The sequence below is a fragment of the Falco rusticolus genome, chromosome 7 (assembly GCF_015220075.1).
Source record: "Falco rusticolus isolate bFalRus1 chromosome 7, bFalRus1.pri, whole genome shotgun sequence".
Lineage (NCBI taxonomy): Eukaryota > Metazoa > Chordata > Aves > Falconiformes > Falconidae > Falco > Falco rusticolus.
The window spans coordinates 63,625,881-63,734,607 of NC_051193.1; the positions used below are offsets into that span (position 1 = coordinate 63,625,881).

The 108,727-nt window shown below is 53.7% G+C and overlaps 5 protein-coding genes across 12 annotated transcripts; 3 read left to right on the forward strand and 2 right to left on the reverse strand.

The window, feature by feature from the left end:
• Nucleotides 1-14,831: 14,831 nt before the first annotated feature.
• VSX2 (visual system homeobox 2) lies at nt 14,832-40,115 on the forward strand. Of its 2 annotated transcripts, none has more exons than XM_037395702.1 (5): nt 14,832-15,455; nt 16,733-16,817; nt 19,682-19,805; nt 37,165-37,345; nt 38,324-40,115. In XM_037395702.1, the coding sequence occupies exons 1-5, from the start codon at nt 15,014-15,016 to the stop codon at nt 38,716-38,718; spliced, it is 1,227 nt and encodes a 408-aa protein (XP_037251599.1). In that variant the 5' UTR covers nt 14,832-15,013; the 3' UTR covers nt 38,719-40,115. The 2 variants fall into 2 exon arrangements, with proteins under 2 accessions (XP_037251599.1, XP_037251600.1); XM_037395703.1 differs by having other exon boundaries at nt 14,839-15,455; nt 38,387-40,115.
• A 2,674-nt stretch (nt 40,116-42,789) lies between these two features.
• On the forward strand, nt 42,790-48,279 carry LOC119151322 (acetyl-coenzyme A synthetase 2-like, mitochondrial). The gene is given in 10 exon segments (XM_037395129.1): nt 42,790-43,095; nt 43,098-43,277; nt 44,622-44,717; nt 45,277-45,343; nt 45,345-45,451; nt 45,907-46,222; nt 46,522-46,541; nt 47,047-47,239; nt 47,557-47,668; nt 47,757-48,279. Coding segments are annotated over 10 exon segments (1,671 nt in total). The 5' UTR covers nt 42,790-42,830; the 3' UTR covers nt 48,072-48,279.
• A 116-nt stretch (nt 48,280-48,395) lies between these two features.
• On the reverse strand, nt 48,396-64,271 carry ABCD4 (ATP binding cassette subfamily D member 4). Of its 7 annotated transcripts, none has more exons than XM_037394767.1 (19): nt 64,157-64,271; nt 63,822-63,946; nt 63,582-63,709; nt 63,217-63,356; nt 59,963-60,079; nt 59,543-59,668; nt 58,659-58,709; nt 55,895-55,989; nt 54,840-54,961; nt 53,882-53,973; nt 53,614-53,703; nt 53,158-53,366; nt 52,760-52,851; nt 52,512-52,548; nt 51,267-51,316; nt 50,931-50,983; nt 50,497-50,573; nt 49,236-49,351; nt 48,396-49,069 (listed from the first exon to the last, which is right to left on the reverse strand). In XM_037394767.1, exons 1-19 carry the CDS (start codon nt 64,171-64,173, stop codon nt 48,974-48,976), a joined length of 1,833 nt encoding a protein of 610 aa, XP_037250664.1. In that variant the 5' UTR covers nt 64,174-64,271; the 3' UTR covers nt 48,396-48,973. The 7 variants fall into 7 exon arrangements, with proteins under 7 accessions (XP_037250664.1, XP_037250663.1, XP_037250662.1 ...); XM_037394766.1 differs by lacking the exon at nt 64,157-64,271 and adding an exon at nt 64,035-64,096 and having other exon boundaries at nt 53,158-53,363; XM_037394765.1 differs by lacking the exon at nt 64,157-64,271 and adding an exon at nt 64,035-64,096.
• Nucleotides 64,272-75,611: 11,340 nt separating this feature from the next.
• Nucleotides 75,612-78,595, forward strand: VRTN (vertebrae development associated). The gene has a single exon (XM_037393276.1). It carries the CDS (start codon nt 75,612-75,614, stop codon nt 77,637-77,639), a length of 2,028 nt encoding a protein of 675 aa, XP_037249173.1. The 3' UTR covers nt 77,640-78,595.
• Nucleotides 78,596-86,451: 7,856 nt separating this feature from the next.
• Nucleotides 86,452-103,938, reverse strand: SYNDIG1L (synapse differentiation inducing 1 like). The gene is made up of 4 exons (XM_037396195.1): nt 103,812-103,938; nt 92,125-92,581; nt 90,750-90,887; nt 86,452-89,025 (listed from the first exon to the last, which is right to left on the reverse strand). Exons 2-4 carry the CDS (start codon nt 92,551-92,553, stop codon nt 88,867-88,869), a joined length of 726 nt encoding a protein of 241 aa, XP_037252092.1. The 5' UTR covers nt 92,554-92,581; nt 103,812-103,938; the 3' UTR covers nt 86,452-88,866.
• Nucleotides 103,939-108,727: the final 4,789 nt, after the last annotated feature.

Sequence of the window (108,727 nt, forward strand, 5' to 3'; positions counted from 1 at the left end):
CTTCATCCAGGCCACTGGTGAGTGAGTTGAATGAGAGTGGACCCATCACTGACCGCTGGGGCACCCACTAGCTACAGGCCTCCAGCCAGAATCTGCGTCACTGGCCACAGCCCCCTGAGCTCCGCCAGCCAGCCAGCTCTCAGCCCACCTCACTGCCCACCCACCTAATCCACGCTTCCTCAGCTTACCTGTGAGGGTATTATGCACCTTTAATACACCTTGTATTTCTTTAAAATAGAAAGGACATAGAGGAATTTAATGTTAGAATTAGGTAATGCTACAGCTGCGCCAACAACCAGCAAATGTTTCACAAAATAAGCTTCAAGAATGTTAGCATCAAAAAACCTCAACTGTTTAAAAAGTAATAGAAATTAATTACTATGAAATGTGTAAAGGTTTGATTACCCTGTCATTCATCCCCTTTCATTAACGCAAATGTAAATGTGAAGATATACTTTGTAATTCCAGTAACAACATTCAGTCTGGATCAACGATCGTGTTTTTCTCGTGGAAAGCCCACCCTGCCGTTCAAAAACATCTGCAAAGGTTTATTCTGGTGAGCTAGTTTGTATAAGTGCTGGAAGCACAGGATATCTATTTATTCCCTGTTTAGTTGGTAACTCCAGGATGGACTGTCAGTTCCGAAGGAAGCCGATGAAGACCTTGTTGAGGTATTGTGTCCTTTACAGGTCACTGCAAGAAAAATAATTAATTAATTGCAATTTCTATGCTGTTGCCAAATTTGACAATGTTGCCTTGCACCTCGCTGTATTTGTGGTTTCCATGAAGACCTCTAAGAATCAAGAAATTACAAGAAAATTTCAACTTTTATTAAAAACTGTTTCCACCACCAATGCTGCAAAGTGTTTGACAACACCAGCTGGAGCCATTCTCATGCTCAAAAAAAGAAACCTAATACATTATTTAAAGCCTTCCATAATTTCCAACCTAATATACTTATTTTTCATGGACTTAATTAAAAAACTTTGGACTCTTGGGCTTTTGCAGTGAGCATTTTTATATTTTGATAATTAAAATATTAGCGTTCTGTGGCTAGAAGACATGTTCAGCAGACTTTGAAGGATATTATTTACATATGATTTGGCTTTGATAGTCTTACCTTTTTGAGTAATATTTTACTCGCAAGTAGTTCTATTGGCTTCTATGAGTATTATTCAATATGGTAATATGAGAAGAGGTAGCAAATCTGCCCCTTAGGTTAATGCAAGACTAGCCATAGTTACTGAAGGTATATTAATGCTTTATGTTTTGAAAAAAGTGTTTTGTTCTGTTTTATAAATCCACCTCTGAAGCCCACATGAAAGCCTTATGCACCTTGGCATTTCTGTTGCAGAGATTCAAAGTTAAAGGGATTACTGAAATGTTTCTCCACCGTTAATTTTCCCAGGTTTAGATTTATGTTAGGAATGTGTGAAGTGGAAGCATAATCAAACCCTTAACACATGTTGCCTTTTCGTTCTGCTTTTTCTTGCATTGTTTCCATCAGGGGTCTGGTATCTTCTTTTCTAATGGTTATTAACCTCTGGAGGAACCTCAGTTTGAAGCTGGTTTTGCTGATGGTTGTTATGGAGGTTTGAAGGGAAGGGATGTTCATTTACAACAGATCTAAGAACATACTGCAGTGTCCTGAGCAATGTTTAACTTTACTTTTCAGTGTAGGTTTTGTTAGGAGTCTGAGGACAAAGGGATCAGGAGCATTGCAGTCCAGCCCCACCCTTTGTGAGAAGACAGTGGCTTTCAGCACATCGAAGCCAGGTGACTTCTCCAGGCCACCCCATGTGCAGGACCTTCTCCAGCTGACAGTCCTGCATGCTGCCCAGGAGAGACAGTGGCACCATCCTGCACCATCGGCTTCGCCCAGCCTTAGCCCTGAGGAGCAAGCACCGCTTTCCTGCCAGGGCCCCCAAACACCGCAGTTCAGCTCAAAGTACTGCCTTGTCTCCTCAACCCAGTCCCATCTAACAGACATGCCTGTGTCCTGGCTCGTTCCCCTGGGCTCCACCTCTGCCAGCCCAGCCGCTGGTGGGTGGCTGTGAGCCAGCTTTGCCCGCACTCCACAGCTCCAGAGCAGCAGCACTGACAGAGGCTTCTCCCATCCCAGACTGTCAAAATGCTCTTTTAAGTCTTCCAGGTTGGGTTGTAAAATGCCTGGGGAGTGAGACTGCGGCATTTCAGCAGCCCATGCTGACCTGGAGGTGGGCTGCTCAGCTCCACACAAGGATGAAGGCGGAGATGCATTGCTAAATAAAGGCTATTTTCCCACAGAACGGGACACATTTTCCAATAAAGTGAGATAGATGTTGGAAGATATTATGCAAGGATATAAGATGAGAAAGACACCTGTGAGCATTCATAAACCATGGACCTATCCCCAGTAATCCAAATTTGGGATAGACTTGAGATATCCCCGCTGCTGATACTGAGTCTGAGGAAACACAAGGGCACCCCGGGCTCGTTTTGCCATCTCAGTCCTTTGGATCACCAAGGGGGAAGCCGACGGGCTGATGACACCCCAGTGATTCAAACCAAAGCGGCGTAAGCGACACCTGCTGCTAGACGCCTGGGCAGCAAGAGCACGGCCTTCCTCCCCGCCGTAGGAGCAAGGCTACCACCGGCTCACGGTGAGCCTCCCTCCACGCAGCCCTGTTTCGGGGATATCACCTGTTACCACCCTCCAGGGTTTGCCCAAATGAGGGATCTTTTGACTCCCTCCCTCCACCCTGATTCCCCATGACCGGGTTCTCTGTGGGCTCCGTGGCTTTGGTGAGACATTTCATGGCTCTGCCAGCCCTGCAGGTTATTAATTCATTAGGGGAGGCCACGAGGCACTAATGACAGTGGGTGCTGAAGACTTGGCACCTCCACTGTAGATGTTTGGGGTGATTTCTTCAGATTAGCTCTTCTCTGGTGCCATGGCCTGAGGACCCGCTAGCAGCTGGAGTGTGTTGGAAGGGGTGCTCGTATCACATCATCTTCCCATCACATTTCATCCGCGAGGACCCCAGGTTGTGTCTCCTGTGACCTCTGCGCAACACAAAGCACAGCAACGGAGGCGATCGGGAGCTTCGCATCTGGAGCATGCTCTGGGTCCAAAAACCATGTTCGGTGTAGACATACTCATTAATCACCGAGTCCGACCTGTGTCAAGGCTTTGCCAATGCTCCATCACCTATTTCAGAAGGTCTAAGTGGGAAAGACCATTCCTCAGGTAAACAGTGTTAACACTGGAATATTAGAGGTGGCTGTAAATTGGGTTTTCTCACACTGTGAGAAATTCTAGCATTTAAAAGTATTTCCTTTCTATGGAGGGTTAACATTATCGTTTTAAAATGCTGGTTTGTAACTTCGTTTCATTTTTTTTTCCTCCTAGTCTTCCAGGTCATCAGCAACAGCCGCCAGCAAGCGCTGCCTGCAGCGTGCACACACCTATTGCTGGCACCACCCTGGGACTGATAACCAAGATAGTGAATCCCATTTTGTGTTTTAAAATCATTAAGGTCATCAGAAACTTCATGGCACATGAAATATTTCACACTTCTGGCAGCATGAAGATTCTCTGCTGTGTTATAATGAAAGAATTTTCCATCAATTTAGCATTCACTCAGTACTATGTAGCAAATGTACTTAACAGTTTGAAAATTAAAATGAAAATAGATTTCAACGATTTTTCATGATATAATGTGATAATAGCACAATAATATAAAATGAAAATGCATAAATTAACATGAGAAAATACATTTCAGAACAATTTGGTAAAACAAACTGTTTCAAAATATATTGCTGTAGGAATTTCTGTAAGCAGCTATCTGTTTTTCTGATGTTCGGAAATGTTTTTCCAAACATTCCCATCAAAACAGCTTTTTTACGAGAAGCTCTTTTAAAAATGTCTCACCTACTTTACTAATTATCCTCACTGTGAAAAATCCAGGCCTTATATTAATACTTATATTTAATTAAATTAATTAATTTAATTATGAATTTGTTAGCTTGACCTTCTGGTGCTGAATCCTGTTATGCCTTTGCCTAATAAATTAAAGGGCCTTCCACCCTCCAAAAGTGTTTCTCCCAACTACTTACAGGGGGTGACCAAGCCACCTCCTAATTTTCTCCCTAATGAGCCAAATAGATTGAGCTGCTTCATTCGCACTGTACGGCAGGTTTTCCAGCTCACAGGTGTTGTCCCTGAAGCTCCTGTCGGAATAGTTTCCAGTTCTTTGGTGTTATTTTCATAAATGTAGGCACCAGAAGTGGACACAACATGAATCTGTTATGGTCTCGGGATGTCAAGACCACCCTCTTCCTGCTAGGGAATATTTTCTTGCCCATGCATCTGAAAATCGCGTAGCTCCGATAAAAGCAGATTACACCAAAAAATCCACGTTCAGTTTTTATTATCTGTCACACCTCCTCCATCCTCCTCAGAGCCCCTGCTTCCCATGACAGCATCCTGTGACCTTCATTTTCTGTTCTGAGATATATGATCTTGCATTTGGCTATATTAAAATCACATATTGTTCAAATGAGCAGAGCCTGCCAAGCGATCCAGATTGCTTGGTATAACTGACCTACTCCCATCATTGTTTATCACTCCACCAATTTTTATGTCAAGCAGAAATCATTACCAGCATTGATTTCATGTTTTCTTCCAAGTCGTCACAAAGATATTACACAGTACGGACCAAGAACCCATCCCTGGGCAACCCATCTTCAAAACTTCTCTGCCAGTGGACGATGCCCCGCTGAATTTTTCAGAACACTAATTAGCTTTTAATTAATTTTATGCGTGTAATTGCAATTTCACCTCAAGCTAATTTTTTACCAAGGAAGTCATGGGTTGCCAAGCAAAGCCCTAACCCAACACCTAAACGCACCGTGACAACAGCCACCTCCGCACTGCTTTATGTCTCCCGCTCCAGGAAAACACGGTGCGCTCCCCAGCAGCGGCCCCTGGGCACCCACCGCCGGGACCACCGGGATGGTGGATTTGGGCACCCGCACCCCTCCGTGCCAGGCGGCAGCGCGGCAGCCGGGAGCCGGGAGCCGGGCCGGCTGCACCGGGCCTCGCCCGGGGGTCACCGCCACGGAAAGGGGGCCACCGCCTCGGGAAGATGCTCGCCCGGGGACCACCGCTGCGGGCAGGTGCTCGCCGAGGGACCACCGCTGCGGGAAGGGGACCACCGCCTCGGGAAGGTGCTCGCCCGGGCGTCACCGCCACGGGAAGGGGGCCACCGCCCCGGGAAGATGCTCGCCCGGGGACCACCGCTGCGGGCAGGTGCTCGCCGAGTGACCACCGCTGAGGGAAGATGCTCGCCCGGGGACCACCGCTGCGAGCAGGTGCTCGCCGAGGGACCACCGCTGCGGGAAGGGGACCACCGCTCCGGGACGGCGCTCGCCCGGGGGCGCAGGCAGAGCTGCGGGCGCCCGGCCCTGCAGGGGGCGAGGGGGGTCCTACCGGCGGCACCCGGTACCGGGGGTCCCCGCACCTGGGGTCCCTCCCGGCCGACGCCGGAGCTGCCGCCGGTAATTAGCGGCATTAGCGGAAGGAAAGTTGCCGGCTCTGATCTGCCGTCCCGAGGCCACAAGGTCCCCCGGTGTCTCCGTCCCTTCCCAGCCCGCACTGCTCCATTGCACGCCGGGGCGGCCGCCCCCTCCCGCGGCCGCCCCCTCCCCTCCCCTCCCCTGCCCTCCCCTCCCCTCCCCTCCCCTCCCCTCCCCTCCCCTCCCTTCCCGCCGGCCGGGGGGGGCTCCCGCTCGTATTTACCAGCAAATGATTAATTGTTGCTCGGCGCTGGCCGCTAATGCTGCTAATCCGGGCGGCTGCGTGTTCGGCCGCTCGGCCGGTGCCAGGCCCCGCGGCGGAGGGGGCGCCGGGCCGGGGGCTCCGGGCTGCGCCCCCGCCTGTAATTACTCCCCAGACAAATCTGCGCCAGCAGAGGAGCGGGGAAATCGCTGCCCATATTGCAAGGGGTTGCGGCCCCCACCCGCGGGATAATTTTGAGACTCAAATCCCAGCAAAGACCTGCTACAAATTGCTGCAAATTAAGCTGATTTTGCCCCGAATGAGGGATTTTCTGCTGCAGATCAGCCCTTCCCGGAGCTGATGAGGTGGGGATTAGGGAAGGGACTGAAATCAAAGGGACAGGATGGTGCGGGAGGGGGGAGCCCGACAGGGGAGCCCAGCAGTGAAAGTCCTGGAGCATTAACACTTATTGATTTCTACTTTGCTGACATTTTATTCTATTACCAAGTTTCCGATTAGCCTAAACTAGGATCCATGACAGCCGAGGCAGGGTGCAGAGCCCCGAGGGGCGAGGGGCGCCCGCTCTTTGGCTTCGCACCCGCTCAGCCCTGCGAGCATCTGCTGCGAGCAAATGCCACCTTCCAGGGGCTGCCTGGCCGCTGGCACGGGGGGGCTGTGGGGCGAGCTGGCCTGGTGGCCCTGGGGGGGCTGCGAGCTCCAGAGATGTTGGTGCTTTTGAGGGGAGGAAGGGCGCTTTTTCCAAATTCCATCTCCTTATAAACCCCACGACCTTTAACGTTACATGTGAGGGGGGTAGCCAGCTCACCCCCTTCTCAACATCCGTCTGCCTGTCCATCTCTCCACCCCTTTTCTCCCTCCCCCCTCCCTCTGGAGCCTCATTTCCATCTGTTTAAACAGCAACAGCACTGTGCGTTGCAGGTATTTCAAATTGCACCATTAAAGATTTTATGTTGTGGATGTTAAAATTAAAAAGATATATGTGCAAATAGTCACTATGAATTTAATCAACTTGATTTAATACTAATAGGAAACAGCAAATGGAATTTATGACTCAAAAAGAAGTGAATTTTTTTAAATGAATACGAGTACTTTGTGCAAAACAGAAAAAAAATCCCAATCTGAAGAGTTTATTAGAGTCTAATCCCCCAACAACAACCGAAACCGGGGCTGCCCACCCAATAATCCTGGCTGCCATTAAAATATTAAAGATAAATCTAATCGTCTCTTTATCCAAAATAAGCGACTTTTATGTGGAGAGAAAATGTCTAACCCTTTGGGAAGAGAATTACTCCTAATGCATCAAATGGAATTCAGTCAGGATGGCAAAACTAGGTTTAAAAGCAAATGAGATGGTAATAGAGATAAAGGCCAGTATAACAAATTAAAAATACTCATTTACACGAATTAAAATCCCTTCTAAAAGGGGTCTGAATAAGGAGGCCGCTGGATGGTCTTGGTCCTTCTTGGTACACAAGTGGCTTACGCAGCCTCTCTGGATGCAGGGGAAGGCAGGATGTGGTGCTGAGTACCTGTGAGGAAGAAGTTTTGCTCCTGACCGCACCTCCCAAGGTGGTTTTTACCCATGTCCTGCATCCCCAAACCCAGGCATATCTGAGGTTACACCAGCTCAGGTCTTCTGGATAATTGCCTCTGGCCTCTGCATCCCTGCCCCATCTGATGCCATGTGCCTGGGATGTCTCTATTCCACCCACAATCTCCAGCTGGAATGCTGGATTCCTTTATGCTCCAGGACTTCTTAACATGGCACAGCAGCTCCCAGTGTCACCCTGAGCTGACGGTGGGCATTGCAGGGTACCCAGCCTGGGACCTGAGTGATGGCCATCTACGGGAGAAGCCTGTTGAGGAGGAGGATCCCCAAGGAGCTCAGCCAGCTGGTCTCCCTGAGCAAAGTCACCTCTGGGACCTGGAAACCCTGCTTGCCCCCAGGGTGGTTATGTTGAGCACAGAAACCCTGAGCAGAGCTCTAGAAGCTGTGAGTTTCCCCTCCCTCCCTGCTACCCAAGCAGCGTAAAAGGAGCAGGGCAAGGCAGAGAGCAAACCTGTCCCTGCTGCTGGGGCACCTGCATTCCCAAGTCCCCTGCCTGGGCAGACCCAATGTCCTGGCCACAGTGCCCCTTGCACCGCTCTGTGGGGCTTCTCACCCTGTGGATGGGACAGGCATGACCTGTGCTCTGGACCCGCAGGAGGGGACAGGAATCCCTTGCGGGGGCACAGATGTGGGTGAGGGCAGCACAGCAGCTGCTGCTGGGTGCTGGGTGCTGGGTGCTGGGTGCTGGGTGCTGGTGGGGCGGGGGGAGCTGCTGCAGCACCCTGCCTCCTCGCACAGGCACTAGGTGAGGTGAGGAAGGGCGCAGCTGGTCCCACCACCTTCTTAGATCATTTTGGGATTGTCTGTGATCCCCAGCTTTGGAACCTCCAACATCTTTGTGGGTGCAACAGGAGGAAACATCCCACCGGGGGACTTCTTCCCAGTGCTGCAGTCACCAGTTAAACCCAGCCCACAGCACGGTCCCCGGCAAAGTGCTGTTTGCAGTGAGTTATAGCCCAGCACATTTGCCAAAGCTGGGAAGATGCTGAGTTCCCTCACAACCAAATTCATGAAAGACATCTGATATATCCATAAGAACAAGCCTTTACCTGCTCAGACTTCTCCTTCCAGTATGAAACACAAACTTGTTTCTGAAGTGAGAAAATGAGAGCGAAATTTAAACTGTTCCCATTAGCAATGTGGGACATGGACAAGAGCAGTTCTCTGCAGCGCTGGAGCTTCAGGCTGCTTAGATTCCCCAGCATAATTTTATGTTCACTTCATAATTTTAAGATTATTGATGCAATTTTATAGGCAATATAATTTTTTCTTTAGTTAATGCTTAGGGTCTGGAAAACAAGCTTACTTCATATAGGAAAAAAGCCATTCATCTTCCCAAATTTGATCATTAGGCTTCATCCTTGGTAGAAGCCTTCTGTCTTCTGAATGGCAGTGGAATAAGCGATGTTCTTGGCATCTTGACTTCTTATGCATAGAAACACAGCAATTACAGCTCATAAGGACCTTGGTAGATCCTTCCCCCAGCTGTAAGTGGGATCCACAATACACAAACCAATCATTCAAGGTGTTTGTGTAACCTGTCCTTATATGTCCCCAATGAAGTTTCTCCAAGATAGGCATCCTATCCTAAAGCCTGTCCTAGAGAGGATAAGCACCCTGTCCTAATATTCTCCTTACTGTTAGAGAGTTTCTCCTAATGTCTTGCTACAGACTAAGCTATATCCCATAACTGTCTACTGTATCTACTATCCTCAGTAGATATAGTGGACGATTTTGGAAGCTCACCACTGCTACTTTTTTAAATGTATTTGAAGACATGATTGTATCTCAGTCATCTTCTCTCTAGACCAAAGAAGTCTGTGCTTTCTGAACGTCTCATTATTTTTCTCTGGTCCCTCACCAATTAGTCCAGATCTGTCTCGAAGCTCAGTACCCAGAACAGGTAGAGCAGGGTGCAGCCCAGGCCATGGACTGGCTAGAAAGCTGCTTTAGATATTTGCCTTTATCTTGTATACTCTCCCCAGTATGGACACTCACCTATGGGCAGAAGCTGGATCCAGTAATATTTTCCTATATATTTATTTTCCTTAAAGGCTCCATGCCCTGGAACAAAACTTGATGTCCCCAAACCCATACACATACTTTTCTTTAAACAAGGCAGACTATTTTGTCACTTAATGGTGGAAAGGACACGAAATTGATTCCCAAATTTCCTTTTTCTCACAAACCAAGAAAAGGGCACACTTGAACACTTGATACTGTTAAAGGAAAATGCATTAGAGAAAATCCTTTGGCACAGCGTATAATTTACCTATGGTACTTATGTGCCAAATCATTATTTAGAACTGAGCAGCACACCTCACTGAAAAAGTAGCATGAAATCAAATGGCTAATGAGGTGGCCAACAGTCACAGTGGATCGAGTGAATCTCTATATACATTCATGGCAGCTTCATTTAGGATAGCCAGGTCAAGCATCATCCCTTTCCTGTGCCACATTTTAGCTGGCTTGAAAATTATCTCTGCTGAACAGATTTTAGTCTGCTTGCTTGTACCTGGGTATAGCCCATGTGTGGTCACGTTTTTACTTTCTAACAAACCGACACCAGTAACACTTGAAACTGGTTGAACAAAAATAAGCTTGGTTGCTCTGGAATGGTTAAAAGCATCTCTCCACTATGGGTCTAGCTTGGTATAAAAATCACAATTTAAAAAAAAAGCTTATTTCAAAAGGAGATAGAAACATTTATTCATTGCATAGTATTATCTTTTATTTTAGGGGATGGGACAGAGTGACAAGAAACCTCTGGTGTTGCTCCATCCAGCACCGCCCGCTGTCAGAGAGAGGAGGAGGGGTCAGATGTGATGGGGCACTGACATACAGTACCCATTCCAGACTGACCCAAAGGGTTAAAAATTTTCCCTCTGATTTACAGGTAACTGGGAGTAGCTGATATATTCAACTAACAGAAAGCCTTGGCATCCAGCCCTTACCCCTCAAGCAGACCCATGAGTTACCCTGTGCTCACCACAGGAAAACTGCAGGACAGAGCAATGGCCACTGGTGCGGTGTGGCTGAGGCCCAGCAGCTGGCACATGGCACGAATGGAGGTGCTCAAGCACAGGGGACAACCAACAGGAGAAATATGGATGCATCTGTGAAGGTGAGTTATAATGGAAAAAAAGCAAAATGCCAGAAGGGCTACACAAAGTGCAGTCCTGGCTCTGTCAAGCGTCGGTGACCAAGGCACTGCTGACTGCAGCAGAACAAGGATTTTACCCAGGGGTGAAGAGGTGCAGCTTGAAACTACCAGGATTGTTCAGAGCAGGCAGGAACGGAGAGAGAGGTCTGCTCTCAGCTGCAGCAAGTGAGCCAGCAGCTGCCAGCCCAGGGCATTTAGCAATGGGCATGACAGGTGCCATAATCTCCTTGTCATCATGGACAATATCTCCAGTGATTATGCAGAAATCGATGTACTGACATGTAAAGAGATATGTTCAACAGGACACTGGAATAGACATCAGAAGGCTTATTTTTTTAGATAGAACATATCTAACAGACAACGTGAACTCCATAGACTCCAAGATTTTAGGGTCTGAAAGGAGCATTACAACCTTCTAGCTTGAACTTCAACATAAAATAGGCTACAAAACTTCACCAAAATAATTCCTGCATCAGGACAACAGCGTCTGGATTAGTTGTAGAGCATCTCTTAAAAAGACTTTCAGCCTTGATTTGAAGACTGTACGCGACAGAGAGAATCTACAGCATCTGTGGGCAGGTAGCTCTAGTCACTCTTTGTGTCTTAGCTGTTTTTATTAATACAGTGTTTGTTCTTGCCGTGTTAGCATTATCATGTCTTATATCCATCTACAGTGCAACATATGGTAGAAGGATAAGACAAAAATCTCCGGTGCCTGTGACTTCAGTAGATCACAAGTGGTGCCCGAAGTTAAAGGACACTACTAAAATAAAATGTATCAGGAGAAACTTCAAAGTATTTTTTCCCATACAGGATTTGAAAGGAGATAGGCAGGAGCTCCACGGACATAGGGCAGAGCTGTATGGCCACTTCCACTGGGAGAACATGCAGAGGAGACCGAGACAAGTGATGCTGTGCTGGAAGGACCAAAAAGCCATTGTGGAGAGGATGGAAGAGCACAGGTGAATCAGGTCTGTGACCTGCCGGTGTGAATCTGCTGAAGATTTTCTAGACAAAGAGCAAGGCAGCTTTGATACAGATGCTGAAAGAAATGATACACAACACACTTGTGTGATAGAAATGGAGGAGAAGTGACACTTCTTTGTAGACTGGGGGTGTGATGACAAACATTGCTTCTACTGGGATTCAGGATGTCCATGGACAGAGAAGGAGGCTGGGAGAAAGTCAAGACTGGATGAAGGACCAGGTCAGCCCAATACGTGTGTTCTGCATGAAGGACAGATTTGCAAACAGAAATGAGAGAAGTGGAAAAGTTCAGCATCAAGGATAATGCAGCAGAATGATGGAAGAAAGCAAAGGATGAGATGGATCAGAAAAATGTGAGAGGAAATGTTGCCAGAGATGCGTCACAGAGGTATTGAAATATAAGCTCCGTATCCTAATAACAAAAGCTTGCAGGTGGGCAAAGAAGACAAGTGAAGGCATACTGAAAAGCAGCCAGACACTGAGTTTTGCAGCACAGCCACCAGAGACTCACAAACAGCTTGGCAAAGGGGGGCAGAGCTGTCCTCACAGCTTTGAGGGCATGGTCAGGATAATGGAGGGCCCTCCAGCACCCCTAGGAGAAATGGAGGTGAGGGTATGCAGGGTACCATTGGGTGGCATTCCACTTCAAATCCAGCAAGACAACCCAGTGGGCAGGTGATGAAGTGTTTGGAGCAAAGAAATGAAAACACCAAGAAACTCCAGTGTCTATCAGCAAGACCCTATGTCTAATTCTTTACAACCTGGCAGTGCTCAGAGCATTAACTTTGTATCACCTACAGTGCTTGCTTCGAATGCCAGTCAAGGTGGCACAAAGTGATAGAGGTGGCATGCTGTAGAGTGGACCTCAGGCTGACAAGCCCAAGTTGGGCTCTGTGGCAGTACTACTTGAGCTAGAAAAAGTCACCATACTCAGATAACCCACAGCCCTGAACCTGTCCTGGCGTAGGGATGCAGAGCTAGGTCTGAAGGAAGAAGGGGAGGAAGGCTGGTGCACAAAGGGCGGTGAGAACATGGGCTCGGGTTGGAAAGCCACCCCTCTGCATCCTCTACACCCTGTGTGAGCCCTGGGCAGTTCTGTAGGCACAGCCACAGCGTGCACCTCCTCACACCGAAGCTGGTACCAAATAGAAGCAGTTGCATCATTCCCAAGCACTTCAGACCTGGTAGTCTTGGTTCTGCAGCAGACTGCAGCTTGGGGCCATATAACCCAGATAACACAGTGCTGCATCGGAGATGTATGTGGAGGAACTGTTTCTGGAGAAATTTGAATCAGTTCCTGGAGAACCTGAGAATTAGAAAAATCACAATAAAGTTTTGAATAATTTATCAGCAGCTTGAAATTTTGCCCTAACAGACCTGGTCATGCTGAGGCAGGGCATGTGTAACTCCAGGTCGAATGCTGGGGCAAGAAATTGCATACCATTCCTGGGGAGCCCCAGGAGCGTGGAAGAGAGAGCAAACCCTGCATTAGCTAATGCAGGCAAGACACAACCAACAGCTGAGGTGGTAGGATGGCTTGTGGCGTATCTGACAGGGCCCATAGTGCAACATCGTACCTGCTAGGAGTGAAGCCGGCTGCTCAAGGTCAGCTCACTGATACAGGCTGTTGGTAGGGGAGATCTGGAGGGAACCTCAGTAGGGGGTTCCCCCCTTCTTTGCTTGGCAGCTGCATTTAAGCTGGGGCTTTCACCCCTGGCTCCTGCCTGAGCTACATTGCAGCCCTGCCTGTGCCTGGCCATGCACCCCGCTCATCCAGATGCCCACCCAGGGACTTGACTCCCTGGCTTGAACTGGGATCTGCCTCATCCCCACTGGGTTGTCTGGTGATCTGGATTGGAAGCTGAGCCTAGCTACTTGTCTGTAAACTGCTCTGCTTGCTTTGCTCAGGTATGGTGGGACGGGGCCCTGGCTGGGGCCATCCTGCCCTGATGGCTGCATTATCACACTTGGCTCTCAGCTCCTTGTCCCTCAGGGAGCAGCCGGTTCCCGCAGAACCCTGTCAGTCTTCATTCACCTCTTATGAACCACTTCCATCTCTGTGGAGACATGAGTTGCTCTGCAGCCATGGCTAGGAATATCTGAATCACCAAGTCGGTGCAATGACTCCCTCCCAGCTCCGACAGAGACAGCCTCAGAAACACCGCCGTTGCAGTACAGGTGCCCTGGGTTTGCTCAGGGAAGGCATAATACTCAGCATCTGCAGCAGTCCCAACCCTTCGGCAGGCCAAGACTCTAAACCAGGATTACCAAAGTATGCAGGACATGGCCTGTGGGCAGTCCAAACCACTTGTGGCCACCCTGGACAGATCCCACCAGTCCGGGAGGCAATTCCCAGCCCTTGCTGTGCCATCACACACCGGTCACTGCAGACCCTCATTGCAGAGCCTCCTCTGGAGACCAGGAGAGCCTCCCACCCCACCAGGAAGGCAGGAGCTGTTTGGCCTGATGGACCACCCCAGAGGTCTGCAAAGCTGAGAAGAGGAGGAACTGGGGAAGCTGCTTCCCGTCAGAGCTGAGGTGGAAAACCAGCTTTTTGTGCTGATCCGGAGCTGCAGTCCCAGCCCAGGCTTGGTGTCCCATGGATTAAGTGGCTCCCACGAGCAGACTCCAGGGGCCACGCTGTGGACTATTGACCACTCCCAAGGCACATGCTGTGGTGGAGCTGCTGCCTCGGGCTGAGCAAAGCAGGGGGTACTTCAGGCTTCCTCTTCGTTTCATGTCTTTGGTCGAGGTAGGCCTGGCAGGGACGAGGTGTGAGGTGCGTGGCATCTTGCCCACGGGTGGTGAAAGGTTAATGAAGAACCGTGTGGCCCAGAAACCCACGGGCAGGGGTGTCTGGCGAGGCCAAGCGACTGTTTCACCACCTCCGACAGCATGAAGCCGGGTGTTTCTCCAGCACACGGTGCTTCCAGCTCTACATTTTCAAGGAACGCTTGCTCGGCTTTAATCCTTAGGTTTCCTCCCTGCACCCTTATTTCCCTGCTGGCCACGTATTTATCTCGGAAGACGGGATGAGCGAAAAGGCCGGGATGCCGGCGCTTCCCTACGCGGCTGCTTTGTGCATCCCTCCCCCGGGGCCGGTGCCCCGCGCCGTGCGCGGCCAGGCTGGAGCCGTGTTTATGAGGGCGCGGGTGCCCCCAGCCCCCCGAACCCCACCTTCCGCCGCGGCCGGGGGCGACGCGGGGCCGGGGCCTGCCCCGCCGGGGCGGCCCTTCCCGGCGCGGGGGCGGTGGCGGCCCCAGCCCGGCGGTGGGCACCGGCCCCAGCCCGCCGAGCAGCGGCCCCGCCGCCGCCGGTGCCGGCTTTTTGGCATCCCTAATCGCGGCTGGCCCCTGTGATTGGCTGCGCCGCTCTGACCCCGCTCGGGCTCCCGGCTGGGCGGATAAAAGGGGCCTGAGCCGGGGGCTCCCAGGCATTCCCGGAGCGGGCACCAGGGACCGCCGGCCGCAGCATGACGGGCAAAGCGGGCGCGGCGCTGGCCCCCAGCCTGCCCGGTAAGCCCAAGCCCGACGGCGCGGCCGCCGCCCCTGCCGCCCCGCCGCCGCCGCCTCCGCCGCCCCCCGCGGCGGGGGCCAAGCCCAGCTCCGGGCCCACCCCTCCCCGCTGCACCGGCTTCGGCATCCAGGAGATCCTGGGCTTGAACAAGGAGCCGCCGTCGCACCCTCGGGCCGCTCTGGACTCGCTGCCCGCCGGGCACCTGCTGGCGGCCCGCTCCGTGCTCAGCCCCGCCGGGGTGGGCGGCGTGGGCATGGGGCTGCTGGGGGCCGGCGGCATCCCCGGCTTCTACACCCAGCCCACCTTCCTAGAGGTGCTCTCCGACCCCCAGAGCGTCCACCTGCAGCCCCTGGCCCGGGCCCCCGGGCAGCTGGACAGCAGCCAGACGGCCAGCTCAGGTAGGCACGTCCCCGCTCCCCGGGGACCCCGCCGCGCCCCGCCAGCGCCGCCGGCAGCCCCCGGCAGCCGCCGGCAACCGGCGCCCCGGCGGAAGGCCCCGTGCCCGGCGGCGGAGCGGCGATTTCGTTTCGGTCCCGAGGAGGAGGACGGCGGCCGGCCGGCACAGTATTCCTTCTCCGTCCGGGGCCGCGGTCGCGGTGCAGTGGCACGGCCGGGGGCGCCCGGCCCCGGAGAGCGTGGAGCCCCGGCGGAGCGACCGCTCCGCGGCCCCAACTCGTTGCCGGGGAATTACGGCCGCTCGGCGTCCCTTCCCTAGACGGCAGCGGCCGGCCGCAGCCCTGCCCGCAGGCCCCGCGTTCAGGCTGCCTCGGGTCCCCCCGGAGCGGCCAGGCGGCAGCGCCCGGCCCCGGCGCCGGGGGCACCCCCCAGCCTCCTCCCGTGAGCGGCCGGGGCCGTCCGAGGCGGTGCCGGGCCGGGGCTGTGCCCGGTGCCCGCCGCCCCCGCCCGCAGCAGGGCCCGCCGAGCGGCACGGCGCCGGGGCCGGGCGGGTGGCGGAGCGCCGCGGGCAGGAGCGGGCCGGAGCGCGGGGCCAGCCCCGGCTGCCGCGGGCACAGCCGCGCGCACAGGCATTCGGGTCCCGGTTCCGTCCCTGGCTGCTCCTTCGGGGTGAAGCCGGCGTCGCCCTGCCCGTAACGTGGCCGACCGGGGCAGCCCGGGGGAGCGAGGGGCCACGGGCAGACAACCGGTCCTCCCGGGATAATTTTTTTATTATTATTATTTTTCTGGTAGCTCCATAAACCTCAGTTTCTCCCTCCCCGCTCCGGTGTTTCTGCGGGGAAGCCCGGGATTCCCGGGCTGGGGAAGGCGGCCGCGGGTGCCCGGCGGCGGGGAGGGGGCTGCAGCGGCCCCGTTTTCCTACGGTTTTGTTGAGCTTGCGGGGCTCTGCATTTTAGCAGCGAGACAACGGCAGCCCCGGCAAAACGACTCCGGGGGAAAGTGGGGAGAACGGGAGCCCGGTCCCGGCCCGGAGCCTTCCTTGGCGGGGGCGGATCGCCCCGAGCCGCCCGGACCGGCACCGGCGGCGGGAGCGGGAGCAGCGCTGGGGCCGCGCCGGGCTGGAGGGAGCGGCCAGCGGCGGGCCCCGTCCGCGGCGCGATCGCAACGAAACCTTCGGCCGGAGCCGCCGGAGGGAGCGAAGCCGCCGGGCCCGGCCCTACCCGGGGGTCTCCGGCCGGCAGGGAGCCCCAGCCCACCGCCGCTGCCTGTCTCTCCGCAGATTCCGAGGATGTCTCCTCCAGCGACCGGAAAATGTCTAAATCCTCCCTAAACCAGAGCAAGAAACGAAAGAAGAGGCGGCACAGGTAAGCGAGCGGCCGCCCCCTCGCCGGCTCCCGCCGCTCCCTCCCCAGGGCACCGGACACCCGGGAGCCCGGCCGGCCCGACGTCCCCCGGCCCGGAGAGCAATACCCCTCCCGGCACCGGCCACCCGAGAGCCCCGGCGCCCCTGCGGCTTCTCCCCAGGGCCCTTTCCTTTTTTCTTTCTCCCCATCCAAAATAAACGGGATTTGGGGACCTGCCTGTAGGGAGCGGGGGCATCAGCCACAGGTGGCATTTTATTTCATTTTTCTGCTTGCGGATCCAGGTATCCCGAGCCGCGAAGCCAAGCGGCCCGGGAGCATCTGGCCGGGATGCGGATCACCGGTCTTCAAGGGGAGAAAAAATTAGCATCAACCCGTCCAAAATAATCAAACCCATCCCCAATCTTAATGTTGCAATCTTAATATTGGCTGCCAGCAAGAGACATTTTCTATCCATTATTTAAGTATTTTATTACTTATAAATAAATGTTTTGCCGATAGATTAGTTGGGAATCAGACACAGCCTGCAGAGAAGCTGGAAAAAGCTGGTGAAATGGTTAAGGAAACGAAGATCCACTGGGGAGATCCGGAGGGGATTCGCTTTCCCCTCGGGAAGGGTCAGGGTAATAGACTTTGCCTGACTTCTCCCACAGTTAAAATGCAGCTGGATTGCCTGCACCTTATAAATAGGAACGAAAATTCTCGTGCTGGGTTCTGGCATTGCTGTGGCCGGAGGGTCAGGACAAAGGAAGGCCAGACACCATCCACCGAGGGTGATTTAGGAATAATTAAATCAATCCTGCCGCGATGCGGGAAGGGTGGATTAAAAGATGCCCCAGTGAAAGCGGAGCAGGATGCGGCGCAGAAGGAGACCGAGCATCCCAGGGGATGTCCTGCTATGGGTGTGCAACAGGAGGCTTGGTCTGGAGGGCTCATCCCAAACCCGGGGTCCCTCCCCCGGGAAATGCTCCAGTCTGGGTGCTCTCGGGTAAATACGGGTTCGTTTTCTTTGTGGACTGGACAGGGCTGGGTGAAAACACAGCAGGGGCTGGTGTACAGGTCGCGGTTTGGATGGAAGAGAGGAAACGAAATTCAGGTTTATTTTCAGTTCTGGACAGAAACAGACCTGCAACATCTAGCTGTAGCTGTGTATTCTGCACTAAACGGTTAAGACCTATAGTACCAAGAAAGGGCTGGGAGGTGACAGGCCACTGGTCTGCAGATAGCTGCAGGATAGGAACACCGAAAGGGATAGTGGACTGTGGATTGCCAAAGGGAAAGGGGTGAGAGCTAAAAGGGGGAAACTTCAGCTGGATGCCAGGTAAAACCCTCCCGCCAGTGAGCCTTGCGGGGCTTTGGTGCTTTGGTCGGAGGAGGGTGGAGGGGAAGGCTTGAAATTTAAACTGGATCAAAATGGGATTTTTTATTTTTATTTTTTTTGCGGTCCGACAGAGAGAAAATACACGAGTTAATGTGCCTCTGCTGTCCCTAGAGTTCACAGATTTTTCGGAGCTGAAGGAAAACTGTTTGAAAAGAGAATGGATTTGAGAGTGAATTTAAAGGAGGGTCTGATTGCAGGCAGGTCCCTTGCATTTGCATGCTGCTTTTGTTAGTAACGTTATCGATCTGGTGGAATCCTTTCGATTCGGAAGAGCGGAGGATATTTCTGAGATTTTCTGTTTATGCTCTCTGGAATTGTAGGGCTTTTCTGAAATTCAGATGTATTTCAGAAAAAGACTTTTTTTTCCTCTTTCCTTTCCCCTTCTGGGAGGTACATGTTTCTTAGTTTGATAATATATTTATACGTTTACTTTGAACAAAGGCTGCAATTCCTTGTTGGGGTTTTTTTTTGTTGTTTTTTTTATTCTTCTTCCCCGCCCCCCCCCCCCCCCCCCTTCGAGTGTTGTTAGCTTCTAATCAAAAAATGCGTTTTGTTTACCAGGGGGGTTGGAAGGTGGGAGTTTTAACCCTCGGGGGAGTGGAAGTGGTCCAAGACTTCTCATCCTTCCCCTGGAGAAGGGCTTTCATCCGTCTCGGCTTTCCAGCTGCTGATTTTTCAATTTGGTTGTCCCAAGCCGGGAACTGGCTGCGCAGAGGCGGGTTGGGCTGCTGCCCGCCCAGGGCGGTCCAGGAGGATTTCTAGAGGATAATGGGGTAATGCAAACTGGCAGGGAGCAGCTAATGGGATATCGGAGTGGAAGCCAGCAGGGTGAAGGCAGAGGAAGGGAGCTGACACTAGTGAAAAGCAGTGGGGAGCAGAGTGGATAAAACCTTTGGAGGATTCAGCCAAGGACCAGGGCTCCCGAGGAGGATTATTTGCTCATGGAAATTGAAGAGGCTGAGGACTGGCAGCTGGGGAAGGGCTCAGCACCTCTCCAGACAGGGTGCTGGGGGGATGCTGGTTTATCTCAGTGTGACTATCAAAGGGTTAAGAAACCTCTGGATGCAAGAGGAGGAGGGGGGTGGTTTTAAGCCAGGCCAGGGGTGGATGTGCTGTTGTAGGGGGGCTCTGAGAGAGGGACACCCCCAGGACCCTCACGAGAGGCAGCGGAGTCTGAGATGTAAGAGCAGCTGCCATCGCCGCTGGCTGCGGGTGCTCGCTGCTGGGAAGGGACTGTCTCCAGAGGCAAGTCCCTGAAAGGGAAGGTGATTTGTAACTGTTCAAAGCGCTGTCTTCTGGCATTTTCTGGTTCTCCTTTCACCCTGGCACCTGACCTTTTGCGCACAGAAACATGGGAGATGGGGGAAAAGCTATGTGTTTGCAGGTTACCCAGGTTTCTGTAGCTTCTGTGTCCCTGTCTCTGACTCTTCATCAGCTTTGCTGCTTCTTCTTGTGTTTTTTGATCAAAGAGTTTTACTCCCCTCAGGACAATCTTCACATCCTACCAACTGGAGGAGCTGGAAAAGGCCTTCAACGAGGCCCACTATCCTGACGTATATGCTAGAGAGATGTTGGCCATGAAAACAGAGTTGCCAGAAGACAGGATACAGGTAATCATATCTCTTGAACCCCCTTATCCTGCTCCTCTCAGCCTTGTTCATCCCTCCCTGAAGAAAAGACAGCAGCAGGGGAGGGCTGACACTGCTCTGAATAAACCTCCCCAGGCTGTCTACTCCCCTGCTTTCAATGGGTAGGCAGCCAGATCTTGGCAGATTCGGATCTGTTGCATGTCGACATGTGCTGTACGTTGGTGTGTTGTACCAGTGATTTGGGATATGCATAACAGAGGGAATCCTAAATCATTGAAGGGGAGCTGGTCTGCAAGGAAAGACCACAGCATTTCGAGGTGTTGGTGGCATAGGCAAGAAGACAACCTCCTGCAGACCGGGTCTGGGTGGGCAGTGTGGGAAGGGAAGAGCTCATCTCTGCTCCTTTGGGCACAGGAGGATGCACAGGGATGTTGTAGGCAGCTAGGACCGCAGTGTGGGAATGATGGGTGAGTCCCAGTGAGGTGTTTGCACCATCTCTGCACTTTCACTGCATTTGCCTCTTCAAGTGAAGCTTCCCTGAAAGTTTCTGGAGATAATTTTTGTTAATGATTTTTAATGTTTTGGGGTTTAATTGCATGCCAGTCCTCTTGTGCCACTGTGAGGAGGTAGAAGGAGGTGGTGTGGAGTATCGCCGCTGTGTGGTGAATCCTCCGGTGGTAAGGAGCAGCCTGAGCTGCGGGGCTGTGCCAGCTCCAGCCTTTGGTGTGCATGGAGCCAGTATGCAAGCAATCATTACAGTCCCGAAAGCCAGAGAAGATGTACAGCTGCTGTGTACAGCGCAGGAGGCACAGTGTGCTTGGACAGAACAAACGTGACGTTCACAAAGGCGGACTCCAGCAGCTTCTGCTGCCTCCCTCCTTCCTGTGCCCTGCTCCCGCCAGGCGGCTGCACAAGGCGCAGGGCTGTAATGGCCAAGCCTGGAACCCATTTTTGCTGGTGCAGGTGAAAACTGGCCTGGTCCCCTGCACAGTGGCAGTAGCCACCTCTGTGCCTGCTGCACAGGAGTTTCTGTAAGAGGCATTGGCCTGAGTGCCACGTGGTGTTGGGAGCATCTTGGTTTCCCTGGTTCCTTCTCCTGCTCAGTCTCTTGTGCATGCCCAGCACCTCCCAGTCTGTGGAAGGTAGCTCAGAGGGCACTTAGCAAGACAACACTGATGCTGGAAGCTGCTGAGGCATGACCCTGTGCAGGGACTGGGAGATGCTCCTAAACAAAAGTGCAGCCCTTTTCCCCTCAGTCCTGAGCCCCCCTCTCACCGCCCTCATTCTTGTGCTCAATCAAGAGTGATGTTTTTATAAAAGCAAGTTGTTCTTCTTATCCTGTTGTGCTGGCAGGACTCCTGCTGACCTAACAGCTTGTAGATAACCTGCATGCTGGCAGGATTTCCACCAGTCTTCAGAAATGATGGCCCATCATCTGAAATCCTACCTGACATATTAGGATTTTGCTCTGAGCAACAGGCCCTGATGCTTTGCCTCTAGAGAGAGTGAACTGGGTGGAGGGTCACTTCTGCACACGCAACCCTGTAGAGCATCAAGTGAAAAGGGGAGAGACCTGTCTGGAGTTTAGTGTTGCCTGTACCCACCATGTGATGCTGGGCTGGAAAGAATATCCTTTGGTTTCCCATAACGGACCTTTCCAAGGAAGAGGTTCATCTAGTGGCACAGTGTATGTTGAACTGCAGAGGCACCATTTCTCTGGCCAGAGCTGAGGGCCATAGGGGTGAGGTGGAGGGAGATGTTGTGGCAGACAGCGCAGAGCTGGACACTGCATGCACTGCTTCAGCATCTGGAGCATCCTGCTAGTGCTGAGACTCTAGTCTCGCTCTAATGTTCTATCTGATTTGGAAGTGAAATAGTGGCTAACGTATCTTAGCTGTCACTGACTTGCTGCCAGCATGTTACTCATCATCTGGCTAATGAACAACTGCCTGCTCTTTCTGTGCTGCAGTTTTTAAACCAAAGGAGCGCTCTTTACTGTGACTCCTCTGCCCTAGAGATCATGTTAGACTTGGACAGCAGAAATACCCCATGATGTGGCTGTTCTGAACATCACATGTTGCTGATGGTGCACATATTCTAGGAGAAAGTGCCTGTGATTAACACTTTTGCTCATGACAAACAGCAGAATTTCTGTGGCATCTGTTGTGTGAGAGCACAAGCATCCTGCGAGAGTGAGCATCAGGGTCACGTAGGAGTCCCGAGCACCACTGATCTTTCCCATGGGTCAGCACCTGATTGTCCCTTACCACATCTTCTATGAAGTTTCCTTGTCCGTACCTTTTTGTGTGTCACAAGCCATGACAAGATGATTCCCAGCCTTGGTCATGCTTCTTGATATTTCACCTTGTGTTCCTTTTTGACTTTAGCCCCTTTTGTACAAGTCTAATTCTTTCCCCCTTGCTATGATGTTCACGCTCTTGAAATACATTTAAGCTGTTTCTTCTCCTGACTGTCACTTTTGGTTGTCGTCATCGCTTCAGCAAGCTGTGATGATCTTTTCTTAAATCATTCTTCATAAATCTCACGCTAGTCTTAATCATGTGGCTGCTCTTCTGCAAAGCCCATTGTGCCTGCCAGTCTTCCTGGAGGTAAGGGACCACATGCCTGCAGCCGCAGGTGGGGTGTGTTCACAGCAGTTCAGCTGGACTTCTGAGTCCTTGCAGAAACACCCTTGGATTAGCACTGGTCTACTTGCTTCCATATTTACTTCTTTCTATTTATCTAATTCAGCCACTTCAAGCCTTTTTTAGACAGTTTGGGGTTTTTTTTTGTCCCTTCAGTGTTCTGGGTTTCCTATGACATTTTATTAACTGTGGCTAACAGGCATAGTAACAGCCTTACCAGCCCTAAGTTCCAGCCCTGAGTGAGCCTGGCAAGAGGTGGATGTTGGAAAAGAATATGAGAGCAGGGCAGCTACCTAGTGATACTCACTGAGTACTTTGACAGCCCCCTGGGATTCTGAACACATGTAAATATCTTAATATACTGCAGCAAGAAGTTCTGCAGCAGAACTGCACAAGTGAAATAAATCTTGCTTTGAATCTATTAGCATCATTTCATGCCCCTTGGAAGAGACAGCTGACAATGAATCTTTATTCTCTTCTTCATGATACTGATAATTTCATGCCACGGTATTTATTTTTTTTCTTGCAGGAGTTTCTAACTGCTCAAAGGAGTTCTGTATTTTTGCCTTTTCATTGTAGCTTGCAGTTCCTCCCATTTTTCAACATTGTTCTCTCCCTCTTGTAGGTCATTAATGAAAGTGTTTTCTTAGATTTTTGTGAGCATCACATGCTGTGGACTTTTACAGCATTTCTTGTGGGTTCCAACTGGCTCCACACCTAAGAGTGATATCTACCCCTTATTTTCATTCATGGAATTATTTCTCAGGAGGTAGTAGTCAAAGAGAAAGTAAATCACCTATGAAATTCAATATGAAAGTGAAATTCAAAGAGTGCAATTGAGAGAAAGATATATAGGAACTGCTTGCATGTAAAACCTTCAGCAGAACACTACAAATAGCCATCAGAGGCCGAGAAAGTTATTGGTTTGAGAGAACATTGGATTCAGAAAAAAATATTCAAACCTTCCATTTAAAGAGAGGATGAAAGTGTATTTTTTTTCAAGGCAGCACTCTTCCACATTGCATGCATCTTCCTCCCATATAGAGCTGACTGCTCCTGGTAGGAACATGAGCATCCTCTCATTGGGCAATGTGGGAAAAGAATTTAATTTCCCTAGTGAGACACTTTGCACAAGTCAGACCAGGTGTCACTGGGGCCATTTTGCAAGATATTGAAAAAGACTGCATTAATCAATGTATTTGAAAGAATACTCAGAAGTGTTGAAGTGCCTCTATTAGAATAAACACAGACCATTCTGTAAAGTCCAGGCGAGCGAAGTAGGTTCGTGTGGGGAAGTATATCCTTAACAGATGAATTGAAGTATTCAAAATGGCCTTAAGCTGACAAGTGTTCTGACACCTGACTTAAATCAGTGTGTTCCTCATAACAGATGCTCTTAAGTGTAATGTGTAGATTTTAGATAAGTTATCCCTATTGAATTTATTATGTGACAGTTCCAGACTTTGAACACCAGTATCTGCAATATTAAAGTTCAGTAACAGTTTGATTTGGGATTATTGAAACGACTGTGTATGTGTGTCATTACAGTATGTCTCCTACTGATCCAAAAAATTGATTAATCAGTATTTCCAAAAAATAAGGTCTTGACTGCCATTGTGGGGACATTAGATTTACCTTTTAAGGGAACTAATCAATTTAAAAAGAGAATAAAAATTCTAAAAATTGTCAGTTCTTGTTGTTAAATGACTGTATGGTAATCATGTGGATGAAGAATTTTGGGACAATTATTCACACAAGTAAAATTACTCACATAAGCAAAAGGAACCCCAAGGAGATGCTGGTGCTATGTGCGAGGAGTGGGGATTGTCTGTGTATCCAGCAAGCTCTGTCAGGCAGCTAAAGGGGTCAATTTTGGCTAAAAACAAACCAAAGCCAACTAAAACCCTAACTGAAAATGTATTGTTTTAGCTTCCATCAGATTAACACATTTCAGCATTGCTGTGTAGCCCTTTAGGAATTGAATGCGGATGGAGGAATCAGGAGGGATGGCCCTTCGGAGGGAAGCATTTGTACCAAGAGTATTTTTTCATAACAAGAGGCTTACCTTGCTTCAGTTTTGCAAAAACATTCTGTATTTAGAGGTGAACGTAATTTGGAAAGGTGCGAGGAACCTGTATTGCACAGAGCAAGAGCTCAGGAGTGAATGCACGGAGTCCCCTCAAGAAACAAGATAGAAAGTGTGAAGGAAAAATTGGTTTATGCCGCTTTAGCAGCCCTGTCTTCTCCCTCTGCCACCAGCTTTTCCTGCTTGCTGCACAGCGTTGAGTTGTGGTCCTAATCCCACGGTGTAAACGCGGAATGGGGCTGATTGCTCCATGCAGTTGCTGACCTTTCCTGAATCTGTGCCTGGAATGGCCACCAAGGGATTTCCTAGTGCTGCAGAAAGTAGTGGTGGTGGTGTTTTTTCAAAGCTTATGCTCGTCACTATTACTCTCAGTAAGTGAGGTCCTGTCTCTTCTTGCTAAAACTTTGGGTGACACGCTTAGAAGAGAGAAAGGCCAGCTCGAGGCGCGGTGCCAGCAGGTTCCCACCTCTCTATGCAGCACCTTCATGGAGATCATATAGCTGGAGGGAAATCAGCAGAGCGATCAGGGTGGGTGCAGGTACATTATCAGGGTGATAGAGAAGCTGGAAGTGTTGCTGCTGCATGAGCCAACCATTTCAATACTTTAATTTTTTTTTTTTAAGAATGCTGCAAGAAGTTAATCATGAAATAGAGCTGAGCAGCTAGTGCTGGCTACCTTTGCCAATAATTACTGAGCACTCGGGCGAGCCATGGCAGTGTGATACCAGATAAGGGTCATTAACTCCCCCTATGCTTTTAGAAATGTAGGAAGTGTACAAGTGAGAGTAATAAAACTAATCAAACTTACTGGCTTGGTGAGAATATTATTATGAGTGTTTCTCATGGCGTATGGTGCATCTCTGCCTCCATGTCTTTAATTGGTACGTGAGGAGTTCATCCACTTTGCTGCCTCTTCAATAACATGCTTGTTTAGTTGATCTAAATTCATATTCATTTCCATTTTTCAATTAAGAGTTATTTAATTTGGCCCTTTCTGTAATGGAGTGTTTTCATTACCCTTTATCTATGGCCCATTTTCAGTCCATGTGCTAGAACTTTGTTTACAAGTTAATTACCAGAGCTGCAAACAGAGGGGCTGGGTGATGGGCAAGAGCAGGGGCCCAGGCAAGCCTTCCTTCCCAAAGGGATTACTGTCTGGAAAGTCTTCGGACAGAGGAAAAAAATGTGGCAGGATACAGGAGGGAAAATGAAGGGCTGGGAACATCTCTTCAGGTGCAGGTTGCCTGCCCAGCTTGTGGGTTTTATTCTGCTACAGCTGGGGCTGTAGATGCAGTTTAAAAGGTGTTTTTTCAGTGCAGCAATGGAGCTATAGAGTTATGAGTTTTTTGTATACCCAGGTACCACTTTATCCCTTTATGTTTAGTCCCTGAGTTGCTTCAGCCAGCTTTAGCCACTGGCCAATTTTCTGTATGGGACAAAAAAACCCAAATAAAACCAAACTCACCCATCCTTGCCTTTGCTCTGTTCCTTGCAAGACGTTTCTGGCTGCCGCAGCATAAAGGACAGTGTGATTTTGGTGTGCTCCTCCACCATATCGGGAGGGAGATGGGGCTTTACAGCGACAGCTCCTTCAATCTCTCCATGGTTTGGAGATGCCGTCACCAAGGATCAGACACCCCCAAGTGCTGGGGCACTTAAGCTCCCTGTGAGAGGAAAGACAGGCAGGCAACGAAATGTGCTGTAGCCCATTGCTGCATCGGAGTGCCTTGGCAAAGACAAAGGACAATGAGGAATGGCTCTGCAGGCTTAATGCCAGGCTGTGACAACTCTTCCCCACGTTTATCCCCCTATTTTCTTAACAACAGTAGGTTAAGGGTAATGCTTCTCCAAGTTAGCTTAGGCGCCGCAGTTCCTCGATCGCTTAAGCTCGTCTGGAAATCTACCTGAAATCTCTGTGCTGGGAACACTTGCATTCACTCCTTCTTTTAATGATGAACTTTCTTTTCTCTCTTCTGATACTGCTGTGGTTTTTCACAACGGATTTAAAAGAAATAATTTGGCAGCCTAGCAAATTCAATAGTTAATTCCCCTCCAGCCTTAGGATGCCTGGCAGAGGGACCAGCTGATGGCTGTGTGTTCAGGTTTTCCTTTAATGACCTTTTATTATAAAGTTTTCTTCCTTTCCTGACTTTGAATAGAGATTTTTTTTTAACAGTTCAATAACAGAGGCACTTTAGAGACACGGTTAATTTACTCTCCCCTTTATTTCTTAATGGATCTATTTTTCTCTCTAGTGTTTATCTTTTACCCTGATAGATCTCAACAAGTTCTTCTGATTCTTCTCTGGCAGCACGAACATCCTCTGCCTTTTCCTTGCCCTTCTTTGTGGGTGGCGTTCTGCAAGCCAGTGCAGTGTTGAGAAGTCTAGTCCTCAACAGACTTACGGATGACCCTGATCTCCACACGTGTGAGGTTGGCAGGTTTGTCTGTGGAGCAGGAAAGAGAAACCGAGTTGGAGAATGAACTGTTGCTACAGTATCTTACAGCAAAGGTGGTTTCTAGAGACCACCTTGATCTGAGGCTGTGAGAAAGCATCAGGTGCTCTTCTGTCTACTCTCAGTGGTGTTGCCCTGGGAGCAGCAAGAGGTGTTCGGCTTAGGACTTGCCGAGTGTGAGAAGCACAGTTTCTCCCTACTTTCTGTGTCAGTGGGTTTCTGTTAGGCTCCTGACTGTCTGAGCAAAGGCAGAGCTGAAGCTTTGGCTAGTAGTTATAAGAGCTTTCAGCTGCAGCTTTCTCTGCAAATTCCTAGCAAGGAAACACAAGTGAAGCATTGCTTAGAGCTGGTCACCTTCCTGTGGCTTATAGAAAGGCCCATGGCATGCATGTTGCCCATTCATAAACATGGGGATTATGTCCCTCTGTTGACTAGAAGTGACCTGCTAACTGACTCCTGCCTGCCTGGAGCTAACCTGCTACCATGTGGATGAGCAGCAGCACTTTGCCAGGCTGGGTGAGCCTGTACCCGTGTTGCTCAGCCAGGCCAGTGCCACCAGGCTGCCCACCCATGCCTCTGGGAAGTTCCAACTCACCTGCAGCTGCAGGGTCAGCAGGGAAGTACCTTCTCATCCGTGCTACTCTTTCCTCTCTAAAGGCACTGCTTGGCTCACCTCTGGGGGCTGAACCACGAGTGTTGTTGGGAAACAACCCCTTGGAAGGATCTAGCCAACCCATCCATGTAAATGTACATGATGACTATCTGTGCCGGTCACTGTTCCAAGATAATTTGTTTTATGTCCACCAGGGGTTTCTGGTATCTCTAGGTCTCTTTGGATCTTTGGCTTCACTGCCATCCTTCCAACTCAGAGTCCCCCATGACTGCCATTACAGTACCCCACCATTTCTTAGACGATTGTGAATTTGTTGAGGTTATATGGTGACCATGACTGAGATCAAGGCTTCAGTGGCTAAGTGACAACTGAGGGAGGGTCCCCGCCTGGGTGATCTTGGCTTGGATGAACTAAGCATGGGGGATACCTGGGAATGTCCTGGTGAGCTCGGTGTGCTGCCCTGGTGCGAGCAGCGTCCAGGAGCGGGTTGCACGTTGCCAGCTCTGCAGGTCACACCATTAGCTGTGCCGCGCACTAGCCCAAGCTGACAGTGTTGGCTGCAGGTGTCAGTGCCACAGCAGCAGCCAGGGCCTGCAGCAAGAGTCTTCTGCAGCTGTAAGGTGTCATGTGAAAACTCCTGGAGTCATCAATTACAAAAAAAGTTTAAGGGTATACAGGGCTGAGGTACATGTAGAGGTAGGAGCAGACACATGGTAGGAGTAGAGTGCTGAAGGGCCACCCCAGTGCAGCCAACATAACTGCCAGCTCTGACCTCTTGGGGGGTGGTCGGGGACAGAGCATGGTTCTGGCTGGGTCTTTGGCTGTGGTGGTCCTCCTCCTTCCCCAGATTCCCGACAGCCTAGTGAAGGATTTGCTGAGGTTGGGTGATTAGATATCTCTTATTGCATGAGGCAAGTAATTGCAAACAACATCCTTACCATGTATCTTCCTAAGGGAAGATTGTAAAAGACTACAACTTTCTCCTTCTGGTGCTCAGTCCAAGCTGCTGCATGGGAACTTATTACAACATGTTGCAATATATTTTAATACATAACACATTTCTGTAGGTATCTTCCAGCTAAGGCTTCAACGCACCAAGAGTTCCTGTGCATTGGTGAGCCTGTGCTGTAGCCCTCAGGGGGCTTTGTGGGCTGCCCCCTACAAAAGCCTTATCTTGGGAAGCGGTGGGCACCAGGTAGTGCTGTAGATACCATCTCCTGCTGGTGCACAGCCTCTGGCTCCTACATTTTTTTCTGGAAAACCCCAGAGCACACGTTTGCCCTTTGCTCTGTGTGTATTAATAAAGGAAAGGGCAACATCCAGCTGCTTCTGGCATGCAAGGGACAGCCCCAGAGCATGGGCAGTGCTCCACAGCCTCTGAGGAAGGCTGGCATCCCAAGCTTTGATTTCGGTGCCCATTGAAAAGCACCATGAAGGGAATGTGACATTTCTTCTCCAAGTGCTCTGTCTTGCCTTGCTGTAACGCGAAAGTGATAATATGGTATGTCCCCACATGGTCACAGGGTTCATCGCATATGGTTGCTTATGAAGACCTATGCTAAAGTTTCCTCTGTGCCAGAGGACCTGCAGAACAGGGGGGAAAAGGAAGCAAAATGAAATTACACAGGCAGGATAGCAGCTTGGTTAACAGAGCCAGGCATTGTGAGCACCCAAAGGATGGTGTGCAGTATCACCCTTTGTGACAATGACAAATATCTCCCTGGGTTTGTGTGGACTAGGATGACAGGTGCACTCTCACCAAGCTTTCATGTGACTATGAAGCACCCACGACCCTGATGTTTTTCCTGGTTTTCAATTAGCATTAGGAAAAGGGGAATTTGGGTGTTTATCTGCCATGTCCCAGCATCTGGCAGCTTATATGGAGCTGTAGCTCCAGCTAACCTGCTGGTCAGCTGGCATCATGGTCTGGCCGTGATGAAATCAATGTCTCAAACTGCATTTGCTGTGCAGATGTGTTGCACAGATCAAGCGTGTGCTGAACCACTGATCTCACTATACCTACCATGCACGTTGTGTGCACACTTTTCCTTTGGGGAAGGTGGGAGCCCTACACCTGATGATGTTCTCCACTCTTTGAAGGTTACAACAAGTGAGAAAACATGTCACCACATGAGGTGACAAGGCTAGGTGAAAACCTCAGATTTGCCAAGGGGACACAGCTGAAGATGTCTTCCCTGGTCAAAAGGGATTTTACAGCTTTGGCTGCATAAAGTCAGATAAATTGCAATAAGTAGCAATACTTGGCCTGCATAGTGCTTTTAAGAGCACAATTCAGCAGGACTGGTGGCATGTGGCACAGTAATAGCATGTACATTTTTGTGCGTGCCATATTGAGCTCATATTCAATTGTGCCCTGTGCTACTTTAGCTTAGAGGAGGCTCAAGCTTGGATGAACCATCGTGTCTTTGCTTGAGAGGGACAAGTACTGTCTCCCTGTCTCACTGAGCTCATCTCACTATGTCTGGTTGGACCTGTGAGCTGGGTGCATCAGACATGATGCCAGCTATTACCAGGAAGGGCTCTTGCCATGCTGTATATGGGAAAAGCTCTTTCTAATGTGAGCTCAGAAAGCTCTTTCCCAGTGTTTAGTAAGAGGAGGGATGATGAGTCCTGCAATCAGCCATGCAGCCCATGTGCAACCTTTACTGCTCTCATTTAGCTTCATACCCACTTTACACCAGCCATAGAAAGTGATGTCACCATAAACGGTGCCCATAATTTTGACATTACATTTGAAAAGACAGCAGTAAACCATTTCCAGGCTTATGCAAGTGGTGCAGTCTCCACCAGCAGCCAGGGGACAGGAAACTTTCCCGAAGTGATTGCTACAGGGGAGGGATTTGAGGAAGTCCCAGAACCCAGTCAGACCTTACACTCTTGTGGCACTTCATTAAAAAGCCCCAGGGCCCATAAGTGCAGACGGGGCCGTGGTCCATGGAAGGTATGAGGCCATTCTTTGCAGTGCTGACAACCTCAGATGCAACCCTGCCAGGGCCACCAGCCCTGTCCGATACGAGGGTGAGAACACAGCTGTTTTTTCAAAGGAAGTTTTCAATTTGACTGCTCTCATTGTAGAGTCTTGCGTTGGAAAGAAAGACGGTAGAAAGGGAGATGTGTAGTTGTCAGGAAGAACTGTGTGCTGGGATGGCAGCAAGGTCCTGGGCATGGGGGTGAGCTGGAGGTCTGCAGCAGGACCCACCAAAGAGCTTCAAGTGGGGAAGTGACAGTTATGCTGCTGGGCATGATTTTAGGACCAGCATTCTGCTGTAAGGGGGATGGTGGGTCTGACCAGGTTTTTTTAGTCCAGAAGAGGGGAAACCAGTATGCAGACAGAGGTGTGAGGAGCTTGCACTGAGAAACAGCTCCTCTGTGCCGATGCATTGCTGTGCTTACAGAGAGGATCAGTCCAAAGCAGCACGGTGGGGAAAGGGACAAAAGCAACTACAGAGTGTTGGTGTAGATGTCTGAATGTTTTCCATGGCAGTAAATGCTACAGAGGGAAGAGATCTGGTGGATGAATGTGAGAAGTTCCGCTTCTGCACAGTTCAGCCCGAGATGTCTGGATCCCTGGGAGAAGGGCATGGTGCTGGATGGACACGGGTGTGTTGGGTCAGAAAGCCACCAGCACCATCACATCAGGTGGGACCATGACAGCAGATTACAACCCAAGGCAATGTCACAGAAGTTCAGAAAGCTCCCAGGCTGCCTGGCTGGGCAGGACAGGGTTTCTCTGCTGTGTCCTCACTTGAAGAGCTCAGTTTCAGAAATGGCTTCTTTTCGGGGATCGTACAGAGTGACAGCTTGGCTCCCTGAAGCTGAAGGTTTGCTCCAGGGGAATTATCAGACAGCATGGAAGAAGTGCTGTTAGTCCATGGGCAGGGGACATGGTCTCAGAGTTGTTGCTGGAGGAATTGGGATTTTGGCCCTTGCCTTAGTTGCTGGCTTGCCAACAGCCCTGTGTGGCTGCTCCCTGCAGCCTGGCAAATGCATGTGCTGGTGGGGCAAGTAGCTGGTGTGTCCATGTGTCTGTGTCTGTGTGTCTGTGCCTGTGTGGACGTGCATGTGTGTCTGTGCATGTGTGCCTGTGCCTGTGTGGATGTGCATGTGTGTCTGTGCATGTGTGGACATGCATGTGTGGACGTGCATGTGTGTCTGTGCATGTGCGCCTGTACATGTGTGTCTGTGCATGTGTGGACATGCATGTGTGCCTGTGCATGTGTGGACCTGCATTTGCTTGTGGCCATCTAGTGGACATTGCAGCGTGCACTGCTTCGGGCTGGGACCATCCTGTGCTCCGTATTGCTCGTTATTTGAAAGACTCCTGTCGAAATGCTATGTCAAAGGCAGCGTGTGAGATTTGGTGAAGCAAAAATTCCCCATTACCTAGGCCAGAATTTTCCTTTAAGAGATGAGGAATGCTTGGACAGGGAAAATAACATTTTTTAATTAGAAAGACAAAAAAAGGTCACTACCAATTCTCCTGTCTGTGTGCCCCAGCTTGAAAAGTAGCAGTCAAGAAGACAAGTGTAACCAGTGAAAATTTTAGGTTGAAACAATACAGAAACAATACCCAGTAACTCCCTAGATGCTTTAAAACATCCCTTTGCTAATTCAGATCCCTGGCTCACGGCCAGCCTCAGGGCGATTTCTCTCTTTAGCAGACAATGTTTCAGGAGCTGATTAGGTAAACAAACTAACTAACATGATGAATGCGAATAACAAGGACACATCGAGTCTCACGTCTCTTTGCAAAATGAGAGATTCCTACTACTACAATTTGCTCTTCTGCATCATCAATAATCCAAAGAAGTATCCATCATAATTTGTGGTTCAGAGGAGGGAACTGGCAAGAATAACCTTGCCAGTCTTGACTCTGAAATGCTGCAACCCTGTGGTGGAGCACAAAGGGCCTCATTTTTAATTGCTTTGGGCAGTGGGCACTGAGGGTGAGAACTGGATGATGATTAAGGTTAAAAACATCCCCATTTATAAGGCTTTGCAATACTGCTGATTTTGGTAAGGGAGCCTCAAAACAACAGGCACGTGGAACAAAGATCCAGGAGATGACACTGAAGGTGCTGGTGTTTGCTGCTCTCTTGGCTCATAGACTGTGGCTGCTCTTGGAGGAGACAGGTCAGTGGGGTTGGAGTGTGATGCTCAGCTCTAACCAAATGATAGACATTGAGCTGATGGGCAGGTCCTCTCTGAGAGAGGTGTTACATTACCACCCTCTGTTTTTCTGCTTTAAATTGAGAGCAGGTTTTGCAAGGTGATGGATTTTGGTCTTGCAGCTTTTCTATGCCTAGAAGACCAAAATCCATGGATATGGAAGAGCCTGTGGTTTCTGCAGGGTGTGCAGGCATACCCAACCGGCAGCATGCAATCTGCAGTGAGCATCACCTTCTCCTGCTGCTGGTGCACGGAGGGTGTCTGGCAGCCTTCTCAGAGGTGTGGTTGGCTGCTGCCCCGGCTCCCCACAGCAGTGACTGTCCGAGATCCAGCACTTGGTGTGCCAAGGACAGCACTTGCAGAGCCTCAGGAGCAGCCTAGGAGAGGGCTTTGGGCTGCTAAACAGCAAACGTGCATGCATGGCCTGAACTTAGATGCTAACTCATCTGGTGGATAGCAAGACAAACCTGTCCTCTTTACTCTGTTGTCCATGTTTTGAGGATAGGGTTCTTGGAACAAGCTTCCCATGTTTCACAGAAGGTGCTTGTGTGATAATAAAAAGCTGTAAATCATCTTAAGATGTAGCACATTGGCCCAAAAGACACCTCTGTGCATCAGGTTGTGATAGCTTTGTACAAACATCTGATGTGCTTCATTCTAAAATTAATCACGAGATTTCACCATCGCTCATGAAGTGGTGGAAGCACAAACGCTGTCTTTTCACCATACCCTGGGCTGTGCAACAAAGAGCCAGATGAAAGCAAGTGAGAAGGCAGGCATGTGGTACACAGCCATGTCAATAAAGCATTTCACAAAGCTGAGCTGATACACGTGATGGGAAGGGACAAGAGGAAACGCGGACAAACCTAAACATCGCTTGAAGCAGACTGAATTTTACAGAGCCAGAGGAAGTTGTACAGTAGGCATCTCCAAGCAAAGACAACAAGCAGCCAAGGAAGACACGGAATACCAAAACCATGAGTAAAATGTAAGTGTAAGGGCAAAACCCTCTCCAGGAAAAGTGAGGTGCCAATAATACATAACTGCATACTTGGAAGTTGTAGCTGATGTACCAACACAGCCAAAAATACCTCAGAATTGCTAAAACTGATGTGTAATTCAGCTCAGAATCAAGGCACAGGAAAATTTTGGTAACATCAAGAAACTTGAAGCAAGCAGTGAGATCTTCTCCCAAAAGAAATCCCCACTGATAGCGCCATCTGAATGAGGGCAAAATCCCAAGAACAGGTCACGGTGAATAATTCTGCTGATCTGAAATGACGTGGGGGCTGCCACTGCCCTGCTGAGCTCTTCCCTCTGAGCTCCTCTGGACAGGCTTGTGGCAGAGGTGTGGGCTGGGGTCTATCCCAGCAATATTCAGCACTGAGCACCATTGGTTTCACGCAGCTTCATGCCTGAGATGAAGATAGGGCTCCTGGTATTAAAGCAAGATGGTCAGTCCTCCTGATTTCTGTTCTTCTAGAAATACTAGGATTTCAGATTTTCCTTTTTCCTAGTGAAAACCAAGAGGAAAAGCCCGTCAAATGACAAAAAGTGGTTTGGGAAATCTCAGAATGATCTTACTGAGGTGTTGATGTCATTTTGATTTTCCCATTTGGCTTTAAAGCATAGATTCTGCATGTCTTAGGAGGCTGAGATTAAAATACAGCATTCAGAAGAAAGTCATAGATAATTTTGATTACACTTCCACTGGCCGGATGCAGTTTTTCCTGTGTGATTGAATCAGCATTTTTTGATTGAAAATTTTCCATCAGCTCAAATCAAAACCAGGCTGCCAGCTGGCAAAGCTTCTGCTGGCTCTGACATTCACGTGGCCCTGCCGTGGGAAAGGGGATGCTGCAGGGCAGCAGGTTTAGTGGCAGTGGGCAGAGCTGAGGCAGGCTGAGACCTGGTGGGGAGAAGGGCAGGGGAGCATGAGGCACGGGAGAAGATGTTTGGGGCATCAAGGCAGGAGGGAGGGGAAAGGGAGAGGTGGCAAAAGCATCAGTGAAGAGGTAGCAGGGTAAAAGAGGATTGAGGAGAGTTTAAAAAGTTAGCCACTTGGTACTTAATGGACAAATCTCTTCTTGGCTGAGATCCCTGTGTGGCAACTGGTGACAAAAACAGCTGTGCAAAGCCAAGCCCTGCAGGCTGCTCTGGGTACATGGAAAGGTGTCACTGCAGCCCCGGAACAGGGCAGATTTGCCAGTGCCAGCTCTTGGGTTGTGCAGGAATTTCTCCCTAAGCCAGGGAAGACAGAGAGGAGTTAGTTCTGTGGCAAGAGATGTGACTGGACTGGTTTATCCAGGGCAGAACAGGCAGGGTCCCTTTCCTGGCCCCGCTGGGGTGAGCTGCCCCCTCACAGCATGGAGGTGACAGGGGTGGCTGCCCCATCACCCCGGTCTGGTGGGTGAGAAGGAACCGCAGGGGTTTGTGCTGAGGCTGGAGCAGAGCGAGCCAGTCCCAAGGCTCTGAGGGTGGGAGGAGCACATGGCCTGGAGTGAGCGACCCTGCCAGCATCCTGCTGACCGCACAACCAGGCAGACCCGTGTGTCACAGGCATGGAGGAACGGGCGGAGAGAGGGAGCTGTGTGCTCCTGAGGGTCATTGCTCAGGCCCAGGTGGATTTGCAGCCATCCATGGTCCAGGGGTTACATATCGGCAGTATGAAAGTGTAAATCAGACTGCTTATCATGCAGAGGAGGTGATTTGTGGTGAAGCAGCTGGGCTGTAAAATCCCCTCTGACATGCACAGAGTGTATTCTGCTGGGAGAAGCTGGGATCACAGCCGCTGGGACCACCACACTGCCCACCCCACAGAGCTCCCTGTGGGACCAGGCCAGCCAGGCTCCCAGGAATGGTCAAGGCTGGCTGTCACCAGCACTAGCAGGCCACCCGCCTGCCCTGCAGCTCTGGCAGTTCCCCTCTGCACAGGTAGAAGAGATGAGCTTGCCTTGCCAGCTGGGAGCAGGACATTCACTCCGCGGCATCAGTCTCGTGGTCCCCCCAGCAGAGGTGGGGGTTTGCCCCAGTCCCCCAGTGCTCCCCACCACAGCCTGAGCTCCCCCACAGCTGCGGGTGGTGGGGACAAGAGAGGGTTAAGCTGTCAGCTCTGTAATGTTAAACAGGTGTCAAAGGCACCTCCATATATCTGCAGATTGAAATCAAATTCTTTGCAGTATAAAAAGATAAATTACCCAGGCGATTCCCGCCTCATCCCACTCATCAGGCCAGCGCCAGACGGCAAGCAATTTTTTTTTTTAATGTGCTAACGACCTAATCAAGCAATCAAGTCGGAGAAGATTGCGGAGTGACCCCGAGCATCCATCTGCCAGAGAGACCCTGCCATTCATTTCCATTCTGCCGTATACTTTCCGGGAAAGGGAGGGAAAAAATAGAAAAGAAAAAAAAATCCTAAACAAATTAACACCCAATTTTCTGTGAGTCTAATTAGTTAAATGAGGAGGTGTTTGGGGTGTCCGTGGGGAGGGAGGGGCTGCCTCTTGGAGAGGGGCCTGGTAACTCCATGGCATTAATTAGCGCAGGTCAATGGCGTGGTTCCCTGGGGACCAGCTGCTTTAATTTCCCGTGATATTTCAGTGCCTGAGGCCCATCGATTCAAACTGAAATTAACTTATTTTTCAATCAGGCCTGGGCTGCCCCTGGGGCTGACTCTTCCTTTGCCTCCTTCTGAATAGACCTCAAGCAATTTTTCATCTAAAGCTGATGCCTCTGCTTGGTGGGAAGGGAGGGGAGCTGGGGAGGGAGGAGGGCGAGGGAGACAAGAGGAATGGAAATCGGAGAGAGAGCGCTAATAGATTTCTGCGAGCATCCCCCCCACCCCCGCCCCACCATCACCGCCCGCCTCTCTGCTCGCTGCCCCCCAGGTCACAGCTCAGAGATTATTCTGCCAATTTTCTGAGAAGATGAGGGGCTTTTCAAACTGGGAATTCAGGGTGAAGCGCACAGATCAGCTTCCCCCTTCTCCCACCTCTCCCGAGCATCCGCCCCCATCCCAGCCCTCCCCGCAGGCACCGCTGCCCGCAGCCCTGTGCTGCAGCGTAGACACCCAGTAAATAATGAAAGAAAATCCCAGGCACGAGACCCAAAAGCCACTAGGAAAAGACACCGTGATGGCAAATTAATTACATCCTGCGGAGAGGGCTGGGACCTGCTCTCATACTTGGCCCTCACCACTCGTGCAAGGGAGGAAGGGAGAGATACGCAGCGGCTGTTGCGTGGGGGAAGAGGTCGCAGTGCTTTCAGGATGAGCATCCATGCATCTGACTTCATGCCGCTGCAGAAGCACACAGGTGTTCCCATGGGGGAAGAGGACTGACACACCTTCTCCCCAGAAACAACCCATGTCCCTCCTTGTCGCCTGCCCCAGGTTTGGTTCCAGAACCGCCGGGCCAAATGGCGGAAGAGGGAGAAGTGCTGGGGCAGGAGCAGCGTGATGGCTGAGTACGGGCTCTACGGTGCAATGGTACGTCACTCCATCCCGCTGCCCGAGTCCATCCTCAAGTCTGCCAAGGACGGCATCATGGAGTCCTGCGCCCCTTGGCTCCTGGGTAAGAGAGCAGCCACCTTCACGGGGGATGGCAAGCGGGTCGAGATGCGGTGGGGGTGATGCGAGGGAGAAATCAGAGCCATATGGAAAACATGGGTGGAGGGCAGTGGGGCAAGGTCTCCCCGCCCCGCCCCCCTCCATCCCCTGTTCCCCAGTGGCCCTTGGCAGTAGGGTCTGACTGCTCATCCCAGATCCCTTGCTGGTCCTTGAATCCTGACCTGCGAGACCTGGCTGGGGCAGGAATTTTCCCCCATGCTCAGGCTGGCCTCCTGTGCCACGAGCATCCCTTGTGCCCAGCCCTGGAGTTGGGGCTCCCACCGGTGCCCAAGGCAGGAGGTCATCCCACTCTGACTCCCCCAGCCCTGTCACGCTGTGTGGGGAGCCGGGACCCTCAAATGCCCTCTCCTTGCCCCACATCCCAGTGCAAGCACCCTGCTCCCTCCTTCTGCTCTCGGCACCTGGGGGAGCTGCATTTCTGCCTGGTTTCGCTTGGTTTTCTGTGCAGACATGGAGGTAGCAGCCACCCTACTATGCTCCTGCTCTTTGCTTCCCGCTTTCTGACCTTTCAGGCTGGTTCTGCCCCAAAACTAGTGTCTGGCTTCTTGACGGTGGGCTGTCCTGTCCTTCCATCTGTGTGAAACTGAGAGAGGCAGAGGGGTGGGCTGTGTGAGGAGCAGGTTGACACAGGAATAGGCGATGGGGGAAACTCCCTCCCCAACCTCTGTGTAGCTCAGGCAGCTTGGCTGCTGTCTGAGACCCTTGTCCCCACATGGGGACAAGTTAGCTTTAGGTTCACAGAAAGAAATGAAGGGGAGAGCGATTACAGAGCTTTGGGGCAGCCCTGAGGCCACGGATGGCAGGCTGGGCTGCCCCAGCAGGCAGCTGCCTTGCCTGGGCTGCCCTCGCCGTGACTGCTGCGTGAAGCGAGGGTTTCTGCTTTTCCTTAATTCTGGCCTCTCTTTATCTTTGCTGTTTTCAGTTCAAGATGGCTTTCCCATGCCCAGGCGCTTTTCTAAACCCGAATACCAACAATTCTTTTTAGGGATGCACAAAAAGTCTCTGGAGGCAGCGGCTGAGGCGGGGAGGAAGACGGAGGTGGAGCGCCAGGCCCTGCCCAAGCTTGACAAGGGTGACAAGGAGGAGAGGGGGCCCGATCCCAAAACCACCATTTCCCAGGAGGAACTGAGAGAAAACAGCATTGCTGCCCTCAGGGCCAAAGCTCAGGAGCACAGCACCAAAGTCCTGGGGACCATCGCCGGGGACACCCCGGCCCCAGGCAGGAAGCCGGAGACAGGGGAGGAGGCAGCAGCGGTGGAGGATGAGAGACAGATGGAGAAGTTGAACTCGTTGCAGAAGGAAGAGAAGCTGATCTAGGGGAGGAAGAGGTGGCGGAAGCCAGCCCCAACAGACACTGTGTCCTCTGGGGGCCGCGCTCCCCCTCGGACCGCCAGGCCCCCCCGGCTGCCCCTGCCGGGGAGCAGGGCCCTGGTCTCTGCATTTGGGGCTGCCTGGCAGGGGTGCCCCCACCTGCTCCCCTCGAGCATACCCCTGCCCCTTGCTCCTCTGCCCCGCTGGGCCTTCCTCACCCCCTCGCCCCTTCCTTTTGGGGTACTGGGAAGTGTCCCATCGTCATCATCACCCAAGTGGACACGGAGGGTCTGGGCCCCTCTGGCCTCGCTGACCAGCTCCAGGGCTCTCTCCTGCTCCAGCCCCAGCCCCCATCTGCCATCTCTGAGCGAGCCTGTCCCCTGCCACCATGCCCTCCCTGGTGCACGTCTCTCCCCAGTGCTGCCCAGGCCCCTTCCCACGGCACCCTGTCCCACCATGCCCCAGGCAGACCCACCACCTTCCCCCAGCCATCACCTCTGCCTCTGGCCCACGTGGGACAAGCCCACGGCAGCATGTGTATGACATGGTGACTCTCCATCCAGGGTGGTTTGCACCTTCTGCCCATGGCAGACCTGGTGCTGGGGTCTGGTGGGAGGGGGCCGCAGCTTCAGACCAGTTGAGTTTTGCCTCCATTTGGCAGGAAAAAGCAGGTTTAGCCTGTGGACACGACACCCTGGTCCCACCTGGCACCCCGAGATGCGGCCCCAGCCCACATTGCTGGCTCCTGCAGGGCTGGCCACCACAGCCAGGTCTGGCTCTGCCCCGAACGCCAAAGCCCTGCGCCCCTGCAGGGGGGCTGAATGGCAAATTTATTTACTGAATACATTATTCCAGGAGAGACAACAACAGCCGCCCAATGTATTTGCTGAATTAAATTTGTCCAGCTCACCCTCTGAGTGTTAAAGGGAATGACAGCCATGCACACCCACCCCGATTACACCCTGTAACGTGTACATACGTATCCCAGCTTGCCCCACACGAGTACATGCAGACCCACACAGCCAAACCTACTCCATGGTACCATCACCTTCCCATCCCGGTAAGGTGCTATTCCCCCCCGAAAGCCGTAGGACAGTGACTTCCAGGTGACCCTTCTGTCCTGCTTTCAGCTGTGAGCACCCTTTCCCCAGAGCTACTGTTTTTCTTCTGTCAACGGTTAGGCCCCTCCATCCTGCCCTTGTTTGTCTTTGTCCCCCAGTCGTTTGACGTGTTAGATGATAGCCCATGGTGTGTAAATAATGTATATACAGTGAGAAAAGAATTCAGTATTGAGGTGTTTGAGATATGGAGCTGTAACAACTTCTAGTCATCCAGCATCTGTGATTTATGTGCCATTTTCTGTAAAGATATGAACCAGAATAAAACTAAATGGGAATACTGTGTATGAGTCTGGTCACTGATGTTCAGGGAGGATGAATTCCGCCGGAGCTGAGAAGGGGGTTGGATGTCAGGCCGTGGCCTGAGGTGGGAGCTCCAAAGCGGCTCAGGGAGGTCTGCACCTTCGTTTCCATCTCCACCCCCCAGGCATGGAGAACGACAGGGCTTGGGTGCTGTTCTCCCTTTGTGGTGAAAGACAACTGCTTGTTGCTGGGGCAGAAGTTGGGCATCATGGCATACATCAGAGAATGAGGCATTTCAGCATCCAGAACAGCCTGGTGCTGCGGGTCACTGTAGAGGAATTATAGAGGAAAGGCGGCAGGTTAATTAACATTGATAATATACAGCTCTGGGCTTGCTTCAGCGGCGGTGGGTTAGCTGACATGGATAATGTGCAGCTGTGGCTGGTTCCTGCTAAGTAGTTAAATAGCTCTACGGGGTATAGAAGAGAAGGACCATATGAGGAGAAGCATTGGATGAAAAAGAGACCTGGAAGAAGCAGAGGGAGGGGAGAGAGTGTGTTCTGGATGTAGGAGAGGCCCCAGGAGAAGCAGGAAAAAGCAGGGGGCCTGGATGAGAAGAGATGAGACTGGCTGGAAGAAGAGCCCGGAGAAGAAAGAATCTGGATGCAGTGGAGGCAAGAAGCAGGGTGGACTGACCTGATGAGGATGGAGAAAGAGCACAAACAGTAGATGAACTTTTGAAACCTTGTGGGGGATTGGTGGCTGTGCAGGGGCAAGGTACAGGAACTACTCATTGAATTTAACCTGGTATGTGACGGTAAAAGCCTTGATGCAGCCAGCTAGTTTTGATAGTGCTGCAGCAGGTCACCCCTTATATAAATATATGTATATATATATAAGCAATAGGATGAGGAAACGGTCCCAAGTTGTCTCAGGGGAGATTTAGATTGAATATTAGGAAAAATTGTTTCACTGAAAGGGTAGTCAGCATTGGAACAGGCTGCCCAGGGAGGTGGTGGAGTCACCATCCCTGGAAGTGTTTAAAAATCACGTAGATGTGATGGCTCAGTGGTGGACTTGTCAGTCTTGGGTCAATAGTTGGGACTTGATGATCTTAAAGGTCCTTTCCGACCTAAATGATTCTATGGTATCACACACTCTGGTGTTAGAGCCAGGCAGATCTCTGGGCACACTCAGCCTCTCTGCCAGCACTCAGCAGAGTGGACGTGGCAGCCAGATGCTGCAAGTGCAGGGGAGCTGGTTGAGAAGGAAGGGTGCCAATGGGGGTTTCCAGCAAGGCAAGCTCTGATGTGAAAGCAGCAGGAGCCCATACTGAGTTTTCAGGGAAGGAGGTGAGATTTGCCCACCCTGCTAAGGGCATCTGGGGATGGTCTGATGGAAAAACCTGATGTTTTACAGAGGAAAAAGCAGCTGAGGCAGAGCAGATGTGCCTAGGAAATGAAACACTTTGCTTGTAGAAGGATGAGGCTGCTGGGGCTTGACCTTGTGGAGGGGCTGTAAGCCCTCAGGACTGCATTTCCCTGGGGGACAGAGCCCTCGTAGGCCCTCACTTAGCTCTGGGGGCAGCTCTGATACAAACCAGTGGGCTGGCTGAGAGCACTTGTCATCAGATAGTGCCTATCTCCCATACCAGTGCCCAGCCTGTTCACCAAACATACCACCCCGCAGACCCTGAGCGGTGTTGCACCATGAAGAGCAAAGAGATCTACAAACCCTCTCATCTCTGCTGTTGATCCCATGGCTGTACCTGGCTGAGAACAGCCCTGCTTGCAGGGAGAGCCTTTTTCTACTCTTGTGCCCCCTAGGAAGGGAGGGGAACCTCGGCGATAAAATTAAGGAAACCTCCAAGCTCTGCCTTAAAAAAACCTCTACCGATATAGAGCCTGGAGGAAAGGAAGGCAGAAGAAAAGCTGTGTAGAGGCAAGGAGGCAGCTTAGCTCTGCTGCACTGGGTGGTTGTGGGAGGCCTCAGCATGAGGAGATGGGGTGCAGTGTTTCATGCCAACCAACCACCACCTGCTCCACCATGGCCTCAATGAGCGCTCCCAGTACATCCTGTGGTACAGCTGGTCTGAAGTGTTTGGCAGGAGGCAGAGACCCCAGACCAGCTTGCTGGAGGCAACAGCTCTGGTAGCTGCCCAGCAGTGGGATGGGATGCAATATCCTCCTCCTGCAGCAGCCAGCCACAGGAAGAAGTCCTTCCCTGGCCCACTGGAGACAGCACAACCTAGTGCTCTGCAGGGAATGGGCCTTAATTCTGGGAAGCAGATGATGCCTCACCCAAGGCTAGCATGGAGGGGACCCTAACTTCTACAAGTGAGCTGCCCCAGGCTGCCTTCATGGCGAGGGGAGGACTGGGGGGCTGCGGCAGGGAGGCTGCGGGGCACGAGGGGATGGGGATGAGCAGAGGGAGGTGTAAGGAAAGCAAGTGGGGCAAAGCAGAGGGGTCTGGGGACGCAGCACAGCCCCAGGAGAATGGGAGTGGGACCAGGCTGGTAAAGCCTGGCCCAGGCACCTGGCTCCCTGTGAGGAGCCCAGGCACCTGCCGAACCTGGCTCTGGTTCAAGAGCAGCTGTCAGGACTCAGATTAGCATGAAGGTTATTTTCAGTTAAATGTTTCTACAGCCCACCCCTTTCCCCTCTCTTCAAGGGATTGAATTTCTTTTTCCCCTGTAGTGCTTTGGAAGAGAGGAGGAGAGGAACAAGGCAGAGGAGAAGGGGTGCCCGGGCTTCTCACATGGGATACATGCTTTGTGTCTGGTCAGCCCAGGGTGACATAGCCCCTGTCCCCACAGGGGCTCATCTTGCCAGAGCTGGGTGTTCCAGGTGGCTGCGAGGGCCTCAGGCACCCATCTCCCTGGTGAGAGGCAGGCACCCTGTGACCATGGCCAGGCTGCTGGCCAGGGCTTGCTGCCCCAAAGCTTTTCCTCAGGCTCCCAGATGTCCCCTTAGGTCAGCAGCTGCCTGAGCCTGGAGCCACGGGTCTCTCACCGCCCACATGCCTTCCCTGTACCCAAGGACCACCAAGGCTTGTGCAAGGTGTCAGTGGAGCAGGGGGATGCCTTCTTGGGAGTGTTAGGTAGGAGCCGGCTCACATGGATCATCCCCTTCCACTCTGTCCAGCACTGCGACCTGCACCAGGGCAGGGTCTCCTGGTTCCTGGGCAGGCAGCTGAAAGTGGCAGGTAAGGAGGGAGATGGACATGGGAGCCCACCAAGTGCCTGCAGGTGCGTCTCTGTGAAGGGCTGGGGCCCTGGGAGCGGGTCTGAGGAGCACAGAGTTAAAGGGTTGGAGTGAGGGGGATCCCCAAAAGGTCCAGTTGGTGCTGTAGTGTAAGGATGTGGCTGGTCCTAAGGGAGCAACTGGGTCTTGCTGGAGGGGCTGCAGTGGGATTGGGGTGTGCTGGGAGCCAGACTGCTCTCTGTCAGCCTCTGTGGATCCCGCAGCAGCTCCGTTCTGCAGGACCACAGGCAACAGCACTGAACCCTGTGCATTCGGCACGCAGCGTTGCAGCAGCTTATCCCTGCCCAGCAAAGGCAGTATGTTTCTGCAGAAAGCAAAATACAGGAGCAATGAGTGGTACTGGAAGTCCCCACAGCTGTAGGAGGCTCTTCTGTGGGCTGGGGCTACTTACTGCCTTAGGGGGGCTACCAGGGAAAGACACAGGGGCTGGTGACACTGCATCCTGCTCACAGAGCTGTTGGTCCCAGCATTCAAAATGAGACAGCCCTCTCATAATTTGGGTCTTAGGTAGTCTATCTGGGCAGGAGAGCAGAACTGATCTGCCTTTGGCGTTTGAGATGCGTGTTTCTTTCTGTCCTGGAAAACTATGAATGGCAAGGAGAAGGCATTTTGGTGTGCAAACTGGGGCTGCTGCATCACCCAATGATCTCAGTAGCAGGTTTAAGGAAAACTGAGTGGAACAAGGCTTCTGAGGAAACTGCAGCTGCCAGCAACACAGAACTTTTCTCTGAGGCTTTGGCTGTAATTCTTCCATCTGCCGTGTCCCTGGAAAGCGAGGAGCTGTGCACTCCTGGCCCTGGCTCTCTTCTACCTTGGACAAATGCACCTGCAGCCTTCCTGTGCAGAGTTCTGCTTCATCCTACACGCTATTTAGGAGCACCATCACTGAAAACTGCCCTAGTGCACCCCTGAGGCAGCTGCAAGGCAGCGATGGCTGAGCTAACGTTTGCCAGGCCCTCTGAGGGCACCGGGGATGTGACCTCCAGAGCCATTTCGGGCAGTTTCTGCTCTGGACTGTGTTAGGCTGCGATTAAGAGGGAAGCTGACAGCAGGGACTGGTTGGTATTGGAATGGTGAGGTCTCTAACAGGCTTGGGATGGTACGTGTGATCTCCCAGCTGGTATCCACAAAGGCTGTTTCAGCAGATACACGAGGCTAATGCCAAAAAGACTCACACACAAGCCCTGACTGATCTGAAAAAAAAAAGGACTGCCAGTGCTGGCTTTATGGGAGTTAAGAGGTGCTGAGGGTTGCTCTGGCAATAAGGCTGGGTCGTCTTTTCCAGTCAATTGTCTGGCCCGACATGTCCGCGTAGCCCCAGATAAAGTGGCCTTAATCTGGGAGAAGGATGAACCGGGAGAGGAGGTGCGGGTCACGTACAGGTCAGTACTTACCTCTGAGCATATGAGAGATGTATCGCAGAGTGTATGAACACTGACAGGGTGATCTGCTGGCATGTGGCATGTGAAGGGATGCAGCATCCCTTTGCATAGATAGAGGAACAGTATGGTGGCTGTTGGCTTGCCTGTGCTGATCTGAGACTTCAGCCTGGCAGGGTAGTGTGACACCCCAGTTGTATGGGCTGACAAATGTGCAGACTGTCAGTGGGAAAGTCAGCCTCGTGGGCTTGCTGAGCCAGAGGAATTGCCAGTGGCCATTGCTGGCCCTATAGCTTGCTCCTCATGCTGACCAGTGAGAATGTCAGGCTCTGTACAGAGGTCACTCCGATTTATTTCATTTCCATAAATAACAGCCCACATTAGTGACTGTCTTCTCCTTCCCACTGACATTTTACAGCTCTCCCATGGACTTCCAGCGTGGGGGGTTAGAGTGCGTAGGGCTGTAAGCTCTGTACCTGTGACTCTGAGGCCCCCCCATCTTTATACACGTAGATAAGAATTGCAAGAAAGTCTCTAACCGTGCCATTGCTTCTTTGGGCGGGGAACTGCTGGAGATGATGTGCTGCCTGGGAAACACTTTGAAACTGCAAGGGGTGAAACTGGGTGACAATCTACATGCCCCCATGCCCACTGGCAGTGGCTAGCATCGGGGCTGTGCATGCTGTGGTGTTCACCGCGTTCAGTGCAGAATCCCTGGCAAACAGGATCTGGGATGGTAAGAGCCAGTGGGTACCAGGGACATGTGTTTCCCTTGGGGGACAGTGCTGAGCTGGCTGGTTTGGAAGCTGGTGGCTCAGGGTTGTGCTGATGGCAAGGTTTTCTGAGTCAGACTCCCTGGGCTAACTGGGGGTGTCCTGTCATGATGTATGACATTGGAGCAGGAATTAGCACCCAGGAAATGGCACGGGCTTGCTAAATATCTTCCAGCCCATGGGATGGACTGGTTCTCCCCTTCATCCAAGGGACTGAAGGGCTGGGATACAGTGTCTCCTCTGAGGGGATTCAATACAAGCAGGAATGAATAGGAAACGATGATGTCAAGCTGCTGGTTTTGCTAAGTGGAGGACATGAGTGACAGGGGGAGAGGTGCAGCATCATGGTAGAGCCAAACTGCTGTGTGACTGATGGAGTGGGGCAGAGCTGCTCATGTGGCTCTTCTGCCTTCTGCAGCCCGGTCAGAGACAGTGATCACAGTGAACCAGGGGCTGAGAGGTGGCAAGGTTATTGAGCTAAAGATGACAGTGGACCAGGCTGTGAAGCAGTGCCCAGGAGTGAAATGGGTTCTGGTTTCCATGAAGACCGACAGCAAGGTTCCCATGACAGCCTTGGATGAGCTGCTGGAGGAGGCGAGAGGCTACCTGGAGCTACTGTCTCTTCCCCTGAGCAACGTGTCCACTCTGGGAGCAGGGACAGGGATTGGAGAGCTGGTCCTGGCTGCCAAGACAGTTCTGCTGGTGTTGACACAATGTGGGTACATTGTCCTGCAGTAGCAGCTGGAGCTGTACACGAGTTCAGGACAATCACAGGAGCCACTGGGATGGAGGCTAGAAACACCCCAGACATGGGCTGACACGTTATGAACCCAGCCTGGGACTGCCACCACACTGTCACACACAGCTCTGCTGGTGGGCCTGGCACCCTCTGAGTGCCACTGGGAGCTTGTGCCCAAGGAAGCAGGCAGTGAGACTCCTTGCGTGCCCACTACTTGTGGCACACAGATGGCCAGGCTGCCAGCACAGAGCACTGTTTCTGAAGAGGTGAGCCCCTGCTGTGCATTTCTGCTAGCTCCCTGGAGCTGCCCAGAGGTCTCCCTGCCCTCTGCTCATCCCATCTGCAAGCAATTAGTGCTAGAAAAGCTTCCTGGAAGACTACTGTTCTGGGCAGAGCAATGGCAGAGTAAAAATAGCTACCTCTTAATCAGCAGGTCTGCTCTGGCTGAGGAAAGCATTTGCCAGCTCAGCAAGGTGAAAGAGAGCTCAGGCTGGGGAGCCAGGGTTGTGGAGGTGCAGAGGGGGGGAGGATGCTGGGGGGGAGCAGGGGGCCACAGGTGCTTGGGGGAAGAAATGTGCTGGTGGGTGCAGAACAACACAGGGATGCCTGATAAGGTTGATGCTCTAAGTGAGTGAATCCCAAAGCAGCAGCTGTGCATGTTAAGGAAGAGCAGCTGTGGGACCTGGTGGAACAACCTGAAGGTGCAGAACAGGGTCTAAAAGCTGCAAGCGTAAAGCAGCCAGGGGCAGGGCAGGGGGAAGACTTGTGTTTGCAGACACCTGCTGAGGCAAGAAGGAAAAAAGGCAGAGGCCATCTGAGGCCCTTCCTTGTCTCTCAGCTTTACTGTGGGCTGCAGTAGCCAAGCCAGGTCAAGGCAGCTCCCAGGTGGCAGCCAGCCTGCTGAAAGCACTGCACCACACCCCAGCCCTGTTCTTTTCCAGAATCACCACGTGGCAGTGGCAGACTCTGCTGTCATCGGCTACCCACATGAGATTAAGGGAGAAGGTAAGATGCTTGCTTTCCTGCCCCTGAAATGTCGCTTGGGGCTATTGCACCGCAGTACGTGGCAGTGTCACACCAACCCCTGGTAGCAACGCTGTACAGCATGCTAGTGGGGATCTCGGCACAGTCATCGCAACCTACGTGAGACCAACTGGGCTTTGCGTAAGGTGGCAGAGCAGCACTATGGCCAAAAGCACTTACAGCTCAGGCTGCAGAGCATCCCCTGAGGCCACCAGCAGAGAGGGACGGCTCCTGGCACTAGATCCAGGCAGGCTCTCAGGAGTATGCTGTGCACTGTGCTCAGTAACCTGGTGGTCCTTCTGCCAGGAGCCTATGTGTTGTGCTGAAGGACAGTGGCTACACGCAGGAGACTCTTGATGCTGAGCTACAGGAGTTGATCTCTAAGATCGCCAAGTATGTAGCTCCGGAGGATGTTCAGGTAACATGTGCAGACTGGTCCAACAACCACCCTGGCAGTCTGGCCAACCCCTCTCCCTCAGCCTTAGCTCTGCTCCTCCCCATCACAGGTCACACACTGGCTGCCCAAGACTCGCTCAGGGAAGACTATGCGTTGGATGCTAAGGAAAATCGTGGAAGGCAAAGCCAGTGAGCTTGGGGATTTAACCACGCTGGAAAACCATGACACTGGGCAGCAGATCAGAGGGGCAAGAAAAGCCGCTAGCTTGGCTCTGCCAGCTACCACCTCTGGCTCCTCCACTGCAGAAGCAGAGCCATGTCCAGAAATGTCACTAAGCAACTGGCGGTCAGTAAGCGCTGGGAGGCTGCACTTCCACTGCAGTCTTAGGAACTTTCTGCAACACAGAGACCCTCAAAAGCTCTGACTTCACATATTTATGGGAGGCAGGGGAGAGAACATGACGCATCATAGGCAGAACAGTAAGGGGAGGCAAGCTCCGTTTCCCCCTCTAAAAGCAGGGGGAAAAATCCCTCCTTGGCATTCCTTGTGCCTTGCAGTAGCTGTGAAGATAGCAGCAGGGCAGGATGCCTGGCCCTGGATAGGTGTATTACTCCTAGTCCTGCTCTGCTCTTCAACAATACTCTAGTCTAGGGCCATTGCCAATATACAAGCATCTCCTCCAAAGCAAACCCCAGAAGAAAAAGATGCTGCTATCTGGTTAACAAATACAGACTTTTCTCCGTGAAAATCAATGGAAAACAGGTCCTGGATTTTACTACAAAAGTGTTCCCTTGACCAGTAACCTTGTGTCATAAGGACAGCAGAAACATGCCCCTTCTTTGTGTCAGCATTCTCTTTCCCTTACTGTGCATGGGGAACACAACCCTCAAAGAGCCACAGGTACGGAAGTCTGTTCTGCAGAGCTGTGTACCAAAGATACAGAGGTTCCCAGCAAGGCACAGAGGGCAGAACAGGAGGCTGCATCCTAGCCTCACACCACTGCATCCTGGACAAGTGGAGGTTCCTCTGGTCATTGCCTCTACCAGCCCCACAAGACAGCATCTTCTCTTTGGGCAGCCTAGCATCTCAGCTCTTCCCCCCATGAGAGGCAGAGAGGCTGGGAGAAGGGTGGCATAGATGCATCTGCTCCTAGCAGAACCCCACACCATGAGTTCAGACTTGACTCTTGTCCACCAGCAAAATCCAGAACCAGTCTTGTGCTGGGTAAATCCCTTGTCGACAGCTGCTGGCTCAGCAGCTCCATGCCTGCTGTTCAGAGCTCTCCCATGCATGTGCAGGTTCTGCTGGATGAGAGCATGGTTTTTTTCAGCATCTGTCCCCAGCTGGGAGCCGCTTCATCTTCTCACATCGAGCGAGCTCCCATCTTCCCTCCCCATGAAGTTTCAAAATCCAGGTGTGGAACTGCAATTCAATAACACAACAACTAAGGGATGTCTCTACAGGGGCATGCCCTCTCACAGTAAGGCTCTCCAGCCTCAGACACTCCCCTCTGCTTGCCAGGGACCCTCTCTACCTCCGCTGTCTTGCTATCAACAGGGAGGTGTGGAGCACTGTCTGCCCATCTCACCTTTTCCAGGCTGGGCCTGTGTCCCACACTGATCAGCGTCATGCCCAGCTGAAGGCACACATGGTACAGTTCATGCTCCACCTCTTCTGTCAGAGCGCTGGTGGCTTCATCTAGCACTGAGAGAAAAGTTGTAAGCCCCACAAGCCTTATGTCCCCTTAGGCAAAAGAGCAGCAACTGCCCAGAACATTTTGCATATTAACTGGAGCTCACTAGCAGCATCTGCAGAAGGGAAGTGAGAAGCCCAAGGACTCTGATTTTCTTCTGGCGCAGCTGGTGTCAGTCAACTTGGCAAGCTGCCCTTCCCCACATGCCCTCGAATCCACCCAAACAGCACCACTCACCTCATTCCCCTCCCTCAATAGCTGCCAGTCGCTGCCTCATGCCCACTGTTGTGAAAGCCAAGACAAACTTCTCAAGGCAGGCTGTGTGCCAGAGCATCAGGCTGAGCAGCAGCCTGTGCACCCCTCCAGCCCAGACCCCACCTGGAGCATCCAGGACAGACTGAAGCACCTTCCTGTCAGTTAGGGTTAAATACTGCCGATAAATTCAATTTGGTTTACATCATCTCTACAGCTTTTAGCTTTTAGCCCACAGGTTCCTTCTGCCCAGACAGCACCGAGCTGTGCTGCAGGCTTCAGGGGAAGAGAGGTACTTACACGTGATTACTTGCTACCAAGCACTGGCTCTGTTCACCCACACCCACCCTGGCTCTCATGGTAAGTCCTCCAACAGTCACTAGCAGCCTAGGTGTGCAAAGGAATTAGCCTCATCTGCTAACGGGAGCTGCTTCTGTGATCTCTCAGGACCGTTTCTCCCACCGCTCCTTTCTTCTTTTGCTGTGTAACAACTAAATTTCCCACATTGCTTCTACAACTCTAGAGAGGCTTGTGAGCTTCTGATATGGCAGCTGATGCCATGCTCCCTAGCATGCACACTTCTTCATGTGGCAACTGGCGAGCATGCTGAGAGGGGGCTTCTTCAGATGCCATCTGACCTGGACCAAGACCATTAATCATTAGTTCCCTCAGAAGAGAATGTCTTATCCACAGCCTCTTCTTCTACCACCCTCCACACAGATAATGAAATTTCACCGCTGAATCCTCTGTGTGTTATGCTGCTGAAATAACGGCCCAGACAAAGCACGTTCCTAGCAAAGGAGGGATTTCACAAGCTGTCTCTGTACCAGCTTCTTTTTACACCAAAGTCTTTACACCAAAGGCCCTGCCTCTTCCCCTGCTCCTTGTTCAGTCGCTCACTCACCCGCATATTTTGGCTGGAGGTAGAAGAGCCGTGCAAACGAGAGCCTCTGCATCTCCCCTGGGGACAGGATGTCATACCTGCAGCAGGGTCAAGATTCACAATCCCCCTCAACAAAAAGAACTCATTTGCTGAAGAGCTTATGGCTGCTGATATCTGAGACCCCAGCAAGCAACTGTCCCTGTGTGTCCCCTGTGCCCCGCTCCACACTGGGACTGGCTCTGCACCCTTGTACACAGTCAGCTGCCTGAAGAGCAGCATGGCTGGTGATTGTTGATGCTTGGGGGATGAAGACCTTGACCCTGTATACTGCCTGCCTCCCACAGGACATAGCTGAACATGCATGTTCCTAAGTCCAGCAGCAACATGCCTCTGCTTAGAAGTGTTCCACACCCAAAGGGATCACCCAAATTCATACGGACGCTGAGCTCCCTTACCAGTTCCAGTCCACCTGCTCATCCAGTCCTCCGGCCCTCGCCAGCAAATCAGTCTGCAGAGAGCACAGCAGACTTGTGAACACAGCCCCAACCCCGTCAGAGCATGGCCCGGAGCACAACCGCCCCCTTCATGCCACTCTTTCTTTTACCGCTTGAGCTGAAGTTGCTCTGCATCCCTCCTCCTCTGCCTGTCCCACAGACAGTCCTGTCCCAGCTGCAGACAACGTCCCCACATGTGTCCAGCACATTGTCACACTGCGCTGCCACAAATCCTCATTCCTTCATCCCTCACTGGCACCACCAGGAAAGAAGGCAGCAGCACTACCAGGGACTCACCAGTCCAGCCAGCTCCAGGAATCGCACAATTCTCTCATCATCTGCAGACCCTAGGGGAGAAAGCAGTACAGCTTAGGCAGAGGCAACGTACGCTGAGGCCACAGCTGCAAGGAGGAGTCAGCGGGGCAGGAGGGAAGGACTGGAGATCTCCTGAGGTTCAGCGTAGCGGACTCAACCACTGGACTATACCAGGTCCTGAGCTTTGGCACAGAGAGCTCCCAAAGACCGACCTTCCCTAAAAATGTTAACCGTGCCGGTGAGCAGCATGCCAGGAGGTGGCTGGGCTCCACAGATACACCTGAGATTTGGCCCAGTCCAAGGTCACAGATGGACACAGCCAGAACACAAGGATTCAGGCTTCAGTTGGCAAGGCCCTGCCCACCAGCTGCTCTCTTACGGCTGGCTGACTGCCCGCTGTAGGCTGCAGGTGGTGCAGTCATGGGACCAGGGCTTGGGTAACAGCCAGCAAAAGGATCCTACGTGGAAAGGGAAAAAACTCAGGAAGGACCAGCTGTGGAACAGAACATACACTTGAGCTGGTACAGCCAGCAGCTACGGAAGCTGAGCAGAAGGGCTGTGCATCTGTCATGGACCTCTCTGAAGCTGTGGAAGAGCCACAACAGTAGCTGACAGCTGCAGTTGCTCTCCGCAAGACTGTGACTGCCAAGTATTTGAAAGCGGCACGCAACACTGCTTCACTCAAGACAGAGACTTAAACCTGGACATCTGCAAACTGTAGCAGACCATGTGTGGTCTGGCTTGGGAAGAGGGCAGGGGGGGAGACAGGATCCATGTAGTCTGACCTCAACAGCATGCAAGGCCCTGGGACATCATTTGAAAATGAGGAACAGTGAAAGATGAAGGTAGATGGAAAATGAGATGGAGGCAAACATGGCTTGCCCAAAGGCAGGTTGTACCAGACAGATCAGATGTGTCCCAACAGCAAGGTGCCCCAACATGTATCGCATGTCTAGCACAACAGACAGAGCATGGCCAGCTTGTCCTCACTGCATCAAAAGAACATATTGTTATCAAGACAATATATTCCCTCCTGGAAGGGAGGGAACACAGAGCTGACCTTAACCTACACGAAGGTAAATCTTCCAGGGAAAAGCAGAGAGCAACAAAAGTGAAATGGATAAGCTCTCCTGGTGGGACATGGTAGAGAAGATAGATGCACTGGGCAAAGGACCAGGGAGCTGACACCACAGGGTTGGCTAACTGCTCTAATGGATTGCCACGTACCTGAAACTGGATAGATCTCCTTCAGGGGGTAGATCACCTGATTAACAGAGCAAAATAAGCTATGTCAGAGGGAGCCGGGCACGGTCCATCATGGACACAATGGTGATGGCATGAACTCAGGCATGAGGGAAGGAGCAGCCACCAGCATCCTCCTCCTTGCAGGGCTTTTTGCAGCACACAGGTTCATAGGGCACGGCCACAGCTGGGAGCAGAACTGGGGCCACAGTAGAGGCAGCCCCTGGGCCCACCTGTTCGCGCAGGCTTCCGTCAGTGAAGAAGGGCCGCTGCGGCAGGAACACAACTCCCCGTGGGCCAAAGCAGGTCAGCATCTTGATGCTCCCTGCAGAGAGACACACTCAGCCAAACCTGCAGCACCAGCCACCAACTCCCCACTGCCTCCTGTGCTGTCCTGCCCCATGAAGTACCCAACAAATCCCAGAAAAGGTATATTTGCAACAAAGCAATGAGAGCCAGAGCAGAGAATGCGATAGAGATGGGTGGCTCCAATGCATCAGTGACACATTCACCAACACAAAGTGGCACTGGCCTCACAACCCCACACTGCCACCTTCCAAACTGAGGGCAGCCCTGGCTGAGAAAGAGAAGGCCACTCAAAAAGAAGAGTAAAGACAGCAGCAGTCCTTACCCCGTGTGCTCTCCCAGAGTCCCCCAAGGACCCTCAGGAGAGATGTCTTTCCTGTGCCAGTGTTCCCCACAATCATCATACTGTTTCCTTGTGAGATCCTGAGGCTCAAGTCCTTGATAAGCAGCTTGCCAGAGGATGGCACCGAAAGTGTCACTTGCTCCAGAAGGAACGCTGTGTCCCTTGGCACTGGGTCCTCCCCAGAACTGCTGCTGGGCCACCACCAAGACAAAGGAGGAGAGATCTTGGGTAAGCGATCACAGTGAGACTAGCAAAGATCAGGCGTTGTGACAGCAGCCCTGTCCCACACACCTCGGGAATGACAAATCACAGTGAGCCCTGCCTGCTCCAACCAGCTGCATGCAACAGGCCGTGACATGATGGGCCACCTCCATCCCATGCCACCCCACATTCTGGCACATAAGCTGTAAGCCAACCAGTTGCTGAGCGGAGACTCACCCATCCAAATCCCAGCTTGCTTTGGCTTCTGAGTAGTTATCATTTTTTTTTCTGCCAAGGCTCAGCAAGGTCTCCTGCAGTTCACCAATCCTGGGCAAACAAGAAGTTGCATGAATGCCAGGGACAACTCCAGCAGCCTCCTCACAATACCCAAACTTGCCCGTGCTTGCTCACAAGCAACTGTTTCTTATTTATTTAGGACAGACCTGGGCAGAGTCTTGTCCCAGAGCTCCCTTTCCTGCAGAGACTTGCCTGCAAAGAAGCTTACCTGTGTGTGTAGCCAGCTACGTCGGTCACAGTGCTGGAGAGATCTATGAGCTGGCTGAAGCAGCTGATGAGGTAGATGGAAACAAAGGCATTCTGGGGAGAAATCACACGCCAGAGCAAGAGTCAGCACAAAGCTGGGGCACTGCCCCTTCCTCCATAGCTGCAAGGAGGCAGCCAAGGAGTCCAGACCTTTGGCCGTGTCAGCAGTTCCAGCAAGATGAAGGAGGGGTGGAGAAGTCACCTAGGGTGCTGGGAGCAAAGGAGAAGATGACCACATGCGGATGCAGCAGGGCTTCCCTGCTCAGTACAGCAGTTTTTGCCAGGTGGACACACATCTTCTGCCACCCAGGGATGGTGTTTGCAGAGTGCCTGCTGGCCTGCCCAGGGCTCAGCAGACTCACCCCACCTAAGTCACGCAGATCCATGCCACCGGCCCTGCCCCAGCACTGTACATGGTTCAGAGCAGGGTGTCTCAGCCCGCAGTGCCCACTTAGCTATTTTTAACTCTTCCTTCTCCATCACAAGATGGTTTTGGGTATCTGGGAACAAGTCAGGTTAGGAAGGCGAATGCAAGCCAGCTCAACCTCACAGGTGGCCAGGCTCACCACGGGCAGCAGCCCAGGGCACAACCCAGAGCCACAGCACTGCATGGACCCAATCCCCACCCAAACTGCTGAAAGCCAGAGGCTTTCTGAGGTCCCGTTGGTTTTTTTTTTCAGACAGAGAGCTCTGAGCTGGGAAACACTTAGGTAGATGTTGACAGTTCTCACCCCAGGTTAATCATACACCAGCTGGCTCCAAGCTCCCATTTCTATGCCACCACAGGCAGGAACAGTCTAACCTCAAGGTCAGTTGCTGCAGGTTATCAAGCCCCAATGCCACCAGCCCCACACGAAACCTCCATCCTCAGCACCTGCTCACCCTCCACAACGGGGTCTGGGAAATCACCCTTAGCTCACCTTGCTGACGAGGGCGCTGAGCTCTGTTGGACTCAGGTCACCGTAAACCCCGGAAAAGATGGGAATGGCGATGACCACATAGCTCAGGATGCTGCCCAAGTAGTCAAAGGTGTTGATCCCAACTGGGCAGAAGCATATTGAAAGAAGACAGTGAGTTTGGGTGGGAACGTCTGTCCCAGCCAGGCTGACATGCAGCCCATGAGCCTGGTCAGAGGAAGACCCACGGTCCTGCCTCAGCACTTCATGATACACCAGAGCAGTCTGCCAAGCAAAGAGCACTTTAAGACAGGCCCCTGAGCAGAGAAACAACATCCAGACACACAGCTCAGTAACTACCACGGGGCAAAACCCACTTTGCATGCTTGTTTCTATTCTTTAGAGGCCTGGCTGACTCACAAGAAATGGGAGGGAGGACAAAAAGGAAGCTCTGGGGCAAGATGGTTGGCTGTGAAGTCTGTCTTGGAGCACAGGACAGGCAGAAAAGACTTAAGACCCCAGACTCCCACAGACACACTTGCATTCAGGGCTCCCCTTACATTGCTCTGAAGCTCACTATGGTGTTGAGATGAGGAAGAGCTGTCTTGATACTGATCATTTAACGCCCATACCTGGACCCAGTGACAATGGGAGAAGGAAGATTTTCAGGGGAAAACTATGCTCAAGGGACAATCTCCATAGGAAAGAAGTTTCCACAGCTCCCAACCACCTATACAAAGTCTTCTGCCTCCCCAAAGCTCAAGCCCTTCCCTCTCTTCCTGGCCATTGAACACTTGCCCCACAAAAGGCACAGATTCCTACAGAATCCCCTTTTGGGGGCTTGCATTCTCCAGTTTAGCTGGGTCCTCCACAACTTTGCTTTTTATGAGGCTTTTTCACAAGAGGATTCCCATTTAGGGCTGCAGGAGGCACCCTCAGGGTGAACCCTTTCATGCACCAGCAAGACGCAGCAGAGGAAACCCCGGCATCGCTGCTCTAGCAATAGGGTTCCCCAGTCTGTGGGTCACAGCAACAGAGCTACCATACACCCCACTTCACCCCCCAAACTCCACACTCACTGTATAGCCACAGCTCCTTGCCTATCAGCTCCCTCTGCATCCGCAGCAAGCTCTGCAGCCTCCAGTTCGTGCGCATGTGCTCCACTCGCCCGGCCCTGTAAAATAAGATTGCAATATGCTGCAAACATCCCGGGAGCATGGCAATGAGGTCAAAGCATGGGCTTTACAACTGAGGTTTGGAAAGGGTCTGGCACCTTAGCCTCCAAGCAACAAGCTCTTTGTTGAGCAGGAACTGAACAGCCAAGAACTCCCACCTGAAGAGCTTCACCAAGAAACTCTGGCTGAAACAAACAGCCCTGCAAATCTCTCCCAGAACCCGTGGATGCTGCTGTTGCGCACAGGAGGAGGCGAGGCAGTTGGACACCGCCAACAAGGCCCCAGCCTGGAGCAATGCACACCCAAAGTCAAACACACTTTGCAACCAGAGCCTGGTTGGAAGAGAGGGACAGCACCACTGGACAGCTGGAGCCAGAAAGAAGGCAGAAGCAAGTCCAGGAGGTGACAGCAAGCCAACACCACCTGCACAGCCGGCAGCCCCAGTCCACCGCTTCCCATTCCCAATGCTGGGAGGAGTGGAACGTGGACAAACCCGGAGCAGTGCAGCACCCCATGTGGGTGACCTCAGCCCACACACACACACACTCCCCTTCTGCAGGCATCAGGGGGTCACCCGCCACCTGAATTAGCAGTGATGCTCCCACAGCCAGGCTGAGTCAGTAGCAAGAGGTCACATCTGGCTCTGAACCATCACCTTCAGCAAGCCCGGCAGCTCCTTCTGCTCCTTTGCAAGGGGCTGGGCTGCCCTCAGGTGGCAAAACGCAGAGAGCTCCATGTCTCGCTCCAGACTCCCACCTGCCGCAGCAGCTATCGCCCCTGCCACCCAACACACACGTGCCCAGCGCACACCCATGCTCCCACCACAGTCCATGTAACAGAGGAGTCCCTAGGCTCGAGCAGATAAGGCCAGGAGCTGCACAAAAAAAGCCCCCAAAATTAAGATTTTTAAAGTTCTTAGTTTTAAATTTTAAAGTTCTTAGAAAAAATACGTTTTCTTTCTCAAAAACACATCCACTTAGAATTCTACTTGGCATTACTGCCCTACAGCCCATCTCAAGTAACTACGGAGCGGCAATCTTTGCTGCTGAGTATTTGGAAAGGACAAAGCCCCGGACACAAGGAGTTAAAGGCAAGGAAGGCACTGTGAATGACAGCTATTATTTCCTTTTGCAGATGAGAGATTGCTGTATTGGTTTTAGTTTTCTCTCCCATTCAGTTCACTTTTAAAGCAAGTTTGCCAAAGGCTTAGCAACCAAAGAAGTAAAAAGGTGACGGTGCTCAGGTTTTGTTTCTTCCTTTACCAAAACAATGGTTAGGCAGGTGCAAGAGGATGAGATCTAACAGCTTCTACAAGTCTGGCAAAACCAGCCGCTCACCACATGCTCCTCCTCTTGCAGGACTCTAGGAATGCAACTTTTTTTAAAAAATCCTTTATTTTTAATTATTAATACCATGAGAATGCCTGGTTTTGTGCAATTTAATTAAATTCTAGTTCCCCACCAAGTAAAGCTTTTCTATTAATGAACTGTACTGAAGTGACACTCTGCTTTCTGGTATAATAATCCACTTTCCATTTTCTACTTGGCAATAGAATAGAAAACTTCAAAATTGCGAGGAAGAGTACCACAGCTTAAATAAGGGCATGTAGTTAAGAGTATCTTCTCCATTAAGAAAAATTATCATCAACCAGTAAGAATCAACCTGCCCACAAAGAAATAACTCAAACTTGCCAATGCAAATCCAGATTTATTTCAGTTATTTAAATCAGAGTTTCATGATTGTCAAAATAAATCTTTATGAAATCAGCGATTTTGAATCAAACCACTTTGAGGACAGCACCATAACACTTGGAATGCTCGGTCGTTACAGCATGAAGGAGCCAAACATATCACAGGCAGGGAAAACCACAGACAGAACAGCTGCTGCTTGCATAAACTCCTGGAAACAGTGCGATTTCACAACATGCAGGGCAAAGGCAGACATGTGACAAGCAACGACCTCCTGCCACCAACCAGGCACCCCAACACAAGCTACAGTAAAATCATGGCCCTTTTTCTGGGCTCTAGCAGTTTTCACGAAACACCTTTAAGGGTTCAAGCAACAGCTCAACAGACTTCAGGGCATCACAGAGCAGGGAGGTGCTCCCAGCTGTGTACTCAGCTCTGGGGTACATGGCACTGAGCAAACTCAGAGAGCAGCACTAGAGGGTTGGGAGGGTCAGGGCACAGACCGACCTAGAGGAGCAAGCAGAGGTAACAAGGGCAAGCAACAGCTGGCATACCCAGAGAAGACACATAGGTCTGCAGCAGCAGGATGGGGCCAGAAGCAACCTGCAACAAGTCCCCAAGGGAACATCCTGACAAGATGCAACGAGACCCTGAGCAATCTTCCAGGTAAGGACCTGGTATAACATCAGCAATGGTCTCCAAGCCAGCACCAAATCTGTATCAAGCTTCTGGGGATGTTAGAAAGGAGGCAGAGAAAAAACAGTTGTCTCCAGCTGCTGTGGAGTATTTCTGCAGACAAGGTGCAGAATGCAAAGGAGAACAGAGTCTCAGGGCTGTACGATGCTGCAGCAGGATGGAGGGGACAGAAATCTCCAGCTGCAGTGACAGGACTTGGACTTCTCTGGGATACATGAATACAACAAGGATGACCTGAGCTGGGAGGATCCTTATGGGGACATAAAGAAGCGAACGCTACTAACCTGTAGAAAGCAGCTGGTTCCGCGTTGACACGAATCTGCATGTGCTTGAACCTGGACAACCCCAAAAAAATATTACGATTGTGCATAGTGAATTACATAGCCAATAGTCTTGCTAGAGGAAACTCACCTTGCATGTGAGGCATCTCTTGTCAGAAACACTCAATAGGCTCAAAAAGGCACCAGAGACCAAGGCTTAGCACAAGGTGACATTGTTCTACCCCAGCTCAGTGGTGCATTTGTTTGGTATGCTGCGCTCTGTGCATATCTTCCCAGCCCCTGGGCCGCCTGTTTGCCAGCCCAGCATCTCTGCCACACAGAATCACAACCAACTACCCTGGTATGAGCTCCCTGTACCACACCAGCTCCTGTTGCTGTCCTTGGATGCCCTGAGCCTCAGGGAAAGCTGCAAAGCCCCTGCCACACACCCAGCCAGCCCTGCAGGGGAAAGGGGAGGAGATGAGTTACAGAGCATATGGAAAGACTGTGCTGGTTTGGGCACTTCGGAAGGTGTGGGTGAAGCAGAAACCTGATTTCTGTCAGTAGATGCAGTTCACTGAACTTACATCTGCACCCAAGGAAGCTCCATGTGCAGTTTTCTCCAACATATCCAATGCCCTAGCAGAGGCATCAGCAATAGCAAAGACCAGGCAAGCAGCCTGGAGACTGAACCAAGGGCACTGCCTGCCATGACAGGGCAGTGAAAGGGGGGATGGAGGCTCAGCACACGGAATTTGGGGCAGGATTGCACAAGTAGATTTCTCTGAGTGTGGGTGATGTCACAGACAAGAGTAGTAACTGTGTACATAGCACTGAACGGGGACAAAAAAGCAGCTTTTGCAGAAGCTGCCAAGAGACAGTGAAAACACTGCTCTGCTGAGACTCACCTGAAATCCCCCTCCAGTTTTTCCTGCTGCACAAGTTTAGACACAATTGGGCTCATCAATACCTTGTTGACGATCGTCCCAATGATGAAATACCCAAAGATGCTCACCGGGCCTAGCCAGCCTGTGCTACAGAGGAGAAAGAGAGGTCAGCTAATAATCCAAGCAAAGGATGCCCTAGCACCCTCAGGCTCAAGCAGTCAAAGCCCTCAGCTGTCACCTCTCTTGGCTTTCACAGAAGTTTGGGGGCTAGCACTGCACACCCCAGCATCCCCAAAGAAGAATTCCCTTTGGAGTGCAGAGATCACTCACCCACATGTACAAGTGTCCCTCTGGGGAGTTGTAACATGGGTGCCAGGCTCCAAAAACAAAATAAAGAGCATAGGAAACAGGCATGAAAGCAGGGCCAGGATGGGTCCTTACCTGTGGAAACACTGGTATGTGTAGTAGGCCAGTGTGAAGGGTGAGATGATGAGCTTGCTGGCCATGGAGCTGAGCTGCCTGCAGAACCTCTCCACATCCTGGCTGATGCGCTGGTCCCTGCTCAACACAGAGCCATTGACACTGTTAAAGCCCAGGAGCAAGAATCAGTACTAACTCCCTAACAGGGCACAAGCCAGGCTGTTTCATTGCCTGAACTTAGGATAGGGTGCAGGTGAACAGCCCTACCTGGGAGGGATCTACAGCTGTGACTCCAGTTCCCCCACAGGAAACAATTTCCATGGCCCAGAAAGACCCAACCCAAAGGCCCTCCCGGCACCTACCCAGCTCCTGCTGTTACTTTCACCCTGTTTCTTGCCCCTTGTTCCACTTTCAACAACATTGTCCAACTCTGCTAAAGGTCTCTGCATCCTTGTCTTTTCCTCCTCTCCCGAACCCACCCCTGTACTACCAAGAACTACTGACTCCCCCCCAGATCTCCAGTACTGGTGCTGCATCACTACTAGGACTGGCTAGGGCACAGGCCAGGCCTTTGCCAGCTGTTGGATATTTGCAAATGCTTCCACCATATCCACCTTTCCGCAGTAGCTGGTCCCTTTGCTCTTTACGGAGTGCCCTCTGGTCCCTTTGCTGCAAGGAAGAAAGCGCTTCCACCCAGCCCCATCCCACAAGAGCAGGCAGCAGCACACCAGGGCTCCTCGCCCCATGGGTGACAGACCTTCAAGTCCCACCTGTCCTACTGCTGAGCAGGAGCTGCACTTGGGGTAACTAGAAAGGATTTTGGCGTATTTACTCCCTTAGCACCTCATTTGTCCAGAGCAGGTGGATGAGGGGTTCAGCCTGGTGAAGAGGAAAGGCCATGGCTGTGAAAGGCTGGACTCCTGCTTAGCTATCGGTGCAGATACAACCACAAGAACATTCAACTCTTTTGCAGTCCCGGAACAGCAATGGATTAATTTTGGGGCAGCTCTCACCCTGATTGACCTTACAGTCGTCATTTTTCCTCCTCAGACTGTAATTGTTCCCATAAAGTTATAATGTAAGTCAAGCTATAGACTCGTGGCAGGTTATTACTTTTTATGAGCTATTAAGCAACATGCAATGATAAGACATAAACAACTCAAATGCCCTGCTAGGAGCCGCAAGTGTTTGTATGCCACTCAGAACCCACTCTTCATTCCTTCTAGATGGATGACACCACGCATCTGACACTCGGTTTGGTTTGCATTGCATAATGGGAGGTCACTTGGTCACTCTAATTCATTCTCCAAGTAGCTGATGCAGGCAAAAAATTCTCATCAAGGAATTGCAAGATAAAGAGAACTTTTTGTAGTGGCACCAAAAAAGACACTAAAGAGTAAGACTGGATGTTTGAGCAGAAGCAGTGCAACGAAAAAATTCAGTAGTAATAAAAAAAGAGTCCACAGCAATCCCACACACTCACTCTGCTAAGGTCAGGAGAGCTGGCTCTATTGCTGCAAAGCAGACCGACCCAGTTATCTCATGCATTTCACTGCACAATGTGAATACATTCCCTGGTTAAAAATAAACCTGAGCAGGATAGTCATGTGGTGAGGGGCCTCTGACCTCCCCTTCCTCCTTCCCCAAAGGAAAAAAAGATAGGCATGCAGCAGCTTCTGATCATGGCCAATATACCACACTGCCTGGGAAGCACTGCATTCCTTGGTGACAGGTATGGCTTTTGAACCTCTGCTTGCAACTCCAAACCACTGCAAGGCACCATCAAAAATGAACATTTAATGAGGGTAGGAGTAACCCCAGCAGTGCACCAGCATCATGAAGCTGTGATTTCATGTTTGGCAGCAGGGCTGTTTGACCCAAGCTAAGCCCTCTCTCTGTGCACCACTGGTTGCTCTTACTCAGGCTGTCTCCTAGCACTGGGTCAGCAGAAACAGCTAGGGAACGGGTCTGGCTGAAAAACGATACAGACAAGAAAACATCTAAGATACCCAGCACAATTTCACTGTGCAGCCACACAGACCACCGTGTTGTTCAAGAAAGGGGCAAGGGCAAGCAGCCAGGAGCACTGGGTAGCAGAAACACAAAGACTGCTTCAGTTCCTTGAGGTCACCGCTATTAGCAACAGTTAGGAGTTCCTGCAAGACAGCCATTTCTCACAGGGACCCCAGGTCTGGTCTCCTTTGGTGCCATCAATGTGGGAGATGGCACCAGTGCAGTGACTAGACCAGACGTGCCCCCTCCAGGGGAGGGGAGCTTGGGGACTCAAAACAACTGCATAAAGCCACACAATTTGGAAAAAGTCATCCCCTGATTTCTAGTTTTTCAGCAAGTATTTAATAGTAACTCCTTCAAATTCTGGAGGGGGAAAAAAGCGCCTCTACCTCTCACATGAAGTCTAATGTATGATCTTTAAGTCTTCAAAGTGCGAAACTACAACAGCAGCGTCCTGTGTGCAAGGACAGGCTGGAAGGCCAGGGTCAGCACACAGCTGCGAGGAAGGGAGGTGTTCAACTTCTGCTTCACAGCCCAGGCAGATCAGCAGCTCTGCAGTAAGCAGGACAGTGCACGAAGCAAACTGGAAGGGGATCTCAGACTGGGCTGGGATAAGCACGGAGGGACTGAATGCTCCGCCTTCTCCCATATTTCAGGTCATCATTTCATGACATTTCCTTCCTAGAACCAGGAAAGGGGAAATGCAACCCTCATACAGTACAAAACAAAGTCCTTCCTGGATGTGGCTCCCATGGGCTATCAAAACCACTAAAAACGCAACTAAACAAAACTGCGTTTGGCTGGAGACTCCGGTGGTTGAAGTTCAAACAGAACAACAGGGACTGTCCTAACATACTGGCTGCGTGAAGGCAGGGAGAGGCAGTACTCTGACTCCCGCCAGGCCCTTTGCAACATCACACCGCGTGTCAAGGGTTACGTTTGCAGACAGCATGTTTTATAGCAGCACTATATCCCTGTTCTGCCGGGCCTCTGCTTTCCTCGCAACAGAAACATCCTACCCCTAAAACTATCACGACTGACCACCCTACCCCTAAAACTATCATGACTGACCAGCAGCGACAGGAGTTCCCAGAAGCAGGCACCATCTCCTCCCACCCAGGGCAGAAGAAGGTATTTGTGCCTAGATGGCAAAAGCTTCAGGGCTCAAGCCCCTACCCAGAGACACAGAGAAGTCAGGAAAAGGTGTGGAGCAGCCCAGAAGAAGCCAAGCAAGAGCCTGAAAGAAGCTGCAGGCAGCCTACGGATTATCGATGTCTTCACGCAGCACGTGCAGGCTGTAGTAGACCTGCCCTTGGAAGTAGCAGCTGTGGAGGTATTCGGTGAGGGATTTCCTCCAGTTCAGGTACATCATGTTGCAGATAAACTGGTCGAAGCTTTTCAGCTGGAACAAGGGCAAGGAGAGAGATGGGAGGAGATGAGCGAGAACAACAAGCATTTCCCAAAACAAAAGAAAAACCTAACCGTTTGCACCAGTGATGCATCCCAAGCATACCTACCTACCAGGGCATGGGTAGACCTAGATCCTTCACCGTCAGGATCATGCCGGGAGCCACGGGCAGCTTTTCCCCTCCCCTCCCAAGGCACTGGAGCCTCCGGCCTGCCTTACCGTGGAGTTCACTACGATCAGAGCCAGGGCAAGCGCAGTCAGCCATTTGAACCCGGAGAAGTCCTTGTTCCCCAGGACCTCATAGTACTGGCTGGGGATGACGCCGACCCGGTAAATGACCAGCTGCTCTGCAGGAGAGAGGCGGCACGGCGAGGGGATGAAGGGCAGCGGTGACAGAGGCAGGGGGGTGGGGGAGCAGAGGCAGGGTGCAGCCCCCCGCCCCCGCCGCAGCGCGCTCACCCAGCAAGGCGACCCCGAGCAGCGTCAGGAACATCAGGGCGCTCGGGGAGGGCCAGCCGGGGAACAGCACGGCCTGCAGCGCCACGAACCGCCGCACCAGCAGCCCGTCCAGCCGCGGCCCGGGCCTGCAACGGGGGGAGACGCGGGACCGCCGGTGAGCCCTCGGGGACGCGCTGTCCCGCCCCGCCCCCCCCCCGGCCGCCCCCTCCTCACCGGCCGCCGGCCCCGGCGCCCCTCATCCCGCCGCTGCCTCCCGCCATCACCGTGCGGCCACGGCCGCGCCCTCCCGGGGAAGGCCCCGCCCCCGCGGGCGCTACAACATGAATATTCATCACCTCTCCTCGGCCTGCATGAGCCCCGGCACCGCCCGCCCGGGCAGGACCCGCCGCCGCGCTGCAGAGCGCTTCCGGACGCGGCGTCACCGCACGGCTCCCGCCCGGCCGCCCCGCCTCTCCCGCCCCGCCTCTCCCGCCGGCGAGGAGCGGCAGCGCCCCCTGACGGGGCGCCGCGCTGCCCGCGGGGCACAGCGCCCCCTGGCGGCGTCGGGCGGGGAGGCGGGAAGCGCCCCGGGGCTGCGGACGGTGCTCGCGTCCCTCACGGCTTATACCGCCAGCCGCGCTCGGTGCCAGCCGGGGACGGGCCCAGAGGCCGTGGCTCGGCAGGGCCATGGCTGCCGGGCAGGCCGCGGGGCCGGGGAAGAGGGCCCTGCCGCTTCGCTGCCTGAGGGAGCGGGACAAGCAGGAGCTGCTCCCTCCGGGGACCCCAGAGGCTGAGGGACGGTCCCTCAGGGGACCTCAGGTCCCTCAGGGGAAGGAGCAGGGCTGATGCCTGTGCGTGGGCTACGTTGGGGTGGGCAGTGAAGTTTCGGGCTGGTTCGAAAGGATGCGCAGGTTGTGGTGGCCACTGCGGGGACCTCGGGGTACGGCAGCGATCCCCAGCGGGGGGACGGCAGCGGGTGTCCCCGCTCCCCGAGCACTGCAAAACCCCTGGCGGAGGGGCGGCACAGGCCTCAGGAAAGCAGCCACCGGCTGTGGCGGGGAATTGACCCTCTCTGACATCTCAGCGATCCCAGGTTTAATACAGAAACCAACTATTTTTTTCCTCCAGATTTGGGTAGTCACCCGAACTCTGGGTTATAAAATGTTTCTGGACGAGTCTGATGATAAGAGAGGAGGGATCCTACGTGCTGCAGCCCCTTCCCTTCCCTGTGAGGCATCTCTCACACCCACTGTCCTGTTAATGTGATTTCTTCTGCAGAGCCTTTGGGCTTCTGCACATGCCCCACGGGTCCCTCTTCCCATACACCAAGTAGCTTCATTCTCCTGCCAGTTCCCTGCCTCCCAACCCTTTTTCTCCTCCCTTGTCCTCATGTCCATCGTCTTTGCTCTGCTGCTACCTGCTCAGGGGTCTAGGCCCTTCAAAACACAAAATCAGAGTGTATGCGCTCAGGGATGAAAGAAGATGCACCGGTCTGTTTCGTCAGCAAATGGCCCTGCTCCCTGAGCAGTGTCCCTTTCCGCTTGCCCTCATCTCCCTTCTCTCCACTCTTTTACTGCTGGAATTCACAATGCTATCAGTCATACCTAAAGGTTAAGCTCCAGAGGGCAGAGAGCAGCACTCTGAAAACCTGACTTCAGCGATGACTAATTTTTATGTTAAAAGGATCTTTTTTTCTCTCAGCTGTTGCATCAGTCCTGGGTGATGGTTGCTCCTACGCAGTCACATCCTCTCACGGTGCAGTATTGCAGCTGTGACAATTGTGTGTGTCACCTTAACAGTACTTACCGGCACTGACCTGAGTCCTTTGCCCACCTTATGGCCAGGGGATATTCCTTTCCTCCCCTGCTGATGAAATGGCTTCCCAGCACAGAGGGAGCCAGGGGATCTGACACAGAGATGAGATGGCTTCAACTGTCTATCCCAAACCCTTCCTTCTACCTCCTCCTCCCTGCCCTTTGTCCCGTCCCTGTCACCCACAACCACCACCTGATAAAGCACATGCTGGCAGCTCCCATTAGTGAATCAGCTCCAGGATTTTTCATGGGACCTTACGGGTCTCTTCCAACTTGGGACACTCTATGATTCTATGGTTCGAAGGCAGCCAAGATCAAGAACAAAAGAGAAGTGCCTTCTCAGTGCCTCTCCATCCCCCCACCGAGGCTTTGCCCTAGACACTCAGAGCTGCTCTCGGCACAGAAACATTTACATCTTTTACAGCACTCCGGCTCTACTTCTCACGTTTCTCCCCCAGCAAACACCATGGCCATTTCAGAGCGTGCCTGGGGGCAGGGCTTGGGAAAGGACTGGGGAATCACAATTTGAGCGGGGTTTTATGGCTCTGTTTACACTGCAGGGCCATATCTCAGCTCCCTGACTAGCTACAGACCCAAGAGAAACCCCCTCTGCATTGCTTACCCATCACTGAACAGCCTGCCATGGATCCAGGGAAGGGACAGCCAGGCATGGCTTGCTAAGCCCTGGGCTCCGTGTGGCAGTGCAGGTTAACTCCTCGTGGCGTTTAACCCCAGCCCCATCTGCTCCTGCTTGCTAGGTGTGAAACATCCCATCCCCCCCCTCCCCTGCCTGCTGTCCGATGCATTTTCCCCCTGCCTGGGACTGATGGGGGAAGCCCCGGTCCAGATCCTCCCGCAGCCCTGGCCTCCCAACCCCTGCCTCCTGGCGGTCCCTGCTGCCCCTGTGCTGCCATTCCCCTGTGCCCCCTCTCTGCCTGCTGGCCTGTAGCTGGGATGGAGGGAGCAGCCTGACAAACCCATCTTTCAGTGCCTTTGAGGGGAGTAAGTGGCCCTGGGTGCTCTCTGAAACAAGCAGCAGCTGTCATGACCACCAAAAAACCCACAAAGCTGCAGCCTTGACTCTGCTGCTTGCTTTTCCTCACGTTTCCCATCCCGGTCTGTCTTAATGCTGCCAGCTTTCTGCAGTCTTGCGTAATGGAGCACTGCCAGAGGAGTATCGCCTTCCTGGGCTTTCCAAAACTGGATCCGCCACTTCCTGCCCGTGTTTCCAGTCTCCAGCCTCTTCATATGTGCCCGTCCTCCCTGGAGCTTGCAGCTTCTTCAGTTTGGCATCACCTGCAGGCTTCAGCCCCCTCTCTGACCATTAGTAAGGAAGGGGTAAGGGAGACTCCCATCCTGAGTTTCAGCTCTGTCCGTGTCAGGGTATGAACTTAAACAACTAATTTTCAGCTGGATCATCAACTTGAACTGACTGACAGAGTTCCCCACACCCCTGTGTCACCCCACAGCAGAGGGTGGGGACAGAGAACCGAGGGGTGGTGAACAGCAGGGGCCAGGCTCAGCATGGCTTAAACCTCTACAGAGCCACACCACCAGCCCCTGCTGTGATATCTTAATGATTCTGCCTTTTCCTCCTCCACGCTCTGTGCCTTAATTAGCCTTTCCCTGTCCTGTGAGCCAAACTGTTCTGCTTTCTTTTCAATCCCCCTTCCTTGTGCCTTGCCTCTAACAGTGTCTTTCTACTGTACATTTCAAAGGCTTTGCTTGCTGCGTCTCCCCCGTGCTGGCATCGGCTGGTAACACCCCAAAGCAGGCCAGGTCTGCCACAAACTCACAGCCATTGAAATGGCTTCGGGCTCTTTGGATCTGGGCAAGAAGCAGGCATGGGGGAGGAGGGGTGGAAGGATCTTCACCATTTCACCTCTGGGAAGAGTTATTAGTAACACAGGAAAAGCGAGGGGGAAAGCAGCCCCCTCTTCCACCCACCCTCCCCAGCGGAGAGCCTGCTGAGGGCAGAGTGCTTTTATGTGCAAGTGGGAGGGAAGGAGAGTGTTAGGGCTTCAGAGGGAAACGCTTTGATCTTGACTTTGAATCTCCTGCGGTTCCTGGCTTTCCCCCACCCCTCCCACCTATGGCCAGGACCCCAGGATGTGGCCAAGACTCCCGGTCCTCGCCCAGCACTGTGGTACTGCACTTGGTGCTTCATGTTTCATTCCCTCCCGTGTGCCCAGGAGCCTTGGGGAGCCTCGGGGAGCAGGAGCACAGTGCCAACACCAAGTTCAAACCTTCCCTCCCATCTCAGAGAGCGGGAAGGGAGAGGGAGCCCAGCTGGATGGAAGCCAGAGGGGAGAAGAGCCCTAAGCTGAGCAGAGGAGAATTGGAGATGGGACTTACTGTCAGGGCTCTGCTGCCCCAGGGCAGGGGGCAGGCAGACCTGGCTGTCCTGGGCGCTCCTGGTGCATTGAACTGTTCAGTCCTGAACATCACCCAGAAGGTGAACTGGGAGGCAGCCACCATTAGGAGAGGGACAGGGTACTCTGGGTGGCTCTCAGGGGACAGCACCGATGTCCTCTACTCCCACAGGGAGGGAGAGGAGAACAGCAATGGGGACCCTGAGTGTTCTCTACAGGATGGGGAGGAGGCGGCACTGAGGGGTGCTGGAGGAAGGGGAACGACCCCGAGCTCTGTGTGCCTGCGGAGGAAGAGGGAGACAGGGTGTGGGTGAGCCTTGTCCAGGATGGGACCTAGTGCCCAGGCCAGCTCCCCACTTCCCTTGGGAGACGAAATTCCTGGCTGGGCCTTGCCACCAAGCTGTCCTATAGTTCAGGCCACATTCTTCTGCCCTCTGTGCCATTCCTCTGTCCTCAGTCACACAGCTGAAGTCACCCCTGTTAACCCTTCTCACTCACTGAAGTTGATGCACTCAGTGTCTCTGCCTGCCCGTTCTCGATTCAGCACCACTAAACAGATTTTGCTCCTCATATTGTCTCCTGTAATTCAATCACTCCAGCTCCATTGCTCCTGGCTGAAAACTCCCTGTAGTTTGTCACTCTCCCTCTTAGTGTGATGTGAGCAGAACTGAACGAAACCGTCTGTCTGATGGTGCTCAGCACTGTCCTGGGCCATGCACAGACAGGAGGGTGCCCCACAGGACCTCTCCGCAGAGCCCCGCAGTCTGTCTAAGGAAGCCCTTGAAGGGCTCCAGCACAGGCGTGAGGCAGTGGGCTCAGAGGTGGTTTCAGGGCTGGGAATGAGAAGTACTAGACAATGTGAACCCCAAAACAGGACTTTTGCATTTTATTTGAACAAGTTACTACAGAAATTGGGGCAGACTCTGTGTCTTCCAGGTCCTTGTTGGGCATAGTCACACCAGAACCACTTGGCCTTCCTCCCCCCGAGACTGGTGGGCAGACTGCAGCTGCAGCAACCCTATTTCTGTTGCTAACTCAGACTGCAAGCTCTGCTCGTTGCTGTTCCCTTGTGCAGCAATGCCAGGCACAGGGGAGAAACCTAGCCAAGACAGCAGACACTTAGGACCCTCCTGGAAGCCCCCATGCTCTCAGTTCTCCCACCCCCTCAGCAGTCCAAGTTCCCCTGACTCCCCAGAGGGATGACAGCACTTGGATTCAGACTCTGCAGTGCTCTGGAGGAAGAAAGATGGGAAAAACAAAAGCCAGGGCACCAGCAATGTCTTTAAGGGGGTGGACATGTCAATTTAGCCCATTTATAGATCATAGATGGATCATAGGATGGTTTGGGTCAACCTGTTCCAATTCCAGACGTGGTTTTGGCAACCAGTCCACAGTCTGACCTGCCCCAAATGGCATTTGGCTATCCGAGGTGTTTCAGCCATATCCCATCCTATCTGAATGATCTCCCCTGGTCCAGCCATGGACAGTGCTGCTGTGGGTAGGGTGCTCTGACTCCCTCCGCTCCTGGAGGTCCCCCAGGTGGCAGTGGAGGTGGGACTGGGGAGCTTTCCTGCTGGGAGGGATAGCTGAGTGTTTGAATATTGCCCCCAGATGCGGCACTGTTGGGATTTTCACATTCCAGTGACTGAGCCAGAGGAACAAGAACCCAGCACCAAGTCCCTGGGACACCCTTCCTTACTGGAAATTTATCTATTGAACGTGGAGGTTGCTCTTGACCTGGGAGAAGACTCCATGCCCAAACCTGGAGCAGTAAAACCTGCCTTCCAGCGCAGCTGGACGTCTGCACCTTTTCTCTGGGCCTTGTCCAAGAGAGGATGGGCTGCAGCAGGCAGGTTAAAGCACAAGAGGCAGAAAAGCTTCTGGCAGCCAGAGCTAAACTACAAAGGTCTCCATGGCTTACTGTCATGCTCTAGCATCCTGCACCAAATCAGGCAGCACTTCAGTCCCCCACCAAACTCCTCCAAGGAACAGAAAAATGTTAACTACTTGTTTATATGCTGGAAGCTGGTGTGTGCAGTCATCTGCATAACAGAACTGCCCAGGCTGTCTCTTTGTGTGTTTTCCAGCTCCTATGTTAATCACTGACCCTGCTGACTCCGGCATTTACCAGTGTCTCGCTGCCCTGTGAGCACCGCTTTGCATTTGCAACCAAAGAAGTTAAAAGGATGAAGGATGGGAAGGGGAGCTCAGCAGCTGTGGATATGAACACCGGCCTGCTGGGGAAAAGATCCAGGATTGGCCAGGCTGATAGTGAGAGTGGAGCTGGCTTTGGAGATATGAAGATGGCCTGAGGGAGCGAAAAATTAACTAGGAGACGGTTTAGGTCTCTCTTCCTTGCACTATAGCTTTTCTGTGTCCGATGAGAGTGACCCCTGTGAGCACTGAAGGCCACGGTTCAGTATCAGCTTGGGTGGTGGCTGTTAGCTGAGGCTGGGCTGACTCAGAAGCAGCCAGTCCACAGCTTCCAGGGAGCCCATTCCTCCTGTCAAACCCTCCTCGCCAGGCCTCCTCCTGTGCTCCTGGGCTCAGATGTAAGACAAGAGAAGTGGGAAAGAATGCTCTGGGGTATGTGCTTCTGGGGGAGGTAGGACGCAGGGCAGCGAAGGTGTGCCTGGATGTGTGCTGCGATGCTTGCTCCCAGACTGGCGTGGAAGGGAGGGCGGCAGGAGAGGGAGCTGGGCACATGTCCCCTGTTTGAAAGGTCGGTGTTTAACTTTCCTCCTGAATCACACAAGAATCCCATACGTGGTGGCTCCATGAGCGCCCCTGCCCTCGCGTTGCCAAGGGAATAATTGCTACAGTGAGGTTCTCCACGGGTGGTGGCAAGCAGGCAAGCAAGCCCTTGTTGCCTCTGACATTGGGAGTTACTTTGTGCGCCTCACTGGGTGGGGGGGTTGCGGCAGGTCTCAGGCTGGTCCCCAGGGGTAGGCTGGTTAGGGGAAACCAGATACTGCCTGCAACCAGAGCTACACAACACGGGGAACGTAAAGCATCGAGACCAGGTGGTGAAGAGCCTGACTCTTCCATGTTGACCAAGCTGTCGTTAAAGTACATCTGGCCCTCACACCCAAGAGCAGATGGGGACCTGTTGTGGGGTGATGTAGGTTGGGACGAGGCAGGTCCTTGGAGGAAGGTCTAGGGGTTTTGGGCTTGTGAAGAGGACATGGGGTGGAGCTGGCATGGGCGGCTTAGCGATGCTGGAGCGAAGCGAGCTGCCTAGCGCGCAGGCTGTTTGCACAGCCTCACGTGATGCCCAAGGGATGGGATGAATCCATTGTGCTAGCCGGAGTTAAGGAGGGGGACCTCGGCCCCGAGATTAGGCTGGGGAGGCAGAGGGGCAGAGACAACGGGGAGGAAGGCTGCTCCATGGAGGGCCCAGGCATGGGCAGGCGAACGCAAGCCTGCCCAGAGCCGAGGGCAGGGAGAAGGCTGCCATCAGTTGGGTGCCTCCTGCAGGCAAACGAGAAGGTTTTGAAGGGCAGCGCAGCTGAGCTTCATCAGCCCTAAAAGCCCGGGGGTCCTGCCAGCCTGGCCCTGCCAGGGAAGGATGGGCACCGCTTAGGGAGGGGAGAGGGCAGGGAAGCTATCTCCTGGAGGAAGGAGTGTGGCCTCGGCACAGCGAAGCTGGGAAGGGGGGCAGACACCCACCCGTGGGCTGCAGTGACACCCACTCGCGACCCGCCTGCTCCCCGAGGGACACGAGGGATGCCCCACGCCGGCACGCAGCTCCCACCCGCCGCCTCAGCAAGTCCGTTGCCTGCTGTGGGGCCGCAAGCCCGGGTGGGGTGTGGGGCAGGAGGATGCTGTGGGGCGGCGGGGGAGCACCGGGGCAGGGCGGCGGGCCCTTTAAGCGCGGCGGCGGCGGGACAATGGCCATTATCACTTTAGCTTTGGAAGTGACCCCCGGCCCGCTCCGCTTTCATCTGGGCCGGGGCCGCGGGGATGGCTCGCTTCCTGGCGGGGGAGGGGAGGGAGGGGGCAGGCGGGGAGGGGCGGCCCGGCCCGGCCCGGCTCGGCCCGGCGCCGCACGCGGCCGCCCGCTCCCGAGGGTCACTGCGGGGCTGGCACCGGGGCGGCGGCGGCGGCGGGTCCGCGCCGCTTCCTGCCGCCGCCCTTAAAGGTGCGGGGCGGCCCAGGGCGCGGGCGGGGCGCGACCCGACCCGCGGAGCCAGGTGAGTGCGGCGCCGCGCCGGGTGCCGTCGGGGCCGCGGCTCCCTGCCGTCCCTCCCTCCCTCCCTCGCCGCCCGTCCCGCTGCGGGCGGGCACCTTCCCCCGGCGGCCGGGCGCCCCGTCCCGCCCTGCCCTCGGTCGCCGCTCGGCAGCTGTCCGGGCACCGGCCACCGGCCACCTCTTCTCCCACCCCGGGGCTGTTCGTCCCTTTGTCTCCCGTGCTCCCATCCGGGGCGCGGGGCAGTCCCCGGTCCCGGGGGTGGCCGTACGGAGCCGCCTCCCGCCGCGTCGGAGGAGAGGCGGGGGCGGCGGCGGGGGCGCGCTCCCGGGTGGACGGGGCGGGAGGCGGCTGTCAGGCGCCGCTCGCACACCGGTGGTCAGTGCCCCGGGCCGAGGGGCGGCTGTGGCCGGCCTGGGCTGCGGGGCTGCGGCCTGGTGGGAGCGGCTCCGCGCCTCCTCTCTCCCCGGGAGAGCGTTGTCCCGTTTCTGGGCTTCGGTGGGGATGTGGGCGCTGGCAGATGGGGCTGGCTCCTCCGGCTGCCAGCGCTGCTCACCCACCCGAACGCCCCAGGGATTTCTCGTGCGGTGATGTTTCTCCTGGAGGCTACCGCTTCCGCTGCGCGGCTACAGTGGTTCAAGCCTCCTCCTTGCAAATGGGAGCCTTCACCGCTGGGGTGGCCTGAGCCTGCGGCTGGGGCTGGGGAGCGAGCCAGCCAACCTGGCCGGGCTGGGGTTTGTGGACAACCCTGCTTCCACAAGGCACCAGCGGCCCTGGGCAGCCAGGGGCTGAGGTCTTCTGGATTCCTGCTGGTTGGAGCCGTTTTTGGGGCTGGCTGGGGGAACTTGCACTACTGGATGCCACCAGCCCATCAGTTTAGGTGAGGGAACACGATCTGCAAGTGTTTGCTTATCTGTTAGAATGCAAAAGTGGCCAGGTTAGGTAAAAGCTTCTTTATCAGCAGCAAAAAGCTCCCTTGGTTACCTCTTGGTGTTGAGGCAGTTTAAGGAGCACTTGTCTGTCGTGTTCAGCTGGCTTTGCTGGGGGTGTGTGGGGATAAACGTTCCTCTGTGTTGAGAACTGCTGGGTTTGATCTGGCGGCAAACCCAAGCCACCAGCTTGGGGGGCTTCTGCTTCTGGCTTGCCCGAGTCCCTCTCCACCCTGCCCCACGAGCTCATCTCTGCTCTTCCAGCTGCAGTTAGAATTGCTTTCGAGGTCCTGCAGCCAGGAGCAACAGGACACCTGGCAGTGACATTGAGGCTGTGGGGTTAAGTCCCGTGCCTCCAGCTCTCCCTCCCGACCTCCCTCTCCCCACAGGCTGTAAGGGGGTGGGAAATGCCCACCAGCCCATAAAGACCAGGTTTGTTGCTGATGCTCCCTAGTCTATGGCAACGCCTCACCCCCTCCAGGGGAAGAGCTTGACTTGCCTTTCCCGGCTTTGCTGGCAGGCCAGTGCTCAGCCAGGCTGCGGGGGCTGAAAGGGGAGGTGGCTGGCCCTGAAAGGGTTTGGCAGGCCACAGAAAAGGAGGGCTTGGGCTCTGCCAGCCCTGCAGCTCTCCTGAGGGATGCCTTTGCTTCAGCTCCTCAAGCACATGTTGTTCAGCATGGGCTTAGTCAAAATTTCTATAAACTTGTACAAACTGCCAGGAGAACAACAGTACAGACCTGATGTGACAGCCCAATACTTGCTTGGGCTGGGTTTTTAGGACAAGTTTATCTCCCCTGCTTCACAGCTGTGTGCATTCTCCTCTGTTCATTGTCTCTGATACCTGATGCCCCACAGCTGTGGGAACAGCTGTAAGAGGGCCCTGGCCTCCAACATGCAGGAGACCACGGAGGACTTTGGAACAGGGGAAGGGACTTGATTTGGTGGCTAGCTGTGGTCTGATTAAAGGCAAGCTGTGGCAGCGGCAACACGGAGGCTCCCTGCAGTGAAGTAGCCTGGATGCGGCCATGTGATTCCATGGCACCTCGTTGCGTTTGCTGTTTGGTCACGGCCGGGGGCTGTAGATGCTACAGTAATAATAACCTTATCTGTAGCAGGGCACAGGGCTGAGAACTGGGAGAGGTCAGGCAGGGCATCTGCTTTACTGTGGCGCTTCTGCTTTTCCTGCCTGACTGCAGTTTCCCCACCTCCCCGCAGAGCTGTGCGTGCACAGCGATACCTGTGAAGTGCTGTGGGAAAGGCGGGCTCTGGCTGGGTTGTGGATTAAGTAGACTGCTAAGTGATGTCCTGCATGTTGAGGGTGGCATGTGAACGAGCCTTAGGAGAAAATGGAGGTGACTGGGTTTCCTAGCTGAGTGGAGTGTTGCGGTCCCTGGGAGAAAACTAGTTCAGGAGAGAGTGGCTGGGGTGAGGGGCCTGAGCGGGCTGGTAGAAAAAAGGTGTGGAGGAGGGTTGCGTTAGTGGAGATGGATGGTGGGATAAGGATTGTACAGTCATTACAAGAGCTCCTGGAGTGGTGGGGGCAGAGCCACATAGGTGTTAAAAAGCTGACAAAGGAGGGGATGCAGGTTTGACCCTTTGGATTGCCTGAGTGGGAACTGGCATGCAGAGGGAGGACAGGACTGGGATGGGCTTAGGCAGGGAAGAGGGTTCCATGCAGCCTCTGAACTACCCATCCAGTGCTTGTGCTCCGTCTGTGCTCTTGGGCTGCCTCCTGCCTGGTAGCTCGTCTAGGAGAAGCCCCCCTTTTGCAGCTTCTCCTTGGCCGGCGTTGTGTGTTCGCTGAGCAGCAAGTGACATCTAGTGTCGGCTCAGGCAGCAGTAACTGTGGCTTGGGCTGGCTCCGGCTCTGCTCCCGCCGGGTTCTGCAGCAGCAGCTTCGGTGCATGCAATGGGTACGGCTGCAGTGCCCTGCTCGGGGGGAGGGGGCAAGCTCCTTGCCCCTTCTGTTGGGTGTAACACCTTCAGCCAGGTCCCTCCAGGCAGTGTTGCTCTGTCACAGGTCCCTTCCTGCAGAGGTGACAGACGTTTCCCCTTTGAGGCTCTCTTCCCTCTGGGCGCTGGTAGCGGGCTGGTGAAACGAAAGAGATGGAGCCACTGGTGGGAGGGGGGGGTGCAGGGATGAGGCCGGGTGCGAAGCCGAGTGCGCAGGGTTGGGAGGTGAGCTGGCTTCCCGCCCCGACGGATGCGGTTACTCCTCAGTTTCACCCAGATGAGTGACTCTGGAGGCCGTGTGCCATGTGTGCTGCCCACAGGAGGTCACTGGAGAGCCAGCTGAGACCATGTCCCTGCCCCGGGTCTGCCCTGTGAGGACCCAGGTTTCCTCCTTTGTCCTTGGGAGTGTGGGTGGAGGGGTGAGCCATGGCCTTTCCTTTACCCTTTTTGTCTGCCCTGTCCTTTGGGGAAGAGCTGGAGGCCAGGCCCCTGGCAGCCTAGTGTGTGCGCTGCCTTCAGCTCGAGTGACTTCTTTCTCTTTGCAATCCTTCAGGATGATCCAGCGGCACCAGCTGGTGCAGTCTGTGCTGCAGGAGCTGCAGGAAGCCACTGAATGCTTTGGTCTGGAGGGCCTCACCAGTGCTGCGCTGGAGGCAGAGAGGACCCTGTCATCTTTCTCCCTGCCTGGCTATTGCGGGAGGCAGTTCCAAGAGGAGCTGGAGGTTGACCGGGTAGCCAGGAGCCTCTATCCTGAGGATGCCCCAAGTAACATGCTGCCTCTGGTTTGCAAAGGTGAGGGGAACCGCCTCTTTGAGGCTGCCAGTGTGCTGCTCTGGGGCAACCCCGGCCTCAGCCTGGAGCTGCAGGTGCGTACGGTGGTGGAGATGCTGCTGCACAAGCAATACTACTTGAATGGCATGATTGACTCCAAGGTGATGCTGCAGGCTGCCCGCTACTCCCTCTGCACCGAGGAGACCCCAGAGATGACCAGCCTCCCCATGGCTATCCTGGAGGCCATCTTTGATGCTGATATCAAAGCTACCTGTTTTCCTGGCACCTTTGCCAACATGTGGCATGTCTACGCTCTTGCCTCAGTACTGCAGTGTAACATCTACTCCATCTACCCCATGAGCAACTTGAAGATCCGGCCCTACTTCAACCGGCTCATCCGGCCCAGGAAATGTGGCCCACGAACCTCCACGCTCCACATCATGTGGTCAGGGCAGCAGCTCTCCCGGCAGGTCTTCAAAGCGCAGTACTTTGTGGCCGTGGTTGGCCTGGAGGAGCTAGAACCTACAATGCCTTTGCCAGAGCCTCCTGTCCAGCCCATGAAGACCCTTGAGCTGCTGAACAGTGACCCCCAGCTGACCTACTCCAACCTGCGTGACCGGTACAGCATTACCAAGAGCACCTTCTACCGCTGGAAGCGCCAGTCTCGTGAACACCGGCAGAAAGCAGCTGCCAGGTTTGCAGCCAAACACTTCCTTCAGTCCTGCTTTCAGGAGGGCAACATAATCCCCCTCCAGCACTTCCGACAAATGTTTCCAGAAATCTCCCGATCCACATACTATGCCTGGAAGCATGAGATGCAGAGCATGGTCAATGGTGATGCCTGTGCTGTGGCTGAGGCCCACGGGTTGCAGGAGCTTCACAGGGATGTCCCAAGAAAGGCTGATGTGTATGAGCCAGCAAATTCACGGGGGCCCTTAAGACCCCCAAGTCCTTCCCTAGACCCCATCCAAGCAGGAATCTTCATGCAAGGAGCCAAATCCTACCTGGAGAAATGCATTTCCATGAACACTCTGGTGCCTTACAGGTGCTTCAAGCGCAGCTTCCCTGGCATCTCCAGGTCCACTTACTACAACTGGCGAAGAAAAGCAATCAAGGAGAACCCCAACTTCAAACCCCCTCAATCTCCCTTGGATAACCAGAAACCTCTAGTGACAGGAAAGCCGTTCCTGCAGTTGAAGCCAAGCAGTGTGCCTGTTAAGAAGAGGCTGAATGGAGACCGGCCGGCACCCAGGAGTCTCCTGCAGCTCAAGCCCTCTCTGTGCTGGAGAAAGCAGCTGCGAGATGTGGCCAGGAGGCAGGTCCAGCAATGGCGGCTGCCATTCTGCAAGTACCGCCTGCGCTACCCATCTCTCTCCTCCACAGCCTATTGGTTTTGGAATGGCAGTGGCCGGGCCATTGGGCAGCATCGCCTGCCCTGGACCAGCTCCAGCCAGCTGTTGAACCGGGTGGCTTCCCTGGCACCTCTGAGAGCCGAGCCAGGCCTCAAGCCCCAGTGCCACATGGAGGTAGCCGCCAAGCACCTAGATAAGCCAGTACCAGCCATGCCATACAACACCACCATTTCAGGCTATGCCATGTCGGAGAGAGCCAACAGCCAGATGTTTGTGATGGATGTGATTGCCACTGCCCAGTTCAAGGCACAGGCCAAGCTGTTCTTGCAGCAGCGCTTTGAGTCGAAGACCTTCCCTACCTACAAGGAGTTCAGTGCCCGCTTCCCACTCACGGCCCGTTCCACCTATTACATGTGGAAGCGTGCCCTGCATGATGGGCTGACGCTTGTGGATGCCTGAGTGCCAGTTGCCAGCTGGCTTGGCCACAGCTCCTCAGCTGATGTGCCCTTTGGCTCTCCGGTGGTGTGCCCTGGCTGGGGCCCTGCTCTAACTTTTGTTCTGGTTTGGTTTTTTGTTCCTTGTCTCTGGCTTTCTTTTCTGTGTGGTTCAATCAGGTATGGGAGTGTCCCTGCAGTGCCCATTCCCAGAGACGGGTGGAGTGGAAGAAGGCACTGAGCTGTCCCAGAGGAGAGGGGCCAGGGGGTTTGTCCTCTCTGTGCTCGGAGGGTGAGCCAGGGAGGAGGCAGTACTGTGCCAGTGTCATGATTTGCTGCTGGGCCTCTTGAGACAGAGGATGTGAAGGTGTCTCTGCCCCTGGCACTTGCTTGAATGAGTAATGTGGATGTGCAGGATGAGTGTGGAGGTGCCCAGTGTCCCCTTGGCAAGCCAAGCAGTGCTGGCTCAGCTGTGGATGAAGAGGGTCTTGGGGAGTGCTCAGCTTTACAGGAGGAGCATTTTTGATCTGGGTTCTTCCCAGCTAAGGAGAATAAAAGCTTCACTCGGGGTCAGCATCAATGCCACCTTGGCTTTCTGGCTTCCAATACCTGCCTCTGGCTGCCCTGATCTTCTCTAGAAGGAGCAGGGACTGGTAGAGGAGGGGACTTGTTTGTGTTCCTGTTGTAGTCTCCTGGGAGCACTAAGCTAGGAGCTGGTGTCCTTTGCAGGCTCTGGAGAAGCTGTCCCTGACCTTTCTGGTCTTGTAACAATAACATTTCACACAGTCCTTTACTCTCTCACAGCTGGCAGCTGCCCTGCTTCCCTAGGGTCTCTATTCCCTGGTGGCTGGGAGAAGGCAGGGAGATGGAATGTTGTGTGCCCAGTGTCCCTGCATCCCCTGCACCATGCTGCAAGCTGAATGCAACGTGGATGTCTCCTTGCAGCGAGCCTAGATGCACATATCTCTCATTTGTAAGAAGCCAAAGCAATAAAGACTCTTCCACTCCCAGTCCTGTGCTGTTTCTTGCCCTTGCTTGTGTGATTTCTGGGCAAGGCTTTCTCTTCCCTGTCTGCATTCTAAAATGGGCTTGTGGGCAGGGAGAGCCTGTGCACACCAGGTCCTCTTCTACTTTCTGGGACCTGGTGGGGAGCCATCTGCTCAGAGGTGCTCTGGAGGCCTGGCAGGAGCTGTGCTCTCCCCGGTGAGAGGTCAGGACATGCCTCCCAGTTGGGATGCAAACCTGGGGACGGTGCAGTGGGCACAGCTCTGTGTGATAGCAGGGAAGTGGTGGCAACATCTGAGGTGTCAATGAGTGGTGCTGCCCTGAAGTGATGGTGCTGCACTGGAAGGCTGAAACCAGCTGTTGGCACCTCTGCCCTGCCAGTGTCTTGGGGTGCTGGGCTGTGGGGGGGGTCTGTGTGGCCAGGCTCTGCCAGAGCTCTCCAAACAGCCTCATCTCCTTCGTGTGTGAGCTCCCCTGTTGTGTCTGCCAGCAGAACTGAGCTGGAGGATGCCTGGAGCTGGCTGCTACTGCTGAGGAGGGTGATGATAACTGCCCTTATATCACAGGGAGCTGCCAGGAGTCACAGCACCCCTAGGCGTGTGAGGGGAGAGCCTCTCGAGCCCCGCACCTATGAGATCAGCCCCTGAGGCTGGGTCTAACAGCAGGGCTGAGTCTTTCTCACCCTCAGGTCTTTACAGGGGCATTGGGATCGTGGGAGACCTCATGAAGAGTTGAGATGCAATAATGTGTGTTGTGGTGTCCCATTCTCCTCCCCCGCCCACAATCTTGCTTGCAAGTAACTTTTTTTTTTTCCTTCTTCAACATGTCAGATCTCTCTTGGCTGCTGTAGCCCACTCCTGCTCCTGACATGGTCTAGCTTCATTCCCCATAAGCCTCCTAGGCAGAGCGGGGGGACCTATGCTAGGAAGCCCTGCTGAGCTTGCTTTGGCAACAGCCTGCAGGAGAAGGGGGTGCTGAGGGTTGTCCTGTGGTATTCTTGGGCACGAGCCACATGGTGGGGCAGCCCTGGAGGAGCAGTGCTGAGCCAGCGGGACATCTCTTGGGAAACCATTTGGCTCCTTCTCCGTTGTGCTGGTGGGATCTCACCACCATCCATCCGCCCCGGTGCACTCTGTGTGGTCCCGGAGGAGGGGGTCGGGGGCAGCAGGTGATCCAGGTGGGGAGCAGGGAGCTGCGGAGCGGTGCTGTGTGCTGCTGCAGAAAGCCCTGGATGCTCGGGGTCTGTGTGTCAGGGAGTAATTGGAGCAATTAGCTGCCAGCGACTTCTCACCAGCAAACTCCTCCGAGGGAGTAAGCTGGTAATTACTCCAGAATGATTACCTGTGTCTCCAGACTGCCAGAGGCTGGAGGTAGCTGCTTTCAGCAGCAGCGGTGGCTGCAGCAGCTTCTGTGAAGGTGGATGGGAGACCCTTGGAGCATTCCCTTCCTTGGCTGAGCTAAGGAGCAGGGAGGGTGGATTTTCTGACTGTGGGTGCTATCACAGGTCCCATTTGGGTGGTCCCTGAGGCTGGGGCAGACCATGCCTGGCAGCAGGGCTGTGGCTGGGGTATCCATGGGCATGGCACAGCATGGTGGGTGACTGCTAGCCACTGCTGAAGGCAGATGGGCATCAGGAGAGCCTGGGGGAGCCTCCGTGGTGGGAGGTACGCAGTGCTCTGCAGGGCAGAGGGATGGCTTCTCCTTCCTATCACCTGACTCACCCCAAGCTGGGAGCATTGCATGCCTCATGCCAGGGTGCAGTTGCAGGATGAATCCCTCCTGGGTGCCAGCCTTGGGCTCCACCTCCTTGCAAGACATTTTTGAGGACCCCTGGTGAAGAGATCTAGGTGCGATGGGTTTTCTACCCTTACCTGGATGCCTGAGTGAGGCATGGCAGGAAAATAATACTCATCCCTCTGAGGGGTTTCAGAAGTGCCCTTACGTTCCTCCCTCCCTGCGCCTTGATGGCAGGAGGGTCATGGTGGGTCTCTGCCAGTTGGCACCACCTAAATGGTGGATGCTCGTTATTTACTGATGTTGTTTGTGACTGAGCAGATTTTAAATGGGGGGAAACTGTAGCACTTGATTTGTACCTGTCATGCTGCTCTCATGTTGAGCTGGTGGTGGGAGATGAATGTGAGGTGGCCTCAGCTGCTCTGCACTGCACTGCTGGGCACCAGCCGACGTATCTCTCCCTTTGCATGTGTGGAGTGAGGTTTAGCTCAGGTGCCACCCAAACTCCCTCACGTGTGGATGCTTAAAAGTACCAACTCCAGAAAAGATGGAAATTAACAGGTAAGTGAAATGCAAAGGCTGGGGGGCTGCAAAGCCTATGCAGAGCAGCCCCCTGCCCACCTGCAGTTTAGAGCTCTGCTCTGCCACTAACACACCCCATTCGTGTCTGTGGGAGGGGGTTTGCAGGTGCAGGGGGTGGGCAATACAGTACAGTGGAGCCTGCCCAGATGGCGTGCCACGTCAGTATTCGATTATGTCCAAGCAAAGCTTTGGGGCACTTAGCTGGTATGTTAGCTCAAGCACCGCTTTGCCTCCAGAATTTGCACAGGCACCTGGTTGGTTGGTGCAAAGAGCAATAGTGTTGGTCTTAAAAGCATCAAGGTAGTGAAAGGGTTGAGGTTTGCAAGATAGCTCCTGTGCTTTGCTGGGAGCATCAGGGCGGACATGTAGTGGTGGCAGGAGGACAGAAAAGTCAGTGTCGCCGTTCAAAATTGCTCCTGAACTGGCAAGCTTAAAAGCAATTAATTATCAAGAATACCTGTTTGGGGAGGGAAGAAAAGAAGATGAGGAGAAAAAGGAAAAAAGGGATCTTTTAGGTCAGTCCCCTGTGTAATTCCCTCCATAGGTGCAGACTACAAACAACTAGTGCTGTTGAACCAACAAAGCTGTTGAGAGGAGACTCCTTTTCCTCCTGTGCTCCCAGGGTACTGGTGGGGAACCATCTGCCTCTGCCCAAGCAGGTTAGTTACACCAGCCATGGCCAGGTCCCCATTCCCCATTCTCCTACCACCCTCTCTGCCTCCTTCCCATTAAGCCCATCTCTCACATCTGGTGGCTGAAAATGTCTCACAGAATCCAGCTGTGGCCCACTGCTGCCCTGCCTTTGTCCTTCATTAATATTTTTGCTGAACCAATTTGCCCTGTAGATCTTCATGTCAGATCTGCCTTTTTCATGCTGGAGCAACGGCTCAGGCCTTTCCCTGGTCCCTGCCAGCCGAGGAGCTCTGGCAGCCCCTCATCACATCTCCCTGCATTTCATCCCATCTCCACCCCTCCTGCCTTCAAGGTAGCCCAGTTTCTTTACTCTTCTTCTGTATTTCAAAACCCTCCGGATTTTGTCTCAGCAAATGGGAACAAGGCACCCCTCCTTCCTATGCCAGCTTGCTAGTAAAAACATAGAAGATCAATCCTCACACGGATCCTCAAGGATTTTGCCCTCCAGCCCAAGAGATCCTCTGAAATATTAATAACCTCTTAGTACCCATCTTAGCTTTCTTGAACCAGCCCCCACCTGACAACTGTCAGTGTGGCTCGGTCCCAGCGCTTTGGCCAAGGTCCAGATACAGCATTCCCTGCCTTTCCTCCTCTGGAAAACAAGTCAGCTGATGTGTAATGCTAATTTAGCACAGTCAACATCTGGAAAATGCCAAAGTTTTGAAGAAAATAGATATGAAAGCACTTCAGGAAGGAAAAACTTCCATCTTTCTAGCCTAGTACTGTCAAGAGTTTACTGCTTGTGCCTGGACTTTGATATATTACTTTGAGGATGGCATTTTGGCAGATATTGCATTTATTTGCATTTCATTTCTCCTTCCCCGGCTTCTTCCTTTGCCCCTCTTCCCATCCCTCCTCCATCGCTTCAGTAACCACAGCACTGGGGGGAGGTAGGAGAGCTGCGGCGGGATAGACACTTCCAGATACTTGAGGATGAAGTTATCTCTTCCGAGCGCTTCTGCCACTGTGCGGGAGCCTGCCTGTGCAGCGGGAGGGCTCCCTTGCCCATGGGGCTGTCCCTCAGCTCCCCAGGCCAGGAGAAGGCAGCACCCCCACCACACTCCGACTTCTGCAGGACATCAGGTTTGATCCTGCCTGACATTTTGATTAAGCAACAAGACTGATTTAAAAATGAAGCCAGCAAGCACTGAACAGATTAAAACCCAATTAAATGCCATGCCTCCAAAAGTAAAGAAAGATCCCTTGTGGAGTGGGGTGATTTCTGCTGGGAAGTCTCCAAAAGGCCCCAGAGGATGGGATTGAGCTGAGCGCAGCTCTGCAGCCAGAAAAGCTCCCGAGCAGAAATGGGGGACAGGAGGGATGCGTTGTCTACGTCCAGCAGTAGAGAGGTTGCAGGACATGGTGGCATTTTTGGAAGTGAGTATCTGGAAGAGCTCAGATAAACCAGGGAGCTTCAGAGAGGAGCAGCGGTGGGGAAGGCGTGCTGTGCAGGGAGGGAGCCCAGCGGCTCAGCCTCCCCGAGGCAGCAGAGGTGACAGTGCGGGGAAGGGGAGCTGGGCAGACCCTGGTGGCACCAGGGCCAAGGGCTGGCAGCAGAAAGGAGCCCCCTGCACATGTGGGACCTAAGCAGTGTGCTTTCAACACCAGCAGAAATCAGCCATGAGCCACTTTCCAAAGGCCCGGGTGGCTGCTTGGTTTGCTGAGAAAAGGAGGTGGAAAAATGCCAGCCGTGTGGAGTGCGGCGCGGTGGGGGGAGAAAAGAGGCTCTTCCACCACTGCCCCCACCCTGCTGGAGAGGCAGCACCAGCTCCCCTGCTCCTTGGAGCTTGGCCTGAGGGATGATCCCACCCATTTGGCGTGGGGGGCACGGGTCCTGTCTGGCCTGTGAGCTTGCAAGTCAGGCGCTTCTGGCACTTCTTAGCCTTGAGTCTCCAAAGCTCGCAAAATATGACTCGTGAGGATATTTAAACCACATTTTTCAGATACACCTTCTACAGGCAGCTGAGGTTCACTTGCAAAGCCCTGGCCTCTGAGATCCAGCCCACGCACCAACTGCAGCAAAACTGAGGTCAGCTCTGGAGCAGCGCATCTGCAGATGTGGTCCCCAAACATCCCTATGCCTGAGGACACCACCTCTGTCCCCTCCTGCACCACTTGTCCTCTGCCCCATGGGGACAGCTCGGCCCCACCGCTACCTTCTTGCATGTGTGGCTACCGAAGGCTGTGGCAGAGGGACCTGGCGTCTGCAGGGAGAGGAGTGGTAATGAGCCTCCTGATTTTGCAGCAGCTGATGCCTGAGTGATGGCTCTTAATTGGCTTCTCTCTGCAAAAATCCTCTCCCACCAGCCCCAGGAGAGGTGGTATTGCCACAGGCTGTGCCTCCCTGTGCTCCCTCCACTACAGGCTGGTTTTGGGGAGCAAAGGGGAAAGGATAAGCTAGGCAAAGAGATGCACTGCTAAATGCTTTTTTATTTATTTTTTTTTTTGACAGGAATAGAAGATTTGCCCTGTCTCAGATAATTAGCTGTTTCCTTACTGGATTGCTGTGAAGGGAAAACACTGACTGTGCCATTCAATGAGGTGAAAGATTTACTTCACTTTTATTTCCCTGTGTCTCTTGCCAGCCTCCAGGCAGATGGGGGGAGAATCGAGGCATTTCTGCCCCACCAGCACTAGTTGCAATCCTGCCCCACTGATGGGCACTGCTTGGAGAACCAGCAGCAGTTTTGTCCTGCCAGGTGCTGGGAGTGCAGCGGCAAGGACACCCCGTGTCCTGCCCCACTGGTTCCCACATCACCCACCTTGGGGCTGAACCCCGAGGAAGGGCAGGTTGGCTGGGAGGTTGCGGGAGGACCGGTATCCCCAGTGGATCCCTTTGGCTGGGGACAGGGTCCTGTAGAGGTCTTGTGTCCCCCACAAACCACACCAGCTCCTTTGCTCTTCTCATCCATCCTTTTGCCTCATCCCTGTGGGGAGAGGAGCAAAAGCCAGCGTGGCTCCATCCCAGCATCTCTTATAGTGAGAAGAGATGCTGGGACCCTTGTGGGATATCACTAACCAACTCCCCTCCACCCCCAGCTCAGAGAACCCCAGATCTTCCCTCCCCAGCCCCCATCTGTAGCCAGTGGCCCCGTTTCAGCAGCTGCTGTGCTTGCTGGGGGGCGAGCAGTGGGAGCAGAGCTGGGGGAAGCAGGCAGTGGATCAGATGTGCCGGTCGCTCAGATCTGTGCTGAGGCGCTGATGCTTTTTTCCTTGGCAGTTTTCTTCCTGGCTGCATCCCAGAAGAAGGCAGGATTCAAAGGCCACCCCTGCCCTTGGCACAGGCTCTGTCCACCCGGTCCTTAGCTGCTTCTGAAGACAAAGGCCCGCTAGGAAATGCTCACCTTGATGTTGCAGAGGTTACAAAAGGAGCCCAAGCTGGAAGACGACATTTTTTCCACTGCTGGGAAAAGAAACCAAAGCCCAGCACACCTCAGACAGTGCTGCTCTGAGCTCCTTGCTGAGTGAGGAGCATCTCCAGGGCAGGAGAAGGATGGAGGGGATGTTCAGCCAGATGCAGGGGCTGGCTTGGTCCCTGACATCTTGTCCTCACAGCAGGGAGGGCATCTGGGACACCTGGTGATGACACTTCTCGCAACCCAAGAGCTGCCCAGCATGTGAGACGAGAGGTGTGTCTGCGCCAGGCACGGGGAGAGGGGCAGGGGATGGGCTTCCTGGTGACTTTCTGTCTGTCTCTTGGTGTCACCAGCTTAGGGCAAGGGCTGGGGGTGCTGGTGGGACAACAGGGCCAGAACAGGGGTATTCAGGGAGCAGTGGGCAGGAGGCGATGGGATGGGGTTGCAGGATCATGCCTGTGCTGGGGGTGCTGGATAGCACCTGCATTCACAGGGACAGACAACGGCAGCTGGCTGGCAAGGAACTCAGTGGCAAATAGATGTCCAAGTTATGGATAGCGAATTACTCATGAGTGGAGAAGGGGGGGATTGTTCTGATACACCATGGGACTCTACAGCACCTCTCCTGATTATGTTTTAGAAAGAACCAGGGTGCGGGGAAGGACAGCAGGTTGCGGTGTACACCCTTGTGGGACATCACTAACCAGGTCCCCTCCACTCCCAGCTCAGAGAACCCCAAATCTTCCCTCACCAGCCACCAGGAACCCCACTCCACCCACTCCCCATGCCTGACCCCGCACTGGCACAGACCGTCTCTGCACTCCCTGCCCTTCCCATCACCTCCCACAGCTGCAGCCTGCTGGGCTCCCCACTCTGCCTTCTCCTTTCTGGGATAGACATGTTGCCAGGCCAGAACTTGAGGCTACTCCTCTTTCTGGGTATCCCCTGTGGGATCAGGACCATTACAGAGCTCTGCTGTGGAGCTGAGGGTCCTGGGTAGGACAGACAACCCTCCTCTGGTAGGACAGGAGGGAGGGGGTGAAGGGTTAGCTCTTCCCACTAGCAGGGTTTAGTTTAACGTTATTTTTGTTAAGCTCAATCAAATTTCTGGAGCTTGCATTTTCCCCGACTGCAGTGCCTTGTTGCCTTTTTGCTTCCTTCCCTTCTGCTCGGGCGGCTGCAGCAGATGCTGTGAGTCTATAATAAGTTATTCAGCAGCAGTCTCCATGCTGGTCCTCGGATTTCAATTTCCACATGTTTCCCTTCAGGCTGTTTCCAACTAATTTCCCCATTTGCATAATGCCCCCCTTAGGGATGCGCTGGCACAGCCCCTTCTCCCCCCCTTTGACAAGATCATCAGAGATTCAGGCTATTAGCGGAGAACACTTTAATTCTGTTGGCCCTTTAGCCCAGTCCTCCCCTATGTGTCTCCAATTAAAAAAAAAGAGGTGAGTTGGTGTGCAGGGGGATGGGGTGCCCACGGAGAATGGGCTGGGGGCTGCTGGCCCCCCACCTACGGCAGCCCCTGGAGGGAACCAGCCAGCAGAATTACAGATTCAGAGGCAAACACAGTTTCTTATTGCTGATTGTGGTCCAGCAGCCCTGCCGGTTTTGTCTGGACCAGAATCGGCAGGAAGACCCCCAGCCCTGCCCCTGGCTGGGGGTGCTTGATGGGGAGAGATGGGGAGGGCTGTAGCTGGGATGGCACTGAGCTGGGGCGTGGGGGTGGGTCTGGTTGCCCCTGCTGCATGGGGACACACAGACATCCCCTCTCCTGAAAGAGCGCTCCTGTCCTGGGGGTTATTTGGAGGGCCAGGAAGGCTGAGCACATGCAGGAGAGGGGAATGAAACCCGTGCCTCGGCTGCTGGGTGAGGGTGCCCCCCACCTCTCCTCTCTAAGCCACCTTATCTCTTCTGGACACCCCAGCCCTTCCCTGCAAATTCCATCTCTCTCTGTCCAGCATCAGAAGCAAAACCTGCTTATTCCCTCCTGATGTTCGTATTCTTCTGCCCCTCCTCGAGCGCCTTTTATTTTGTGCTTCCACTACACAGAGAGCAGCCTGAACATACTCAGTGCTCCAGTCTCTCTCTCCCCCGCTAATTCTTGTCCATCCACACATGGCAAAAAGCCTACATCACCATCCCGCTCCCAGTGCTAGCTGCTGGCTCTGTTCTACATCGCAGTACATCTCCCTCTTGTTGCCCAGGCACCAGCTGGATTATAACTTCCTTCAGGAGCTGCATAAACACCTCCAGGTTTAAGCGAGCTCAGCACTCCTGCAAAGCTCACCTCTCCGCTACCCAGCTCCACATCCTTACAAACGGAGTCTTTCCTCCTGCTTTTTTTTATTAGCTCTTCCATGTTAGAAAACACGATGGGAACTTTCAGACCGGCTTCTGAACAGGTCTCTGATGTGCTTCTCTCTTTTTATGGCTCAAGTACAACAGCAATCGCAGACATTAACATGCTTCTTTAGGATGAAATGTACATTTGAATGGCACCCAGCTGGAAGAACATGCTACTGTCTCTTGCAGAGCCTGCTGCAGCCCGCCCAGAAACCCTGGGAAGGGGGCAATGGGAATCCAGAGTCTGCCTGCAGCCCCCTGCACATGGGGGAAGGAGGCAGCGTGGGAGCCGTGGCCAGGATGAGGGAGAGTCGAGGTGGATGCTGGGGAGCAGGGGCTGCTTTGGGGCAGTCATTGCCTTCACCCCCCCCTCTGAAGGACCTGTGTTGCTGACAATATACAAATTAGCAAAAGTAAGATGTATGTGGGGATGCATGGGATTTCCTCGTCAGCAGAGGCTTTTGGATGGATAGACATAACCCTCTCCAAGGCACGGGAAGAAATGTGTTGGGTTACTCCCTGTGTCCTAGGCTCTCTCCAAGTCTTCCCCCTCTCTGGATCTCACCCCCGTACAAAGAGCACTCCCACCCCAGGCTCCGTGTGTCAGATTGGCCTTTTCCTTCCACCCCTCTCTGTGTGCAGGGTCCTGACCTAGTGCCAAGAGTGGAGTCCTTCAGGCCCCCACCCTCCCAGGTCACTTCTTGGGTAGAAATTGCCATTACAAGCCTTTTCAGGGCCCAGCACTGTGGGACACAAACCTTATGGGGGCTTCAACTCGCAATTATCATGACAGTCATTATTAACGAAGAGAAAACCTTGCTGTCTTTGCCAGCTTGTTCCAACAATGGGAGTGATGGAGTACAACCACCAGCCTGGCTTTCTTCTTGTTTTTGATCTGGGATGGGCCAGCAAGTAGGATCAGGGGTCTGTCTGCAGAGGGATGCGGAAAGCATGCCCTATTGGTTATGTTCATGCTGTGTCCTCCTGCTTCGCTGCGGTTGAGGGGCCAGCTGCCGCCCTGTGGCACTGAAATGAGAATGTTTTCCCCATCGTGGGAGACTGGAGACCCCACCAGGAATGCAGCTTCCCAGAAGAAAGAGCTGTCATTCCCTGGCACCATATCCCCTCTCCTCCCTGTGTGCCCCGTTTGTGAGCCAAGCCTGGGCACCGGCGGTGGATCTCCCAGCTGCAGGGCTGGGAGGGGAAGCCATGGCCCTGGATCAGGAGTGGTGGCACCAGCCCAGCAGCAGTACGCAGCGTCTCTCCTGGAAGTCTCCTACCAGGCAAATGTGCTCCTCCTGGTCCCAGCAGCCAGGCCAGTGCCCAATTCCCTGTTGTCAGATGGTGGCACCCCACAGCCTCGCAGAGAATGGGGGTCTGCTGTTTGCCTGAAAGGGGAGAGACCCTGTGCGGGGCATCGGGCCGGGGTCCTGCTGTGCAAGCAACCCTTGCAGGTGCTGGTGCCCTGTGCTCCGCCGGAAAGCTCGATCCCAGGAGGGCTGGTGTCCAGGGACGGCGCTGACGTGCAGGTGGCAGCTATACGTGGCCCCCTTTGGAGAGATAAGCGATCAGTGCTACCACCACCCCAACGTACACTCCTGTGCCGATGGTTATGGAGAGCGCAGCGAGGAAGAGAGCTCGGCGCGAAGCTGAACTGGCCAGGTGGAAATCTCCTTTGGAGACAGCCTTGCTAGTCTGGAAGGAGAAGAAACGCTCATTGCTCACAGCTGTACCGACCTGGCTTTTTAGCCTGCTTGCAGTCATTTCACTGCTGAGTCAGCCCCCCTTCCCATGAAGGCTGAGGACAGACAGCAAGACACAGAATCATAAAGTCATTTAGGCTGGAAAAGGACTTTAAGATCATCAAGTCCAACCGTTGACCCAGGACTGCCAAGTCCACCACCACGAAACCATGCCTCCAAGCACCACCCATCAGTCTGGGAGGGCTTCACACAGCAGTGCCACCTACACACATCTCCCTGTGGATTTTGCCTCCAAGGGAAGCGCGGGCTTTGGCTATTTGTCTGAAAGCCCCAGCCATCTGGGTGCTCAGCCAGAGTGGTGAGCGGGTGGCTGGACCCTCCTAAGACCAGGCAAATGGCCGGTGCATGGGGTGGTGGCTGTGTGGTACCGACTAGATACCCGTATACCCTATACAGACGTATAGCGAGTACCCTAGTCTCAGGGAGCTGACTCCAGGCAGCGTGGCCTGTTGGTCCGGCTGTGCTGCCACTTGATCTTGCTTGCCTGAGGTTTTCAGTTGAAGCCTATTTGCCGTAGAAGGGCTGATGGAGTCAGCGACGGAGACAGACGTGGGTGTGGACTCTTTGAGCTGGCATCTTCCAGCTTCCCTGAGTGCTCAGAGCACACTCAGAGCTACTCTTGGTATTACCTACTATTTGTGTTCGAGTTGCCATGTGGAGATCAGGACACTCACTGTGCACAGACATGGAATAAAGAAATGGTCCTTGCCTCAGCGGGTGGTAGTTATAGCAAATGGAACTAAATATAAATTGCACCGAGTACATCATCACGTGGAAAGTGCACTGTGCTACCCTGCACCACGTGGAAAAATGCAAAATCAGTCACTCCTTGGGGTCTTAATCATTTAAAGCTTTCCCTGCTTCTCACCGCCTCTGTGCCAGGTACTCATGTTATATACTTTTCCATTTCTGTTTCTATCCTCTTGATTCAACTTCTTAATGCCTCCCCCCCATCTATTCTTGGTACAGCAGCATCTATGCAAACTTAGAGTAAATCCCCTGGCTCTGCATGAATTATTCTGGGTCAACAGTAATGTAAGTGAGCCCAGGCTCTGCACTAAGCCCTCAAGAAGGCAGCAGCTCCTCTGAGGAGGTGCAACCCGAAGGTCATCGCCCTCTCCAGCCTCTGCCAGCCTGGCATTGACTCACACAGCTTAGCCAACACACGTCAGAAACAAGTGCCAAGAGAGGAGCTGCAGTGCGATGCGGCCACCAGGCTCCTCTTTGTGTCCGGTCTCCAGAGCAGCCTGACTCCCAGGGCATGAGCGGCTGGGTCATGGTGCAGGACCTCTGCACTACTGGCGAATTGGGAGGGCAGGTGGGAAAATGGCATTTTTCCAAGCCTGGCTGGAGGGTGAGAACCTGGACAGGGGGCCAAGGGGAGTCCCAGTTCCCTAAATAACACCCGAAAGATCCAAAGGAAAAGCCTGACCTCCAGCAACCCACGCAAGAACTGGAGGGCTTGCAACCCCACAGCAGTTGCGGAGACATCCAGGAGCCAGGAGGTCTCTTTGCCTTAGCTCTCAGGGATCTGGACATGGCACAGCGATGAGCCCTAGAGCCAGAAAGGTGTCCCGTCCCCTCCAGGGCTGCTGTGGCTTGCGGGGCTCTTGCTCCAGCACTCAGTGCACGCAGGCAAGCAAAGGGATCTCTTACCCCTTGGGAGAAGTAGAAGGCAGCAATCCCCAGGGGCCAGAAGCAGCACAGCATGGAGAAAAGGGCCAAGCCCAGGTGGTCCCGGGGGGGAAGCATCAGGAAATGGTCCTCACTGTCGCTGTCACTGGAGGAGTCGCTCTGCAAAACCAGATGGATTCAGCACATGCCCGCCTCCCCGTGCTGCCCTGCAGGCCGCGTCTCAGCCCCTCTCCTCCCAGCTCCTGGCCCCCTCATATATTCTCATACATTTCCCACCTGCAAATTCAAGGAGTGAGTTTCAAAAATATTTTCGCCTCCTCAGCCCAGTTTGATAAGAAAAATGTAGGTCAGCAAATTCAGGAGCAGAGTGGATTCTCGGCTCCCTGCCAGAGCAAATGCTGAGCTCACTTGCTGGGGGTCTGGGATTTCCCTGGGAGATAGATAGTCTTAAACTGACATATCTTCAGCTTTGGCAGAACTGGCTGTTTGTCAGCTTAAACAAACTTAAACAAAGTGCCTTATCCCCATTAGGGACTAGGAGATCGATATCCTGCTAAACTAATTTAGCAAGTGAGGGAAAGCGGTTGAATTGGAGGCTCCATCACAGGGGCAAGGTGTCCCATCCCCTTAGCGAGCGCATTGCTCAGAGCGGCTGTGGTCAGCCCTCCTGCCTTGCGGCACCGCTCGGCCAGCCGCAGGGCAGCCTGGAAGGGATGTGTCTCGGTAGGGAAGGCACACAGAGGTGAGGACACCCCTGCTGCCATCTGAGAAGGTCACACCGGCGGCACCGAATGCAGCAGAGCCGTGCTGGGTCATCAGACATCAGCTCCAGCGGGCTCCTGGGACCTGCTCCCACTTCTCAAGGTGCTGGGTGATGTTCCCAGCCTCTGCACCGCTGTTCCAGCTGTGGTGGGGCACAGAGCACAGCGTGAGGCTGCTTTGTCAGCTCTCATTCCTCCTTCGCAGGATTCATCCTGTATATATAAAGCTTTCTCTCAGCTGCTGCCATCAGGCATGTGAATTTTGCTGTTATGCAAGGATTGCTATTTCCCCTTAGCTCGAGTGCCACCGCGGCAGCAGGCTGCCCTTGTCAAAGGGTCCCCATACCCCAGGGGTCCTGCAGAGATGGCCCCACCTCCCCTTCACTCCCAGCAGGCGTGTAGCCAGGCTGCCCTCGGGGAAGCTGACCTCCTTCTGAGGTCTGCAGTGAGGAAAAGGGAACAGAAGTGACAAGGAGGAAGAAGAAATACTGGGTGCACAGGGAGATGCTGGTGAGGTAGGACATGGTAGGGTTTGTGGGGGGAAGATCTGGGGAAAGAAGGGAGAATAAACGAACAAGAATTCGCGCCAATGGCCAGAGGAGGAGTCTGGTGCCATCCCACCTGGCAAAGCTCACCTCGTACTCCTGGAGCTCCTCTTCCTCCACCTCGTAGGACACAGTTTGGATGCGGATGTCGCTTTCTACCAGGCAGGACCCTTGTGCCTCCTGCCCGTCGGGACCTTCAGATGGAGCCTCTTTGCTTTCCGTAAAAGTGGTCTCGCAGCTTTCCATCTTGCTGTCTTTGGCCTTGAGAGCAGCCTCATCCTTCATGAGGATAAAACTGGGGCCATACAAGGCTTCAACAGCCAGCTGCAGGGAACTGGCATCCAGCAGCTGGTGAGTCCTGGCACCACCAGTGTTTTGGAAGATGTAGGAATACAGTTTCCCTTGGCAGTGATGACTGGGGTAGTCCTGGCTTTGATGCTGGTGGTAAGAATAGCTGCTGCGAAGGTGCCCGTTGGCCTTGGCCAAGAGCGGGTTTTGGAGCTCACGCACGCTCTCCATGCTGCTGGCAGCGGAGGGGGGAGCGATCCTGTGGGAGCAGATAGAGTGGGAGGGAGGAGGCTGTTATTTCAGCAAGGCAAGGGAGCAGAAAAGCCTCTCGCCCATGCAGAGCTGATGTCAAGATGAGGCTAGTGGGAACAGAAAGATGTGGCAATGCTGGAGGAAAAAAGAGCCCTCCCCACCTCTCCACAGCTTGAACGCTATCTCGGCAAACTGAGCATCTCTTCATCTCTCCCCAGCTGGTAGTAAGATAAGGATGCAGCCCTGCAACAAGATCATCTGATTCAGGCTGGATTAAGATGAGGATTTACTGTATCTATAATGCATCTTGAGACGGCCATGTGCAGCCTGACAGGAAAGGACCTACTGCATCTTTTCTGCTGGTTCATAACGCGTGTTGCGACAAAGCCTAACAGACAGCACAGAAGTAGATCAGAGGCTGACAGCCACTGGAGGGTCCTCCCTGACTTCCCAAAGCAGAGGGTCACACGGTGAAATTACAGCCCTCCAGGCGCTACATGTGCACCTAACTGGCTTTCAGGTACCCGGGAGGTTTTCTAGGATTCTTCCAAGGCTGAGCTGGGGCGAGAGCAGCAAGCCATCGAGGGAAGGCAGGAGGCTGCTGTGAGGACCTGGAGGTGGTGTTTAGACTGGGGTGGGGAGGGCTGGATGCTCAGCCAGCCGTGTGGAGCAACATGGAGGGATGTGGAGGTTAAAGTGGAAACCCCGTGGGGTTTGACAGTTTAAGTAAATGACCCATCACATCAGAGCCCTGTTTAAACCAGCTTCACCCCTGGGTACAGCGGCGGCCGTGAAGCCCTGGCCCTGGGCCACCAGCTTCAGAAAATGCTGAGTTCAAATGGGATCCTCAGCTCCAAATGTCAACATGGGTTTCTTCCTCAGGGAAATTCAAGCCCCTTCTCCCTTCCTCCATTTCAGACTGCTGAAACCTCGTGCTGCTTTTTTTTTTTTTTTTTTTTTTTTTGGCATTAAAATTCCTGAGATGAAATATTTCATCCCCTTTTCTTCAGAGGAACATTTGCTATTTTGGCTTCCCAACACACCTTGGCACAAAGAAAATGTGTGGTGAAATATCAGCATTCCCCAGGAGAGAGAAACAATTACTACGCTCTTCAGTACCAGAGCTCTGTGTTTTACAGCCGCTCTCTAGCACATTCCGAGCTCCCAGACTGTACCACCTTATTGCCTTGCAACCCCAAATGTTCCTGCCCTCCTTAGAGGCTTCTGTCACTGCCTCCTCTGCAGGATGCTGTGTAGCAGACATGCTTCCACCTGCTATAGGGTTCCCGGAGGTGCACTAGGCTTTCTGATAGAAAGCACATCACCATGGCTTTAAATCTGTCCTCAAGCAGGAAATATAAACAAAGAATTTGAAGCTGAAGACTACAGAGAGTGAAAAGCCCAAGTGGTCCCATACCCTTGGCCAAACTCTGCCGTACCACACAGGTCTGAGCGCCATACCCAGTTTTAAATGGCCCTTTCGATGGGCTTTGTACTGGCAATGGTTGTCACATTTTGAAAAGCTGCTCAGGAAAATGGAGCCATCCAAAAGCATTCTCATGCTGCTAAAATTCTGCACATTTTGGTGAATGCCCTCCACTTCTCCCTCCCCAAAACCATTCTCTGCTTTCTGCAGTCTCCCACCTTACTAATAAAACCTGTAATGGCTCATGCAGCAGATGGCCATGAAGTATTTTCAAAATATTTAAGGGAGATGCATATTTGCAGCACAGACGGTTTTATTTCCTGCACAGACCCAGAGAAGCTCAAAGCTTCATCCCAGTTTTCAGGCAAGGAAAGCACAAACCTCCTCTTTGCTTACCTCCACACGCAAATTAGATTCTCAATAAAATATCTTGGGTTTTAATGAAACAGTAAGAAGACACCACTTACTGAGTGTCATTTGAGAGCAGCAGCCCAAGCAGGAGCAGAAGCCCAGCTCTAGCAAGAGAAAGCTGATGGTTTTGGTAGGTCATTCACCCCTCATCTCAAGAAATGTTTCTGGCAGCAGCCTAGGGTAGGGAGGGATGGGATCTTGCTGGGAGCTGCTGGAGGGAGCTGGCTCCAAACACACTGAGAAATGCCACAGATGGGCTGCGGGCAGGCTGCCGTGCCGGGCAGCGGGCGCTGTCTGTGCGGGGGTTGCTGCTCTGCTCACTTCAGGTCTTCAGCAGGGGTTAGTGGAGGGGCAGAGCTGTGCGGCAGAGCCGTACGTTCACAGCAGCAAACGCTGGGAAACACTCAGAGCATGGCAGGAGGGAAGAAGGGAAAGGAGCCACGAGGAACTGGAAACCTGAAAGGCAGCCTGGGAGGTGCCAGGTATCACAGACTGAGAGAGTGCATCTGTGCAGCTAGACTGCTGCTGGACACGGACCCGGCTGACTGTGGGCATCCTGAAGGGGCTGGCTGTTGGGAGGGAGCTGGGCTGGCCTGGAGCTGGGGGGAAGAGACAGGGAGGGTTTGCAGGTAGCAAATATCCCAGGGTGAACATACCTTGGAAGAAGAACTATGGGTAGGAAAAGAAACAGTAGGAAAACGCTGCTGGAGCTCGGGGAAGTCTGTGAATTTGGTTTGGGCAGGGCTGAAGTCTTTGCCCCAAGGGAGCAGGGAAAGTCCAAACCTCTCTGGTCCTTCAAACTGCCCTGGGGCTGTCCCTAGAGCAAGGCTCTAAGGGGGCTGCTGCACCGCACAAAGCATGGACAGGGCAGGGCTACAGCTAGAAGATTTCAGTCCATGCTAGTCTTGCACCCTCTGGGATTATAAAAGATTTATCTGTACTAAACTCTCTTTTTCTTGCTGTCTTTCGCTCGCAGGAGTCAGGGACAATACTCTCCCTGGGAGCAGGATGGGGCACTAACAGGGCTGCAGGGGAAAAGTGCAGGAGGAATCTCACTGCGCTTCTCCTAAATAGGCAAAGAGACCCCCGACTGCAGCCCTAGCATCCAGTCCTGGCATTTGTCAGCAGTGGGGAGGGGATGCCAAGGGTCAGCGTCACAGCATGCTACAGCAGCATGCATGCTCGGCCCCGCTGGAAAGCAGCCAGGCTGAAACTTCCTCCTCTGATTGCTGTTGTGAAGAGTCCCCATGCTGGAGGGGTCAGAGATGCTTCCCACTCCTTAGTCACCAAGATCCCAGCATCGCATAGAGACGGTGCCTGTGTGCCCCAGCACGCGTGCTTGTGTACAGCAAACAGTCTGGGTTTGCAGGTGGAGATGAGGGCTATCAAACCTCTAGAGACGATGTAAGAGAGGGAATGGCAGGGAGGGTCAGGACCAGCACCGTGTGCACAGGCGCAGGGAAGGACAGAGCCAAACCAGCCCTGCTATCACTCCCAAACCTCATTTGGATTATCTGGATCCTGCAGTGAATTCAGCCACACAGGGACTTAATAAAGTAAACCTGGTAATAACCAGGCCTGGGTGAAGAGGAATGAAGTCAGCAGGTGAAAGCAAAGAAGCTGTAAAAGAAACTGAATTGGTGAAGAGTGGTCATTCTCCATCCTCATTACCAGCATGACTGGATAGCATGCACATCCATCAGCCCCACAGGGCCAGACTGGGCAGTACTGGCAGCAGGTAATGGTGGCGAGATGCTGTTAGGTGCACGGGGAGGATGCGCACGTACAAGTGTATGTGCACTGAGCCCGGGGGGGGGGCTCACCTGGGAGGAGGCAGGCTCCTGTGCCCTGACTGAGCTGGGCTGTTGCTGCAGCCCTACCATGGAGACTAAGGGCTGCTAGCTCCCTACGGAACTGCCTTCCCCATTGCACGGCCACTCCCCTACCCTCCCGGTGGGGCAGGGCCCCCACGCTCCCCAGGCTGGGCGCAGCGGTCCCCAGCAGAGTGGGAAATGCACAACTGCATTGTGTACTCCCAGCTTCTCCAGCTAAGTACTGGATAAAAGGAGCCAAAACAAGGCATGAAAAGAAAGAGGTAGCAAATTTAGCTTTGTGCTTCATGGATCTCACCTCCACGCCACATGCACTGGGGCAGTCCAGGTCCCCTTGGGACCACCTGGAGTGTTCTCCTGCAACACGAGAGGTGCTGAGGTTGCTGGCCACCCCTGCTGGCAGCAGCACAGCCCTCAGAGAGACCCTGGGCACAGATGCTGGCTATGATAAGCCCAGTTAATGATGAATAAAGTAGCTGTTCCAGAAATCAATCATTATTTAATTGTCCTGTCAAGCAAACACTCTGCCTTGCTTTCCAGGCTCATTAGCAGGTTGTGACTGCGTTGCACGTCCCCAGACTCCCGAGCGAGAAGGTTAGCCCATCCTGGCCAAAGGCCTTCTCCTTCAGGACAGTGCCTTCAGGGAGCTGTGCCCTGCTGCGCTGCCATGCCCCAGCTGGTCCGAGGGCTGGGGACAGTGTGAACAGGCATTCCTGACCCAGCTGATGGGAAGCAGCAGCATGGCCAGGTACAGCTGCCATAACCCCAGGGCAGAGGTGGGTCCACTCCTGATGGAGCAGAAAAAAGCAGATGTGTCTAGCACCCTTCTCAGAGCCCAGGCCCTCCTGGAAGCTCTCAGGAGGTGCTTCGGGGCTTCTAGGCAGAGGTCCAAGCCCTGTCAGGGCACAGTACCTCTGCCTCTGAGCATCCAAGCTTGCAATTCTGCCCAAGAGAAAACCAGCTTGCAAAGGCTCTGAGAAGCAAAGGCAAGAATCACCACAGGGAATTGGCAATTTGGAGGGGGAATATGAGGATGAAGGAAGGGCTGTGAGGGCTCATGGACAATGTGCCTGGCAGGGGTGGACCAAGCCCTCTCTCAGCCCCCAGGAGCACAGCGGGGGCAGCAGTGGGAAGGGAAATGGTGGGCCAGAGGCATGGGGCGAGTAGAGCAAAACAATGTCTGAGCCAGGCAGAGAGCTGGGCCATGGCCACCGGGATGGAGAAGAAAGAAACTGTGTGGAGCTGCCAGAGAGGAAAGCGTTGGTGAGGACCAGGAGGGAACGGAGAGGGTGACACAGAGCCCGTGGACATAGATTAGAGGGAAGATAGCTGAGGCTTTTTTGACGTAGAGCATCTAATTCACAACTTTCATGCAGCTAGTTTGATAGAGCTGGAATGGAGTGAATAAAGTGCTTGTTCTGATCTCCTGACAGGTAGAGAGCCAGTGCCTCGGCAATGGGCTCCAGGCTCCAACAGAGACTAAATTGCTCTGAGAATTGGGATGCGATGGGCTGCTTTTCAAGGTTCGCAAGTCAAATTGGGCAATTTCCAGGTGGAAATCGAGTCTTTATTCTCCAGGATAAAAATGTTTCTCTGCAGCACTGTTTCGACCCAGCTGTGCTCAGAGCTAAGGCATTGCTCCTAATGGTACGCACCAGCAAATCCATGCCCGGGGCTAGCGAGGAAGAGCCGGGCTGCTTCCGGAGGAGCCGTGCCAGGGGCTGTGCAGGGCTGTGGCTACCCGCACCGCCCTGTCCCCAGCCCCAGGTGCCATGAGCATCAGCAGGGGAGCAGCGTGAGCTCCATCGCCCCCAAACCCCGGAAAGACACGCTGCTGACACCCAGCCTCACCCCGGGGGGGGCTCGCTAGCAGCCTGCGCCCTGCCGCTGTGGCACCGGGGCCGGCGGGGCGCCTGTGGCAGGCTGCCGGCGTGTTGCCCACCGCCGGGCGAGCCCCCCCAGCCCCGCAGCCAGCCCCCAAGCAGTGCCCGGCACTTGGAGAGGTGGCCGCTAGATGTCCCAGGCGCTCCACGCAGCGCCGCCCGCTCGGGCCGCCGCACCGCCCCGGGGCCGCGCAGCGCGGGGGTCCCGGCCGCCGCCCCCCGCCCCAGCGGCACGGTGGGGCCAGGCCGGTGCCTGCAGGCAAAGCCCCCGGGCCCAGCGCCTCCACGTCCTCGGGCACGGCTACACCGCCTCAGCACCCCCCGGCCGCCTGGAGCTGAGCGCGGATGCGGCCACGAGATGTGTCCTGGTGGGATGCCCCCTCCGCGCCCCCCAGGCAAGGGGGAGCAGGGAAGAGCACAGCGAGCTGGTGAGGGGGGGAAAGAGGGAGCGTGGAAGTGTGATGGTAATAAACCACATGGCTGTGTGGGTGGCTAGGTGTGTAATTAGCAGGTTTGGACTCTCCCAGCATCCTTTTTTTAGCTGGAGGTGCAAACAAATAAATCAGGTGGCTGGCAGAAGTTTCTGTAGGCCGTCCTGGGTGTGGGTCTCCTGGGTCTGTGGGGTCGGGGGGAGAGGGGGCAACACGGGGGGGCTGCTCCTTGGGGCTTCCCAGTGCTGGAGGGCAGCGGAGTGGCCATGGGGCAACCCCCTGAGCAGAGCAGAGAGGGTGGCCTGCAGAGAGGCTGGCAGCGTTGTGCCATGGAAGTGGGCCAGGACAGAACCAGGGATGGACAAGTTCTGGAGGTGCCACCAGCCATGCTGGAGCATCCCTCTCAGCCTTGGGGTGCTCCTGCTGGATTTGCAGCCTTCAACCCTGCAGTACCCTCAACAACAAGCCCCCGTGAGGGGCTTCGAAGGGGCACAAGATGCCAACCAAATTGATATGATTGATAACTCTAGCTGGAGGCTTCTTCACATTCCAGTTTGGGGACTGAGCAGGGTTGTTCAGAGGCAGTGGAGATCAGGGTGATGGCTCCCACATGGGGAGGCTGTGAGGCTGTCACTCAGCATCTCCAGCCCTTTGAGGCATCAGCCACCTTGGGCGGCTTGGGAGGCTGTCAGGCTCTGACTGCTCATCTCAGCCACAAAATGCCAGCCCAGGGTCAGGGAAGAGTGAGTTTCCCTGCTTGCTGCAGCATCCAAATCACTGGCCTGGAGAAATGTGAGCTCAGATTTGGTCTAGGCTTCAGTCTTCTCCTCCTCAGCTCAGGACCACCCTAAGGAAATATCCTAGGGCTGCTGTCTGGAGAGAGGGGCATTGGCACCTTACCCTCAACGTCAAACTCCTACTTAGAAACATCCATTCCTGTAGAGCTACTGGGAGCCAAGCTCACTGACCTCAGGGAAGCAAAACTCTTCCAGCACAGAGGCAGCCCCATCCTTTGCTGAGACCAGGCTCCCTGCCTGGGGTGCCCGAAGGGACACCAAGTATCCCACAGGAGTCCTCACAGAGGTCCACCAAGACAACGTGTTTATTACCAGGACATTCTCACTGCTGCTGGAAGATGCACAGAAGCTCCTGCTTGTGGATTGAAATTTTGCTCATGTCTCATTGTCCTGCGCTAACAGTTACAGCCCTCAGTTTCACATCAGGTTTTCTCTGTCTCCTTTTATACCCAGTATTGAACTGGACACAGTGGATATCCTAGATGGGTCCACTTTCTTTTTCTGGCTTGCCCCATTTCATCCATACCCTTTGATCCAGTCCCATCATTTCCACTTCAAGGCTCTTCTGCCTGTGAAGTCCCTTTCATGTCTACTGCTGCCCCAGGACCCTGTATCCCATCCTTCCCGCAGCTCCCTCCCCACAGACCACTCTGGGCTGCCTGGTCCCGTCGCAAAGGGGGAGCATCATCCTCAGGGAGCAGCGATACCCTGTGCTGGAGCACACCTGTGCCTTGTGCTCCCCTCCAGGACCAGCCCTGCGCCCCTCAGCTCTCCAGCCCCGCCTGCCCCAGGGCTGTCCCTGGGGTCCATGCCCTGGGGATGCTGTCCCTGCCACAGCCTGTCACCCAGCACAGAAGTGATCTGGCAGATAGGACCTGGCTTTCTTCCAGGTGAGAGACCCAAGAGGGGGACAGGGACATAGCATGCAGCAGGCTTTGGGGGGACAGAGAGATGTCCCCCCCTTCGCAGCTGTGGCTTGCTGACAGAGCAGCTTAGCTGCGGCACCTAACTCTATCCTCACATCTCTGCAAATCCCCCTCCTATCAATCGAAGCTGGCAATGTAAAGCGGCTGTTAAGGACTGCTCATTTGTCTCTGCTTAAAACATATCCGTACTCAAATGATTCATAACCACCCTGAAGGCTAGCGCATGCCAGCACCCCTCCTTTCCCCACCATCCTGTTTATTTTATCCACGATCTGCCTGCTTTCAGCTCAGGGCTATTTCCACTTTGCTTACTGTGGCCCAATTCTCCTGGGGATTCACAGGGCTCCTCTACAGTTCAGATGTTTAATTCATTTGCCAATGATCTGCTCTCTCTTTAAAAATGAAGTTATGCTGTGGAGATGACACCTTTCGAGCTTACTTTTCCAAACCCTAAGTTTCCAAACACAGCCTGTATTTATCAGCAGCAAGGTGATCTCCTTGGTCTAGCTAATAAGTGGATTGCTCTCTTCCCACTCCAGCCAGTGGCTGCAGACCCAGACAAACTTCAAGGTGTTAAATTATTACCCAGGTCAATAGGTTCAATCCAAATCAAATGTTGAGCCTCTCTTTCATATTTGTTATTGCCAAAGAAATTGAATCTTTGTGTGGAGATGTGCGCCCTGCATGTAAGGAGGGGCAGTTCCCGCTGGCGGGAGCTATAGGAGATATTTATTCTGTCTTCAGGAATATGATGAGAGGAAAGGCAGCAGCTGCCCCCAGGCGTCTCACAGCTCTTGTCTGCCCTGCAGTCCAGAGCAGATAGGAGTGTGCAGAGGATGATGCTAAAGTATCTTCTATATGGTATGGAAAGAGATGCTACAAAACAACACTACAAAATTTTCTTTACCATGGCCCTGTCAAGTCCCAACCATGCCTTGCTGAGGGGCCTTCTGGGCTGCTCCTGCCTTGGCTGTGTGGATACTTTCTCTCTCTGCCTGGTCTGTTTCTTTTCCTTGCCCACGTTACCACTGGAGTTAGATCACCCTTCCTGGGACAGGGTTCAGGCTGCTGCTTGCACCCGCCCGGAGTCATAGCATGCTGTAGGAGGTGGCTTTTCTCTGGGTCAGCAGCACTGGTGGTCCCACACAGGCTGAGCGAGGACATCCCACTCACGCTGCTTCCCTCACAGTGTGTCTCTGCAGCACAGGGATGAACTCCAGTACCCTGCCACCTTGGAGGCCCTGGGAAGCCAGGAGCATTTGCAGAGAAACCTCCATGCAGCTCAGGAGCAGCACCGGTGTGGCTGCCACATGTGGAATCATTGCACCTCTGAACTGATGCACACATGCAGGCCAATTTTTCACGCCAACAGTTGAGTTTCCAAACAAAGAGCTTAGGGGGACAAATCCTGTGACCAGCTCTAGTTTTCAAAAGATACCTAAAAGCGTTTCACTCCAGAAGGAATCTAGTTTAAGTGATGCACCTGAGAAATGCTGGGAATCAGTGACGCCTTCCCTTCCAGGCTGAGGAAAGCATTTGGGCTGATTTGCTGCCTTTTTTACTTGACAGAGAAGCAGTAACAGAAAGACAATTTGGAGGAAATCTATAATGAACTGTTCCCCCTCCCCCTTCTCTAATGCTTTGTGCCCTTCAGCCAGAAAAGTCAGTCATTTGCCCATCTCTGATTCTACAGACAGAGAAATACTGGCTGAAAACCTTGCCTGAAATTACCCCTAAAAGCGGCAGTAGAGCCGCATCCTGCAAGCGGTGCCTGGCAGTCCCAGGCTGGGGCACAGGGCTTTAGAAAATAGGCAGAAAAGAGCCCAAACCTGCTTGATTCAGAGACCGTGCTTGCAAGGGAGCTGGAAAACAATTCCAAGCATGGATATTAAATGGGAGGGAGGGTGATGAAGGGGTAGGAGAGAACTGGGGAAGGGGCACAGTGTATCAGTGGCTGGGGTCTAACACTGATGGGGACGGGGACAGGATGGCACTGGGGGCACCCAGCAGGGAGCGTGGTGGGCAGGAAGAGCAGAGCTTTGGGCTACCGTTCGAGGTTGAGGATGCTCCTGGGAAGCTGTAAGCACATCCCATCCCATGCAGAGGGGCCGTGAAGGTGGCAGCTGAACCACGAAGGCCTGAAGTGACCATGCCCGTGCTGGGGGGTCATGCCTACAGCCTGCAGGCTGCTCGGCCACAGGCTGCCGGGCCAGGCAGGACTGGCCGTGCCGGGGCTTGCTCCACCGTGCTTGCAGGTGGCACAGGGGGATTTCAATGGGCAAGTTTTTGCTGAGCGCCTGGTTCTCTCCGCAAGCGACAGTGAAGTCTGCAGGCTGGGCTGAGGGCAGGGAGGGGTTGGGTACCACGCAAGAGCAGGTATCTGCTGTACAAATTCACCATGCCGGAGCTGCAGCAAATTACTCATTCTTTAATAATAGTGTTTATTACCTGCTTCTGATGGTGGTTCAGGGAGCCAAAGCGAAGTAGATCCAGCTCCCCGAAGCTTTAGCTCTGCCAGCCATTTTCACGACACAAGAAACTTTTGCCGGAGAAATGCAGTCACTACATTTTAGCTTGGGCAATTCTTTCTCCTAACAGTCTACAAAGTAACCAGTTATTATCCCCCAGAGACCAAGGCTTTTTTTTTTTTCCTCCTTCTGCGTTGCAGGCAGGCTCAGACCCTGCTCCTCCAGTTATCCCTGGCATTTACATAAAGCTGCCTTCCTCCTGGGAAAAAGGTTTTTTACTGGTGGTAAATCCCGAGCTCCTGAAAAGGGAATTTTTAATTTTTGTTCTTTTTTCCCCAGAAGCAAAGCAGGCAGCCCAGTAGAGTGGCTCCGGGGAGAGCAGCACGGCTTTTGTGAAACCTGCAGCAGCTTCAGAGAAGGAATTATAAACAGGCACTGGGCAGAGATGGAAAGCGCTTCCCTTTGAAACTCCTGAAGGAGCAGCGGCTCTTCCCGCAGACGCAAGCCGGGAGGGTGTCCGCAGGGCTACGGGGGGACGGTGCTGCTCAGGGCAGTCGTTTCGCTGGCACAATTCACGGGCAAGAGCCCTCTGGACCGAGGTCCCCGGGCTGTTCCCCTGCCCCGCCGCATCCCAGGGATGCGCAGCCGGGGTGGGCGGCAGCGGGGTGGCCCCGTCGGCTGCTGAAGCCCCGCAGCAGAAGGAAAACAACCCCCGAAGTTCAGCCAGCGGCTGCCGGGGAGGGACCCCCGATGGCTAGCCGGCTCCAAGGTGCCATTGCAGTTCCTCTACCATACCCGGCCTCCAAAACTTTTGCCGAAAACCCTACATTTCGCCCACCGCCCAGCCTCTAATAAGGTAGCGTTGTCCCGCTTGCTCCAGGTCGCAGCCTTCCGTCTTTACAGCCGCCCACGCATTTTCCGACCGCCACCCCCCCACCCCGGGGTGGCCAGCTCGAGCCGGGCTGCCTTTCCCAGGGGACCCGCTGCCCCCCGATGCGAGCAGCCTGGGGACCAACGCCCGCCCCCCCGGACCGCCGCCCGAGCTGGGTGCGCGGGTCCTTACCTGCGTGCCGGGCAGGGCTCAGCCGCCAACTTGCGGCGGCGGCGGCAGGAGCGGAGCGGCGGCGGCGGGCATGCCCACGGCCGGCGGCGGGGTGTCCGGGGCGGGCGGCGGCCCCTGCGGCGGGGGGGGCCGGGCCGGGGGCCGGCGGGGAGCGGCGCGGCGGAGCCCCAGCCGGTGCCGGGGTGTGCGGCAGCGCGGCGGGCCCCGAGCGGCGGCGGCGGAGCCCTCTAGCTGCGGCAGGGCCGTACTTCACCGCCGTGCCCGGGGACTCCGCGCTGGCTGCCGCACGCCGGCGGCGGCACCGCCAACCGGCTGCCCGGGGGTCGCCGATGGGAGCCGGGCCCCGCCGCCCAGCGGCTCCCGGCGCGGTTTCGCCTCCTGCTGCTGCAGGCGCCGCGGCAGGAACGTCTGCTCCGGCTGCGCTGCCCAGGGTACAGCCCTGCCCCAGCCAGGGGACACCCCGCGCCGGCCAGCGGAGTTTAAAGGGGAAGGATAAACGACATTCCTCCCTGCCGGTGCTGGGGGGTGTGTCAGGCAGCCCGGCCTGGAGGCTGCACCCCCGGAGCAGGCGGCTCCTTTGCTGGCTCAGCCAGGTGTTTTTCTGCCCTGCTCCGTAAGGACCCGGGTGGGATGTTGATTTGCCTCACGCACACCTGAGTATCACTCCGCTTAGTTAATTCGGAGTTAATCCTGATTTGCACCAGCGCAGCCAGAGCCGACGCCGCAGCCCCCCCCCCCCCTTCCTGCACGCCCCCCCCCCGCCATCCCAGTCAATGTCCCGGGGAGACCGTGCTGCTCCCTCTGCCCCCGCAGCTCCCCGAGCCCTGCGCTGTCCCCCAGCTTGCTCCTAATCCCCCCCAGTGACCCCTCAGCGCCTGCCCCCACATCAGGAGCACCGGGACAACTGCTGGCAGATACACACACGGCTGAAGCCCGGTTCAGCCGGGCATGAAACCCGGTCCAGACCCGCTGGAGCATGGGCGGAGAGCTGCCTGCCATCACCCATGCCCAGTGCTGCTACTGCACTGCGCAGACCCAGGTGTGACCCATGGCCACCCGTGCCCACCACCCACACTACTGGCAGGCACCCCTCGCAGCCCGTGCCAGGGTCCCCTCGGGACCACACCGTGGCTTCTCAGCACAACGTGCCTTTCTGGAGGTCCAGGCTTGTCCCCAACACCTCCCAGCTTCTTCCAGGTGCTGAGCTGATGGGTGATGGGTTGTGCGCTAGAGCAGGCAGATCCTAGGGTCCCATTTCCAGAGGGGCTGGGGCTGGGGCTAGGGGAGGAGGTGGCAGGGCAGCCTCCCCTCTGCTCCAGCCCCAAAAGAGATGCGAGTCTTTCCAGTAGCAGCAGTGAGATCCTTTTGCAAAACCAAAGGGGCAGGTTTACATGGGCTAACGACAGGACCAAAGAGCCTGCATTCCCCAAAGAACCAGAGGCAGGAGGCCAGCTTTCCATTCTTGGGGGCAATCTGTGTGTCCCATTGTCAGCATCCCTCAGCAGGTCTGGGAAGGATGTGAGCCCAAAATGCTCCCCCCTGCCCAGGCTGGTGGCCTCAGCTGGCAGGCTGTCTTCCAGGATGTGAGCCGGAGCACAAAACTGCCGCTGTGAACAGAGTGATCCCCAGGGAAAAGGCGTCCCTGTTGGCCAGACCCAGCCAGCATAGCCTGAGAAGGGAATAGTCCATCCCCGTGTTCCTGGGGAGTGGGACAGTCAGGAAAGGGCTTGGGATGCAGCAAAGGAGGTTTGGCATCTCCATCATCCACGCTCTGTCGGTCCGGGTTAGAGGCATCCTTTAGAAATGGCCTGGGCATGGAGCAGGTGGCTTGTAGTGGCCTCTCCAGCTTCAGTGACTCCCACTCAGGCAGACTCCCAGTGAGTGTCAAGCAAAGCCCCAGTTGCGCACACCCCAGGACACTGGGCTCTCTGCAAGGAGAGCCCTGGTCCCCAGTCCCCATCAGCGTGGGGTGAGCTGCAGTCTGTGAGGAAGCAGGGGAGGCAGCAGGACTTGCCATTGCATAGCCCGGGACAAGGAGGTTTGATGGCAATCACCTTCCCCTGCTGAAAGTCCCTTTAAGAGTCCTGCTTGCGTCCCTGGAGCCTGTGGGCGTGTGGTGGGCTGGAGCTCAGCCCACCGCCGGCTGCCCACTTTCTGGGTCCTGTTGTTTGCCTCAGTTATCAGAGCCCGCGCAGCCCTGTCCAGCCAGCGTGCACTAATTAAAGGCAAACCAATTGGGCCTCATCACAGACAGCCTTTTGGCAAGGCTGGAGGGGCTGTGGAGGTGAAGGGAAGAGAAATGCGGGCTTGAAACCCCTTCTCTCTGTGCCATGGAGGACCCTGAGAAAAAAACTCAGTTGCTGGATGAATCATCTTCATCCACGGCTTGGCAAGGCCCAGAGAGCTTCACCTCGTGCTGAGGTGCCAAGGCACCTTGCAGAAGGTGAGTGGGCGAGCAGGGAGGATGGCTGATGGAGGCAGCACTGACACCATGGCGTGCACAGTCACCTCTGCCACAGCTGCCCCTGCGCGGTCCCCACCACCTGCTTCCGTCAGCCTGGGGTGGCTGCTCTGTCCTTCACCGGGGCTGCACACATCGCTAGATTAACATGCAGGCTCTGCGATTGCCCAGCGGGGCAGGGGATTAGCCCTTGCCAACTTATACAGATATAGTGCTTAGCAGCAGAGCTGCAGTGCTGTTTCTCCTGCTTTAATGGTGATAAGGCAACATTAGCATCCTAAACCAAAGTCTCTCAGACCTCCAGTGGCTCTAAGAAATGCATGCATGCACAGATATTATACGTGCATGCTACTGCTTATGGAGGGATGGCAAAAACCAGCCTAAGTGATGTGGTTTGGGGCTTTGCTTTTGTAACTACAGCCACTCAGTCCAGATTAGAGAAGGGCAGTGTCTCTGGGAGGTGACATGAGGCACAAGGGCTGTGTGACCTAGAAGAGTTTGTCAGAGATAAACCACCTTGGGGCCACTGAGGAAAAACTGCCGGTTGGAAACTTTCCTGCCTAGAGAAGGAAAAGGGACAGAGTCCAAAGGGAGTGCAGCAAAATGCATGGGCCTCCTGTTCCACTGAAACTCCTTGTCATATTTGTGCATCTGCTGGCACAAGTGAAAGGAAAATGGTATCAAAATGGCCCTTTGCTCTCAGCTGCGAGGGAGACCTCTGGCAAAAGCCCATCCAGCAGAAGGAAATGAGATCTCATTACATGAAATATTAGCTGACGCAGTATCACACTGGACTTGTTACACCAGCTAAATGATGTCCCTCCTCAAAACATAATTAGGAAAAATGTTGCCATAGACATAAAGTATGCAAGGAAAAGGCTGTGCTTGTGTTTCAGGGCTGCCTCGCATGGGAAGGTGGGGTTTTGTTTTTGATTATGTTCTCTCAAACATTAAAGCCTCCCTGCCAATGCGTCCTGAGCTTCACATGCTTCATCTAACTACAGACATAGCAACAGATAAATATGCCACGACAAATTTGGTAACATTACTTTATTGACAGCCAAAAAAAACCACCCCAGATCACTAGAGACTGAAAGCCTGAACTCCTGCCAAACAGTCTCAAGCAGAGAGCTGAGATGAAAGATTTCGCGCCAGAAAGGGACAGAAACTACTAAAACCCCCAATAACTGGAAGACATCTGCAAAGGTGAGGGACTCAGCCTGCAGAGCATACTCAGAGTAGCAGAGACAGAGAGTGGAGACACGACGAAAGGGAAACAAATCATATTTGAGGCAACTGGACGTTGCCATTCGGCTGGCTGCATCAAGTGGCACCAGAGGACATCAGGCAGGACCTGCTCATCAGAGGCACCCGATGTCCCTTACGCCGGCAAAATAAGTGGGGGGATTTGAAGTACTTGTTTAGGATGACTGGGGGACCACTGAACAGATTAAAGTTGTATTTGCAGCTATTAAAAATGATAAGATTAGTGAAATCTAGAGAGGAGAGAAAAGCTTCACAGGGATCAGCCAAAGCTAATTAATTGGGCAGCGTGATGGGAGAAGAAATTAAGCGTGGACAAGGAGAAGGTAAAGCATATTGGAAGGAACAGCTTCAACACTTCATAATCACTAGTGATTTCTAAATTAACTGGAAGCATGAAGGAAAAAAAAAAAAGATGTGGGTGTATCTGTGGACAATAGAGTGAAAACCATCTGGTTAATGTACAGTGGTGAGGAAAAAAACCAACATGCTGTCAGATTGCTTTGATAGAGGGATACAGAAAATAACAAAAATATTACAGTAGTGTGTTGGTAGTGACTCAGCTGTTACAGATAAGTTGAAGTTTTTCAATTAGCAGACAGAATCAGATCATTTATAGTGAGAAATACAGTTAAACCCCCCTAAAGTCTTCTGTAAAAGTGAAGCGCCAAGCCCCGGAGTGCAGAGTGAAGTTTTTAAGCATTTACAAGAAAATCTGGCCATTTAGGAGGCATCAGTAAGCAAGGCATAAGCTGCAGGTGCCTTACAAAACATAGCCAGCACCCAGCATCAGATTTTGTCCTGCCTCTGATATGTTTAACACCTGATAACACAGACGTCTCCAACTTCCCATGTAGTTAAAGCTCCCAAGAAGCCCATGTCTGCAATATATTTGAATAGTTTCCTTCTGGGATTACTGTCGTTTTCCTCCCTCTCAGTAAACATTGGCTTCTGAGGGGGCTGAAGACCAAAATGCTTCAGTGCAGAAGAATCCACGGGGGAAGTCCCTTCTCACCCATCCCTTGCCCCACGTCGCCCATGGCCCTGACAGCATCTCATGCAGCCATGCCAAAGTGGAATTCTCCCTACCCCTTGCCAGCGGTGCTGGAGCAGTATTCAGGCTGCTGGACACTTCAGCAGATGATGGATGGGGCAAGGCAGGTGCCTTTGGAAAGCTATCTAAAGCACCTGA

What these genes read in the sequence shown, in the direction of transcription:
- ABCD4 (XM_037394765.1), bottom strand. Translation starts at nt 64,081, where the DNA reads ATGGCGGGAGGCAGCGGCGGGATGAGGGGCGCCGGGGCCGGCGGCCG. An exon ending in GCAAGCTGGGATTTGGATGG is followed by an intron (nt 53,367 to 53,613) that starts GTGAGTCTCCGC and finishes GTGGTGGCCCAG; the next exon opens with CAGCAGTTCTGGGGAGGACC. An exon ending in CCTCCAGCCAAAATATGCGG is followed by an intron (nt 49,352 to 50,496) that starts GTGAGTGAGCGA and finishes CTTTTCTCTCAG; the next exon opens with TGCTAGATGAAGCCACCAGC.
- SYNDIG1L (XM_037396195.1), bottom strand. Translation starts at nt 92,553, where the DNA reads ATGGAGAGCGTGCGTGAGCTCCAAAACCCGCTCTTGGCCAAGGCCAAC. An exon ending in AGGAGCTCCAGGAGTACGAG is followed by an intron (nt 90,888 to 92,124) that starts GTGAGCTTTGCC and finishes CTGGTTTTGCAG; the next exon opens with AGCGACTCCTCCAGTGACAG. An exon ending in CCTTCTACTTCTCCCAAGGG is followed by an intron (nt 89,026 to 90,749) that starts GTAAGAGATCCC and finishes TTCTCCTTCCAG; the next exon opens with ACTAGCAAGGCTGTCTCCAA.
- VRTN (XM_037393276.1), top strand. Translation starts at nt 75,612, where the DNA reads ATGATCCAGCGGCACCAGCTGGTGCAGTCTGTGCTGCAGGAGCTGCAG.
- VSX2 (XM_037395702.1), top strand. Translation starts at nt 15,014, where the DNA reads ATGACGGGCAAAGCGGGCGCGGCGCTGGCCCCCAGCCTGCCCGGTAAG. An exon ending in CGAAAGAAGAGGCGGCACAG is followed by an intron (nt 16,818 to 19,681) that starts GTAAGCGAGCGG and finishes TACTCCCCTCAG; the next exon opens with GACAATCTTCACATCCTACC. An exon ending in TGCCAGAAGACAGGATACAG is followed by an intron (nt 19,806 to 37,164) that starts GTAATCATATCT and finishes CGCCTGCCCCAG; the next exon opens with GTTTGGTTCCAGAACCGCCG.